This window comes from Calliphora vicina, chromosome 4 (genome assembly GCF_958450345.1).
Source record: "Calliphora vicina chromosome 4, idCalVici1.1, whole genome shotgun sequence".
NCBI classification, from domain to species: Eukaryota; Metazoa; Arthropoda; class Insecta; order Diptera; family Calliphoridae; genus Calliphora; species Calliphora vicina.
The window spans coordinates 83198912-83343090 of record NC_088783.1 but is presented as its reverse complement, the minus strand read 5'-3'; the positions used below and the strand labels follow the sequence as shown (position 1 = coordinate 83343090).

Sequence of the window (144179 nt, the reverse complement as noted above, 5' to 3'; positions counted from 1 at the left end):
TTGTTCCTACATTTCATGTTCTAGTGGCCTGAGACACGTTAATGGCCTGGCGATTTTTTAATAACTTTTTTTTTTTTTAACCAATTTTTGTCTTTTATATCTTATTAGAACGACAATTACGTACACATTTCGATTCTTTTAAATTAAATTGCAAAAGTAATTATTTAATGGCAAAATTTTTACAAAAACTGAAAAAAAAAATGAATTTTTTCCCCTTCTAAATGCACCTCAAAACTAAATCGCTAAGTCGGCACGGGTTGCCCTTCTTAGAACAAGCTAAAAATTTTTTTGGTGGTATTTTATGTCATTACACAAGTTTTCAGGGGGTACCGTCTCAACATTTCCAAAAATTTAATTCTAAGGGACACTCTAGTAAGCATGTTTTTTCAAAAATATAAAAATATGATGGGAAACAAAAAAAAAAAAAAAAATGGCACGTGCATTCCAATTTGCCGATTGTCTAAAATTAATTTTCAGTGGTATTCTCTGAATTATTACAGAGTAATTATAATAAATGAGCTTGAGCTAAATTAAATATTTATTTTCAGATTTTACAATTCAAAAACTTAATGTTCAATTACAATTTTAAATGTAACTGCTTCAAGTCATATATAAATCTAAACATTAGGTTCGAGTTCAACCCACGGCTGGGGCAGCATTTTTTATTCTTAATTAATTTAATTTTAAGTAATTACAATTATATTTAATTGAATTAATTATTTTTAATTAAATTACCATATATTAAAAAAATGCGGGGTTTTTTTTTTAAATTTTTAGCATTTAATTTGCATAACATTTGTACAATATAAATTTATTCAAAGTATTAGCCATTGTTAACTATAAAGTTTTCCCATCTTTCTGGTAACATATGGATTCCGAGCCAAAAGAACTACTCATCTTTTGAGGCCAAGAATAAATCAAGCCAATATCGGTCTAAAAATACTCTGTTCCAAAGTGAAGTGTATCCCAGAGAGATCGTTCTGCATCGATCGAAACAAATAATAGTCGACGGGGCACAATCTGGACTGAGGCAACACTTCCCAACTACTTTATTCGAAATAATTTTTAACATGTGGCCGATCGTTGCACAGTGGAAAATGTTGGTCATTTTCGGATAAAAAATTTTTAACTTTTGAATGGATGAAGATTTTTGTAAGATTTTTTTTGAATAGGTGGAACTTTTATCTTTAATATGTAGATTTAATCATAAAAACCGAATAATTAAAAAAAAGTTATGAACGGTTAGAAATACATATATTTTTTATTTTTTTTGGAGTTTTTGTATAAAAGTAATAGTACTTCTAACTTTTTTAGACCGATTTAAAAATATTAAATTATTATGGAGAGGCATCGAACTAGTCTTTCATGTCTGCATGTATGAAAGTTTTTATAAAAAGTTTCGCATTTTTTTATTTTTTTTCAATTCATTTTTAAAGTCGAAAGTAGTCTGTCTCCATTTTCGAATACTTCTATTGACATAATAACTATAATTTTGTCAAATAATTATTGCTTGACATCTTAACTTTACGATATAACTTGTTTTATGGTTAATTTTAATCATTTGCAAAAATCAATTATGAGATGCATTCACCTTATATAATCCACTGTGCGTTGTCATGATGGAATATTATGGTTTCATGTCTGGCTGCATATTCTAGACGCTTTTCGGTCAATCAAAAGATTTCAGCAGCTCACAATAGATATGTCCCTTTTGCTCCCACCAAATACTGAGCATTACCTTAGCGCCATGGATATTTGGCTTTGGCAACGATTCGGCTGGTTCAGGCCAGGCTTCATAAAAGATCTCTTATACTTCGAGTTCTTGTAATGGATCCATTTTTCCAATGATTTCCTGTTATAGTGAGCAAGCATCATTTCGGACATGCAAAATCGTCTTTCAAGGTCTATATTCTACAATCCGAATGATACCCAGTTTCCTTGTTTTTGAATGAATCCTGCGCGCTATGTTTTGAAATTATTGCTTGAGTAGCTCACAATGATTTTGCAAGCTCTTATTGAGTTTTATAACAATCTTCATGGAAACCAATTCTTGGTCTTCAAACTTTTTTGGCTGGTCTGGGCGATTTTTGTCTTCCGTGTCAAAATTACCACTTCTAAACCGCACAAACCATCTTTCCCATATTGAAACCGATGGAACACATTCACCATAAGCTTTCGTGAGCAATCGGTTAGCTTCAGCGGCAATTTTTTTTTTAATTAAAGAAGTAAAGCAAAACTTTTCGCATAATACGCTATGTTGGTACAAAATTCGACATTTTCGAACAAAAAAAAACTTTGATGCTTACACTACAATATTCAATAACTATATGAGAATAAATGACAGATATGTACAGTGTACATTGTACACTTCAAAATGACATATACATATGTTATTTTAAACAAAAACCGATTTTTAAAGTCATACACCCAATAATTTAAATAAATGTAAGGTGCAGCGAGTAAAGCACTAGATTAACAAGCAAAAATTATTGATATTCGTGGGTTCAAGTCGTGTCTCAGACAACAACAAAAATATTCTACGTACATAAAATAAGTACTTTTTCTAGTAGAATAATAAGTAGTCTTATCGTCAAGTTCTCATTATTTTACAGCTCATTTTGTTGGGTTATAAATACAAATAATGCTAAAAATATATGTGAAGAAAATATAAAAAAATAAATAAAATTCGCAGATAAAAATCGATAATTAACGACAAAATATTTTGAGTAATACCGTGCAAACAATAAATGTATTTTTGACAAACCGGATTTATACACATTACCAGTGTCGCTCAAGATCACAATTCCCTAGCACGCGTAATGGACCAGAAAATTCTGCTGACGTTACTTTGATACACATACACTATAAGCTTACTTGTGAGTTTTCTTATAATGATCATGTGTTTGTTGCTTTGTTTTCATCTCAGAGAACAAAATCAAATCAGTTGTGGTTTAGCACTTGTTGAAGCAAGATCTCTGTTTGGGCACCACTGCTTTATACGAATCCGTAGTTAAATCCCATCCTTAAATAATGCTATAGTTTTTTCGTTCTACTGCATAGACTTAATATAGTAACGTGACCACTGGGCGTATACTTATTATTATGGTATGAAATATTACGTATCCGCCCGTATAACTAAGTGATAACGATAATGTGGGAACGAATTAGAGATGAGCGATATTTCCATATCTGTGATTTAATAACTGTGGTTGAAAAATCACTGGTAACAACAGTTACTGAATATAGCAAGTAACAGGTACATTTAAGTCGTTCTTTCATATTTTGCAACATACTGTTCAACATTCACTGGTATCGTTTTTGAAAAATCACAGGAACAACTGTAGTAACAGGTACTTTTAATATCGTTCTTTCACATTTTTCAAAATACTGTTAAATGTCGTTCTTTTATATTATTCAACATTCACTGGTAACGTTTTAAAAAATCACTGGTAACAAATGGAGAAAGTACTTTTAATGTCGTTCTTTTACGTACATATTTCAACAAACTGTTAAATGTCGTTCTTTTATATTTTTCAACATTCACTGGTAACAAAAGTTACTGCATATTTTTAGGCGCATAATTTTATTTATCTTCAACACAGTGTATAAAATAAAATGTTAGTAATATATCAGTTATTTCTCTTTTGTTGCATTTGCTTAATTCTGTAATCAGCAAATATTAGTTTTTGGTTAACAGATTTAAGAATGAAAATAAACATAATGTATTCTTCTTAACATAATTGTTATTTTGCTTAACATAAACAAAACGTGATAACACTGTTTAAAAGAACAGTGCTTTATAAATCACGTTCACTGAGAACGACAAAAATCACGGGATCGCTCATCTCTAGAACGAATCGATTAAAATACTTATCACAAGGGGCGGATTTTCATGCATTTATTATTGGAAAATATGCGCCTAAAATATGCTTCCAAAAAATCAAAATATGACATACAAATTGAAAAAATATGCACTTATATTTTTGTGCAGAAACATAAAACAAAAAACTATTGATCGCTCAATGCCAAAAAAAAAAAATACACAACAATATAATATCTTGGGATTAATATTTGCTTAACACCATATTTTTTAAAGCCTCCATAATGCTACTTCTCTTTTAAAATCATTAAAATTTTGATCTTAATTTTCCGTTCGTAATAACAATGAAGAGCAGTAACTGTATATGTGAAGATACAAAATATTTCGGTAACGAAATCTCTTATAAATGGAAATTACAATAAAAAAAAATTATGATAGAGAAGACAATTTCTCGATGCCAAAAGAAGATAGTCGACAACATTTTATGATATTTCTAAAACAAATTGGAAATTTGTTGAAAAAATTCACAAAAGAGTACAACAAACAGCACATAACTTTTAAATAAAAAAAAACTTTCCGATTAATCCAGTTTACGTTACGCGAAATATTGGAGGTTAAAAGTCACAAAAATCGATTTATTGGATAAATCTAGTTGAAAGTTGAACGGTTTAAAACGGACATGCGAATTATTAAAAAAAATACTAAATATGTGACCAGAAAATTAAATTTAAATATTTTTTAAAGAAATCAATTTCGAATCGGTCCCTCTAAAGCAATATTTCAAAAACCTAAATGTAAAAATTCTACTAAAGAAATACATTTTTAAGAAATGGAAAATTGAATATTTAGAGTTACCATTGTTTTAAAATCCATCCATTGTATTTCAACAATCAATATTCTACTGTACAATTGCACAAGTGTTGTAGAGACTGGGGCATGTTCAATGTTGGAGATTATTTAGACAGTCTTTATGAAAATAGCTTTGTGTCTAAATAAGCACCTGATCTAACACAACTTTTAAATTTTAATAACCCAATAAACCAAAAAAGTTTGAAGATCATGAATTGGAGGCATTACTCCATGATTGTTGTAAAACTCAACAAGAGCTTGCAAAATCATTGGGAGCTACTCAAGCAATTTCAAAACGTTTAGGGAAATTGGATACCATGCGCAATGAAACCGAGAAAACTTGGACAGTGGAGCAGAATCAAAATTTTTTGGAAATAAATCTGGCATTTCTAAACGGAACAATTTTATCCACATTAAATCTATATTTATTAACAAAACTCAATGAAATTATCAAAGTTTTTTAAATTCATTCTAAATAACAAAAATAACAAAAAAACCGAAACTCCTAAAAATTGGAGTGAAAATCCCAAAAATTATTTTTTTAAAATTTTGCCCATAGGGTCCACATTTCCTTCGGGGCTGGGAAAATACTTTGGGGATAAATAGGAAACACATAAAGGTTTCAAAAGCTGCTTTCCGTTTTCTGATCCCAGCTTTGGGATTTTAGAAGGGTGTAGGGGCGATATATTCGAAAAATAGGACATGTTTTTTTATACCAAAATGTTCTCCCTAAAGATACCTTAAAGAAAAATATAAAATTGTTATATGTTCTTAAAGGTAGTTTATTTTTAATAAAAAAAGAGTTAAGCCCACAAAATAGCAAAAATCTAATATTTTTTGAATTTTAAAATTGAAAATGGTTTATTTTTGGATCCATAATTGATATTGCTCTGAAATATTTTGTATGTTATTCGTAATTTAGTTGTATAACTAACAAAATAATTCGAGTTCATTCGGTCCACAATCACGAACTATAAAAGCAAATAATTTTTATATGTACCTTAGGTGGGAGCTATGACTAATTGTGGAACGATCATCAGAAAATTAGGTCATGCTACTTATGTTTATATGAAAGTGATTCTTATTGAATTGTATGTGTATACCAACACTTTGGAAAGATTTATGGTCGTTTATGTAATTTTACGAAGCGGGCCTTATATGGAAGCTATGACTAATTATGGACCGATCATCATAAAATTAAGTGACATGATTTCCGTATATATAAAACTTATTTGGAGCGAAATTTGTGTAGATATCTATATAAATTTAACATTTATGACCGATAAAGTCCAATTTCGGGAGGGCATTTATATGGGGGCTAGGTGAAATAAAGGATCGATTTCAACCAGTTTCAATAGACTTCGTCTTAGGCCGAACAAATTACATGTACAAAATTTTATTGAAATATCTTCAAAATTGCGACCTGTACTTTGCGCACATGGTTTACATCGTTTAGTCTACGGACATCGTTTAATCTACTCAGAAAGTGATTCTAAGTCGATCGGTATACTTTAAGGTGGGTGTTAGACTAATATTTTTGGGTGTTACAAACATCTGTACAAACGCATAATACCCACCCCACTATGGTGGTGTAGGGTATAAAAATACTTGCAAAATCGTATAAATTATGGAATATCTCTATATAAAGATTGATAAAATTTAGCGTTGCATGCGGCTGGAAGAGCCCTTTTAAATGATAACTCAAATTTTTATAAATAGTAATTATTGTAAAAAGCAGTTTATTGTGACAAATAAAGAATTTTCTTGCTGATTTTCAATATGTACATTAAAAACTAAATTAAAAACGGAATGTTAGACAGACATATACACAACCTTATCGTCATGGTGAAGGACATAAAAGTAAGACCAACAATATTTCAAATCATCTTATGCTTGTGTAACTGGTCAATTTAGCAGAAAAATTCGGCAGCCACCATTTCCATGTACATCTTTTTTCCAATAAAATAAATAAAATTGTATTAGAGGTTGTTGGTTAAAATCACTTGGAAACCCTTCTGACATGTACATACATATAATGTTGAGGAAGCCATTTAGTTAACCATTATGCGAACACATCTGCACAAGGATAAGTAGTTGAATTTTTTTCCCTAGTTACATACATATGTATATTTTTCGTTCATTCCGTTTTTTGGGATTATTTTTTGGGGGGTTCGTTCATATTGGTGACTGTTATCACAAATGAATGATCAATTGTCTGTATAGATAATGACTTTAAATGGAAACATAACATCGGAATATTAAAAAAAAATATTAAAGCCCATTTGTAAAGGGTGTTTTTTTTGAGACCGATAGAATTTGGAATTTTAAAAAGATAAGAATTGTAAATGAATTCGGGCATATGGCCACCGCAGCTGTTCTTGAGGAATCGCTTTCTGGACGTCCAATTTTGGGCCACTTTTTCAATTAATAACGAATAACACGAACAATCTTGGCCTCCAAGGCGTCAATTGTTGCTGGTTTATCAGCATAAACCAGTAAATTGACGTGGCCCCACAGGCCAATTGAAATCAAGTTATCGCCAAATTTTGATTTCAATAAATCGATGGTTGTGGTCGTCACGTAGCGCCATCCTGTTGAAACCGCATTTCACCCGGATCAATGTCATTCATATTTTCAAACAACAAATCATTGTTCATGGCGCGGTAACGTTCTCCATTGACCGTAACGTTCTCCATTGAAGAAATATGATCAACTTTTTTTTGAGTTCCCCCAATATGCGTTGTTTAAGCGTCAATCTATTAATGATGATTTGTCAGAGTATACTGATCATAAATGTCAAAAAGTGAGGGGCAGTTTGACATTCAACCCTTTTATAAGTACTGTTGGGCTTAAAAAAATACCCTTTATTTGTATGTATCCGTGGTTAAGGGAAACAAATGTATAAAGTCATTTAACCATTATGTACTCGCTCGTATTATGAACCTCCACTTTTGGCCTGGTCAAACAATGACTTACGTAAGAGTATATTTCCTAGACACTTGAACCCTTTCAATATACGCGAGCTACAGCTGAATCTTGCCGCAATTTTGTTTTCCAATTGTATTAGAGGTTGTTGGTCTCGTATTTAGAAGAAATTCCTTAATAAAATTAGATGAGCAAATGACTGTGGTTGTCGAAAAAGGATTCATGATTTTTTTTTTCAAACATAAAAATAAAATTTAATTGAAACATGAGAAAATGCATGTATCTTGTTTTTAAATATATGTATTTATTTATTTTTTCTTTCTTTTTATGAACTATAAAATTCTAACTATGGAATTTTAAAGTTCATAAAATTTGCTACAAGTTAATTTTTAACACATGATGTTTCGCTTTCCAAAAACAGATGAATAAAATATTATTTTGGATTATTTAAATAAAAATCTCTAAGAGGAGTATCTTGTTTATAAAAAATATCTAATTTCATGTAAATTTGTATTTGGAAGTTGATGTTTTTGTTCTTCTGGTAGTCGTAATTAAACATCAACATCAACCATAAAAAAAGAGGAAAACATTGAAAAAGTTTTCCAACATCCATTAGGTGAGAATAAACATCACACATTGATGGGGGAATTGTTTTAACACATTTACATGAGGAAATATATATTTAAATCCATGTGTAAGTATGTATATTAGGGTAGCCCCGTTTATTTGAAGGGAAAATAAGGTGTCGATGTTCTCAAATAAAATTAAATTTTATATTGTTACGAAATTGTACTTGAATTCAAATATAACGATTTTAAGGGCTGATTTAAAAGTAGCATAATGCTTTCAAATAACAGTGCTGTAATAGCAAACTGAATTCGAATATTCAGTTAAGAAACATTGTAGAAATAGAGCTTTCTATATGGTAATGCAGTGTTATAAATAGTGGAAGAGGTTGCAGTCATTAGTGAGTTTATCAGAGACGCTTTTCGAATAAACATCAACTGAGTGCCTTAAAGTGTGTTGTGTTTTTCAAGTAAATTCGTGTACATTATAAATTGTGTCTGTATTTCTGAGAATTTATAAACGTGTATAAATAACATTGAGTGGCTATTTAATTCTGTGGTTGTTGTACATTTTGAATAAATAAAGAGTTGTTACAATTTTTAAACTACTAAACGGCTTTTATTTATAAATGGTGTTTGAGGAAACCATTTATAAAAATTTTTTCTTGGGTTGAGTATTTGGATAAAAGGATAAAAGAGGCCTTTTTGAAGGTTTTTTATTATTTTTTTGGAATTTTTTGCAAAGGAAACATATTAAATATTGTTGGAAGTATTTAAGATAATTAGCTTAAATTAATACACCATAAACTTTATATAAATTCACCGAAATGATTTTTTAATGTTTTTCGAAATTCTGTCTAGTTCGAATTTTATTTGAATTTTTTGAAACCCACTTTCTTCTCGATCTGATATTAACCATATGTTTCAGACAATCAATATAATGACAAAAATAACCTTTCCATTGACGCATAACTAGAGTAACAATAATTAAATTTTTTGTTTTTATTGTTTTACGACATTTATTGTTTTACGACAGTCATTCATTTAAAATATTTCTATGTCAAAATTTTAAATGTTTGCTTAAAACTACAAAACATCGAATATGATCGAACATACGCCAAAATTTCCGATGTAGTATTGAAAATGCCTTTCAAGACCTATGGTAACAATATTTAATTTGTATCCTGTATTAGAAATATTGAAAGAGGTTCTTTTTATCCTTTGATCCAGCTCACTGTATAATGACGGCAAGACAAACATTTTGAGAAATGGACTCTCTAAACAAACTAAAAGTTCATTTTAGTTGGGAACATCGACACCTCATTTTTCCTCCATACAATCGGCGCCACCTTAATGTGTTTAAGTACATGTGTAAGTGTATATTTTACATACACGCTCTCGCTAAAAGTATATAAATTTTTTGTAAAAATTTAATAAAATATTTATGAACTTTAAGAATTGAGTTTTAAGTAATAAACAAAACATTAAAGTTTATTGGAAAAAATAATGTTTTAAATTGGTTTTCATCTAAGCTATTTTTGTTATTGTTGTAAAAAAGCTGATAATTTTACAGTGATTTTAAAATGATTCGTTCTTGGCTTCAAAAGATGAGCAGTTTTTTTTTGGCTTGGAATCCATATGTTGCCAGAAAGATGGGAAAAGGCCATAGCTAACAATGGCAAATACTTTAAATAAATTTTTGTTGTAAAAATGTTTCAAAATAAAAGCTAAAAATTTGAAAAAATACCGAATTTTTTTGTCATACATCCAATATTTTATTGTTAAATGTTATTCTGAATATTGATCGTAAACATTTTTCTGCAAAATGTTAATCCTTGAGTTCTAAGGATATCAATAATACCAAATACTTGTACAAAATTGTTATATATATCCCTCTGGAGATTCACAAACAATGTCTTCTCTTGAAATTTATGATTTTTGTAGGCCGAGCTTACCAAATTTGAGGCGGGGCCAAATTAGCTTACATTGCAACTACGAACTCAGATCTGACTTTCTCAAAGAAAAAGTATTAAGTTTAAGTATTGAATTTGAACCTCGTGGGTCCACCAGGGGTCCCCAAAGTAGGACACCTCGGGTATGTTAAATTTTTAAAACGATCATATTTTTCGTTTGTGTTCCGATTTTAAAAAAATAACATATGTATGTACATTAAAGTGCTCCAAGATTGTATGGACGAAAAAAACTTTCTAGGTACAGGCCGTCCCCCCCCTCTAGAATTGTTCTATGTATTGTAGAAACACGTTGTGTAAAATATTAGGATGATAGGATAACGTTAACTGGTGGCGCAACGACGCTGAAGTTTTGAGGTGCATTTACAAGGGGAAAATATGCAATTTTTTCAGTTTTTGTACAAATTTTGCCATTAAATAATGACTTTTACAATTTAATTTAAAAGAATCGAAATGTGTACGTAATTGTCGTTATAATAAGATATAAAAGACTAAAATTGGTGAAAAAATGTTAAAGTTATTAAAAAATCGCCAGGCCATTAACGTGTCTCAGGCCACTAGAACAAGACATTTATGAACAAAATTAACATATTTTGAGAAATATTAAAATAAAAGCTTATTTTTACTTAAAATATATCCATATTTACTTTTATATGAATTTTTGTCCTCGTAGGATACCGTTAACCTATTCGCAGGTATGACCAAAAAAAATAAATTTTTTTAACGGCAGTTTCAAAACTCCAATTTCAAATTTTTAAACATTTTGTTAAACAAATTTCAGAATTTTTTGATCATCAAATGGGGATTTATTGACAACATAATAGGGAATAAAAATGTGAAAAAAGTATGTCAATACCTCCCATAGTTTTTCCGTACCTGCGATATAAATTTTTCGATTTTCGAGAAAAACTAATTTTTTGGCCATATTTTGGGGAATGACCAGAATTTCCTTACTGTAATGATTTTTAAGTAAAAGCTATTCAGAATAATATAGTCCAGGTAATTTTAAATATAGTCTGAAAGTTTTACTAAAATCGGAAAACTTTAACCCTTAAATCGTGAAGGTCAAAGGTAAATTTTTTCAATATTTGGAATTTCTCATGGAAAGATAGCGAAATATTATAGATTTTTGGGCCGATTTTGATGAAACTTAAGAAAAATATAAAATGAAGTCTAGTATTCACAATAACAGTACAAAAATGGAAATTAACCCTTAAGAGTACTTGGGGTCAAAATTAATGTGTTTTTCGTGATTTTAAAAGTTGAGGGTCATTTGGACCCCAAGTGCTATTAAGGGTTAATTTCCATTTTTGTACTGTTATTGTAAATACTAGACTTCATTTTATATTTTTCTTAAGTTTCATCAAAATCGGCCCAAAAATATATAATATTTCGCTATCTTTCCATGAGAAATTCCAAATATTGAAAAAATTGACTTTTGACCTTCACGATTTAAGGGTTAAAGTTTCCGATTTTAGTAAAACTTTCAGACTATATTTAAAATTACCTGGACTATATTATTCTGAATAGCTTTTACTTAAAAATCATTACAGTAAGGAAATTCTGGTCATTCCCCAAAATATGGCCAAAAAATTAGTTTTTCTCGAAAATCGAAAGATTTATATCGCAGGTACGGAAAAACTATGGGAGGTATTGACATACTTTTTTCACATTTTTATTCCCTATTATGTTGTCAATAAATCCCCATGTGATGATCAAAAAATTCTGAAATTTGTTTAACAAAATTTTTAAAAATTTGAAATTGGAGTTTTGAAACTGCCGTTAAAAAAATTTAATTTTTTTGGTCATACCTGCGAATAGGTTAACGGTATCCTACGAGGACAAAAACTCATATACAAGTAAATATGGATATATTGTAAGTAAAAATTAGCTTTTATTTTAATATTTCTCAAAATATGTTAATTTTGTTCATAAATTTCTTGTTCTAGTGGCCTGAGACACGTTAATGGCCTGGCGATTTTTTAATAACTTTAACATTTTTTCACCAATTTTAGTCTTTTATATCTTATTATAACGACAATTACGTACATATTTCGATTCTTTTAAATTAAATTGTAAAAGTCATTATTTAATGGGAAATTTTTTACAAAAACTGAAAAAATTGCATATTTTCCCCTTGTAAATGCACCTCAAAACTTCAGCGTCGTTGCGCCACCAGTTAACGTTATCCTATCATCCTAATATTTTACACAATGTGTTTCTACAATACATAGAACAATTCTAGAGGGGGGGGCGGTCAAAATTCGCAATTTTATTTTTTTGGAGCACTCTAATGTACATAGATTCTCCTAGCCATGTTTAATAATTATTTTTTTAAAAAAATTACAAATCTATAAAATTGAATTTTTTTTGCACCCAAAAATTTACCACTGATTTTACTAAAAATTTTATAATTATCCTTACCTATAAAAATATTGGGCAAAATTTCATACAATAATTGACTATGACCACAAAGAATTTATAAATAGGAGATGTGGAGAATTGGAGTCCGTTATAAAAGAAATCATACCAGTTGAAGATCACATAACATAGCGTTGTTCAGAGCGGAAACGAGTTTATTAACAGCTAAAAATCGTATCTACTACATCGAGCCCTAACCTCAAAAATAACGTAAGCGACATTTTTTTTTTCAAAATTGACTTTTTAATGAAAATCGATGGAAAACTGTCGTTCGCATCAACACCCGAAATAAAGAAAATTAAGTGTTTATATATACAGAGATATCGCAATTTCAAGCGACACTCACCTTTTTGATTTACCGCAAAAATAATGTAAGCGACATAAAAGCAAAAAGGGTCAGTAAATGAAAGTAAGAGCAGCCGAAGAACTATAGAGAAAATCAAAAGAAATTGAAATACAAAAAGATAGATGTACTAAATGTGATCAAGGAAAAAATTTAGACAGCAAACACATCCAAACAGAAGAATTTAAGTTTAAGAATTTTTTTTGAAGGAACAAAAACAAAGGAGGGAAAATTTTTTGTTTTTAGGTGCTAGTTTCGAACTTCAAAAAGTTTTGAATATGCTTCATAGTAAAACAAGTAAGAAAGTATGGTTGGTCAAGCCCGACCATATAATACCCTACTCTAAGACCAATTATGGACAGATCACCATGAAACTAGGTCGTGTGATTTATGTCTACATGAAAGTTATTTATGTTCAATTTTATGTGTATACCAACATTTTTAAGAGATTTATGGGAGCTATAACTAATACCACAATAACATTTGGTGACATGAATTCCGTATATATAATACTTATTTGGAGCGGAATTTGTGGAGATACATATATAAATTAAATATTTATGACCGATAAAGTCCAATTTCGGTAGCACATTTGTATGGGGGCTAGGTGAAATAATGGACCTATTTCAGCCAATATCAATAGGCTCCGTCCTTGGGCCGAAAAAAATATATGTACAAAATTGCGACCTGTACTCTACGCACAAGCTTTACATGGACTGCCAGCCAGACGGACGGACGGACATCGTTTTATAGACTCAGAAAGTGATTCTGAGTCGATCGGTACATCGGTATACTTTAAGGTGGGTGCTAAACTAATATTTTTACAGACATCTGCACAAACGCATAATACCCTCCTCACTATGGTGGTGTAGGGTATAAATATTACACTGTTTTATTCAAGAAAATACTAGTATTACAATTTAAGTGTTTATGGATTGTGTTTTTTATGGGGTGAAAAACACGGCAAACGATATTGTAATATTATTTGTACTGCAATGTACAAATATCTCCTTATTTTAGATGAACGGAAAACTGTGAACGATTTAAGTTTGTATTGCGATAGCTGTGCCTGCAAAATCATAATAAAGCCATGTTAACCATGATAGCTTATTTCATTATATCATCCAAATTCATTAAATCTATTAAAATTACTTACTTACCTTATCTTACCCATGATGCATGTTGATTCTATTCACAGCACAATAGAATCTTTTACTCGAAACCCAACTGTATGGGCTCCTAGTGAGTGGCCTAAAGTTATTCGAAGTGCATGAACAAACCCTTACGGTTATGAGTGTATATCGTTAAAGCACTCTGATTTTCTAAACTGGAAAATGTTTTCTGATCTGCTTCTTCCAAAGAAAGTAAAACTAAGCCCGATGTGATCTGCAATTTTTGATACAACCATGATTACAATTAAAAACAGCTATTTAGACAATAGCGAGGAAAAGACTATTAACATTGTTTTAAATACTTCTACGGTCCGTGGACTTCATCTGCTATACAACACAGAATTACAAATTTCGTCACATAAGTAAATTCAATTATATAAAAGCTCTTTGCAATAAAAATATGTTTTTATAACGAATATATTGCCCTAAATCATTCCCAAAATATTAAAGAAGCCTTAAACGAAATATATGAAGAAGATGTGCCCTAATTTCATAAGCACCTACTATATTATGTTAAATCTTTACTATGATTTATAAAAAAATGTTTACTGTAAGAAAATATATTTTTTTGAAACTTAAGAAAATATTTTTTTTTTGTAAAGCATTTATGTGCCACAATTTAGTTTCAGCTGCCTGTAATAGAGACGGTAAAAATAACGTAAGGTCCAAATTTGTTGCTCACAAAATTAACTTAAAAATGCACTTATCGCATGTATGATACCATTAATAGACTACATTTTAATTTCCAAACAAATCCTTCGCACAACTTAAAATAAAAACGAAAAAAACTCTCTCCTATAAAATTTGATTTTTGGCGCTTACGTTATTTTTGCGGTTAGAGCGAAAATATAAATATATAAATATATTTTAACAATTTGTCGATTTTCATGAAAAAAAAGAATCAAAAGAATTTGAATGCTGTAGATTATTATGTACAACTTTCAGCATCATTAGCAGATTTAACGGCGGGTTGAGATAACTGCAATCATGTCACCAGTTTTCTAGTTGATTCAATATTTTCAAAACTCATTAATATTCAAAGGTGTTGAGAATTAGGTACATGCTGCTGTTCGGAAAACAAACCAGTAATCTATATAAATAATGTGGTTCCTTAAACTGTCCTTTTGTGAATGAGCAACAATATAACGGCTTAATTGTTTAGCAGGTTCGTTTTATTTTAACGTTTACATATGAGTAAAGGATCATAGAATTTTATTTTTTTAATTTCCGTTTGTTTTCCTAAAAACGGAAGTGATTTAATAATTTACTAATCAGAAAATCATATTTAATTTAAAATTTATTTAATTGAAATTTGACCGCTTAAATACAAAACAACAAAAGTACGTATGCAAATATTTAAATATGTATATTAGAGTGCTCCAAAAAAATAAAATTGCGAATTTTGACCGTCCCCCCCTCTAGAATTGTTCTATGTATTGTAGAAACACATTGTGTAAAATATTAGGATGATAGGATAACGTTAACTGCTGGCGCAACGACGTTGAAGTTTTGAGGTGCATTTACAAGGGGAAAATATGCAATTTTTTCAGTTTTTGTAAAAATTTTGCCATTAAATAATGACTTTTACAATTTAATTTAAAATAATCGAAATGTGTACGTAATTGTCGTTATTATAAGATATAAAAGACAAAAATTGGTGAAAAAATGTTAAAGTTATTAAAAAATCGCCAGGCCATTAACGTGTCTCAGGCCACTAGAACAAGAAATTTATTAACAAAATTAACATATTTTGAGAAATATTAAAATAAAAGCTTATTTTTACTTAAAATATATCCATATTTACTTGTGTATGAGTTTTTGTCCTCGTAGGATACCGTTAACCTATTCGCAGGTATGACCAAAAAAATTTAATTTTTTTAACGGCAGTTTCAAAACTCCAATTTCAAATTTTTAAAAATTTTGTTAAACAAATTTCAGAATTTTTTGATCATCACATGGGGATTTATTGACAACATAATAGGGAATAAAAATATGAAAAAAGTATGACAATACCTCCTACAGTTTTTCCGTACCTGCGATTTAAATTTTGCAATTTTCGAGAAAAACAAATTTTTTGGCCATATTTTGGCGAATGAGCCGAATTTCCTTACTGTTATGATTTTTAAGTAAAAGCTATTCAGAATATTATAGTCCAGGTAGTTTTAAATATAGTATGAAAGTTGTACTAAAATCAGAAAACGTTAACTCTTAAATCGTGAAGGTCAAAAGTAATTTTTTTCAATATTTGGAATTTCTCATGGAAAGATAGCGAAATATTATATATTTTTGGGCCGATTTTGATGAAACTTAAGAAAAATATAAAATGAAGTCTAGTATTCACAATAACAGTACAAAAATGGAAATTAACCCTTAATATCACTTGGGGTCCAAATGACCCTCAACTTTTAAAATCACGAAAAACACATTAATTTTGACCCCAAGTACTCTTAAGGGTTAATTTCCATTTTTGTACTGTTATTGTGAATACTAGACTTCATTTTATACTTTTCTTAAGTTTCATCAAAATCGGCCCAAAAATATATAATATATATATATATTTCGCTATCTTTCCATGAGAAATTCCAAATATTGAAAAAATTTACCTTTGACCTTCACGATTTAAGGGTTAAAGTTTTCCGATTTCAGTAAAACTTTCAGACTATATTTAAAATTACCTGGACTATATTATTCTGAATAGCTTTTACTTAAAAATCATTACAGTAAGGAAATTCTGGTCATTTCCCAAAATATGGCCAAAAAATTAGTTTTTCTCGAAAATCGCAAAATTTATATCGCAGGTACGGAAAAACTATAGGAGGTATTGACATACTTTTTTCACATTTTGATTCCCTATTATGTTGTCAATAAATCCCCATGTGATGATCAAAAAATTCTGAAATTTGTTTAACAAAATTTTTAAAAATTTGAAATTGGAGTTTTGAAACTGCCGTTAAAAAAATTAAATTTTTTTGGTCATACCTGCGAATAGGTTAACGGTATCCTACGAGGACAAAAACTCATACACAAGTAAATATGGATATATTTTAAGTAAAAATAAGCTTTTATTTTAATATTTCTCAAAATATGTTAATTTTGTTAATAAATTTCTTGTTCTAGTGGCCTGAGACACGTTAATGGCCTGGCGATTTTTTAATAACTTTAACATTTTTTCACCAATTTTTGTCTTTTATATCTTATAATAACGACAATTACGTACACATTTCGATTCTTTTAAATTAAATTGTAAAAGTCATTATTTAATGGCAAAATTTTTACAAAAACTGAAAAAATTGCATATTTTCCCCTTGTAAATGCACCTCAAAACTTCAGCGTCGTTGCGCCACCAGTTAACGTTATCCTATCATCCTAATATTTTACACAACGTGTTTCTACAATACATAGAACAATTCTAGAGGGGGGGACGGCCTGTACCTAGAAAGTTTTTTTCGTCCATACAATCTTGGAGCACTCTAATGTATATATATAAAATGCATACAATATACGTCGTACATATATAAAAGGTTAAAAATTGTACAACAATTTTGTTCGTATTAACAAAGAAAATTCTTTTAATTTCTCTGTCATAAAGTCATGTAAGTGCAACACGGGTATGTATGTTGGTAGGTTTTGAAAAATATGCTTTGTATATTTATTCATACATGTAAATATGTATTTATATTTTTTAGAAGGGCTGCGATTTTCATGCAAATTAATGTTTTTTTAGTGAGTAACCCAAAATCCATGCTGACCAATTACTTTTCCGAATCAAATGACTTTCAACAAAATGGAATCGATTTGTTGTGGCATTCCCACCGAAATGTCCATCCAGACCGAAAAATAAGAAGTTAATCAATTCAAATCAAATTTCGCTCCAAATAAGTTTTATATATATGGAAGTCATGTCACGTAATTTAATGATGATCGGTACATAATAAGTCATAGCTCCCATATAAGTCCCGCTTCCGAACAAGCGAAATAAGTTTCATATAGACATAAATTACGCGACCCAATTTCATGGTGATCGGTCCATAATTGGTCATAGCTCCCATATAACGCCAACGCCAATTGAAATTAAAACAAATGTCACTCGCTGTAGGTTAGTTGTTTTCTTTTTCTTATTTCTTAACCAAAAAATATATCAAATAAAATTTAAGTAACGTAACGTAATGTAACGCCAAGTCAGATGCAAAGGCTAACAACTAAAAATGGAGAAAAGATTTTTAAATTTTATAAATTGGAAATTAAATTTATATTATTCCAAATCCTACTACAAAAGGTTTTTTACAAAACATCTTGCACAAATCGCAGAGTTATGCAATTTTGTAATGAAACTCAAACCGCAATTCTGTTTTTTGATAACGTCGAGCAGTCGCACATTTTTGCTAATATCTTAAACTCCTTAAGGTCAATTGTTGGAATATTTTGTCTGAATACATACAGTGGTACTTAATTAATTCGCAAATATAATTTTTTTTATATTTAGTTTTAGTGCATAATTAATTCTCCGTTAATTAGGGTTGCCAGTTTTATTTTTGCAAAAAGCGGGACAATTTTAAAAATAGGTGAAAAATTACGGGATTTTCAAAACTTACACGGGACAAAATATAATAAATTATACCTTAATAATTGAGTTAAATTAAAAAAAAATCCTGTATAAAAAATATGAGATTTAGAAATTTTCCATATAAAAAATAATAAAACATTTAAGAAATTATGGTCGGTCAAGCCCGACCATATAATACCCTACACTAAATAAATGAGCAAAAACATTTTTCTTTTAAAATTTCAATAATTTATTTTCGTGAATGATTTTCGGAAGACGGCCTTATATGGCTATGACTAATTATGGACCGATCGCCATGTAATTAGGTCGTGTGATTTATGTCTATATGTTGTTGTAGCAGCAGTGATTTCTGAGTTGACAGCCCTTGGCCGAGGGAGCTCGGATCATTCCGATGCGTAGAACTGGCTGTCGTGAGAATGATGTCTATATGAAAGTTATTTCTGTTGCATTTTATATGTATACCGACATTTTTAAGAGATTTATTTATAAATTACACATTTATGACTGATAAAGTCCAATTTCGGAAGACATTTGTATGCGTGCAATGTGTAATAATGGACCAATTTCCGCCAGTTTCAATAATTTTCGTCTTAGGGCCGAAAAAATCGTATGTATCAAATTCTATCGAAATAACTTCAAAATTTAATCGACTCAGAAAGTGATAAATCGATCGGTATACTTTAAGGTCAAACATCTGCATAAACGCATTATACTCTTCCACTATAGTGGTATAAGGTATAAATATTGGGTGTATAATTATAAAATGCGGAATTTTTTCAAAGATGTAACTTTCATTTTGAAACATTTGTACAATATAAATTTATTCAAAGCATTGGCCATTGTTAGCAATTACCTTTTCACATCTTTCTGGCAACATATGGATTCCGAGTCACAAGAACTACTCAGAGAGAGCGTTCTGAATCGATCTAAACAAATAGTAGTCGGACGGGACAAGGCAGTGATGTTAACCGTACGGTAATTACCGTATTGTACGGTAATTTAGACCTCCGTACGGTAGGCAGGTAATTTCTACATTTGTACGGTAATTTTAAAAAGTTTAAATTTTTAAGAATTATATCCCAAAAGTTATATTTCCATAATGTGCTTTTCGTTTATAATCTACAATTGGATACAAAGAGCTTGGGCGCTTCACCTAACATTCTGGTCCTTCGAATCGGATCTGAACCGACCTATGGATCAACAGTCACGGGTGGAAACACCAGGGGGTGTTAGCGCCACAGTCTAATCGTTATGTATTACTAATTATCGATTATCGTTATTATTGTTTAGTTATTACTTATTGCTTAATTCCCATTCGCAAATATTTGGATTGCATTATTTTATATATCCACGCGGTATTTTAATGAATTCATTTTTAAATCGTATAAAAAGCCATTTTTATTATAAAATACAGTAGATCGTGTTTGAAATATCATAAAGAAGTTCAGCTCTTGGTTTCCATACGAAAAAGTTAGTAATCATTTCAATTATAGTTGCTTAATTTTATAAAAAGGGTTTATTAATTTATGTGAATTTCAGGAATTTAAATGTAAAAGTATAAGAGATAAATAATTGAATTTGTTCCTAAAAATTATTGTGCTTTTCGTTTATAATCTACAATTGGATACAAAGAGCTTAGGCGCTTCACCTAACATATGATATACACATTTCTCATTAAAATAATCATAAAATTTAGAGGATGATGATAACCAACTACCGCTAGACAAAATATATCTAGGCGGTAAAGTAATCTTTCAAGTATGGATATTTCAATATAAAAATTAATATTAAAACGGATTGCAAAAATATTTTTTTTTGCATTTCCCAGAAGCTGTTCAAATGGATGAATTTAATGAAATTGATAAGGAATTTATGCTTATAAGCCAAATAAAAGATGTTGATAAATATGGCATTCTGCTGTTTTACAAACTTGGTCATATATTCAAAACCCTCTATTTTTGATATTCACGAAAATTACTTTTTGATGATAAAATATTCAATAAAACAGCCCTCATCTATGGTGTGAATTTCTTACAAACATATTGTTTTTTGCTGCTTTATTTTCATTTTTGTTATTTCTCTATCTTATACAATTAAGTTTTTCCGAATGCAAAGCCTCTACCTTTTCAAATATTTTTTTGGAATAATTTCCTCTTGCAATTCATGTTTTCTTACTAACTTTTAATGCTGAACATGAATTTTACTATAATAATTGTAGCATACCGAATTTTAATTACTCAAGTAATACGCGAAAAAACAGTTTTTTGGCTTTCCTGAAAAGTAGTGTTTTTTAAGATAGATAGTTTTTAATATAGGCCCTCGACATATTGAATTATAAAAATAAAAAAATATTAGCATTTTTGTACAAGACTTTGGATACGGTAATTTTACCTAAAAAACGGTAATTTTTTTAGGACTGTACGGTAATCGAAATTAAAAAGTTAACATCACTGGGACAAGGTCTGGACCATAGAATAAACGCATAGAACGGAAGGTGAGAGAATGTATCAATGGGGAAAAATTACCCTCTTTTCATACATACGGATGATACAATAACAAAATACATTCTCATGAATTAGGTGTTTGAGAACCGACTTAGGTTTGTGTCTCTCAGTTACCTATCTATTTTAGAGCTGGGTTGTTCATGAACCAACAAGTTGAATTGAACAATTCAGTCAAATGAACAATGTGAAGTTGTTCAATCATCTTGTTCTTTTTATTCAGTTTATTCCTTTTGGACATCTGTCATTACTGTATATGTTTGAAACTTATATTTTGAAAATGCTTTTAAATGGGATTTATGTTGATTGAATTTTATATAATTCCTTCTTCTTTTCTTTATTATGAAAATCAAATTCTTATTCCAAAAGCAGAAGTGACCTGTTCGTTTTGTTCACTGCATAAATATTAAGAGAGCAATTGTTCATTCACTTAGTAGTTCAGTCAAACACCACAGAATAGAAGTGAATAACTGAACAAAAAGAACGAACTTGTTCATTTATTTGCTCTGAACAAAAACGACCAATCAGTAAAAAGAACGATTATGCCCAACTCTAATCTATAGGTCTGGACTATAAGGCGAGTGAGGCAAAAATTCCCAACCACTTCATTCTAAATACATTTTAACAGGTATTGCAACATGTGGCCGAGCGATGTCATGATGGAATGTTACGGTTTCATGTCTGGCCGCATATTCTGAGAGTTTTTCGGCCAAAGCTCGCTTCAGTTTCATTCGGTACAGGTTCCCTGTGATGGTCTGGTCAGATTTCAAAAGGGACCCTTTTGCTCCCACCAAATACAGAGCATTACCTTAGCGTCATGGATATTTGGCTATGGTGTGGATTCGGCTAGTTGGCCGGGCTTCATCGCAATGGTTAAGTATACGAACTCTTTTCTGAATAAATATTTACACACGGGAAATACATACATATCAGTTCCACTTAATTGCTTTGTTGAATTTTTTATAAATTTTCAACATAAATGATTTTTTTTTTCAATTTAATAAATATTTAATTCAAAATCAACTGTTCCCAATAAGCATTATTACTGGAATTCAAGTTGAAAGCAAGTGTAATTCAAGCCTTGAATTATAGTCAAGTAATTGAATTACAGTTGTATTAAACTTTATTTCAATAGCATTCTCCAGTAAAAAGGAAACCTAAATTCAAGCCATATGTTTTTTGTTTAAAAATATTTAATTTTTTCAAATATTTTTCAAGTTTAGAACATAATTACATTTGCATTCAAGTCAAATTCCAACAAAATATTCAAGTGCTTGAATTTTTGGGACTTTGGTGTTTATTGGGATTCTTTAAAACTAGATATGAAGAAAGTAGTTATTGGATGTAGAAATAAAAAAATCGGGAATTACGAATCCCGAGCGGGACGCGGGACAACCCTACTGTTAATGCACATTTTTGTGAAATTTTACATTTTGAGATGCATTTATTTCTGGTTTATTGAATATTTCTGCATATTTTTCGATTTTTTAGTGCATGGAAATCTCAGCTCTGGTTAGATACATATATAAATATGTATGTGTTTTTACATGGTATTGTTACCATCTACATATATACAAATATATTATTTACATACATACAGACACGGGATTTAAAAGTATGATGCCTTTTAAAAGGCCTTATTTAGGAGACACAAGGCATCTTCATTATATTTCGATTTTTTTTTATGAGATATGAAATTAATATCCTAGTGCTTTTTATACCATACACCAGCATAGTGGGGAGGGTATAATGCGTTAGTACTAGCAATGAAAATTGAAAGATGGTAATTAAATCGAAGCCCTAAAATATACTATAAAACAGAGGTTGTTTTTTTATTAATTCAATTAATAAAAAAATCCTAAACGATGCCGACAATTATTCAGTCATTCAGATTGATCATACATATTTACAGAATTTCCTTAAAAAATATTTTAGCTTAATTTTTGAATAATTTTCTGTGTTTTCTGTGATTAATGAATTAATATTATATTTTTGTTTATGTTTTTTAAAGGGTTTTTGTTTTTACTGTTTAAGTAAATGAAATAAATATAGTTTTGTTAATTTTTTCATAAATTCAAATTTGAATTTATGCGGTTTTTCAGAGTTTTGGAACGAATCATTAGTTTTTATACGAAGCTAGAGTATCGTTTTATGCGAATTCAATTTATTCGATTTTTTTGGAACGCATCTATCGCATATTCAACTCTTGAATTCTGAAAAGGGCATTTAATATCTTGTTTTATTTGTACATCAAAAGCTGTAAATCTACAAGGCCTTTTGGAAGGCCTCATAACAGCATCTTTTGCCGCTGTAATATGTATTTAGAATATTTAAACATTTGTTATTTAACAGTTAAACATTCACATTTCCACAACGTCCGTATGTTCGTTTGTCTGTGGTTATGGTAATACGAGGGAGGTGACTGTTCAGTGTTGGTGACCTATGATGTGAAAAAATATGGAGAATTAGCAAAATATAAATGCAAATGTAAATATAGTGACATTTTTGTGGTGCCATGATACGCTAACTGTAATGACAGCCGTGTCATTGTTAAAATTTGCCAGATGTTTTTTACGACCTCAACATATGTCTCATCCGTTGCACTATATTATTTTATTATTTATTAATGGATGTAAATATTAAAAATAAATGTATTTTATCAACCCTCCTATATGAATGTGGCATATTAGTGGAATGATTGTATTTGTATATGATTGTATATTATGGTGGCCCATATTTTGCACTTTTTCGGTCTCAAATTGTCTTCAGTCATCCAAAAACTAAAATGCTAAAAATTTTAGAAAAATCGAAAAAGTGTAGAGTTCTCACTTTTTATTTGAAGTTTTAAGATTTACAAATTTAAATAGGGTTTAGTTACCCATAGATTAGAGCGGAACAATTTTCAAAATAGATGAAAAATGGCAGTATTATTAAAACGGGAAATGAAATAATAAAACTGATTTCATTATTTCAATATTTGCCCAATTCACAATTGATGTCGTAGTGTTGTAGCATTGTATGTCATAAATATTTTTCAAACAAATTTTTCGAAACAAAAACAAAACATTAATAAAAAAAACTACGACATACAATGATCCAACGCTACGACACCAATTGTGAATTGGGCAATTATCTTTTCTCCCAAATTGTATATCTAAGCAATATACAATCTGAATTTTGTAATAAATCCATATCAATTAAATTCATGTAATTTCCTGCCACTTTTTATAATGTACAGAGTTTGTTTTAAATATGAATGGGTGTATGTCTTAACACTTAATTATTGAACGTTGAACAACTAAGTTTTTTGTTGCTTCGAAAATGTCGAATTTTGTGCCAACAAAGCATCATATGCGGCAAGTTTTGCTTTACTTCCTTAATTTTAACTCTTTGCGGTTGGGTGGTCAGTTTACTAACCACATTTTCTATAATTTTAAAATATAGTTTATTGGCATATATTGCCATTTTGCTAAACAATTATATTTTTTGAAGTCATCGTTTATGATTTTTTGCAAAATTTTGCCGTCAGAGTGCTCTGGTTAGATAAATATATTAATTTGAAAATATTGTAAAAATCGTTTTTTTTAAGAGACTTTCACTTATTAAAAAAAACACACAGATTGTTTATTGTTCATCGAATTCAGTGTTACTTTGATATTTCGGTTGTTTGGTTAGAAAATTTAGTCAAAAATATTTTTAATGCCAACCGTCACGGTGGTTAGTAAACTAACCACTTCACTCCACAAAAAAACCTTGGAATGGGATGGTTTTTTCATGTTTTGATTAATTGTTTCTTACTTTTTATAATAAACTAACCTTGATTAAAGTAAAAATGCAATTGTTTTGATTTTAAACTTAAAAAAGTGCCGCTGAATCACACCGATTGCTCACCGAAGCTTAATGTGTATCAATGGTTTCAACGTGCTAGAGATGGTGTTTGCGGTTCCGAAGTGGTGATCTTGAATACGATGTTGTATGTCTGAATTGTTGCTTGAACGCTCTAAAAAAAAAATGGATCCATTACGATAACGTATGTGAAGCCCGGCCAACCAGCCGAATCGACACCTAAGCCAAATATCTATGGCGCTAAGATATTGCTCTGTAAATGGTGGATTCTATATATTATGAGCTGCTAAAATCTGACCAGACCATCACATGAAACTTGTATCGAACGCAACTGATGCGTTTGAATCGAGCATTGAATGAAAAACGGCCAGATATGAAACCGTAATATTCCATCATGACAATACTACGCCACATGTTGCTATACCTATTAAAAACTATTTAGAAAGAAGGGGTAGTCCATACCTTGCCCCGTTCGACTGCTATTTGTTTCGATCAGAGACCGAAAATAACGGGTTCACTTTCATTTCAATGGTAAATTCTCATTCGCAGACATTTAAAAATATTTTTTTTGATATATCACTGAGAGAGTGATTTATTCGAGAACATTTTAGGTTTGGCGTTGAGAGAAACAGAAAAGAAACAAACACAAATAATCTGGATGAGTGATTTATAATTTATTTTTTTTGTAAAGGTCAGCTTGTGACTTTTATTTGCAAACATGAAAAATAAATCGCAAAAATGCATTTGATGCAAATCAACGCTTAAATATATAAAATTTATCAAAAGATTAATAACAATTTAAACAAAAATTCTCATTTCTGTTACTCAGACTTCATTACTTAATGCTTATCATATTATTTCCATAATTTGTTAAAAATTACCAGCAATATGTCAATAAGAGAAAGTAACAGTTATTAAGAACAAGAACAAATGAATTGTTTATCTCACAACAAACCATTAAAAAACAACAAAAACTAATAAAGGTCATACCAAACCATTTAAATAAAAATCATTTTATAACTGTTATTTTCAGTGATTTATTTTTATCACAAAAATATAAATCACAATTTGAGTTTTTTGGTATATGGACGAGTTATTTTCGATCTCTGGTTTCGATCGATGCAGAACGCTGTCTCTGGGATACGCTTCACTTTGGAACATATGTTTTCAAAAAGATGGGAAAAGGCAATAGCTAACAATGATCAACACTTTGAATACATTTATATTGTACAAATTTTTTAAAATAAAAGCTGAAGGTCAAAGGTATGAATCATTAATATTTGGAATTTCTAATGGAAAGATAGCAATGGAAATTAATCCTTAATAGCAATTAGGGTTAAAATGAACCTCAACTTTTAAAATCACGAACAACTTTGTCAATATGAATAAGCTAATTGGAATGTTTTTTTGGAATTACTGAATCATTGAAGTTATTTTTTTAAATTTAATAAATCAAAAGTACACTAAACGGTTAAAATTAATTTTATTCTTCAAAAATCCTCAATCAAAAATTAATTACGTTATTAAGGCAAAAATCAGCTATCAGCATTTGATTGTTAGATGACGGAGAACAATTTTGGACCTTGGGAGTATCGAAAATCCAGAAAGTGCAAAATAAGGGCCTCACTATTGTACGTGTAGTACGAGTATGTATGTCTAAAGGAGGAGTAGTTTTAGATTGTTGATGCCTTCCATATTACAAAGTAAAAGCAATTTTATAATCATTTTGTGGATTAAGTTGTCTAGTTTAATACCAATATAACATCGCACATACACTCACGGACACGTTTCTTTTTTTTGGTGTATGTGTGTTAGGTTTATTTCATGTGTGAGTGTAAATATATTAATATTTTATTTAGCTATTATAAACTATTAAACTTTTATAGTTTGCTCTAATACTTACAATCCTTTGGAGGCTTAAATGTACATAAGTAACAATAGCAGCAACATCATCTTTGTTAAACACGTATAAATGATTGACCTTGTGTTTCTTTGCGAAATACAAAAAAAAACAATCCTTTTTTTGGGTTTTTACTTTAAACAGTTTTGAAATCGAATTTGTAGATGGTAGCAAATGCTATTAATGTATTAGTAGTTGGTTTTAGAAAATCTACGAGCATTACTCGTGCATATAAATATTTATAAATATTTAGTTCAGTTTGTATAACATCCGGCATTAAATATCAAGAATATGTGTTTTTCTTAAAAAATTAAAAAAATACATTACAGAATATTTAAGTTAAAAGTAGCGTTAAATAAATAACATACATTAAGCCATCTAGTGTGAGACCTATTTGTGTTGAATTTTATTTGGCTAATTACGAAACTAATTATATATTTGAAGCGAAATTTGTTTAGATACCTATAGAAATTAAACATTTATTACCGATACAGTCCTATTTCGGGAGGTCATTTGTAAGGGGGCTAGGTGAAATAATGGTCAAATAACAAAACGCATTTACTACATTTTGTCGAAATATCTTCAAAATAGAGACCTGGGTCCGAATTACCGCATTCGATATCGAGTAAAATCGATCGTAATTTTCTTATTTGAAATTACGGCATTCGATATAGAGCATGAAATTTAGTACATTTTGTTATAATTACGATATCGAAATTATTATTCGATACGATAGTTCATTCGATCATGAGTGCGGAAATTCGGCCCCTGTACTTTTCGCACATGAACAAACAAAACCAGACGGACATAATATTTTGGGGTTACAAAGATCAGCACAAAAGCATAATACCCTCGCCAATATAGTGGTGTAGGGTATAAATATCTGTGGTAAATTTCACAGTGCTAAGTTAGAGGATAACAAAATAAATTCTACTTCCCCAAACCGTATGATGAGCATTGTGATCAAAGCAAATAATCCAGCCTATGTTTCTGCTTTGGCAATATTCTGCCAATATTTGCCCGTTTCGCCACAAGATTCCCAAGTAGGAATTCTGAAATAGGTAAATATGTTAGTTCTTTCCTGACAAGGAGTGTCGCTGTTGGCCTCATCGTGTTTGAATTGTAAATTTGCTTACCATGACCGCAATGGAGTCCTTTAATTACCCTTGAGTTGATCCATAGTTCCTGAATAAAACAGATGTCCAGGAGGTCTTTGGTGAACCGACTGCATAGCAAATTAGACTCTGCGTTGGCGTGGTGAAGGTTAAGCTGTAGGCACTTCAATTACCTCTTGGCCTTACTATTATTAGCGGTAGGAAACATTACTTTTTAGTGGACCGCGCCGTCATTTTCCTTTTACGGTTGGTACTATGGAGAGCTACTTCTTCTGCTGAGGAATTTAAGCCCTTTTGTGACCTGATTCCATAGCTTCTCTTCTTATTTCTGGATTTTGGCTTCATCGCTGTAGAGTTCACACCTTTTCTCGAACTGGTGGGCTCATCAGAGGAACTTTTTTGGACAATATTGTCCACTGGGTCTTGAAGATCTGCACTCGTTGAATTGGGTACGTCCTTCTTTTGGGTGTCGTGCTTTGTGATTGTACCAGAATAAGAAGGCTGGTCTAATTGATTTTTAGGACACTTAGGCCCTAATTTTATAAAACGCAACGCCTCCATTTTCTTTGCGTTGCATTAAATTACAGCTTGCAAATCACTGCGTTCAAGCTAGTGACTGCTCGCGTTGTAACATCTGATTCCTACGTTATTGTGATTGCAGTTGTTTGAAATTGTACATTTTATACAACGCAACGCAGTTGGTAGCCTGCTGTCTTCAATGTGTTCCATGCATTACGCGTTCACAACAGCATTGGTGAAGCGTTTAACGCAAGTGATTTACACAATTAGGGCCTTAATGTCCTCCGTGCTAGACGCTGTCTGCCTTGGTCTGTCAATCACTTTTTCCCTCTAGGGTGGGGCAGAATCTAAATTTTTTGGAAATAAATCAGGCATTTCTAAACGGCTTATCCGATCAGGATGAAATTTGACATTCTTCGTAAAGACACCTTACAGAAAAACATAAAATTTGTATACGTCCTTAAAGAAAGTTTTTTTTTAATAAAAAAAGAGTTAAGTCACCTTAACTCTTTTTTTATATAAATGTAATAATAAAACTTATTATAAAAATTATGAATTCAAGTAAGCAATAATGTTGTTTTTAATTATATTTTTGCTTAATGAAAAATCAATTAACATGTAAAATGTATTAAATTCCATACACAATCTCCTTATTGGATCAGCATTGGCAAAGTTCGCTCTAATAAATATCACTGATAATGGAACAAAATGAGGTGATGGTCGTTGAAGCACATTAAATGAGATATTTTGGATTAAAAAACCGGAACTTACACTACCATTGATTATGTTGCAAACAAATGAAATGTTTAACATTGATGTTCGGCTCTTCAGGGTTGGAAGTTTAATTAAAGCCAATCTTGGGTTGAAGTTCAATCCACGAAGACAAAATAGTAGGAACTGATTTTGTACAGATTCAATAGCATCTGAATGTTTTTATATATAGGGTCCCATATTACGGATCCGTATTCCAGGATAGGCCTTACCAGGGATGTGTGTAGGAATTTAGTGGCATAAGGGTCATTGAACACCCTAGCCCAACGTTTAATAAATCCTAGTACACCTCTGGCTTTATTTGCTGTCATTGTTATATGTGAAATAAAATTTAGCTGGAATCCAGTAAAATTCCCAGATCTAAAAATTTATCGACCATTTCAAGCTGATGTAGTTCAAAAACATAGTGTGCCGGTATTGGATTTTTAGTTGTCTAACTAACAAAAAAATTCGGCCTATATTTTTAAAAAAGGGGACCAAGGTATGGCAAGATTTTTAAATTTCAATTTTCAAATGCCTATAACTTGGAAATTTTAAGAGATAAATAGCACACACAAGCATGTTTTTACAAGACCTAGCCGAGCGCTTTCACCGATATACATACACTCACTTAGTTTTTAATTTCGAAACACAAGCCATCTGAATTCAGTTTCACCGATTCTCTAAACTATTTGATTTTGCTCCTATATTGCCAGAATGCTTCTCAGTTATTCAACTTAGATACTGTATTTTAAGTTGAAAACAGTTTTTACTTCTTTTTCATTTTTTCTTCTACTAATTTTCAGTTATTGACTAAACACATTATTATAGATATGATTTATTTTCAAACAACATCCTACATATGTTTACTGACTTCCTTTACATGACTTCATGTTTAGATATGTTTAGTGGTTTTTAATTAAAAACTGACAGAAAAAGCTGATTATAATTATTAATAAAAATGTAAATGATGAAAGAGTTGCCATATTTATAAATTTTATTCAAATTAACTACATATTTACATAATTGTAAAGCATTATATATGAGGAGCCGCAAAACAAAAGATACTTTTTCGAATTTTTTTACAAATTGATTTTTTGGTATTTTTATAAAAATTGGGTTAAAATCTTCTAGAAAAAATCAATTTCCCAGAATTTTGAAATTTTCAAAAAAGTACCTTTTGTTCTGCGGCTCCTCACATGTTCTTAGTTGGTTCAGCATATGACAATGCACATGTATGTACCAGTAGTTTTCGTAAGGCACCTGTCACACGACTGGTTTTATACCCACCACCTGGTTTTATACCCACCAGATAGGGGGTATCGTAGAAACAAAATGTGCAAATATTCAGGCTACATATAAAATTCTTAGACGATCTAGCTATGTCCGTCCGTTAGTTGTTAGCACGATAAGGCCTTGATGGAAGGGCGTATGGGGATGATATTTTCTTCAAATATTCTTTGTTGATCGGAAATGTTTGGTATTGAAAATGGGCACAATCGGTGAAGTATAATCAGAGTTATGTGAAACAACCTCCAAAAAATTCTGATATTTTTCAAAAATGTTTTGCTATTTTCAAATTGATATTTTTGTAATTGTTGATAATTCACACATTATTCCCATGATAAAATCACAAGCTCTGTTGAAAACGGAATATGGTAGTATCCACAATTGAAAAAAAAAATCACTGACCCCGAAATCACTAATCGTTAACCACAATAAAAACTATCCAGAAAACATAGTTTTACTTTAAATCTTGGATGTGGTGGGTGTTTCACGTTTAGCAGATTCTAAGTAATAACAGTCCATCCATTTATTAACTTTTACTATGACATTGAATTCATCATCCAGTCTCAAACTTTGTCTGGGACATATTTTCTTCATAAAATTTACAAATCAATTTACCTTGAGCTAATTTGTTAGACAAGATTTTTAATACCATTTGATTAATGAGATACTTTTTAATAAACAATCTGATAATACCATTAAATCTTCTCAAAAAGTCTGTGCCTTTTTGAATGAGACACAGGTTTTTGTATGAAAAATTATGTATTTTAATTTTCAACATTGTCTCAATTGAGCTCTATGAACTTTGTCCAACGTTTCTCCAATTTTGTTTATCCCTTCCAAAAAATAAGATTTCTCGAGGTCATCAAAATATTTAGTTTTTGTGAGATGATTTTATCTCTTTCCGCCGAGACATTACTTCAGGTTTGGAAACAAGAAATAGTAACCTGGGTCTAAATTCGGAGAATAGGGTGAAAGAGTGAGCATTTCGTAGCCTAATTCATGGATTTATGCCATGGAAACTGCACATCTGTGTATTTTTTGGTCTACCCGATTGTGAGCAAACGCAGCCATCTTGCGTAAAGCTTCCTCATATACAAGATATCATCAAAATTGCCTATGGCTTCTATAACACAGGTCAACAAAATCGAAAAAATGTTGGAGGCTTTTTAAACCACTACACAATTTTTATGTATTGTGGTTCCAGTAGTACAAAAATGGTAAATTTTTTTAATTTTATGGATAGATTTTTTTAAATTTGTTTTTCTAAAATTGTGAATTTTGTTACATGTTTATCCACATAATTTATGATAACTCAAAAAGAGTTAGACCGATATTATTGAAGTAAACTTGGGAAAGTTCAAATTTACATAGTGTTTATTCTGTTAATATTGTTACGAAATTGTACTTGAATTCAAATATAACGATTTAAAAGTAGCATAATGCTTTCAAATAACAGTGCTGTAATAGCAAACTGTAACATATCTGTGGGCATTATCAAATAAAAGCTTTCAGTTGACCATTGATCGTAAGTTGGCAACGCTGTTTGCTGCGACCGTGTCTTCGAGTTCGAATGTTCAGTTGGGGAACATTGTAGAAATAGAGGTTTCTAGATGGTAATGCAGTGTTATAAATGGTGGCAGAGGTAGCAGTCGTCAGTCAGTTTATCAGAGACGCTTTTCGAATAAACATCAACTGAGTGCCTTAAAGTGTGTTGTGTTTTTCAAGTAAATTCGTGTACATTATAAATTGTGTCTGTATTTCTGCGAATTTACAAGCGTGTAAAAAAACATTGAGTGACTATTTAATTCTGTTTTTGTTGTACATTTGAATAAATAAAGAGTTGTTACCATTTTCAAACTACTAAACGGCTTTTATTTGCAATCAAAAGTATCCGGTTTATTTACAGGAAATAAACTAACGTTTTGAAAAGGTTAAAACGTAACAATATATTGAATTTTAATCGGCTCAGTATTTTCGAAGTTATAATACCAAATTGAAGCAAAAAATATATTTTTTACGTGAAAATAGCAAATTTTTGTATTTTAAAAAACTCATACAAAATCGAAAATGACAGAACAAAATGAGATATCGATCATACAAATCGATTGATTATTTTCGAATTTATTCACAATTAAGTGAATTCGCTCATTTTCACAAAATTTAACTTTTTTGTTTGATGTACATAAAATTGAGTAGTTAATGTTCTTCTTTCGATTAATTGAATATTGAAAACATTTTCCTCATGACATGTACAAAATTTCCTCACTTATATAATGCGTTTCAATCGGCTCAGTAGTTTCGGAGTTATAATAACAAATTCAAGAAAAAAAAAATATTTTTTACGTGAAAATATTTTTTTGTTTTAAAAAAATCATAAAAAATCTAAAACGGCATAAATTGTTTAAATTTATTACTTTATTGCAAAGCCACATGTAATAGGAATAAAATTACTTCCGAATTTATTCACAATTAAGTGAATTCGCTTATGTTCAGAAAATTGTATGTGCGTGCAAGCGTGTACTTTGAGTGTACATTTTAGATGGGTTTTGTTTTTGTTAAAATTTTTGTTACAATAACAAAACATCTAACAAAATTCGAAATTTTAGAAAAACAAATCTTTCCATAGAATTAAAAAATTTTACGTTTTTTGTTCTTTGGTAACCATGATGCATCAAATCTATACAGTGGTTAGTGAAGCCTTTTTTTGCTGTTGACCTGTGTAATCTCTTGGACCAACACCATATCTTGATTTTTTCCAACTGTTTCGTGTGTAGAGACCTCTACTAGGCGTCCAGATCGACATCTTCGGTACGGCCACAACGAAATTCAGAAAACCACCTTTTTACCATTTAAATTGATGGTGCAGAGTGCCCATTGTATGTATCAAACTTAGCCTTTTTTGCAATGGTTGTCAATCACAAACTAAATGACGCAGATTTTGACAGGATTCAACTGACAGATGCCTGTTAACAGGAGCCCGGACTTATTGAACCATATCGTGACCCATGTAGTTTCTTTTAATTTTACACTTTACATATATTTTTGTGTGTTTTAAAAGCAGGGCAAAATAGGCAGCTGATACTTTTAAAAATGCAGGGATAACGCAACAAATACAATTTATATATTTGTATGTAACAATGTCAATGAAAATATTTTGATAAACAAACAAAAAGGTCTGTTTTAATTTCCAATTAATCTAATTGAAAGGACAATGTGTCATTGTATGCATTTTTGTGCATATCTGTATGAGTGGGTGTTTGTAATAGTAGTGCAACTATGCAGATGTAAAATAAATGACCCGCTGCAACATGAAGTCATAAAACGCCCATATATGTGTAGAAGTACATAAATACAGTGTCGGTCAATAATAATAGTTTTATAGAGAAAACAAATTTGCTTGGTTTTTGAAACAAAAAAATAATTGAAAGTTATGAAAGTTACCCCCTGTCTATACTTGACAAATATTTATCATGACAATTAATGACATTTGTTATCTAAGCAAAAGCAATAACAATTTTGTCATAACGAAGCAATAATACTAATAAACGGAGACTATACCTGATAATTTTTATCTTGACAACCATTTTGACGTTTATCATGATAAAAATTTATCAGGTAAATTAAAAAGTAAGAAAATTAATAACATGTATAAATTTGTTTTTATGATCGGTCCATATCTTTCCCATAAACTTATTGAATGGGTCTTGAGCGACTAACCTTCTTACTTGTTTTATTTTAGAGTGCATTTTTTGTTTCTAAAATTGTTACTTTCTTTGGAATTGGAAAAGCAGGTATAACGCGAATTTCGTCCAATATGTTTTGACCGATACTGTATATGTATATAAAAGTACACTCGAGAATTTAAAGCAGAAAAGAAAACAACAAATGTTAATACAATTGTAAGTACATTAAGAAAACAGTTTCAAGTGTTCTTGTACTGCTTTTACTCCGGATATGAAATCTTAAAATTTGTCATCTTATGAAATAATTGTTTTGTTTCGCAAAGTACAATATCCACCAAAGTTTTGTAAATTATTTCCTTGAGTGTATAACCGTTTGTATTTGTCAATGTGCACATCTATTCTTAATAATGCATTAAATACATGCATGTACATTAGGGGAGTCCCAACAAAATTGTTGATGTTTCCAACTACAATAAAGTTCAATTCATTCGAAGATACTATATCTCAATATTTTTGTAATTTTAAGGGGTTTTATATTTTTTCATATTTCTTGCAAAAGAAACATATGAAATATGTGAAAGGTTTTTAAATAGCTCTTTAAATGCATTATCCGAAATTATCGTGTAAGACCAAACATATTCGAACTTTTATATTTTTTTGCAAAAATTTGAAGTTTAAAAATTTTTAAAATAATTAGTTAAAATTATTGTAATATGCTATATATTATTGAAATTAAATCTAGTTCGAATTTTATTTGAATTTTATTTTATGCTCTGTTGTCTACATTTGTAGCATTTTCCACAATAACAGGGTCCGAAATTTTCAGTAGCTTCCTAAAAATCCATTCTAAGCAGTTGTGACCACTAACTGCTTAGAAGTTAGTTACAGCTCCCCCCAGGCCATACTTTTAAAAATGACCATAGACACCATATAAAATGCATGGAAATTCACATCATTCTTTTACTCACCTAATTTGTTTTGGAATGCGGCATGTCTAAGTAATAGGAGACAGTTTTTGAACGTCGTCTTGACGCGTTTGTTCAAAAGACAATACTAAATATCTGGCTTTCCAATCTACCTAATCAAACAATTCAAATCGATGCTCAGAATGTATTTCGGGGCTCTGTTAACCCATATCATGCAAAATTCTATCCTCTCAACAGCGAGATTTATATAGGAATGAGCTCAAATGCAAGTCGTGCACGACACTCTCTCCTCCAATGTAGGAGAGAGTGTCATCCAAGGACTGGTCTACCCTTGCACAGTGGGGCAGAATCGAAATTTTTTGGAAATATACTGGCATTCCTAAACGGCTGGTCCGAGCGGGATAAAATTTGAATTGGGCGTAGGCAAGGAGTATTCGAGTTTAAGTTATTAAAATGGGCCCTAAAAAATCCAGGGCGGTGCTATGAGGGCTCAAAGTAGGGTACCTTCGACATGTAAATTTTTTAAACACGTGCCATTTTTTGTTTCCCATCCGATTTCAAAGAATTTTATATTTTTGGAAAGCGCTCGGCCAGGTCTTGAAAAAACTTGCATGCGTGTGCTACTTATCTGTACCGAGTGCTTGCAACATTCATAATGTTTATAAACATTTCCATCAGTAGAAACTTCTACTTATCAACAATGTTGACAACACGCTGTTATTAACATTGTTCATAAATATGGCAACATTAAATGTTAAAGCTGTTAACATTAACATTGAAGCTGCTGAAAGCTCTATTGGCCTGAATTGGATAATATTTATGTTGATAATATCGTTGAATTTTTGAGGCCATCCTAATGTTGTATATGAATACAGTATATGACTACATACAAACATACCAGTATCTATGAGTTGATTTATGTGTATAACTCATTATAAGTATTTAAATTCATTATAAAAACACATGAATATTATTAAATCTTAGTTTTAAATTTTGATAATTAAAAGTATTATTGTTGGGAATACTTCCCATAAAAAGAAATCCATATCATAATCAATAGTAAAATAAAAAGATATATGTTAATAATAACAAAATGCAAAACAAATTAAATTTACTTATATATGAATGTAAGTATGCAAACTAAGTGAGACATTTCTCATAAAAAATATAATTGTAATATAATTAATTAAGAGAGTTCATATTTAAGAACAAGCAAAACAAAATAGTATTTATACATATATATTAAGAGATCATTATTAGTTAATGATATCGATGAGCATTCTGTCTTGTTTTTGCAATATGATTTCTCTTAAAAGTTTAATTAATTATGGTTGTTATTTGCTCTTTAACTTACATTATGTTTTTCCCACGATGTCAACAGGCCTGATGATTCGATGGTATTTAGTTAGGTTTAGATAGGTTTGTGTTTTTTTATTTTCTTTAAATTAGTGGTTAGGGTTTTCGATACGAAGTTTAATTTTGCATTTTGTTAGTAAGTATAAATTTAATAATAGTTTTTAGTTTAAATAATTCATTAATGTTAATATTTAGGGTAATTTAGTATTTTAATTTATTTTTTTTCTTGTTCTTCAATTAGATTAGGTTAAATTTTATTTTTATAGTTTTTGTAAATATTAAGATTTAGTTTTCATAAGATATGTAATAAAATGTAATATAGAAAATAAAAATAAAAGAATGATTTAGAGTAATGTACTCTATGTGTACAAAGTTAAGTTTGTAGAGATTTACATCTTTACATACTTACTTCTAACACATTGAGTTAGAAGTTTAACGTTTATAAGGTTTAATTTATGTAATATTTAATTTAGTTAATGTTTAATTTAATTAATGTATAATTTAATTTATGTTTAATTGAAGAAAAGGGTTAGAAATTAGATAATATTTAATAGTTAGAATATAAGTATAGTTTAAGTAGTTAGAATTTAATTTAGACAATTAGTAATAATTGGTTTAATTTAGATAAATTTGTTTAATTTTTTTATAAGTAATTAAAACATTGGCAATTAGAATGGTTTAAATTTGAATGTTGTAGATGAGGCCAAAAGTGTTTCTGTTGGAGAGATTAATCCGATTTGGAGTTTTAGAAATAGTTGTGAGGGTGTAGTTGGAAGAGCAAATGTTGTTTTGTAGATTGGATTTGTAATCAAAACCGCACAAGAACCTGTTATATTTGTTCTTTGTTTTAAGGAAAAATGATGACAAAATCGTTCGGTCTGATTGGATTTTGGATCTGATAATACAATGTGGCCTAGCTCCACAAACGATATGATCTTCCTAAAGGTATCAAATAAAAGGGGGTTAGTACTACGCATTTCATATATTAAAACCGCGTTTATGACTTACCACTCGAATGGGCATACAATTGCGTAGGATAAATATAGCTATATGATGAGGGAAGAACTATAACCCTGCGGCCATGGGGTTTAATATGATCCTTGTCCAATTAGTTATGTGAGTGCAGCGTGATATGCAATTGTACTTTATTCTAATTGCATACAAGTTGACCAGGAAAACGGCACAAAATGTGTAACACAACTATTGTTTCCCGAACTTTCGAATAATTTAATTTCTTTTACTTTAATGGGGAAATTTATTTCTATACACTTCACTAGGGTCGTTATAATCTTTATGATATAAAATAAGCTTCACTGATTTAACTTTTGGTTCTTACACCGTCACTAACTCAAATAAAAATGTGAGTGTTAGCTTTTAAAAATGTTTAAAAGGTCAGAAAATAAAGAATGTGAGGAATGCTAGGTATGTTTATAAAAAAATGTATCCGTTACATTAGTTTCATTTACACTCAATTGTATTACGCATTTTCTTATCAAGGGTAGTATCAACTGGTAGGGTATTCAATCTCTTATTATCAATTAATAAGAGAGTTATGTATGGTAATTGAAAATTATATACAATTAACTTCATAATTGATAATTGTTCAAATAACGAATAAACAGATTATATTATTTCAATTAAACGAATAATTTTTGTAATAAATTATTTTATTTTTCAATAATTGGACACCCTAACAATACCCACTGTATACTCAATGTAGTTAATGCATATGATTTTTTTATGAATTAAAGCAAAATGCAAAAAATACTCAATGAGAAGATACAAAAAAAACTTTATTACTCCTATCAGAGATGGATATGTCATTAAGTAAATTGTTATACTAACATAACAATTGACTGATATCATGCAAGCATGACAAAATACTACTATTATTTAGTATGAATTATTAAATTTTGGCAATTAGAGATAGAGTGATAAATTTCTAATACCTTTTTGAATAATAAGGATTTCACCCATCACAAAATTTTGGACCTGACCCTCTCCAATCTTGACGAAATTCGGTATAAAAATTGTATTCTACATGGTTAAGACAAATACAAACTTTTGGATTACTGGACCAAATGGTTCCGGAGATACCAGGTCATGAAAAGTGAAAAAATCTTCAAAATCTTAACCGCCGCGTGGACGGTGGGCGTGGCCGATTTTATTGAAACTCGGCATGCGATCTTTGTTTGGTTCACAAATGTGTACAAATGTGTATATACCAAATTTCTAGAATTTTGCTTGGATAGGAAACATTTTATGCGAAATGCGGGTGGCATGGCCGATTTTAATAAAACTTAGCATGCGTTCTTTTTTTGTTTCAGAAAATGTATGTACCAAATTTCTAGACTTTTTCTTGGATAGGAAATATTTTATGCGAAAAAATCAATATGGATTGTATGGACAGTGGGCGTTGGGCGTTTGGCTTGAACAATTTTGATAAAATTTAAGTTTTTTTTTTTAATTTGGTCCATATAATTCTCGGTGGAAAATTTCAATGCTCTACGACCACTCTTTATAATTTCTACACAAAAATGTATGAAACCATATTAAAAAAAATTGTACGTTTATATCCTGCCATTTTAATTAAAAAACGAAAAAATCAAAACTTAGAAAAAACTTGCAGCCTATATTTGAACTTGAATCCGGTCGAATCCACCCTACTTTTATTCCACACAAAATTGGATTTCATATCTAAAAAACCTTTTTTAATAAATTGCATTATAATTGTATTATATAATGAATAAGAGCAAGAATATTTGCATAATAGCCTTATATTGGCTAATATTTTAAGATAAAAAGGAGAATATCTGAAACTTAAAAATTATCATTAAACATAATAAAACATTCATAAATATAAAAGCATTTCGTCCTCTTAAATCAATTTAATCATTTTCGCGCTTTTTATATCATTTTGTAGCTGCAAATCATAAAAAAACTAAAAATTTTCCATGAAAAATTTCAAACATTTTTGAACAACATAAAAATAAAAATGAAATTGAAATTATATTTTTCAAGCATAAAATATTAAAAAAATCATACTATTTAAGAAATTATTTATAAATGTTATGAATTGAAATCAATGAATTCGAATCATAATATTTATGTTGAAACTTTTTTCTGTGTAGTTATTGCACTTGCTGAAACATATGTTAAGTTTGAACACATACAGCTGTGCGAATATTAGGAACAAAACAAAAAAGAAAACAGAAAAAAATCCGTTGAGTTTCAGTTTTCAAAAAAAAAAGTTTTCCGAATTCTGAATTTTAAAATTTCGCTAAAGCGCCACTGTGTCACGGTAAGAAAATTTTATTTTTTATATGAATAATAATTTAACACAAATTTGTTTCAAGTATGCTGGGTTTTGAGACTGTCGATCCATAATTATACATAGATCCTATATAAGGCCCACATCCGGTAAATACATTATCCTCTAGTAATGTGAAATTTGTCATAGATATTTTCTAGTAATAAAAAATATAAAATTCGGGTGAACTAAATGTTTTTATACAAAATGTACAAATATTGGTGGTGGGTATAATTGATGTCATAATTTTGTTTTTATAAATTTTTAAGCAAACTAATTGTTCGTTGTAACAACATTTTGTATTACAATAAAATTAATTTAAATAGCTTTAATTTTTCTCTGTTTATTTAAACTTACCCTTGTTATTACAATTTGTTTGTAAGTCCATATAGTAGTAAGAGTTGTTTTTATACGTTTCTTGTCGTTAGTAATTAATTGAATGTAATTATTTAAATGATTATAAATAATTTGCAAGACCAGAACGAAGAAATTATATAATTAGAGTAGGTCATTTTGGTTTAAGAACATTTGTTAGGTGAATAGGAAAACAACATTAGGTCATATTTATCAATAAGAATTGTTTGAATTGTTCAGTTACATGTATATAACATTTAATGGAGCAAGAAAATATTAATTATTTGTACTCCTCCTGAGTGTCTTCTCCAACCGTACATGATGATGTACGTGTGTAGGAAATTATGTCCTCTTTTCAAAAATGTACAAAATGTTTAAGAATTAAAAAAATTATAGAAGACCTTTTTCAAAAATATGGGAATAAAAAATGGTAGCTGACTTTTTTTGAAAATTTTAATTTTCAAAATGCAATAAAAGTTTGTTTTTGAATCGTTTTTTTTACACTTATATAGAAACTTTTGATCCAAATCCAAGGGTGAAAAAGATATTTGTAAATTATTAATGACAATCCCACAATTCCCAAAAAACTTTTCAAAAATCCCATAATTGGAATTTTTTGATTTTTGGATCTATTGAAGGCACCATGTTCGGGGCTATAAAATCCCTTTGCACAATATTGAAGAACATATTGGGGCATACAAAATAGGTCTTAATTTGAAATTTACATAAAAAATAGTTCTAATTCGGAAGGCTCTGGACCACGCACTAATACAAATTTTGATATTATTTTGCTTTTATAATATTTCCCGAGATGTTATCTTTCATAAAAAAATAAATACATTATGACTCACTAAAAATTGTTAAAAATTTTTTCTCACGATTATTAGCAAATTTGTTGTTAATTAAAAAAAAGATACCTTAAGAATATCGGGAAAGAATTGTATCATTTATTAGCAAAAAAGCAGACCAAGGTAGGTAAACAACATAAAATTTTACTTTTCAAATGCGAATAACTCGTAAACTATAGTATATAATATAAGTCTAAAGCAATTTTTTTTGTAGATCTCGTCTAAAATATTCTACATATTTAAAAATCTTTTAAATTGGATCGCAAACAAAAATTTGGCATCATTTTTAATTTTTGATATACCCGAGGTATCCCACTTTGGGGCATTGTGGCTCTCCGGCCCCTAGGTATTATAAGCCCAAATACAAAACTTAAACTTATCAACACCTCCTCTATAGTCATGGAAATTTTTATTAAATTCGTTTAGAAGTTACAGATTTATTTCCACTTTTTTTATCAGATCCCCCACTGTGCGCTGATTACACAGTATAACAGTGCAAAAAACACACGATCATGACAGTATAACTTCGACTCTACTACCAAAGGGTAGTAAAATCCTATACTAAGTTTGTCCATTTTGGTGACCAATTTTTTTTATGGGCTCCCAAAGATTCTTAAAACCAGTGGCCCTCAATAAATGGTTCCCAAAAAATTAACTTTTTTGAAAAAAAAAATATAGGAAGAAAAATATATTTTTTTTTTATTTTTTTTAGAATAACTTCCAGGGAATCCTAATTTTTCACTAAGTTGTAGCTACGATAAAGCATTCTGAAAGTGTCTAGTCACTCTTAATAGCACATAAAGTTCACTTTGTACCTTAACAATTTTCAATTTTACTATTATGGTGCCTACGGAAGATCGAATTTTTTTTTTAAAGAAAATTAAAATATCCTGATGAAAATTATATCGTCCCTATAAAAAGTTACACGCATCCAAAGTAGAATCATCTTTTTAAATATTTCAACTTTGTATGCGTTTGTTTTTTAAGTTTTTTTTTTATCTTTTATAGAAAAAAATTTCTTCGGGATATATAGAATTTTTGTATGATCTGGAAGGAGAGCTTAATGCAAAAACGTAAAATTTGACTCACTTAAGTGTCCCCCCAGCTGTATCAAAACTTGGCCAATTTTTAAACAACATTTTAGGTTTGAGTAAAAATTTCTAAAAACGCAAAGCACCGATTCTCAAAAACTCTTCATAATTGCATAGCCCTATATGTATTTTAAATATGTACATTAGAGTGACAGCCGATTTTTTTTTTTTAGATTTCAATGAGTGCCGGGTGGAATATTGTGACACTAGGCCTAAATGTTAAGTGCTGAAAACGATTTCTGGACGCGCATCGAGGTCAAAGTTCAGATATATGCAAAATTATACTATTTATATGGAATAAATAGGTGAAACTCGTTAACTTTCTGCATTGTTTTCTAGAAATATGTAGTTTTATTTATATTAATGAATATTACATTAAAAAAAAAATTTTGGAAATTAACCATGTATCTCCTTTGGGTCAAAATAATCCAAAAACTGTATTATCGCTAAAATAAGAGAAAAATGCTAATTTTTCAGTTTTTGAAAAAATTTTGCTACTAAATAAATACTTTTGCAATTGAATGCAAAAGAATCGAAATATGTACGTAATTATCGTTGTAATGAAATATAAATGACAAAATTTGGTTAAAAAATTTTAAAGTAATTACAAATTCGCCAGACCATTAACGTGTTTCAGGCCACTTGAACAAAAAATTTAGGAAAAAAATTAACATATTTCGAGAAAAATTAAAATAAAGCTAATTTTTATTTAAAATATATTCGTATTTACTTGTATATGAGTTTTTGTCTTCGTAGGATACCGTTAACCTATTCGCAGGTATGGCCAAAAAAAAATATTTTTTTAACGGCTGTTTCAAATCTCCATTTTCAAATTATTAAAAATTTTGTTAAACAAATTTCATAATTTTTTGATCATCACATTGGGATTTATTGAGATCAAAATAGGGAATAAAAATATGAAAAAATTATGTCAATATCTCTTACAGTTTTTCCGTACCTGCGATTTAAATTTTGAGATTTTCAAGAAAAACTAATTGTTTGTCCATATTTAGGCGAATGAGCCCAATTTCCTTAATGTTATAAATTTTAAGTAAAACCTATTCATAATATTATAGTCCTTGTAATTTTAAATATGGTCTGAAAGTTTTACTAAAATCGGAAAACGATAACCTTAAATCGTGAAGGTCAAAGGTCAAATTTTTCAATATTTGGAATTTCTAAAGAAAAGATTGCGAAATGTTATATATTTTTGGGCCGATTTAATGAAATAGCGATAATACAGTTTTTGGGTCATTTTGACCCAAAGGAGATACAGGGTTAATTTCCAAAAAAAAATTTTAATGTAATATTCATTAATATAAATAAATCTACATATTTCTAGAATACAATGCAGAAAGTTAACGAGTTTCACCTATTTATTCCATATAAATAGTAAAATTTTACATATATCTGAACTTTGACCTCGATGCGCGTCCAGAAATCGTTGTCCGATTTGGCTCAAATTTTCAAAATTTAACTTTTAGGCCTAGTGTCACAATATTCCACCCGGCACTCTTCAAATTTTTAACAAAAATTTTTTTCCATACAACTGATTGTCACTCTAATGTACATACAAAACGTTTTTACTATCACACTGTAAATAGCTCTTTTTCTAAAAAAACTCAGTTTTTGGAACACATTTTCCCCGTTTTAGAAATTTCGGTGTTTGAAAACAAAGAATAGCAATAATAGTGATACCAATTACTTAAGAACATTTAAGTCTATTTTAGTTCCAAATTTTATTGTGATGTCTGTAACCGTTAAAATTGTACATTAATTCAAAGTTTATATTTTTCTTGATGGAAAATTACCATAAAGGTAAAGGTCCAAAAAAAAAACACAAAATTATTGCATTTCTGAAAACTGTCAATCTTCAAGTCCTATGGTTTCCTCCAATATCAAAAACATATATAAAAAGCTTATATTTACTCTTCAGATTCTCCACAAACATTGCCCACTTTCAAAAATGTTTACGTTTTTTCATATCTTACATCAAGCCGGTCTTGCGTGATCGAGATTGGGTAACGTGATGTGCCTGGATCATACCGATAATGATTTACTCATACATAGAACATACTTTTTTAACAAAAAATCTTTGTTTAAGGTACAATGTGATTTTTGTGAGCTATTTAGAGTGCCTAGATATGTTCAGATTGCATTATTATGTTCACAAGAGTTACTCAGCCTTACCGTAGCTACAACTTTAATAAATATTGTTAGTGAAAAATTAGTAGTCCCTGGAAGTTATTATAAAAAAAGTGAAAAAATTTTTTTCTTCCAATATTTTTTTAAAAAAAGTGGACGAAAAAGCTATTTTTTTGGGAAAAAATTTTAACAAAAATTGTTTAGCTGCCCATTAGCTATATTATTGCCATATAAAGTTAAGCAGTATCACCAAGTCTGAATTAGCTGTTGGAAAAAAAACTGATGACACCATTTTTCGAGGGCCCACTGATTTTCAGAATCTTTGGGGCCCACAAAAAAAATTGGTCACCAAAATGAGCAAACTGAGTATAGGGTTTTACTACGCTTTTGTAGTAGAGTCGAACGTATACTGTCATGATCGTGTGTTTTTCAAAAAGTCTTCATTTGTTGCATTGTGTTATCATAAACGTATGATTAATATTACCTACATTACATTTATATTTATCATACGTTCTATAAACAAAATTTATACACAATACATACATCATGTAAAGCGCCAAAATCACCTCAGGGTATTCCAGGGTGTGTGCCACTAGCATGGGTGGGTCGGCCCTCCAAACTTAATGGGGGTCGGTCACACATTTAGACTCGATTGGGGCACTTTAAATGGGTCAATGTGGAATTTGTTTAAAATTTGACCTTTGAGTCAAAATAAGGAACATCAGAATTAATTTTAGAGGTATGGTGCCTTGGGCAAAGTTTCTTATTTGGATCCCTAGAGTACGACTTTCCTTGTCACATGGGCGATTTTTAAATCCACCCGCCATAATATATATTAGAGTTAATTTCAAAAATTTGATTTGCAGGTATCATAATAATAAAACTGTCCAACAAATTGAGACTTTTTGAATGGAACAGAAGAGCGACCCTATAATTCTGAAAGAGCATGTTGAGTAAATCAGCTGGTCTGAACTTTTTTACAGTGGGTCTTTAATTTTTTGATCGAAGGGAGCATTATACTAACTGAAAAAAATGTTGTAAGTTATTATCTGAGGGATTTCTTATGGTCAGAGTTATATTATAGAATTTTATTGGGATCATTTTTGTGGAAGATCTTAATCCTCTAGCCTCCTCTCTTTAGGGTTCAATTTGACCCTTTTTTTGAGAAAATCAAAAAAAAATCTTTTAAAAAGGACATATACATTTTTTTAGATCTTCTGTAGGACTATTTATATTTTAAATATCAGCTCATTAAAAAATTAAAAACTTTGACACACTGTTAAAAAAAATTCAGACCACAGAATTATAGAGTCGCTATTCTGTTCCAAAAATGCTGTTGGATAAATATAATTTTTTTATTAGTTTGCCTTAACAAAACATTTTTAAAGCCACATTATTGAAATATTGGTATCGTTTTGATAAGATTAAAATGCATTTTCATCGTATATGTTTAAAAAATCTAAAATCCTTTTTTAATTTTTTATGAGATATGCGACCCCTGTTGTGGGTTTTTGGAACTATTTTTAAGGATTCAAAAAACATTAAGTGCATTAATTTTGCAGAATCGACGGTGAAATCAGATTTGCAATACATTCAACCGTTTTTGCTCTACAGAAAAATGTGCTCAAAATGCGCGTCTTTAGGTGCGTTGAACCACCACAAGGAGTGAAAATTTTCCAAAAAAAGGACGCCATTATTTTTATTTACGCAAAAACCTTCAGAAAAATTATGATACCCCCCAAAAAAAAAATGAAGTGACCTGGTCATAAATGAACTCTAATATGTATACATATGTAAATATGCATCTGTGTGCTATGCATATATATTTAATCAATAGAAATGCAAATATTCGAGGTCATATTTACAATTAGCTGAATTGTGTTGTATCGTAAGTTAAAACATTTTCAAAAAAAACCATATAAAAACAAAGGCTCAATATTAGACACGATCCGGATGATATACGTCTGAAACAATAAATTAAATGGAGAAAGACTGCGTTTTTTTCAGTTTTTCATTTCGTGATCCTGTTTTTTTTTTAAAAGGACTTCAAATTTTCAGAGGAGAACATTTTTAAAAAAATGTTTTAAAATACTTCTGATCATCCTACTATGTAAAATTTGGAGTCAAATGATCAAGAAGAGTTGTAAAATATGTCGTATTATTATTTGTATTTTATCCTGTAAGGATAAACAGATGTCAAAAATGTCCTTTCAAATTTTTATACTTGAATATCTCTTTAGATTTCCAATAATTTTTTTTTTAAAAAATAGTTAGTTAAAGATCCAAATATTGAATACCACATGCCAAAATTTCATTCGAAAAAAATATAACAAAATCCGTTGTGAAAAGCAACGAAGAAGACTTTTTAATAAACAAGTAAAATGGTATAGTGGGGCAAACCCGACCTTATGATACCCTACACCGGGTATATGATTATAAAGAGTTTTCTTTTGATATGAAACTTATTTGTGTTGAATCTTATTTGAATACACACATTTACGGTAGTGGGGCTAATATGGGAGCTATGACTAATTATGGACCAATCGTCACAAAATTTGGTGGGATGAATTGCGAATATATGAAACATATTTATGTTGAATTTTGTTTGGATACTGACATATTTCAGAGATTTATGTATATTAATGACATTTTCGAAAATGTTGCTTATATGGGAGCTATGGAATATTGTTGACCTATCGTCACGAAATTTGGAAATTTGGTTTGAATATGTTTATAATTTAGATATTTATGAGAGCTTAACTATTTTCAAATAGGCCAATTGTATGAGGGCTAGGATAAATAATAGGTAAATGATTCTAACCGAATTCAATAGCCTTTGTCCTTGGGGCAATATAAAGGTTTGTGCCAAATTTTGTCGACTTATCTTTAAACCTGCGACCTGTAGTTTGATTACAAGGTTTACATGGATGGACGGACAGACGGACGGACATCGCTTAGTCGACTCAGAAAGTGATCCTGATCAGATTGGTATACGTTAAGGTGGGTGTTGGGACAATATTTTTGCCTATTGCAAACATACCCATTATACCTCCTCCACTATGGTGGTATAGTTTATAAACATGCACTTTTCTTAATAAAAATTTTTTGTATACTAATACACTTTTTTTTTTATTATTTTAATTTGACCTTTATATATATAAAGAATGAAATTTTGACATTTAGTATAGAATATTTGGGTCTTTAACGCACTATTTTTCTATTTTATTGGCAATCTTAAAGGATATTAAAGGATAAACATTTTAAAGGACATTTTTGACATATTTTGATCCTTACAGGATAAAATAAAATGTACTTCTTTGAAAATTTGAAGTCCTTAAAAATTAAAAACTGAAAACACAGTTTTTCTCCAATATGTTTATAGTTTCAGACGTACATATATCATCCGGTTCGTGTCTAACGAATTTTTTCTCTATTTGTCGGACGGTGTTTTTAGAAACTTCAATAATATGTTTTTGAAATTTTTAAGTATATTCCACCGTATTGCTACCAACTAACTAATAAACAAAATAAAAAACAAAATATCTCGAAAACTAATCGTATTATTTCGAATTAAAGTTTATTATGTTAGCATTATGTGAAAAAGATGTCTTTACGAAATTTAAAAAAAAAGTTATTATCAATTGACCCATGTAGTATTTATCGAATTTGAGAAAGAACATAAATAATGCAAACATGTTGATTGTTTGTTTGAGAAAATATAGAATTTTTTATAAAATATTTTATTATGAAAATGTGTTTGTATGCCTGTGGGTGAATTGATAAACATACCAGTTGACCAAATCATCATAGACGACAAGCTTTTTGAAGATTTATATAAGACATTTTTGAATTTATGTTTAATTAGATTTTTTTAATAATAAAATAAATGATGAAGTCTTGAACTCTCTGTTATTAAATACATATTGACTATATAAAAAAAAACTGGCTCAGTTACACAGTGGTTTACAAACAAACAATATTGTAAATGAATCAGTGGTCCACCAACTTTGTGGGACCACCAACTAGTCCTCAAAACAAATCAAATGCTCTGACTGTGTAACTGTGTTTGAATAAAAAGTTAGGTGGGACATGCATTTTTTATCTGGGTATAGACATGACATATTTTCCGGGTTATAACATTAACATATTTATGGTACACATTGTCGTATTGTTTAAACTTAAAACAAAAAGAAAATTATTGTATACTTCTACAAAATTTAAACTTTTCAAGTCTGTTACTTGAACACTATAGGTATTTATGTGTTGTATGCGGTCGTTGTTTTTGCCATTGCTTTAATTGTTGTTGCTGTTGCATGTGTTTAGTTTGTTGTTGTGTACATAAAGTTTTGTGGTACAACACGTTTGTTGACAGCTTGTGGCACAAACTGTATTTCTGTACCCTGCACCACAGGATGGTGATGGTTTTAGTTTTCTAATTGTGTTTGATACAAATAATTGCAAATGTCTGTTAACTAAAATTTGCTGAGTATATTGTCGGCATATATTAGTATTGTACTAAGAGATTTTTTTAAAGCCTTATTGATCGTGAATAAAATAAACAGTTTTCTTGCTCTCTTGCTCTCAAAAATTAGTTAAATCGATCAAATAAGAGAATAATCTGTCATACTTCAAAAAGAAACTGTCTCTTGGCTCAGCTGGTCAATGACAAATTCCAAACGCACATTTAATAATAAGTGTGTTCGCGTACTTTCCAGTAAAAATTGTCCAGTAACTTTAATTTAGAGCGTAAAAATACATTTACTCTCAATCTAAAAAAATATCCAAAAAAGTACGCGAACAACAATTTGTAAAAATAAATTGTATTTTATTATAAATCAATTTAAAACGTTTGTTTAATGTTATTTTACTTCTTTTCTTTGCAAGACTTGTAAATTGTGTTAATTTTTAACTTTTTTGTTTTGTTTACATTTGCAACAATATGTTTTAAACATATTTTTTATGTTGATATTTTTTACTGGACAAAAAATGTCCAGTAAAAAATACTCTATCTACGAACTGTCACTTTTAACACTCTCTTGCTCTCTCGTTACAAGTTTTTAAAAGTAAACGAACGGAATCCCGTAACTTCCAGTGATAATTTGTACAAATTATTACAAATTATCAAGTACGCGAACACAACTAATAATAGTAGTATAAGAATGTGTTTGAGTTAAGAATATCAACAATTTCTTGTCGATAAAATACATCGTAAGCCTATGTCTTAATATGAGTATTAATACAATATTCTCAATTACACAGGTCAACAGCAAAAAAAAAAGGCTTCACTAACCACTATATAGATTTGATTTTTCAATTCTATGGATACATTTTTATATCCTGCACCACCATAGTGGGGAGGGTATTATGCGTTTGTGCAGATGTTTGTAACGCCCAAAAATATTAGTCTAAAACCCACCTTAAAGTATACCGATCTACTTAGAATCACTTTATGAGTCGATTAAACGATGTCCGTCCGTCCGTCTGGTCGGCTGGCTGGCTGGCTGGCTGTCCATGTAAACCTTGTGCGCAGAGTACAGGTCGCAATTTTGAAGATATTTCGATACAATTTGGTACATATTATTTTTTCGGCCCAAGGACCAAGCCTATTGAAACTGGCTGAAATCGGTCCATTATTTCACCTAGCCCCCATACAAATGTCCTTCCGAAATTGGACTTTATCGGTCATAAATGTTTAATTTATAAATGTATCTCTACAAATTACGCTCCAAATAAGTTTTATATATACAAAATTCATGTAATCAAATTTTGTTATGATCGGTCCATAATTAGTCGTAGCTCCCATATAGACCCGCCTCCGAAAATCACTTTAACGTGCATAAATCGCTTAAAAATGTTGGTATACTCACAAAATTCAGCATAGTAAACTTTCATATAGACATAAATCACACGACCTAATTTCATGGTGATCGGTCCATAATTGGTCATAGCCCCCATATAAGGCCCACTTCCGAAAATCACTTTATTGAAATTTTAAAAGAAAAATGTTTTTACTCTTTTACTTAGTGTAGGGTATTATATGGTCGGGCTTGACCGACCATACTTTCTTACTTGTTTTTTCTAAAATTGTGAATTTTTTTAGATGTTTCTCCACATAATTTATGATAACTCGAAAAGGGTTAGTCTGATATTATTGAGTAGTTTCGGAGTTATAATAACAAATTGAAGCAAAAACAAGTAAGAAAGTATGGTCGGTCAAGCCCGACCATATAATACCCTACACCAAGTAAATGAGTAAAAATATTTTTCTTTTAAAATATCAATAATTTATATTTTTGAGTGATTTTCGGAAGCGGGTCTATATGGGAGCTATGACTAATTATGGACCGATCGTAACAAAATTTGGTGAGATGAATTTTGTATATATAAAACTTATTTGGAGCGAAATTTGTGTAGATACATAGATAAATTAAACATTTATGACCGATAAAGTCCAATTTCGAGGGGACATTTGTATGGGGGCTAGGTGAAATAATGGACCGATTTCAGCCAGTTTCAATAGGCTTGGTTCTTGGGCCGAAAAGTAATATGTACCAAATTTGATCGAAATATCTTCAAAATTGCGACCTGTACTCTGCGCACAAGGTTTACATGGACAGCCAGCCAGCCAGCCAGCCAGCCAGCCAACCAGACGGACGGACGGACATCGTTTAATCGACTCAGAAAGTGATTCTAAGTCGATCAGTATACTTTAAGGTGGGTGTTAGACTAATATTTTTGGGCGTTACAAACATCTGCACAAACGCATAATACCCTCCCCACTATGGTGGTGTAGGGTATAACAAGTAAGAAAGTATGGTCGACGTTTTTCTTTTAAAATTTCAATAATTTATATTTTTGAGCGATTTTCGGAAGTGGGCAGCCAGCCAGCCAGACGGACGGACATCGTTTAATCGACTCAGAAAGTGATTCTAAGTCGATCGGTATACTTAGACCAATATTTTTGGGCGTTACACACATCTGCACAAACGCATTATACCCTCCCCACTATTGTGGTGTAGGTGGCATGTCACAGTGTCCATTGACATTATGTCCATTGACATAATGTCCATGGACATAATGACACTCCAAATGTGACATTAAGTCCATGGACACTAAGTCACTTTGCGTATGGATATTATGACACTTTAAACTCTGGGGAGAATCGAACACCGGCTTTGGTGAAATCACTTTTTCTGTATTTATTATAATTTGCAAGAAAAGCTTCATTTAGCGAAGCCGCCTGCCGCGTTCTATGGAGGAGAAAGAACGGCCGTAGGCCTCCACACATGAAAACTTTATTTGTGAAGACAATTTTTTTGCACTCAGTAGCATGCCGAAACTATTCGGTTTCACAGAAAAGAATTGTTCTTATTGGCGACCTGCGGCAGCTCTTAAGGGCTTTCTCCTCCATGGAACGCGGCAGGCGGCTTCGCTAAATGAAGCTTTTCTTGCAAGTAGTTATATTTATAAATATATATATATGTAATTATAACAAGCTATATCACACTAATATGGCTTTATTTTCATATGGCCTTATTGCATAAGGCGCCCATATAAAACCTTTCTTGTTAAACAATTTTTAAAAAAAAACTTTTTTTTTTTAAGTGGAATTTTTTTTATTTTTTTCAATAAAACTTTTTTAAACTTTAAATTTATGACTTCTGAACTTCATAAAATTTGGATAATAACTAAAAATCGTAGCTATTGCCTTATTACTACTTTAAATTTACAACGTTAAATTCGATAGAAGTTAAATTAAAATATAAATACATACTTAAATTACTTTTTAAATATCACTCCAAAAGTGTCATTATGTCCATGGACGTTACGACACATTATACATGGACATTATGACACTACGCGAAATGACATAATGTCCATGGACACTATGACACTTTTGGAGTGTCATTATGTCCATGGACATTATGTCAATGGACGCTATGACATGCCACCGGTGGTGTAGGGTATAAAAAAAAGTTTGGATAAGATATTGCTGTCATTAATAAGACATCACACATCTGATACAAATTTTAGCCAAGTTGTCATTACACAATGACAAGTTGTCATTACTCAAATACAACTATGATCTGGTATAATGAGTATAATATTGATGTTATACCAAAACACATCAATTAAACAATTTGCCCAAATCTTAGTCCAATCGAGATATATTGGGCAATTGTTAAACTTAAAGTGAAAAAGAGTGAAGGTACAGTAAACAACCACATTTTGATGATAACAAAGTGGAATAAATATGCTGGAATAACGGTAGAAGTGGGAAGAAAAGTTGTGCAGCTGTTAATGGGAGGCATACAATTTATTTGCAATAAATACTCATAGACCGTTATATTTTTTTAAAGCTTAATAAATTACCTTTAATTTCATGTATAAAATGTTAACATACGTTATTTAATTTAAAAGTTATGTTTGCTTTAATCCGTACCGATTTTAAGTGGCAACTTCTTTATTTAAAAAATAATATAAAGTTTGCACTTGACTGGTTTCTGAAACAAACAATCATCACTATTGTAAATTCCTTACGAAGCATTCTAATTTTATTAGGAACTTTATAAGTAAAATGACAACTGAACATTTTAAAAAGTTTAACATCATCACCTTTATCATGGTTGGCGTAAACGACTTTCGCCTACTACAGTTTAGTAATAGATTAAAGAAACAGTTTGCATTTTATCTTTAATCTAGTACGAAACTGTCGTAAGCGTAAGATGTTTACGCAAAACACGATAAGAGTGCATATTCATATTGTTACGAAATTGTACTTAAAAGTAGCATAATGCTTTCAAATAACAGTGCTGTAATAGCAAACTGTAACATATCTGTGGGCATTATTAAATAAAAGCTTTCAGTTGATTTGATCGTAAGTTGGCAACGCTGTATTCGAATTCGAATATTCAGTTAAAGAACATTGTATAAATAGAGCTTTATAGATGGTAATGCAGTATTATAAATAGTGGCAGAGATTGCAGTAGTGAGTGAGTTTATCAGACGCGCTTTTCGAATAATCATCAACTGAGTGCCTTAAAGTGTGTTGTGTTTTTCAAGTAAATTCGTGTACATTATAAATTGAGTCTGTATTTCTGCTTTGTTACCTGCTGTTGGTAGCTCCAACTTACTCAATTCTTTCTTGAGTTGTTCAACTTTTAGTTCCTCAAACTTAATGCTTATTAATTTGCAATCAAAAGTATCCGGTTTATTTAAAGGAAATAAACCAAATGTTTTGAAAAGGTTAAAACGTAACAATATATACATATTTGTTCTGAAATAACTATTCGTCAGTATACAGTCGTTCTACAGTGCACTCTGCATCCGTTGTAGGTATTGAAAAATATTCCCATAAAACTCTTCATATCCGACCAAGTAGGGGTTTAGAGCTTGTAAATCTTTAATTTTTTTCACATTTATTGAGACCTACAACATTTATGAAACAAATAGATTTTGGCCAAGTATTAGTATAAAACCATGCAGGTGCTGTCGCTTGACTTCTTTCTGCTCTAAACACGGATTTTTCGGTTTTGCTTCATTATAATTTTGGATTTTTTGTTGCTTGACTTTTATTTTGATATACGAGTATATCCAACTTGCATCCCACTAAGCGACCAGAAACCTCTTCAAGGAAAAGACCTAAGCTTTATTTTGAAAAAGGGCCAGTCTCACATTTTGGTTCATAATTCTGGTTCTACTTAATCGATTTTGCCCGTTTTCAGTACCAAATATTTCTGATCAATAACGATTCCCTTAAGTCCTTCCAGCTAAGAGTCCGCCAGACAAATTTTGTTAAAATTTGTTCCCCAAAAATAGCTTTTTCGTGCACTTTTTTTGAAAAAATATAGGAAAAAAAATATTTTTTTTTACTTTTTTTTTGAATAACTCCCAGGGACTCTTAATTTTTCACTAACAATATTTAGCAAAGTTGTAGCTACGGTAAAGCTGAACAACTCTTATTAATGCATTCTGAACGTGTTTAGTCACTTTAAATAGCACATAAAAATCAATTCGTACCTTAACAATTTTAGTTTTTACTATTTTTTGACGCTAAAACAAAGATTTTTTGTTAAAATAGTATGATCAAGTCCACACTTCTATGTTGTCTGTATTATTTACTCGGCTGAGGTGTTCGGAATGGTGATCAGTGGGTGATCTTTGTGAGCTATTTAGTGTATCTAGATGTATTCAGATTGCATTGATATGTTCACAAGAGTTATTCAGCTTTACCGTAGTTACAACTTTGCATAATATTGTTAGTGAAAAATTAGGAGTCAATGGAAATTATTCTAAAAAAAGTGAAAAACAAATTTTTTCTTCCTATATTTTTTCAAAAAAAGTGCACGAAAAACCTATTTTTGGAGAAAAAATTTTAACAAAATTTGTCTTGCAGACTCCTAGCTATATTATTGCAATATAAAGTTAAGCAGTATCACTAAGTCTAAATTAGCTGTTGGTCAAAAACTGATGACACCATGGTCACCCAAATGGACAAACTAAGTATGGGGTTACTACCTTTTGGTAGTAGAATCGAAGCTATTTTCCAAAAGTCTTCATTTGTTGCATAGTGTAACAATCTCATAATGAGAGCAAAGCAAAGGTAAATATAGCCATTGAACATTGCTTTATTTGCTTTAATAGGTAATTTTTGACCATTGGTTTATATTTGGTACTATCATATTGAGTGATCTTAAGCATTCTGTAACTGTATAGAAATACTGTAGATTGTAGACTTTGTAATAATGATCGAATACATATTTAGAATCGGTGGTGTACATACTTATATGGCGTATATTATGTACGGATTTTAGTGCCAATACTATTTTACATGTTTGCTTTTTACAATTTAAATATTCATTCATACATAGATATTATAATATTTAAACCGATATTAGGTACTTTTGTAGCAGCAGTACAAATATGTGCGATTATGTGTTGCACACAAATTCATACAGAGTTTGTATCTGGATAAAATATCTATGGAGATAAAACCCATATGAAAGCAAACAAATACACATACAAATAATGTACATAGATAGATATTTTTTTCGATTATAAATAATTGTATGTCAACCAGCCAGGCAACGTCTCGTGTCTACTTTTTAGTGTTGGCTGGTTGACTGGCTGACTGGATGGTTGCTTGTTCGTTGTGTGTTGTTGATATTGGTGTTTGTTAATTATTCATTGCAATTTTGTTTACTAAATGAGTATGTGATGATGTTGCTGTTGTTACTTGTGTTTGTTGCAGGCAGTTTTAGCAAACATAAAAATCAGTCTGTAAAAATCATGTCCCATGCAACCAAACAAATGTCTATGGTAGGGTTTCTATATTCCAGGACATTTTCACTTCCCAGGGAATCAAAAAAATTCCGTTCATTATTGTGATTTTCCCGAAATGAATGAAGCAAAGTCTGCAATCCCCATTTTTTTCGTGTTATTATCTTATAATGCCATCTAGTTACATTGGATGAATGCTTGTGCTTTGTCGAGGTCATGAAAATAGGTATTTTTTTTAGATGATTTCATCGTTGGAGTCAAATATCTTTCCGCTCAGACATTTGTTCAGGTTTGGAAACAAGAAATAGTCACTCCGGCGAATAGGGCGGACGAAGGAGCATTTAGTAGCCTAATTAATGGATTTTTGCCATGGAAACTGCACACGAGTGTACCCTTTTGTGCACCCGATTGTGAGCAAACTGGGCGTCCAGAACGTTCGGCAACTTCCGTGCTTGTACGGCCACAACGAAATTCAGTAAGCCACTTTTTTACAATTGAAATTGATAGTGCACAATTCCCATAATATTTATCAAGCTAAGTCTTGGTTTGAGCGAGTTTGGAGTTTGAATTTTTTTCCGCAAAAAATGAGCACACGATATTCACTTTTTAAATCTCCTCCTCAAGTATTATGCTATCCACGGTATTATGCTATCAATGGCTGTCAAACACAAACTAAATGACGCAGATTGTTAAAATTTTGACAGGAGTCAACTGACAGATTCCTGTTAACATGAGCAGTATTGATTTTTTAGTTAAGAGGCATTATTTCGCTGATCGGCTGATCTTCATAAAATTCGGTTTTGGGAATTTCATATGTATTTTGGACAGACGAGTACCTCATCCGATGCATGAAATAATATAAACATCGAAGATTCTATCCAGTGTTCTGAGTAGGAAGGGAGATGGATTGACAGAAAATTATTGTCGAATATATTTAATACTGTAAAAATAAATTTTTCCCTTGAATTTCTAAAAAAATAGTTCTGGAATTCCAGTGATATTTTTCCAGGTTTCCAGGAACCCTAGTCTATAGAATTGCATATGTTTGCTTGTAAGCATATACCTACTTATACATATTCACATACATACATATGTATCTTTTAGCATTTGTATATATGAGTGTATTATATTCTATATAGATTTACATTAGGATGGCCATTATTTTACAATTTTCCAACTTCCGCCGTCATCTGTCTACAGATAACAAGTGTTTCGGGTGCGAAAAATTTGAGCTTTAGTTTTGTCTGCATATTAACATCAATATCGAGATGAAATATGAAACAGAAGTTTTCTAAGGGCCAACAACCCAGACCGGGTTCAGCTAGTCCAATATAAAAACTCTTTTTAATTGGAATTTTTGTTCAAAATTTAATTTTTTAAATATTTTTTTTAAAAATATTGCTACTTTGTCCCAAAAGTCGAAACTTCAAATAAAATGTGCAACCTCTAAATGTTATCTGATTTTGCTCAAAATTTCAAGCATTTAAGGATTGAAAATCGGAAAAGTGCAAAATAAGGGCCACCCTTATATATATGTGTATGTTGGGAGTGTGTGAGTGTTTATTTTCCAGTGCTTTGTTTTATTTTAATAGTGTGTTATTAAGTTGTCATATTTAAAGTGTCATGTTAATATAAAAATTAAAAACAGCAACAATGACAACAAAATTTAGCTAAAAGCTATTTATTTATTTAACCATATACTACGACAAACTTGTGCAGTGTTCCTTAGCAGGACTGGATATCTACATCCAGTTTGAAACCAGTTTAGTAGTTTAAAAATTGTAAAAACTCTTTATTTTAACAACAATAGTTTAAATGGTCACTATGTGTTCTAATACACACACACTTAAATTACACACTTTATAATGTACAAGAATTCACTGGTAATACAGTACACCATAAGGCATACAGTTGATGTTTATTCTCACAGCGTCTATCATGAACTCACTAACGACTGCAACCTCTGCCACTATTTATACACACGCCATCTTTCGTGAATCTTCTACAATGATCTTAACGGACGAACTAGTATATTCGATTTCTAGAGCTTTCGATGTTAATGTTAGCAGCTTAAACATTAAGTGTTTCCATACTTCAAACTATGCTCAACTCAAAGCTTTTATTCAATCTTGTGTTCCACAACTATGTTAATAATACCCACAGATATGTTAACTGCTGTTAACATAAACAGAAAGCTTGAGAAGCAGCATTCAACTTTGAATTCAAGTACAATTACGTATCGCTGCCTCCGTTTAAGCCTGTAAATTGGTTCAATTGCATTCTTTACTAAATCTGATCAGATGATAGACTGCGACGCTCCCGTGTCCATAGTAAGGATGCAAGGATACCGTTGATGTACCCACTAGCAGTAACATTGTTATTTTCCTGCTGCATTACTGATATGGAGATGGTAGGGCCGTCAGGTGTGGGTGTCAGACCCTGTCTCTCAGTGTTAAATCGCTTTAAAGGTGGCTTCTGTAATGCTTGATAATTTGCCTGCTGGTTGTTTCTTGCTGGTGAAACATATCTGGTTCGCCTCCTTGGTGCTTTGCAGTTTCTCTGAATGTGACCGATTTTACCAGAATTACAGCTTTTAGTTTTGGCTTTACTTTGTTTCTTACTTAAAGGGGGGTCAGACGGCATGTATTGCTTGTGTTTTGTGCCATGTAATTGGACATTTTTCCATATGTAAACATGTACATACCGTGTGATCCATATGAAACTTTGTGTATGTAAAATACATGTGTATTACTCGTGACATTTTTTGCAATTAGAGCATGTTCTATTTTCGTGTGTATAACAGTGTTGTATTTTGAAATACAACACTGTGTGAGTGCAAAATAAAAAAACAAAACCAAAAATAGTAAAGAAAAATCATAACAAAATAAATTTCATTGCATTAAATATATGTATTGTGATTTAAAAATGTTTTAAATAAATATATTGTTAAAAACAACAAACATATAAACTAATAGAGGTTATGTCACATGCAATTACATATGTACGTTTGAACGTGGAAATTATGAATCGTATGTATAACGTGAATTTTGTCATACACATGGAATTCCATATGTATCGAATACATGTCCCAATACACAAGCAATACATGCCGTCTGATCCCCCTATTAAAGCCTTTAAAACTGCCTCTTTTATTTCTTTTAATTCGTTGACCATATTTCTCTCATTTTCAGCGACAACCTCGATTTTCCGCACACAACATATTTGGGGCTTTGAAATTATCGTTGCTGTTTCTTGTACCAGTGCGAATGAGACGGTTTCAGTGAATGATGACTTTGGTGTGGCACATACCGTATGTTTTATTTCAGGATCGCGAATACCATTCACAAATGCCTCAATCCTCAAATGCTCCAAAATAGGATGGTTTTCCCCTGGATAAATAAGCTGTAGCAAACGCTCGATTTCCATCGCAAAATCTTGTAGCGTCTTATTGGCATTCTGCACTCTACCATGCAATTCCATTCGGTATAATTCCTTTTTATGTTCGCCACCGTACTTACGTTGTAGCGCCTCCATTATGTCATCATAATAATTTCTGTTGCTTGCTGGCACGCTTTCAAGACCTACTGCAGCATTTCCTTTCAAGGTTAATATCAACTCTATAGCCTTTTCTTCATTGTTCCACATGTTTCTAATGGCAACTGTATAAAACTGGAACTTGAAAACATTAAATGGCGTACTGTCATCAAAACTAAGGGCCTTAATTCTACTAGATTAAGATTATTAACCATTATTTCTAGATCATGCAGTTTTTGATCGACACCATTCTCACATAATTTTTATAAAAACTAAAAATATTGAATTCTATAGAAGCATATAAAAGTTGAGAAGCACAATTTCGTAACAATATGTTTTTGAACCTTTGTACATAACTGCGGACTGGCCTTTCAAAGTGAGAAGACACGACATACATAGATACTAAATATAACACGAAGTCGATACTAAATACAAATTCCAAACATCATTAGTATGCTTTTCTAAAACTGATTTTAAAATTTATTATTTTAAAAAGATAAAGATTTCATGTTAAAAATGGCTGAGTTATGGAGTCATGATACTCTCCACCCTGTTCAGCCAGATGAGAGGATTTCATGATTAATTTGGTGACAGAATTCGTTGGGAGGGATTTGATGATTTTAAATGCTGAAATGGAATAGATTAAAAAATTCAATTTTTTAAAAACTTTACCAGTGCACGGTGGTAAATTCGGGCCAAAAATGTTTTTTTTTTGTTTTTTTAATTTTTATAGAATGTTGATGGTAAATTTCTCTTAACACTTCAGAATATACAGTGTCATTATCAGTTTAGCTATAAAGTTACTATATGGTTATTTATAATGCTGTAAAGTCAAAGTAGTAGCCGAAGTAGCCTGTTCTTTTTTCTTTAAAGTTTTTTTTTGCAAATTAGTACACGTTTTTATAAAACAGTTAGCAGTTAACCATTCCACGTAGTTATTACGAAGATTTTGCGTGTTCTTTTTATATAAAAGTGAAGTGATTAGGAACTAATTTTAAATCTATAGAAACTAAATTAAAAAAAGTTTGAAATGCCAGAACAAATTAAAAGGGGCTATTAGAGGTTAAGTGTGAATTACATCTAATACTGTAAAGTATCAAGAGTAAGTACTATAAATTTCAGCTGCAATTGTCTGCCATTTCAGTGCCTTCATATTTTACACATTTTTTTTTTGTAATTTTTTGGCCAATTTCAAAAATTATGTAAGTTTGAGAATTTGTATTTGTATGTTGAAATTTTTTCAATGGATCATTTATGTTATTTTTAATTATAAACCTAATTGAGGACATTTACACAAATTACATGTTTATTTGGTCAACCCCTGTATGCAATTTCTAATATTTTTTGTGATGGATCAAGTGTGTTGTTCTTAAATGTATACCAAATTTCAGGCATTTACATGAATAACCTAATTTTTCGATTATTTCAAAACGTCCATGATTGTTTGGCCAAACCGTATATATGTACATTAGAGTTAATTTAAAAAGATTGATTTGCGGGTATCATAATTTTTCTAAAGGTTTTTGCGGAAATAAAAATAATGGCGTCCTTTTTTTTGGAAAATTTTCACTCCTTGTGGTGGTTCAACGCACCTAAAGACGCGCATTTTGAGCACATTTTTCTGTAGAGCAAAAACGGTTGAATATATTGCAAATCTGATTTCACCAGTCGATTCTGAATCAAAAATTAATACAAATAATGTTTTTTGAATCCTTAAAATAGTTCAAAAAACCCACAACAGGGGGCGCAAATCTCATAAAAAAAAATAAAAAAAGGCCTTTTAGTTTTTTTAAACATGCTCGATGAAAAGCCATTTTAAGCTTAGCAAAACGGCACCAATATTTCCTTTCTATCACTAACCATTAAAAAGTTATGTGGCTTCAAAGTTATTTATTTAACAAGAAAATAATAATTTGTAAAAAAAGTTTAGACATTTTTTTATTAGCTTGCCTTAACAAAACAGTTTTAAAGCTACATAACTTTTTAACGGATTGTGATAGAAAGGAAATATTGGTACCATTTTGATAAGCTTAAAATTGCCTTTCATCGTGTATATTTAAAAAATCTAAAATACTTTTTTTATTTTGTTTATGAAATTTGCGCCCCCTGTTGTGGGTTTTTGGAAATATTTTTAAGGATTCAAAAGACATCAATTGTATTAGTTTTTGATGCACAATCGACTGGTGAAATAGAATTTGCAATATATTCAACCGTTTTTGCTCTACAGAAAAATGTGCTCAAAATGCGCGTCTTTAGGTGCGTTGAACCACCACAAGGAGTGACAATTTTCCAAAAAAAAGGACGCCATTATTTTTATTTGAGCAAAAACCTTCATAAAAATGATGATACCCGAAAATCAAATGAAGTGACCTGCTCAGAAACGAAATCTAATGTACATATTCCGAAATTTCTACCACCATTTTTTTCAATCACTTATGCTATTCTGCATTTTTGGACTAAATTTCAGGCATTTACTTGAATAACCTAATTTGTTCGATACTTTTAATACGTCCATGATTGTTTGGCCAAACCCTGTATATGTAATCCGAAATTTGAATGACCAATTTTTTTTCGATCACATATTTTATTCTTTACTATTGGACTAAATTTCAGCCACATACATGCAATTTTTTGATACTTTTACAACGTCCATTCTTTTTTGGCCAAACACTGTATTTGAACATCGAAATATTCATCGATCGATCGGTTATGTTATTGTTAATACAAATGCCAAATTTCAAACATTTTTATGAAGAAATAAAGAAGTTATGGATTTTTGGCCGGAATTGACCACTGTGCAGTGTTGTAAATGTAATTTTGGATTTTTTTTGTCCCGAGGACACTTTTTATGTAAAAATTTCAAATGTAGGTACACAGAAATTTTAAAAATACAAAACGCCAACAATAAACAGTTCTGATATTGTCTTACAATATATAAATATGTACAATTGCAATATCGTGTCACGTTTTATTAGTGTCCAAATAATATATGATTCAGAAAGATATCTGAATTTGAATCGGCTCATAGAGCTACATTTGCTTAACCCTCCGTTAGTCGCAATCGTTTTTTAAATGAGACTAGTCGTAATGTATCAAATTGATATCAATAAAAGAAAGGCGGGTTTGAAAATAATCTCTTCACTTTTTATTTCGAAAATAGCTCAACACTTAGGGTCTTTATAAATATTTACAATAAAAATGTTTGCCTGTATCAACTAGATCAGTTGCGACTAACGGATGGTTAAATAGTGTTCAAAGTTTGTTTAATTTCTAATGTAAAACAAATCTTAAAATCCGATAAACTACCATAATCGTACATTTTGTTTTGAATCTTTTTATTTTTATGTTTAATTTCTAATGTAAAACAAATCTTAAAATCCGATATACTACCACAATCGTACATTTTATTCCGAATCATTGAGTATGGTTTTACTAATGTGCTATTTTTCTATAGCGAACGATGGCTTTGAGTGGACGTTTTACATATATTGTGTGTTTGTTACAATAATAAAACACATGTTAAATTTCCACTCAAAGTACTCGTTCGTTATAGAAAAACAGCACATAAGTATTAGAAGATAATTTTGGGAAAAGTACTTAATTACTTTTAAACTCAATTCGTACCCTTTTACCATATGGTATCCATCCCTGTTTAATAGTCTGTTGTTTTCACTTTATATCTATGTATGTGTTTTTCGTATCATATAATGCTAGTCACTGTAATTAGAGGATGTTAAAACAAAATTTAACTTTACACCACCAAAATTATTTTAAATATTTAATAAATTAGTTTCACTCAAAATGTATTTTTATGTACATATGTACTTATTTTTTTAAATTGCTGTATATAGAATGGTAATTACTTTAAACAATCATATAAACTAACAAGTAAGAGTGTTATGTTGGTCAGTGCCTAATTTTGTATATCCACATCAAAATGAGACAATATAATATTTTTCTGATATAGGGGTATTGTCAATTATGGACCATTCCTCACAAAAGGTGGTAGAAAGATTTTTAAAACAACTATGAATGGTCAAGTCATTTTCTGAGGGGAACCTTGTATGAGGACTAGGGACAAATGTTTCCCGATTTTCGCCATACTTTACAGTAGAATTTCAGAATACTTAGAAATAATTTGAGTACAATTTTATCAGGATTGCCGCATGATAAACATTTGAACCAAACCTTGGCAACAGAGAGTCGAGTATTTGGGACCAGTTAGCTCCTTACGTTTGCGCCTTATCATGTGTTCAACAGGCATATATGCGGACATACATAGCTAGATAGTATTTAAATCTTATGAGGACCCACACTATATAGTTTTTGATTCTATGACCAATATTTTTATACATTACATACAAACGGAATGACAAAATCAATATACCATCTTTTTTGATGGTGAATATAAAAATTGTAACAATATTATAGTCACAGTAATTATTTATATGATTGTGGTAACCATAATATGGTAAAGTTAAACTCATCTGGTTGTCGTAATCATATATATGATTGTAGTAAATAAATATATGTTTATGGCAAGTAGAGTTTTTCATTTCCCAAATCGGGATTAATTTTAAAATTTCTCGGGATTCCGGGAATTCTAGCTTAGATCAAATTATTAAATTTTAAGAATGCAGACTTCATTAAAAAGCTAAAAAATGTCTTTGGTTTTAAAATGTAATACATATAAAAAAACCAATAAAAATTTAATTTAAAGAGATAAACTGAATCGATTTCTAATTTTGGTTATATACAAACCTGTCACCATTTGTCATTTGTATCGGAATGGCTTCAATTTCCATTAGGTTTTGTTCTACCTTCGTTGATTCCAATTAATTCTGTTAATTCACAAAAAATAAATATTAAGTTTTGAATTGGCAATGTTTTGCTTATTAAATCAATAATTAAATTCATGAGTTTTTGGAATAATTTGAATAATGAGCTAGTTATTGGTCTATTTGGGTTCAATCTTTTTTGTTGTATGAATCTTTGTGTTTTTGGTTTGGATATTTAATTTGAAATCAGTAGAGTCATTCTGGACATTTAAACAGAAAATTTGTATGTTAGCGTAATATTTGCGCTTTAACAGACATTATATGAATCGTATTTCGATTCAGGACTAATTGAGATGAAACCAAAATGTTGGAAATATCTTACTTAGTCCGACTAAACGATGAAAATATGTAGTTAATTTACAATTTGCTACTGCTCAATGCAATACACATGTAATTTTATTTATTCAGCTGTATAAAATTTGACAGATATTATTTGCTCGGGTTGATTTATCGGTCTAATATCCTTATATTTGAATTAGCAATAATTGCCAAAGCACCCACGTAAATTTCCAAGTTTGAAGGTCTTCTTACAAATACAATTTTATTGTTTGTGCATGTTGTGACACACTGAAGGAGTGGGAGAGTCACTACAATTTAGTTTCAGTGTGAAAATATTCAATAATCATTTTAACAAGGTTTTACGCGAAAAAAAAGAACGACAAAAGTGTATAAAATGGCATTTTGACTGACTCATTAGTGACATTTGAAATTGATTATGAAATTGTGTGTGAACGTTAATTAACACACGCTAATACATACATTTACACACACATTTCTAATATCCATGCCATCACCTTGTTGTTGATGTAGTTGTAGTCAAACACGAAATACTAAAATAAAAATAGTTTGAAAGTTTTCCAATACAATTTATTTCAAAATTTCATCAACCAGTAAGAAATGAGGAATTATGAAATAAATTTGTTAACTAAATAAACCGGAATAAATCAGTCATTTATTATGTTAAATAATATGAAATTGTTGTGGATTTCAGCCATAAATATGTTGTATGTGTTTGTGACATTATAAAAAAGGTGTTAACATGCATTTGTACATAGAAGCTGAATTCTTAAATAAAAATGATTTATACAAACACCACAATATAAAAAAAAATATTTATTAATATTTTAAAAAAATATTATGCTTATGGAGCTACCCCGGATAGCAATAAAAATAATTCTTTTTATTTTTAATGCTATATTACGACTTGAATATTATCCTCCAGAATGGAAGGTTTCAATGGTTACCATGATACCCAAGCCGGGAAAAGATCACACAAAGGTGGAATCATACAGACCCATCAGCCTATTGTCTAATATATCAAAGCTATTAGAAAAGATACTTATGAACAAGTTGTACCCGATGTTAACTGAAAACAATTGTATTCCGAATCATCAATTTGGATTTAGAAGAAAACACAGTACTATCGAACAAACCCATAGACTTGTAAATATGGTGAGAAAAGCGTTTGAAGAAAAGAAATACTGTTCCGCACTCTTCATAGACATCTCTCAAGCGTTTGATAAGGTATGGCATGCTGGATTAATATACAAATTGAGTCAAAATTTACCGGCAAACACACATAAGCTGTTGGAAAGCTATTTAACTGGTCGAACATTTAAGGTTAAAGAGGGAAACTTTTTAAGTACTGCACAACCCATTGAAGCTGGAGTCCCCCAAGGCAGTATCCTGGGACCTTTTTTATATTTGATGTATTCGTCTGATATGCCAACTAACAATCGCACTCATACATCAACATTTGCTGATGATACTGCTATTCTAAGCATTCATGAAAACCCTCAAGAAGCGTCTCGTTACTTACAAAATCACATATTTGAATTAGAAAAATGGTTAAAACAATGGAAAATTAAAGTCAACGAGCAAAAAAGGACCCACACATAACATTTACATTGCGTAGAGAATCATGCCCCCCTATTCATATCAATAACCAAACAATAATTCAACAATCGGAAGTGAAATACCTCGGAATACATCTCGATCGTCGCCTTACATGGAGAAGGCATATAGATGCAAAGTTGACTCAAATGAAATTGAAATCAATTCAAATTAATTGGCTTATTGGCAGAAACTCTACGCTTAGTTTAGATTGTAAACTTCTACTTTATAACATGATCATAAAACCGATATGGTGTTATGGCATACAGTTATGGGGCACGGCCTCAGCGTCAAATGTAGAAAAGATCCAAAGACGACAAAACAAGTTTCTAAGAATGATCACAGTTGCCTCCTGGTATATAAAAAATTAGTTAACCGTGGCCACACTCGATTAAGAAGGAGGGACACAGCAGACCTAATCTAGAAGGAAGAATGCCAATTTAACCAAAACAACCATGAATACAAAATTTTTCGTCCGGCACTGGCTGGACTTATTAGATATAAGATTTGTACAACTTATTGTTCTTATTGTTGTTATTCATTAAATAATGAAGATAAAATAAATAAATGAAAATGAAAAAAAAAATTATATTTTAAATTATTGTTCAGTTATAACTAGTAAGAGTATTATATTCGGATGGACGTTTTGTTCTAAAATTTAAAAATTTTCATTACCAAACATTTCTGACTAAGAAAGATTATTTGCGGAAAATTTTATCCCGCTTTCCTAATATGGGGCCTATTATCAAATTTGGACTGATGTTCAATTATCTGTATACAATTTTTTAGGGTAATGTGTTTTTCTTATATGGGATCAATTATAGTCCCATCTTAGTGCGGCGCGCCGCACAGAGGTATAGAAAAAAAAGAGGGTGGGGTAATAAATCTGTAACTTCTAAACGGTTAGTCAGATTTGAATATAATTGAATCACATACGCAAAGAGGAGGTGCTGTCGAGTAAAAGTTTTGATTTTGGACTATATGGGTCTACCAGGGGCGTGGACAGAGGTCCCCAAAGTAGGACACCTTGGGTATTTTAAATTCCTAAAACGATCCTATTTCTTCGTTTGTGTTCTGATTTTAAGCAAATTTCCTCGTCGAGATCTATCGAGTAGGTATCAATTATCTCATTAAATATTCAATCATTTTTACCCACCCTACTCCAGGTATTTGATAACAGCATGTTCAAATGTTTCTCGATTTTAAATATATATTTTTTTCCATTTTGGACTAATAGCAAATCTTTGTGTCAATAAAACATTGTTTAAAAATAACTACTGAGTCCAAAGCTATATGAATTTGAATTTAAAAATAAAAAAGGCGATTTTTAGCTAGCTTTTTAAAATAGTACTTTTTTCTTTTTAAGTTATCTGAAAAATTTCTAAGAAGATGTAACTATAAGGAATTTATACTTTTTGAAATGCTAACTTCACAGGAAAAGGAAATTTCGACACGCAAACTTGAATTTGCTTTTTGGTCTCTTAGTTGTATGCGAGTGGAAAATCTATCAAAATAAATATTTTATAACTCAAGACATACAATTTTCTTGAAATATTGAAGAAATAGCTATCTAAACTATTTGGGACACATTTTGCTAAAAACAATAAGTAATAAGTTACGTGGATGAGAAAAAACACATGTTTGGGCAAAATGTCAAATTTTGACCCCTTTTAACGCATTTTTTTCTGTTTAGGCGCTAAGCTAAAAAACAAGTTGAAAATATATTAAACTTTAAAATGGGAAAACAAATTTCAGTTGAGAAAAGAAAATACGCTATTCGTCATTTTAAGCAGTGCAAAATCCAACGATACATTTTTGAAATTGTTGCAATTAGTTCCTCAACTGTCCAGCACATTATAGAAAGGTTTCGCCACGAAAATAGAATAGACGATAAGGGTAGATCTGCGCCAAATAAACTATTTAATAATGCAGATAAGAGATGGATTGTCCGTAAAGTTGAAGAAAACCCCAATTTAAGTGCTCCAAAGTTGAAAAATTAAGTTGAAAAATATTTAAGTTTGACGGGTTCTGCGCGAGGCAAAATTTGATGGAAGGACTGCCCGAAATAAGCCGTTTATAAATACTGTTAATAGAAGACGAAGAATCGAGTTTTGTTGACAACATTAGAACAAAGACATTTCATTCAGGAAAACTAGTTTTTCGGTTAACCGACTTCGAAAAAACCTGTTAACTTACATTGAACGTAATAATTTTCCAAGTTTAAACAATACTTTTTTGTATGTAGAAAACATAAAATATCCAATGATCAATTAAAATTCAAATGGAATATATAAATATATAATACTAGTTTTACTCATTATTTTTCATCCAAAAATGTAAATCACAAATTTTTTAATTAAATATTTGATCATTGGGAAGTTTCGACTTTCAGATATGAAACAGAAAATGTTCCAAGTCCCAAAACAGGACCTATAAGATGCAAACACACTTCTTCTTAACTGCGATTTTTAGTCAATATAAATAGTATTTATTATCTTTTATATAGTTATATTTTTATTATTAGAAAATATTCAGACCAAATTTCGTATTTTTAGTTCCACTTGTTACGGCCATATCATGTTATTAACAGCGGATATTCGCTGAGGCTGGTTAACGTATTTCCACATATCTTTGTCATATATATGTTTTACCGATTTTTTCCAAACATTTTTGAGCTACTAAAAATATTGGTACTAAATTTCATACCCCCAGTCCTTTTGTTTTGCACTATCGCACTTAAAATTCAGTCGATAAAAAAAATACAAATATTTGTCCCTAAATAGCTGGCCGGCACTGTATATCAATATTCAACCAATATTCGATGTCTGGTTGTGGATAAAAAACTCAAAAGTACAACGAGTATTTTATTTAAAGAAACAAAATGTTTTTTTTCTAAAAACTTGTAAAATATGCAAAATCTTATTTTTCAAACCTTTTTCTAGCTAAAGTTTGCTTGCTTATATACTTTCATGCAATTTCACCAATACTAAATAGTCAAACAGTGCTGATGAGTATAAAGTAAAAATATGGATGAATGGAATAACTCCTGCCAATAATATAGAAGTATCAACTTAATTTTGGGAGGATTTTGTGAGGTAATATTATGATGACCTTCATAGATTGTTATAAATGTTAAATATTATATTTTTTTTGTATTTTCCTTACGTTGATTTACATATTATGATTAATGGTACTTTTTGTCACTTACAAATACTGAATACTTGTTTAGTACTTTCTAATGATTAAACAATGTTTTGTGTTTTTTTTAATTTCTTTTTGTTACATAACAGGCGGGGAAAATATCAGGCTGGTGCTAATCGTTTTCAAACTTTACTTAATATATTTTTGTTTATTAGACACATTTTAGAGGAGTTTTTTTCATTACTTTAATGACAATAAAATTTAAAATACTATTTTTGTGAAAAATGCTCTAAATTAGTTGTAATTTAAATTATTAGGTGTTACGTAGTTTGTTTTCATTGCTCCTACTTATGAAGTAATATTGTTTAGCCATTTGTGATTACTACATTTATTGTCTGAAATTCACTGCGATTCTCTAGAATAGATAATATTTTTATGATGATTCAGGTAAAATATCCCCAATGTTTAATCAAGATTTCATTCAGGAAAATTTCCGATATGAAATTCATCGTATTCATAAGCTGTTGTGATAAAACGAAGAAATAAATTCGAAATAAGTAATATAAATTCATAGTGAATATAAACAATAAAGTTAAATATTAACTAAATTGCTTTACAACCAATATCTCTAAATTTCCCATAAAAACTTTTTATTTGTATAGTTTATGTTTGTAGTAATTTCTTTCTTTGTTTATCTACATGAACACATACTTAGCAGCGACGTATAAAATACTTACAGTTGTGATTATGATAATAGCAGTACCACTAAATTTTTAATTTGTTTCACAGTGTACTGTGTTTGACAAACAAAAGAGGGTGGCCTACAGTCTTCAAAATAAAGCTAGTTTAGACCCGTCAGTTCACAAAATATGAAGCCAGTCGACATCTGGTGAACTCCTGACGAGTACCACTATGTATTTTTGTAAGTGGTTATATTTTCTTTTGAATTCGGGCTGCTAAGTTTTGATCTAGAAGTCTTCTCGTCATATCGGTCACTTCTAAATTAAATTCTGTTTTTGGGTAATTTTTTTCGATCTTCGATTTTATTTTAAATCAAAGTATACATTCTACTCTTATCATATATGGTTCATATTTTATAGGCCTCTAAAGTTGGCCATCTCGGACCTTTTAGTGAAAAATTTGCAATTTTCAGGATTTAATATCTTTGTAACGAGTCATTCGATTTTAACAAACTTGGTGTCCTTTCAAAGGATTCAGTTTAATTATTTTATATAAAATACATATCTTCATAGCAAAAGGATCTTCAACAATTTGAAAATGCCATTTATCATAAAAACTAGTTAAGTTCGCTTAGTCTCATTGAGAGACTTCGGTCGTCTGTTCAATACGGGGGCTTCGGTCGACTGTCCAAGATAGACTCTTCGTCCGACTATTCAAGACAGAGGCTTCGGCCAACTGTTCAATACAGGGGCATTGGCCAAATGTTCAATACAGATACTTCGGTCAACTGTTCGTCTTTTCAGTGCAGAGGCTTCGGTCAACTGTTCACGACAGACGATTTTGCCAACTGTTCAAGACAGAGGCTTTGGTCGTCTGTTCAGTACAGGGGCATCGGCCAACTGTTCTTTTCAGTAGAGAGGCTACGGTCGACTGTTCAATACAGAGACTTCGGTCGTCAGTTCAGTCCAGTGGCTTCGGCCAACTGTTCAATACAGAGTCTTCGGTCGACTGTTCACAACAGACGCTTTTGCCTACTGTTCAAGACGGAGGCTTTGGTCATCTGTTCAGTACAGGGGCATCGGCCAACTGTTCAGTACATAGACTTCGGTCAACTATTCAGTACAGAGGCTTCTGCCGACTGTTCAAGACAAAGGCTTCGGTCAACTGTTCAATACAAAAACTTCGGTCGTCTGTTCGACACAGAGGATTCGGTGAACTATTCAGTACAGGGGCTTCTGCCGACTGTTCAAGACAAAGTCTTCGGCCAACTGTTCAATACAGAGACTACAGTCGTCTGTTCAGTAGAGTGGCTTCGGCAAAATCTCGTCTGTTCAGTACTGGGACTTCCGTCGACTCTTCAATACAGAAACTTCGGTCGTATTTTTAGTACAGGGACTTCGGTCAACTGTTCAAGACAGCGGCTTCGGTCCTCTTTTCAGTACAGTGGCTTCGGTCGACTGTTCAAGACAGAGGCTTTGGCCCACTCTTCAATACAGAGACTTCGGTCGTCTGTTCAGTACAGAGGCTTCGACCGACTGTTCAAAATAGAGCTTCGGCTAACTGTGCCCCTAGTTAAGTGCATTTATTTGTATTATAGACTAAGTATCGAAACTAGTATAGTTTTAGTTAAGTTTTAGTTTACACCCGACTCTGTACCAACGAAACGCATCACCAGAAACCCACAGCTACTGCTTGTGACAAACTGCCAAGTTAGTGAGTAGTACTAATACATTGTACCGCCGACGATTATTGAAATCCCGAAGAATCCGAAATACACATCAGCAGGTCCGACTATATCCGAACGTATTATCGTAGCTGTTCGTAATACGTTATATATAAACACTTATCTATATATATACAAATTAAATAGTCCATGTATGTAATGGCATCACTTGAGAACGGCTGGAGCGATTTGGCTGATTTTTTTTTATTCGAAATTTTCAGGGGATGGTTTGCAAAGAAAAAAAATTAAAAAATTGCTGGTAAAACTCGGAAATTTTTTTTTGAGTTCAGTCAACTTTAATAAAAAAGCTCCCTAAAGTATGCAGTACAAATTTAGATATTTTATTTGCAAATAAATAAGAACAGGCAGGTTATGTTGGTTGGAGAAACTTGTAGAACTAACATTAGTAAATGCTACCGGGCGAAGCCGTGGCGATCAAATAGTTATATATAAACTGTATTAAACATTAAACCAATAAAGAATGATATTATCAACCCCAGGAAGTTTAAATCCATTGTATTATCACTTAAAGTTTGTGAATGTGTAGGTCTACCCTGGACTCAACTGAACTACCTCAGCCTACGACAAAACCGCGTTACAAGATACTAGTTTTTATATAAATGACAGATATGTACCCTTCAAAACATAAATATAAGTTATTAAAACCAAAAACCACGATCAAAAGATACGCCATCTATTGTAAATCCCACATTTTTAAGTCATACATCCAATACATACAATAAATTCATAATATTTAACTAAATTTCACTTTACTCTTAAAAAATATTTAACTTTTTAATAAAATTAGAAAATATTTACTCACAAACAATGAACAGACATGTCAGATAATTTAAATAAACCAAATTCTCATTTTACATTTTATTTTTTAAAAAGTGTAATAGTGGTACTGCTATTTTCGTGTTCGCAACTGTATGTACACTGAGTAACAAAAGTACTTGGCTTCTCCGCAAAATATTACGATGAAGATTCTTGTTATATGAATTTAAGTTTTTCTAGCAAGGTATTTTAAATAGAAATACACAAAAGTCGTATATTTAATTTTGTTGCACAGTGTATAATTACATGCCTACAGTTTATTTAATATTATATGTGTTGGCACACATCCATACAAACTTACATATTTACACCCAAATATTCATACACGCATAAACTGAACATCAGGTAATATTTCTATCAATTTGGCACTTTTTACGATTGCGTGCTCTAATCAAATATTCCTTTGAATGCCACCAACAAGATTCGCTTACAACGTCTCTACGTCTAATTGTTATGGTTGTTTTATTTCGTGGCTGCTACTGTTGCTTCCACAATGACTGTTTTATAACTGTGGCACCACTATTCATTCATTCATTCCTTCATTCATACATAAAAATGTTGAAATTCCTTTAATTATTATTTTTTCTTCTGCTATATTTTCGTCGTTTGTGTTTCTTTTTTGTAGCTATTCTGCCATTTTTTGGTGGTAAAATTTCGATGGGTGCTGAGTTATTAATAAACAAATAAAAAATATAATAATGATAGCAATAATAGTAATAAACCAAAAGAAACGAGAAAAACAAGGTCAACATTAAAATTTGTGTAGATGGGTTTTGTTAAGTTTTTTCTCAGTCAATTGTTTTGAACGATGAAGTAATATTTGTTACATAGGAATTTAAACAGAACGGAATTGTTAACGACAAGTCCTGCTGCAAACCCTTATGTGGAGCTTGAAAAACTTCGGGATTAGCTTATTTAAATTGTGATCAAAAAGATGATGGCGGATGAGTTGGTCATATGACAAAGTTGTACAGTGCCATGCTATGCCCTTAAAAAAACGAGACACGAATGTATTTAAGGCAAATGGGATATTATATTTATGAATCCATCTTAAGGCTTTGTTAATGGTTATAGCAAAGGCAACACATAACGGGAACTGAAGCCGCTTGAATTCAAATGGTAAGTTGTTGGAAATCATCGGTATGCTTGGAATCAGTACGTCTTCGCCTTCGAATCTACCACAGATGGTTGTTGCCTCAATTAAATTTGGTGAACATTTTTTGATGGTCAATCTTGTTCCGTTGCATAATATTGGCGAGTTTAAATTCCGGAGAATCTTTATCGGTGATCCAACATTCAATGTGGCATTCGGGCTGGATGCAATGAATTCAAAAATTCAGTAAGATAATTGGCGGCTTGTTCTTTGTTCATTACAGGCAATTTTAATTGAATTATGATGTCAACAAGCTCAATGAGAAAGAGCTTGTTGACATCATAATTTTTTGGTGCCAAAATTGCACTTTGCAACGGCCAATTCGAATTTTTGTGGTTGGTTGTAAGTCTTGGGAATAACTTGTCGACAACGGCTTGAAATTTCATTTGCATTGGGCAGAGAACGAAATCTCATTTTTGGGGTGTTCAATTGGAATTTTTCCATTTCCGATGTCCAACAATTCTTTTGAGAATGTTTCGGCTGAAGGGTCTTGCAGCAAAGGCACACGCATGTTCGTCCATGGCGTTCCGCTTCTATATCATCATTTTCAGTGAAATACATTTTAAGGAACTTCATATCATCATTGGGAAGTGGGGGCAATGATTCAATTTTGTGGTACATGTGACCTTGAACTATAAAGGTGGGCATGTCATTTGAAAAAATGAGTTTGAAGGAAGTGCTTGGATATCGTAGTGGGACCGGAAATGTAACATAGACGCGTCTCAGGTGGCTCAATAATTGGTGGCAGAACAAACATACCGTTCAAATAGCCGGGAAGGGAACTTCAAAATGCTGCAATGTATGCAACGTTTGTTCACTGCGCCAATCAGTGCGTCCTTGTGATTCCTGTAGGTATCATCTTTATTGTAATTCTTGACCGAGCCATCCGGGAGAGATTGGCTTCTAGTCTTTCGATATTTTGTTGGGGTGTCTCTGCAGCTCTCGATGAAAATGCACTTTGAAAATTTGATATCATTAGCGGTATAGTGTAAAAATTTGATTTTGCCACGCCCATCCTCCCAAAATCTGACTTTACAGTGTTACCCGCTAGGCTATTCTGAAGATTTCCTGAAAATTTCATCAAAAAGGGTCCATTTTTTTATTTTTCTATTGGGAGGATCCATGTGAAAGCGGACAGCAGTCTGATTTACCATCTCCGATTTTAATGAAATTTTCCACATACATAATATATTCAATATGTTCCTCATATCAATGACTTTTTCAATGCAAACTCAAATCGATGTAAAAGTATCGCGATTTGAAAATTGAAAAAATTTTTAAAATTGTCTAAAATGATATATGATAATTGATCATAGCTTTCAAAATACTCAAAGCCCAGCATAATTTTTGACTCCATTTTAAAGCCAAAGATATTGTCTTTAAAATGGTGTGAATAAAATTGTTTACTTGCAAAAGTTTAAAGGTTAATATTCGGAGTATATATTTCAATGTAAAAAATATCAAAGATCGCGGTGTTAAAAATTAATTAAATCGCGATATTTTTGAAATGTTTTCCGATGAAAAAGTCATTGGTTTGAGGAACCCGTAATATGTGTTGTAAATTTCATTAAAATCGAAGATATCAAATCTGAAAATATCAGTTTTCTGTCCGTTTTGATATTTAAATGCCGTGTAGACATCAGATAGACATTAGTTTGAAGGTTGATATAAATCCGGATATTCTTCCTGAATATCTTGTAGTATCTCAACCAGAGTATCACACTCTTTATTGCCGAAATATCAGCCTGCTTTTATCCTGCAGCATGGAAAATACCCCCTTCCATTGATGGTAGATGTAAAAATCCCCATCCAACCAAGGAACGTGTCACCGTTTAGAAACAATCCGCCTGTGGTGGAAGTGGATGGGTCAATATTCGTAGGGATGTTGGATACGCATTCCAAGTATGGTCAGTATTTCCAAACCTTTACGTCCCAGTAGTGAGCCTGGTAGATGAGATTAGGGCGTTTTGATTTTCCATGAAATCAGCCGGCAGCCAGTGCATCATGACATATTAAGCTCCTTATGAATCATCAGTACAGAAGTACGCGGTATTCTTCCGATGATCCGGAAATACACCATACATTCATGTGGGCCTAATCACCATGTATGCCACGGTATTTGTATTCCCTATGGCTCTTCTGCATGTTTATATGGCATCAAATTTCATCAAAATGGTATCTCGAATTCCATCTGATATTTGGAATCTCGAATGATTCCCACATACTTTGCAATATCCGAGAGCCAGCAGGTATTTTGTAGTTTCTCGAAAATAACAAAAGTTCCGTTTTCCCTGAATTCACATCACGGCCACTGTGTATCATTCTGTTTGTAAATATTAGAGTCGATATCTTCCCCTTAATAAAACAATAGTGTATATTTTTTTTGCCATTTAGAAATAATTGAGTTTAAAATTTTTGTATTAGTAGACATCTAGAACAAAAGTAATATTTCAATTGATTTTTTGACCCACTTTGTGGAAGTAGAATTTCACAAAATTTTGACAACATATAGAATTAGTTATCTAGATTCTTATTATGCAATAAAACGATTTAGTCATGTCCGTCTGTATGTTTAAATTAACTTTCTGAAGTCCCCAAATAACTTATATACATGATTGATACATCAATATAAATGTGTAGCCCAAATTAGACCCCACATTGGGGTCTATCGCAAAATAAATTAAGATTTCCGTATTATATATCAACGTGTAGGAAATTGTGTCTTATTTTTAGCAATGCATAACATTTTTAAATTTTTTCATACCTCAAAAATATTACAAAATTCTGGGTTTTGTTACTATCAATAGATAATTATACATAGGTCATACATTATCCACTAGCAATGTGAAATTTTCTAATATCCACAATATCAACCAATTTGTTTTAAAATTATTCCCAAGTGTAAAGTACTCGTATATCACAATCGTGTAATTATAAATTTGATAAACTTTTGTTAAAGTAAAAGAAAACAAATTAAAATTTACAAACTAACTGAAGAAAAGCCTTGAGCTTAAGAATAAAAGTGTCGTTATCATTATAACTTAAACAAGTGAATAAATAACTGGTCCAGTTAGATGCAAAACAATAAGAGTGATTGCGATAACTGACGTCAATCAAAAGTAAGAACAAAAACTATACTCGGCTTTATGAAAATGAACCCGGTAACGAATTTTGTTTAAAGTTGTCGCCTTCTAATGGTTTAATCGTTACATTTTGTTTTCGTTTTTGTTTAGAAATGTTTGTTTCTTTGTTTGGCGATAATGACCGTGTGATAAGGGTGAGTTTTGCTCTCGTTCTTCTTTGTGTTTTTTTTGTTGCTGTTGATAATTTTTCCCTTTGAGGTTGTAGATTTTGTTGTCGTAGTCTTTTGTACGTTTGAAAAGTTCAAAAACAGCAAAGCGACTCTAATTCAAAAAGTGTTTAAAAATACACCATCATAATTTTGTGCCACAAGGAAAAGGCATGGAATGACATGACATGACATGGAAACAATGCCACTGATGGCAATAGCTATGGTGATGGCGGTGGTAGTGGCAGTGGCAGTGATGTTGATGATGATGACGACGACAACAATGTCATTTGTATAATAAACGTACCTTTCACAACAAACAACGAAAACAACAACATGGTGAGTGAAAACAAAAGGCGACAAGATAAAGTGTTGCCGCCATTTCCAACCCATTTCAAAAACAACAGCACAACTCCTGTTTTATTTCTATTTCTAGTTTTGTTGTTGTTGCTGTTGTTGTCGTTGTTGTTGTCGCAGTGGCTGTTCTTTCAATTTTTCATCCTTGTTAAAGTATAAAAATACTCGTACTAACGAAAATAAATCTAAAATATTAGATTTTTTCTCTCTATTTCCATGTATTTTTATACAAAATTGTACTATCGTTTTCCACAGGAAGTTGGATATTATATGTTTTGCCGTACGTTTGCATAGTCGGGCAACACTCCTGAGGAACTATTGCAACATAGTGTACATATTAGTTTGAAATTTAATTAAGTAAGGTTACATACATTTATGTATTTAGAGACATTTTTGGTGATTTTGCAGGCCAATTAAGGGAGGTAGTCAAAAAACACTTATTGTGGGGTTCTCGGTTAATCAATCTCAAAATTAGTACTCTGTATATATTAGCAGTAATATGCACACGGATACTTAATTACAGTGCTCATCCTGTATAAGCCTGTTATAAAACCAATTAGCACATACGGAAGGAAGTCAATGCGTTCAAGGCGGCTATCGATATTTATGCCTGCAGAAGGGCCATTGGGAAGACCTAGGGAATGAGCCCTAGGAATGCGAATTAGTGATAAAGCCCATACTAATGTATGGAGCACTATTATGGTGGAAGGCTCTAAGTAAATCCACCTACTGAGGGATGATTGAGAGAATGCTGCGAATTTCTGAACTAATGATTACACAGAGGGATTTTGGTGTCAAAACCCCTATTTTTCGACCACTCAATTTCAAAAATCAAATGATGCAGTTTTGTGGAGAAATGTTTAAAGATGAAATGTGCATTTATAGTTTTATGAAAAATTGTATTTTATTTTTTAAAAAATTGAAGTAAATTCCATGCAGGGTGTTAAGCTAAAATTTACTTAAGTCAGTGGTTTTTATATGTATAATTTTACTGATAATTATTGATTTTCTATTGAAAAAAAATAATGCAGCCCCACTTTCCCCCAAGCTTTTGTTTTAATAAAATGAAAGGTGGAAGTGTCTTTTTTCGATTAAAAAAAATCAGTTCTCGGAATTTTTCGGAACAGGATGAAAACTTAACATTTGTTGTCGAATAATAAACGAAATATAAAAAAAAATTCTTATCTATGTATGGGTTTCGTGGGCGGTGTGCGTATTTCAAGAAATGTATATGCCAAATTTCTAGACTTTTGCTTGGATAAAAAAATGTTATGCGACAAAATTGATTTTGATTGTATAGACAGTGGGCGTTGCGAGTGGACAATTTTGATAAAATTAAACTTTTTTCTTAATTTGGTCCATATAATTCTAGGTGCCAAATTTCAATGCTCTACGACCACTCCTTATAATTTTTGCACAAAAATGTATGAAGCCATCCTGTCTCGTGCTTTATTCGTTAAGCTGCACTGGCTACCGGCTGATCTCACGACCAAACAATTGGTCATAAATTCGGCGGTTAGGCTAAATACTGTACGATCATGGAGGTCTGGTTGTACCGGCCATGAGTCTATTGACTACAACACTCTCTTACCCTTTATTGACAGACGCTTCTCTGTATCGATGACAGGCGAGTAACATTCTTCTAGGGACACGTTTGTCACCTACACAGATGGCTCCAAGTCTGCGGTTGGTGGTATCTTCTATATCTCCCGTTTTCAGAAGGGGCTACAGGATAAATATAGTGTAATTCAAGCTGAGATTTCAGCCATAAAAGTAGCAGTAAGCCTGCTTTCAAATCCCTCTCTGGTGTCTACTCGACATCCAGATTGGTCCATGAATGCCGGGTATCTCTTAACGATATGGCGAGACATTCTAACCTGGATTTATTCTGGGTGCCGGTTCACTCTGGTGTACTTGGCAATGGTATGGCTGATAAACTGGCCAAAAAAGGCTCACGTCTGCAAGCTAATGAGATCGATCTTTTGGTCGGTTTACCGCTATCTGCTGTAGATCACTCATTCAGTGTAAATTGTTTGAATCTGCTCAGTTCAGTTGGTCTAGTCTGACAAATTGATCGATATCGAGGCTCACATGGCACGTTTTTGACAATCATAGGTGAATGTTTCTCACGGGGCTATCACGGGCTAGGCTGCTAGTTTTGATATTCGTGCTTACTGGGAACTGCTTGATTGTCACGCATGCTAGGGGACTGAATACTCCACACAATGACTTATGTAGAAGTTGTCATGATGAAGACGAGGAGGAACATATCCTCTAGCTTTACCCTGCTGTATCGGGGACTCGGACTTCGACAATAGATTGTTCTTTTTTGCGAGGCCTAGCGGATCTATCTACTGTGAATGTCAGGAAGACGGATTCGTTCATTCTTGCGTTAGGCATTGAACCTCTTTCCGACATGTGAAGGAGCTCTTGAGTACCTAAGCATGATCCTTAGGGTATCACAAAGGGACCAATTCATAGATCCAAGTGAGCTTTTTAATACTGCCTACCTTTATAACCTAAGCTAACTCTTAATTAATGGTTTTTAGTAATAGCTATAAGATTTAATTACTTATTGTTGGGTCTAGTCTAGTTATGACAAGTTCACAATTATGATCCAAGGGATTTTAGCACAGGCTTTAGCTTCCAAATCAGGTCATCCGTATTTTTAAAAGCAGATGTAGTGCTTTTGAATATTCCTTGATATTTAAAGAGCCAAATATTAAATACTCATCAAAAGAGGGAGGGGGTAAGAGGGAGAAATTACCAAAAGTATAACCTTAATTTTCTTGACCTTTCTTTTGCATCTGTATGTTAATTTAGCGATAACAGATCTGATAACTATGTGTAAGCTGCCCTTAATATATTTTCTTTAGATTTCTCTCCGGAAAATAAGTCTAAGTCATAAATTGGAGGTATTTAGATAAGATTGGATTTTTAAACTAGCTAAACCCTAACTTTCATTGCAGTGTAATTTCTCACAATTATTATTTGACACAAATAATTAGTACCTCTTATTTTGAAGAGTGATTGGTAGGGTACCACTTAGTTCACTTGCAACTCAAAAAATTAATTTTCAACATTATTTTTTTTTGTTTTCTTTCTGCATATTTTACATAAATTTTGTATTATTGAGAGAAAAAGTTGTAGTATAAATATCAAAGTGAAGACCGACCGTTTTTATTGGCATTTTATGCAAAACACATCTTTATTGTTTCGAAATATTTTGACCTAATAAGCAACCATTCATGTCGTAGTCACCATCCTGTTGTACTCGTTACATTCCCAAAAAAAAAACACAATGTGTGCTTCTACAGTTCTTTTTTTTCTAACTTTGGGGGTTGATTGGTTGGTTTGTTTGTTGGATTTTTTGGTCCACTTTGGATGCTGCAAATCTATACAATAACCGGGTCTATATACACGCAGAGAAAAAATATAGTTGGGCATGGTTACTGTAACCATTTCAATATTGTTACAAGTTTTTAAACTATATTATAGTCACAGTAACCATTTACATGATTGTGGTAACCATAATATGGTTAACTTACGATTCACATGATTGTCTCAACCATATATATGGTTACAGTAAACATATATATGTTTGTGGCAACCATTTATATGATGAAGGACTTATCATATTATGGTGCTCTCGGCTTAAGGCTTATCATAATCTGAGAACAACATATTATGATAAAATTATTCATCATAAATATGGTTGCCACAAACATATATATGTTTACTGTAACCATATATATGGTTGAGACAATCATGTGAATCGTAAGTTAACCATATTATGGTTACCACAATCATGTAAATGGTTACTGTGACTATAATATAGTTAAAAAACTTGTAACACTATATAAATGGTTACAGTAACCATGCCCAATTATATTTTTTCTCTGCGTGTATTGACTTCATTCAGTATTGTTGTCGTTGTTGTTATTATTGTTCAATACTCAAATATTGGTAATAGAAGTGTTTGTTGTTGTTGTTGTTGCTGGCGTTGCCGCTGTACAAGTATAGTGTGTAAAGAGCACGTTTATTTACGAGTAGTAGTGGTAGTAGATTGACCCAAATCAAATTTTCATTTTGTTCTTGTTTAACTTAAATTTAAATTGGGTTTATTTAGGTATAAAAATAAATGTTAATTTTAATTCGATTAATAAGAGCACGAATTCCAAGAAGAAAAAAAACACAGAAAAATACAGAATGTGGGGGAGACTACGGCAAAAAGGAGTAGATAGATATCTTTAATGACTGGAATACCATTGTTTCAGAATGACTGGAATGATGGTGTAAATGAATGGTTTGAAATAAAAAAGGTCCAACAAAAGCAGCAAATGACAGTGTGGACAAGTTCCGTCGGTCACCTTAATAAAATAATTTATTATTAAATTTTTATCGCATCTGCAGATTCTTGTTTTTTTTTTTTAATATTTTGCTTTAGTTTATTTTTTTCTTGTTTTTTAATAGGTATTTGGGAGTTTTGTATTTTATATTGTTTTTTTTTCTTCGGTTTTAATTTGTTTGCAGAACGTTTGTCTGGCCTAAAGAAGGCAATTATTTTTGAAGGATTTTCTCAATTGCGTTGAAGTATTTGATTATTATCTCATTAACACGAACCAACTCACTCTCACATTTTATTCACACTTTCGCTTTTATGCATCGTATTTACTCAGCACAAATCTAGATACTAATTATTTTCAAATTATGAAAATTAAAATTTCTTTTTATAAATTATATTTATTTTGTCTGCGGGGGGTGGCTAAAGCAAATTTGTGATAAATCTGATGAAATAAAAGTTGCGCATTATTAGTAGCGAATTAAAGAAACAAATAATATTTGTTAACATTAATAATGGCGATTGACAATTGGGGTTTTGTGCCCAAAGATAGGGATTTTGGAGACAGAAAATGTTGTTTGATAATATTGGCGATATTTTAAAGTATTTCGTGAATTTTATAGGAATGAAGTAATTAGGAAAAGGCTTTTATTGGCCAATTAATTAATTATGTAGTTTCGATTTTGTGAATAATTATATTTTTTCAATAAAATATTTTTTATTTTGGTTTGGGGCAGCAATGAAATGAACCAGGCAGCGCTGCCTGGACTCGATGTAGCTGTGTTATTTAGATTGACATATATACATCCGAAAGCAGAAAAAACTCTCATACAATATCTAACCGTCTGCGGCCGCCCAATATCTATTATTTTCACTGGGCGAAGGAGAGAAGAAGTTGTATTAAGTAGTGTGTATAAATCTCTTTATCTATTGCATAGTGAATAATATTTGGAAGACTTAGAGACTTTTTTTTGGAAATAATTCGGTATCTTGGGAAGTATTGGAGAATTGTTACGAAATTTCACATGGTTTGAGCTGAGGTGTTTTTGAGTTGATTTGCATTTGTTCAGCTTTCTAGCGCTAATGGGGGCCAGTACGTAGCCACTCAAAGTTAGTCACCTCGGGTCTCAATTTTTGTAAAAAAATCCATTTATGATCCGAATGAGCTGAAATTTTGAATATAAATAGTCCTTGAGAAGATTTATAAAAAAATACCATTACAAGTTCAGGTTATCTCTACAAGTATTCAGGTTTATTAATTTAATTTTTTTAATTTTTCTCGATCTTTTTATGGTTTTTGTTTTGGTTTTTTAAACCACTGTGCGTGGTAGTTCTAAAAGCTAGAACTACACAATATTTTATTTGGGGTTGCAGTACGGTTCCAGGAATTGTGTTTTACCCAAAAGATGAGGACTACATGGTCTATGTAAGAGCTGTTACTCCATTCTATTACTCCATTCTGATGTCAGTTACTGGATTCTGATGTCAGTTGTGTTTGGCAGCATAATCTTTTGTTCATGTCACTTTCAAGTTGATCGAAAAAAGGATAATAAATCTGTATCTTCTAAACTACTGGTCAGATTTGCAAAATGATATATGAATGAATTGTAGAGGAGGATATAGGCTCAAAGATAATTGAATTTGTGACTACCCTGTTAGAATATAAGGTGAGATAAAGCATGTCAAAGTCAACCACCTCTGGTTAAGAAAGCTTAGTACAGCTTGTACCTTGTAGAAATATGGCCAGCTTTCAATGAATGCAGGTGATACAAGGTACAATACACGGTTTCAGAGTCGACCACCTCTATTTAGGAAAACTTTGTACAGCTTGTAGCTTGCAGAAATATGAAATTAATTTGTCCGTATAAAGCAAGTGCTCGCTTAAAGTCAGAATGCTCCCTAACTAAAGCAAAATACTGTCAGCTATGTTTTAAGTTAAAGTTGTGTCGATGTATGGTTACTCCTCAGATCACAATCTGAATGGAAGCATCAGAACAATTGTCTTCTCATGAATATGGTGTTAGGAAGCATTTTATGACTGTTCTTAAGTATGCGTTTTGGCAAGTGACAACACAGGGTTATTGTAATTAATAACAGAACGACTAGAGATGCCAAACGGGACTGGGTTTTACAAATCCCGGATTATAGAAATGTAAATCCCGGGATTTTTCGGGATTTCGGGATTTTAGTTACACATCAAAAACATTAAATTTAACAATAATGACTATTTATTTCGTTAATATATTTAATTAAAAATATAACAAAGCAACAACTAATGCATTGAATTAAAATAAATTTGACACAAAAGACATTTCATATTTATACCCGTATTCTGAACTTTATAATAGTGAGAAATCCATAACAAAACTGCAAATTTTATAACTTTTCTATTGAATTCATATGCTATATTCATAGAAAAAGGATTTTTAGGAAAGCGTACAATACCATTACTATGAGACCAATCGTGTAGAAATTGGTAAGGCAGTTAAAAAGTTATTTACAATAATAAATATTTTTAAGTAGAAATTTATAACCGGTTATGGCCAATAGCCTAGGTTGTTGAAAATAATTAAATAAAAAAAATTATCCACAATTACTGTTTGAGCAGTCACAAATATGTTGATTATACGGCAATCCTTATATAATTTTGCTCAAAATAAGTTCTAAATATTCTGAAATTATACTGTAAAGTAAAGAAAATAAATTAAGAAAATAACTTGAACATTCTTTATATATTTTTATAATAATTAATATCGTGATAAAATTGAATCAGGCTCCGTTTGTATTTGAAGCAAGATTAATATTATAAGTATGCTGAAATTTAGCTTTATTGGTATTTTCGGAGCTTCAAAAATCTTCCTAAAATATCAAACATCTCCGATCCCGAAAAATCCGGGGATTTTCGGGATCGGGATCGAGATTGGCATCCCTAAGAACGACCAATCGCATACGCTTAGAGGAACTTGTTCTTAATTCCCAATTAGAAGTGATCAACAAAAATTTCGTGTAGTTCACAGTTATAATTTGATTGAGTATTCCATCCATCGTAAAGGTGGTCTGGTTGGAGTTCATTACCAAAAGGAGGGACTTGTTGGGTTTAAATTGAATTTAGTCGCTTGCTATTTTAATAATTAGCTTGTTTTAGAAAGCTACAGACTGAAAGTGTTTAGTTTGAAATGGCCCAAAGGTTTTAAATTTTCAGATGTTATGTTCCAACATTAAGGTCCGTAATTTCAACAAATAGATATCTATACATATTATTTAAAATATTTAGTATTTTTACCTGTAGATATTGATTTCAAATTAATGTGATGTATTTTACACCGTACATATCTATTTGGTGAAATTACTGGCATAAGTCAGTGTATATGGGTTAGGTAATACAAAAAAAATTAAATTTTAGAGACATCCAAAAATAGACAACATTTATCACCCATATATTTGACATGCCATCAAATCTACATAAAGTATTCATCAAATTTTCTCTGACAGCAAAGCGACGATATTTTTTTTTATTCAACGGCCTGTGTTACTGACGAATTGTAAAAAATAAAACTGAAGTGGCAAGCAACAATGTAAAATGACAAATATTTATTTAGTTTCTAAAATGCGAGAGTTTTATGCCTTTTCGAAACATCTCTGAATATAAAGTAAATATTTGTGTACATGTTTATTAAGGGGGTTCTTATTTTGCACTTTTGGGTTTTTTGATGCTCTCAAGGTCAAGTATGGTTTAATAGAATAAGTAAATTTTCTTAACAAAATGTATTTGTGGGAAAAATATTATGGGAATTAAATTTTATGATTTTTTTTTGCATCAAGTTTGACCCACAACAAACTTTATTCGATTTTGCTTAAGTTTTCAGCATTTGGTTTTTACATGACGGAGAATAACTTAGACCTTGGGAGCATCAAAAGTCAAAAAAGTGCAAAATAAGTGCCACCCTAAAGTGCATACATACATATATACATATTTAATGGATGTGTTTTACAAAGTATTCGTAGGCTTACAGTTGAACGCATAGTAAAAATTGTTCATAAAAGTACTTGAAATTTTAATATAAAGTACTTGTAAACATTTTATAGAATGAAATATAAAAAATTGTTTCTATAAAATTTATGAAAATTCATAAATCAATGATAAAATATGTGTGAGTACATGTAGTATAAGTAATCATTTATTTTTATTTTGTAAAATCCCAGCAGTTCTAGCTGACTGTCCCGAGCTAGTGATTTTACCTATTATTTAGGGTGACAACTGGTTACATAACTGGCTACGTTATACGTTAGTTATTTTAACATTTGCATGACCAAGGGTTAGGCCGTATTGTATTGCAATGAGACTGTCTGATAGCTGGTCAGAGGTAGTTAACGTATTGGATTCACATACCGGTTACATAGAGTTATTTACCTTACTAGCTACCTAACTGGTTACTTGATCAGCTCATTGACGTCAAATAGTCAATTAAAAAGACATCTCATAGACAGTCCAATAACCGATAGCTTTTAAATAAACCTTCCTCCGATAACACTTAAATAGATTACTTCTGGTGGGTAAAATAACTACATCCCAAAATGCAGTAAAAAACAAGTAAGAGTACTATATTCGGCCGTGCCGAATCTTAAATACCCTCCACCTAAATATGATGGTATAAAAGCTGAAATAATATAACAATTGTTAAAAAGACTAGTTTACGCAGAAGATATTTTATTTCAAATGTACACAAATTTGTATCTAATTCAGCAATTTACAATTGAAATTCCTATTAGAACGTATGAAATTTAACAATTTATATACTTAACCTCAAGTGAAGAAACAGAAACAGAAAAATATTGCGTTGTGGGATTTATATGGGGACTATGACCTATTATGATTCGATTGTCATAAAATAGTTTAACGTGATTTGTATGTATTTATATGGGAGCTGTTGCCAATTATGGACCGATATTCACAAAATTCAGTAATATGATTTGACCTATTATTTGAGGGCTATTTTTTTTGGATATTTGTGCATGTGTTTTCCTGAAGTGGTTCTTATATGGAGGCTATGACCAATTATGGGCCTATCATCATAAAATTTGGTGCATCCATTTTTGTATATACTGAATAAATCTTTTTCGAATTTCAACCTGATAACTTTATTTGTAAGAAATTTATGAGGATTTTAGTGATTTTCGGGAGTGGACCTTATATGGGAGCTTTGGTTAATGTGTTTTTCGGAAGTGGTCCTTATATGGGAGCTATAACCAATTATTGGCCGATCTTCATAGAATTAGGTACAGTGATTTTGGTATATATGGGGACTATTTATGACGAATTTCAACTTAATAGCGATATTTATAAGACATTTATGCTTATTTAAGTGATTTTCGAAAATGAACTTTATATGGGGGCTATGGTCAAATATGGGCCGCTCCACAAAAAATTTGGTGTTGTAATTTTTTTAGACACAAAACTTATTTTTCCTGAATTTTGTGTGGATACTGCAATTTTGTAGGCATTTACAGACCATATAACCATATTTCGGGAAGAAATTTGTATGGGGGCTAGGAGAAATCATGGACCGATTCTTATAATTTTCGCCAGAGTTAGACTCTTTAACATAAAAATAACGTGTGTACAATTTTATGGTATTATCTGCAATATATTTGCACAAATAACGAAAACTATGTTAAAATTATCAAGTTTTTTTTTAGGTTGTCTCACATTTTTGTTCATAACTCTGGTTCCACTGCACCGATTTTGCTGATTTTCAATACCAAACTGCTTAGGAGAACAATAAACATTTTTTTTGCAAGTCTATCAATTTTGTTTGCCTATTTTGGACGTGAGCGTGTTTTACACAGACAGACAGACAGACAGACAGACGGACAGACGGACAGGCGGACAGACAGACGGACATGGCTCAATCGACTTAGAATTTCATAAGGATCAATAATATATATACTTTGTTGGGTCTCATGTCATTCCATGTTACACACGGAATGACAAACTTATATATACCCTCATTCACCACTTATGGTGGTGGAGGGTATAATAAACGTGAAAAGTGACTAAACTGTAGGTTACTTAGATACACTAAAGTGACAATATACTTCACGGTAAGTTACAATAGATATCAGTATACTTAAGCAAAAAGAAAACAAACTGTATGAGAACACAATTTGTATAAAATCAGTTTGTACGAATTACTCACAAAAAAGTGGAGTACAAAATAAACGTTTAAAGTGACTACACTGTTAGATATGTATGTTAGAGTGTCCCTTATAAGCCAAACATTTTTTTGTTGGGAATTTTGGGCATTTCATGTCAAGTGAAACAACTTTTGAAATCAATGTCTTCCGATCGGGATGCCAAAAAAAAATCAAAAATTGTATATCTTCAGTTACAAAACATTTTTTGTGATATTTATTCCACACGCATCCCATTAAGCGACCAAATAGGACTTAAAGGAAATCAACTAGGCTTTCTTTTTAGCAAAAAATAAAAAGGGCCCATTTTGAAAAAAAGTTTGAATTTGCAAAAAAAAGTCAATAATTGTATGTCTTGAGTTACCAAATATTTATTTTGATAGCTATCCCACTCACATCCCACTAAGGGACAAAATATTTCTTAAAGGAAAAGACTTAAGCTTTCCTTTGTACAGAGAAAGAAAAGGACCCATATTGGAAAAAATAGATTTTTTATTTTGATAGATATCTCACTCGCATCCCACTAAGCGACCAAAAATATCTTAAAGAATGGAAAGGAAGCTTTCTTTTGAGCAAAAATTTTTTTCAAAAATGTGCCCATATTGGAAAAAATTTCAATTTTGCATAAAAATTTCAAAAATTGTATTTCTTGAGTTACAAAATATTTATTTTGATAGATATCCCACTCGCATCACACTAAGCGACCAAATAGGTCTTAAAGGAATAGACCCAATCTTACTTTTGAGCTAAATAAAAAATTAAAAAATTGCCCATTTTGAAAGAAAAGTCAACAAAGTTTTTGATTTTGCAAAAAAAATCAAAAATTTTATGTTTTGAGCTACAAAATATTTATTTTGATAGATATCCCACTCGCATCTTACTAAGCGACCAAATAGGTCTTCAAGGAAAATATCTAAGCTTTATTTTAAGAAAAAATAAGAAAAGCCCATTTTAAAAAAAAGTCAAAAAAGTTTTTGATTTCGGAAAAAAAATATTAAAATTTTTTTTATTTTTTTTTAAATATTTTTTTCGAAATATTGAAGAAAGAGCTATCTACACAGAAAAAAATTATATTTCAATTCAAACATTTATCACATATTGAACTGGTTTCAATTATTTCATAATTGAATCAAGTATTCATGTGCTCAAAAACAAAATTTTCTGATATTTTCTATTGAATTTTGAGTTTTGAATTATTATTGGTTGAACTTTAAATACAAAAATTATTCAATAGATAATTTTCGTAATTGAAAACACAAAAAATAATAAAAATATATATGTTTGCTGTAACTATATATATGGTTGATACAATTATGTGAATCGTAAATTAACCATATTATGGTTACCACAATCATGTAAATGGTTACTGTGACTATAATATAGTTAAAAAACTTGTAACAATATTGAAATGGTTACAGTAACCATGCCAAACTATATTTTTTCTCTGCGAGCAGTTCATAATTATTAGCCCAAAACATTAGATCAGGGAATTTTAGAAGGCATCATCCGAAGAATGTACGTATCCATGCTACATTTTGAATCTCCGTTGAAATGATCCAATGTCGCCTCTTAATTTTGATTTAATCTTGAAAGTATGAATTAAATCGTTAACATTTCATGCATTTTATTTCAATGTACTGTTTCTGAAAATTTTCCTGATTTTTACCATAGTTACAATAGTTTAGGCGTATACGTGGTCGCTAGAGTTTCTTTGCAGGTTCTTATACTAAGCGTTTGTCCTGCATATACATTCCTTTGTTTGGCATTGACAGGGTGTTCAAAAATTTTATTTTTTTAAATCCTCCTCTACGATTCATTCACACATAATTTTGCCATCCGTCCAGTAGTTTAGATGATGTAGATTTATTGCCACATTTTGTTTTGATTGACACCACATTGGAACTGTACTAATACTTATTCCATGCATCTGATTCAATGAAATGACCTAAGTAACTCACTCATTCTTAATGACTTGTTTCCATTTGACTAAAACATTTAAATGCTTACATCATAAAGATGACCTTGAATATGTTTAAAATATTCTGTCTATTACTAGTCAAAAATTTAAAACGTTTAGAATAAATTCTCAGCAATAATTAATTTGAATAATTAATTTTATAAATTGTTTTCACTGTCCTGTAAAATAGTACATTATAAGCAACTTGTACTCGTACATAAAAAATATTTATGTTTTTTACGGAAGCATTTAAATAAGCTAAACAATGCCAACAAAAATAATAGCAACACTAACTGTAAATATATCTGTATATCTGCTTATTATAAATTGCATTTTCATACAGTTACATACAAACAAAGATACAAATTTACATAGATATTTAAAATATTTCACGTTTTACTTGTAGAATGTTCATTGTTGGGAAGATTTTCTTTTCAAAAATGTTCTATTACACAAGTTTACAAAAATAAATACTTTTTATGTTCATTGAATGAAACATATTGTTATGAAATTGCATTATCAATTTTAATACAACGATCTGTAACGGCTGCTTCCAACATTCATAATGTTTATAAATATTTCCATCTGTTGAAACTTCTACTTATTAACAATGTTGATAACATGCTGTTATTAACATTGTTCATAAGTACGACAGCATTAACTGTGAAGCAGTTTTAAAAGCTGTAGGTGATAATTGTGGAAATTGAACATTCAAGATTTTTCCGTTAGATTATTCATGAGACTTCTAGAAGATGGCACTGTGTATATAAATAGTAATAGCGAATTGTGAGTAAGTCAGTGTATCGTGGACTTAACATCAACCGTATTGCTAATGTATTTTTAAATTGTGTGTATTAAAAGAGAGTGACTTTTTCAAAAATAAATAAAGAGTATTTGATACCAATTTTAAGTAAAATAGTTCTTTATATTTCATATACCCTCATCCATAAATATTTCTGTTGCATTTGAAAGCTCATTCAAAAATTTACGTAATAATTTTTGAAATTTAAAAAGATTCGTTATGTTTGTAAAGAATTATAGAGAAAATAATTTTGAAGAAATAAATTTTAATAAAATTTGTATGCAGTTCAATAAAATCTACTAAAAATTTGGCAATTTTTACAACAGTGGAGTAGCAAAATTTTGAATTTGAATATTTTTCACGACTATTGGTTTCAGGTTTCGGAAAAAAGTTTTTCCATGTTATTTTGGATTTTAGTAGATAAAAAATATTTTTTTTAGAAAGAAATTGTTCACAACTATTACGAAAGTTATTTGAGTAAAATAAAATAAAGTCAAGGTATAAATCGAAAATTTCAAAATTTATACTTAAATATCTTTCAATGTATAAGAGATCACGACCAGCTACGAAACGTTCAACTTTTATTTACGAAAAGGCTCGTTGGGCTGAGCTCAACGAGTTCTTTCGGCATTTTAATTGGAAACTTTGTTTCTTAGACAATAGCGTCAATGCCACGGCGAAAATGGTGGAGAACATAATTATGATGGGGATGAAAAGCTTCATTCCATCTGAGAAAATTTCGATTAAATCTATGGAAAAATCCTGGTTTAATCAGAAGTGCAAAATTGCAAACAGATCTAGAGAGGAAGCATTCAGAATCTGGCGTAACAACAAAAATGCCGAAACTGATTCGCTACGCAAAAGGGCGAGATCTTCGTGTGCCAAAGTGCTGAGGCGTGAAAAATCTCTACACGAGCAGCGCCTTCGAGCCAAAGTTCTTACTGCTCCCCGGGGCAGTAAGAGCTTTTGGTCATTCGTTAAAAGAATTAAGGATAATGCTAGTTCATCAATTCCTACACTTTTAAGGGATGACCAACCATTCACTGACCCGGTTGATAAAGCTAACCTTTTGGCTGAATTATTTTCAAATAATTCGAACTTACCGGAAAGCAATCAACCACTACCCGAGCTCGAAAGAGTATCAGTTACTATGCCGGATATATTCTTTCGCGCTCGCGCAGTTAAAAGGGTTTTAGCGGATCTCAACATAAATAAGTCTCCTGGGCCTGATGGTATACCAGCACTGGTCTTGAAGCAGTGTTCTTCGACGCTAGCTCGTCCATTAGCTAACCTTTTCAGCACTTTATACCGTGCCGGCAAATTTCCAGTATGTTGGAAGGTTGCTAATGTAACACCAATTCCTAAAAAGGGAGAGGCTAACAACCCTGAAAATTATCGCCCAATAGCAATTTGTTCTGCACTTTCCAAAGTTATGGAGAGTATGGTTAACTACCATCTTGTGAAATATTTAGAGTCCAACAATTTACTCAGCGACCGGCAGTATGGCTTTCGTAGAGGACGCTCTACGGGAGACTTGCTAGCCTTCCTATCGGAAAAATGGTGTCGTTCCATACATCGTTTTGGCGAAAGTAAAGTGGTGGCTCTAGATATTTCTAAAGCGTTTGATATAGTATGGCATGGTGCGCTTTTAGCTAAACTTATTGCTTTTGGTGTTGGTAATAACTTCTGTCGATTTATATCGAGCTTTCTCAGAGATCGCACTATACGAGTTGTTATAGATGGAATTTCATCAAACGAGTTCAAGATCAATTCAGGGGTACCGCAAGGCTCCGTCCTTTCTCCTACTCTATTTCTTATCTTTATAAACGACCTTCTACGTCAAACTTCCAACCCTATCTACTCTTTTGCAGATGACAGCAACATTTGCCATTCATATGCATTCAATTATAGACCAAGCCTGTCGGAGATTGGGGCAATGAGGCAAAATATGAATGATACGCTCAACCAAGATCTTGTGACAATCTCTGAATGGGGTTGTGCGAATAGAGTCGATTTTAATGCGCGCAAGACTCAATGTTGTGTGTTAACCCACAAACGCACAACATATCATGTTGCTCCATCTGTTTTTATGGGTGGTGTAAATATTAAGGAATCAGAAGCTCTTGATGTTCTAGGCATGAGTATTCAGTGCGATGTCCGCTGTACAAAACACATTTTTCGAGTGTCGAAAGAAGCATTCAAGTGCCTTGGTTTTCTAAAACGGTGTAAGAAATACTTCACTCCATCTGATCTCCTTACTATTTACACCACTTATATCCGACCTAAAATGGAATACAACTCTTATGTGTGGGCCGGTGCTTCGAAGTCTATTTTGGAGTTACTCGACCGCGTACAGGAGAGGGCGAAGATGCTTATCGGTGACTGTAGGGTATCCAGCTCTATTGACTCACTGGAACATCGTCGCAATGTGGGTTGTGTTTCACTGTTCTACAGATACTACAATGGTATGTGCTCTGCTGAAATTATGGAACTTGTTCCCGAAACCCGTAGATCTTTACGCAACACTCGCTCTTCGGCAAGGGCACATCAATTCGTTGTCGACTGGACAGTAGATCGCACAACACATTACAGGGAAAATTCGTTCTTTAGCCGTACTGTCCGTATGTGGAATAAGCTTCCTCCTGAAGTATTTCCTGTCACTTTCCTAGTTCCAACACAATGCTTTGCATGAGTAGGGGTCATCCCCTGAGTGCTGGTCCAAGAAAAAAAAAAAAAATAAAGTCAAGGTATAAATCGAAAATTTCAAAATTTATACTTAAATATCTTTCAATGTATAAGAGATAACTTAGTGAAATAAACAGGATTTGTTATTATCCTATTTGCATTGAAACATAAATTCAATTCAATTTAATATCTGTCCATATTTGTACAAGATACCAGCTCTACAAAAAACTGCGAACTAAAGTTGATAAACTTTGATGCAAATTTAGTTTTCTGAAAGCTTTTACAGATCTATTACGACTTTTCTTTCGGTCGAATCCACTTTGCCTGATTTGAACAGAACTATCAAGTTTTTTGAAACCAGTTAGTTGGTGAAGACAAATGAAAATATTTATAAAGACATAATTAACACTTAACTGTTAATATTTTTGTTTAAATTTTAATGTTATTTGTAGAATATTATTTCTTAATAAACATCTCAAAAGTTTGATATTCTGGTTTTTTTTAAAACATTTTCTCGAAGTTAGATGGCGTAAAAAACCTTGTAAACCAGTGTTATTTTCAGCTGTTTGTTATTTCTGTAAATATTTCAAGCTGTAAATAGCGCCAAACGAGTGTAATTTATCTTTGGCAGGAATAAATAACCAACAGCACAATAAACAAGAGCAATAACAACATTAACAATTGAAATTACAAAATTAACCTTGAGATTATGTAAATAATAAATAATAATTAAATTAATCACATGTCGCTTAATTTTACATTGTTTGTTAATTAGCATCTATATTTAATGTTATACAAATGATGGTTATTTGTACCTTGACTCACTAATATTTAGGTATTAGGAAAATTTAAAAAAATAACAAATAACAGAGTTATATTCGGCTGTGCATAATTTTAAAATATCATTGGTAGGTAATATGGAAAATATATTTAGGTATATAGTGGTAAATCCGAATAAAATTTTTCGCATATTTTGATGGAAAACTTTTTAGCGGTTGAACCTATTTTGTTAATATGAAATATTTCCGATCTATAGCGAATATTTGGGATACATTTCATCCCCCTAGTCCATTTCCTATAGGCCCTATCGTGCCATCAACTTCAGATGGACGGGTGGATATAACTAGATAGTCTTAGAATCTTAAAATCAACTATACTGTTTATACCGTATCGGTGAAAATATTGGACAATTATGAATAAATATTCTCCTGGAGTTTTTCCCTTTTCTTCCAAAAGGGAAAAACTCCCGGGGAATTTTTATTCAAATTGTTTAAAATAAATTTCAAGAAATTCTCGATTCTAACAAATGCTAAATGGGAATTAGAAACCACGAAAAATACACAAGGTAGACATTTTATATGTCAATGGATAGGGGATTTTGTTATATATATAACCTTTGACAATTAAAATATTAATGGAATACTTTTTTGAAAAATATGAAAAAAAAAAATGTTTTTTTATTGAGTTTTTGTAAAGATAAAAATTTTTCAATTTGAAATTCTATTGAAAATGGAATAATAAAAACAGATTTTTAAATTTGTTATCACAAATCCTGCAATTCCCAAAAAAGTTTTGAAAAATCCCAAAAATTATTTTTTTTAGTTTTTAGGCTATAATATCCATACCAGTGCACTATAGGAAATTTTCCGCATTTCTTGGCCAAAATGTAAAATTTAAATTTTTGAAAAATACATTTTTTATGCTTTAGTATAAATAACAAAGTAAACATATATTTTTAAATTTTGCAAAAAAGTTGATTATTTGTCACTTTATCAGTTGTTTTATGTTCGATTTCTAAATAAGTTTTCATATAACGATTGAGTGCAGCAAATTTTGATACAATTTCTAATAAAAGTTTTCACAATAAATATATAGAGCTTTTAAAAATTAAAAAATGGAAAATAATGTTGAAAGTGAGTACTTTATTAATATATAATGAAATCTTGGTGAACTAGGCTATTAGACCGATTAAATTGGAAAAAATAAAGTGACCTTACGATGAAATAATAAAAATATGAAACTGAATTTTATTTGGACTTACAAAAAAATGTTAGCAGATGTTAGTTATAACATCATAACAGTTCTTTAGGACAGTCAATTACCTACAGAATTTTTTATATTTCAGCTGCATATATTTGCATACTTTTTCAAAAAACGCCTTTTTTTCAGGTAAATACAGTGTGAAAAACTCAGAATTATTTAATGTATGGCATGAGAAATATGATGAAAATGAAAAAAGAGCCGCTATATATGCATATTTCTTGTCACATATTGATGAAAGTTATTGTTCAGAAAATCTAAATCAATGTTTAGAGGAGTAGTCACGAATGTTTTGTGCATTCAAGGCAAATTATTGAATCACGCCTCTGAATCACGTCATAAAATATATAAATCTGATAGATTGTTGCATGCACGAAAAAGCAGCCGTGTGAATAATTTGACCGACGTTTTTAATAGAGCATTGGATGCATCTGATCCTTTCATTTCCAGTATTTCTCTGAACAAACGGATTAAAAAACAGAAGAAATTAAAGCTTCCTACAGAAGTAATCAATATGCTGAAATCTTATCCTATTTCTTTAGAAAATTACCAAATAGATGAAGAGCAATCGGAAAGTGAAGATGAAGAAATAGAATCGAGCGTTCTTTTGAACCCTTGTTTTTTAAATATGGTTGATAACTTAGAATTAGAAAATCAAATTGATGAATAAATTAAAATTTTAAACATAACTAAGTTTGTTTTATTATCAAAAGTTAGTTTACACTCAAAAAACAAAATAGAAGAAAAGAGTTTAGGCAAATACCTAAGAGTTGCAGGTATGGACTGGATCCAGGAACATATATTTTTTATATATTTTTTTTTCTCCCTTTTAAGAGTCTTCAAAAATTCGAATCCAAAAAAATTATTTAAATCGGTCCAGCCGTTTGGCTGTAATTAATTATGGCCAAAAAATGGGGAAAATTTCCTATAGTGCAGTGGCGGGGTTATCGGAACCCATTATAAAATAATTACGAACATATGCCCTAAATTTGAAATTTAAATAAAAAAGCCTTTTTGTGGATGGATTTCATTGAAGTTTTTGTCATTTAAAGTCAGGTTTTCAAAAACTATAAATTCATTATTCATCTACTTAGACATTTTTTAGATAACTTAAAAAGAAAAAAGTATTTTTTCCCAAAAAAACTAGCGCCTTTGGAATGAGTCATGATTTTTTGAAAACTTTTTTTTATTTGACATATAATTGACCATATTTCAAATAAAAAAAATTAATGACTACCACGACTGAAAACCCAAAAACCCTTCAAACTTTTTTCAAGATGATTTAAATAGGAGAAAACACTAAAATATTACTATATTTTATATTTTATTTGCTTATTACAAAGTTTAAACTGACTTTATTTAATTTTTTTAATTTAATTGACATGTTTTAGGATAAAATTGCGGTTAAAACTAGGCTCCCAGTTAGCATGTAGTATGAAATGAATTTGACTCTGATTGTTTATTTGCTATTGTCAAATTTTTTATTGAAACCGAATGTATATTTTCTATTAATTGTTTTAGTTTTTGTATACATATGTATATTTACAGAATATATGTATATTGTTTTATTATAAGAGAAAAATCTGTCACATACGGTATGTCACGTACGATATTAAATTTTATGTATCATAAAATCATCCAAAGATTGTTTTTATTTAAATATGACGGATTGTAAAGGATAAATATGTGGTTTAGTGTAAGAAATTAAAAGAAAACATAACATAACGCCTCTAACGATTCGAAAATGTTTGCATATTTCTACATGTACCTCAAAATGACTTCCGTTTTATGTCACGTTCGATATACCCTTATTTCGCTCGATATTTTGGACAACAATGTTTCGAAAGAACTTTTTATTATTTTAAAATATAGTACATAAAGACCAAATTATTTTTCAGATACTCTTATTTTTGCAAAATCTATTCCACTCTATAGGCGTACAAATGTCACGTACGATGATATGAAATTGCCCATATACATTTGTTGTGAGTCCAAAAATTAAGAAAATCTAGAAATATTTGGACCCGGTGTTATAAAAAAACTGGAGTAGGGTGGGTAAAAATTTGAAAATTCAAATATTTCGTAAGCTATAAGAGATAATTGATGATTGTAGTGCTCGACGAGGAGATTCTACGGAATACAAACGAAGAAAAACGATCGTTTTAAAAATTTAACATACCAGAGGTGTCCTACTTTGGGAACCCCTGGTGGCCCATGAGGTCTAAGTTCAGAACTTAAAATCGACAACACTTTCTCTTTGCGCATGTCAAAGGTCATTTAAAGCGGACTAACCGTTTAGAAGTTACAGATTTATTTCCTTCTTTTTTTTCTATACTACTTTGCGTTGTTCAAGGCTGCACTAAAAATGTTAAACAGATACAATTTTTTTAAGATTAATTTTTGAAGTCTGTTGGATCATATTAAAAACAATATATTTTCTTATTCGTACTTCATTAAACCACGATAACTTAATGTAAAAAATACAGTTAAATTTTTAGTTGCAGGTCAAGTTTTCTGAAAAGTTCGCGGGAATTTTTAATATTTATTCTGACATTGAGGATGAGACTCTATTTCCAGTTGTATTTCTTCTACAAAAATAAAATATCATATAAATACATACGAAAATAAAGATAAACCGAACAGAAATATGTAACAGGAAGAAAGAAATATATCTATTTTAAGAAAATCATTCATAGTAATGAATAAAAATAGTACATTTAAATATATTAAGTTATTTATTTACATTTTTCTATTATTTAATTGAATTTTCTTATTATATATGGATGTACATTTAACAATATTATAAAAATATCTGTTATTTTTTTATTCCATTCCAGTCATGAAGCAAACAATTCTATTAAATTTTAGTTGTAAATAAATATATTTTGGGCGTATTGTACTCTTTCTACAGCATTCGCCTACACATTATCACAGCTACATGCATTGCTGGCATTTATTTTATTATTCAGCATAGATGTAGCAACTTGAATTTCCTTTAATAAAAAAACACAAAAAAATAATCAAATGAAATCAAAATTTTATTGAAATTAAATCGGAAAGAATAATAAATATGTAGTATCAGTTGATTTACTTTGAATTAAGAACAATTTTTGTTTTTATTGAGTGTAATTGAAAAAAAAACAAACAAATCTATCAATTAAATATTAAATAAGATAATATTATGAAGTTTTCAAATGATTCTTATCTCATACAAATGTAACACAGATATATTTAAACTCCTTTCTATCTCCTCCTCTCCCCCATCTAAACTTTTGACAAAAAGGCATACAAGGAATAGATATAAAAAAGCAAATGAAAATAAGAAAATAATCAGTAAAGACGACAGATTCCATACACTGTGTCTGTCAAAACATTTTGAACAAACTATTTTTCTTCAATTTTTCTAAAGGGAAAACAAATTTGATTGTTTTTAAAACAAAGTATATACGATACGAAACACTGATTTAGCTAAAAAACACAAAATTATAAATATTTTTGTAATTAAAAGTAAGAAAATTAATAAAACAATATAGATCATGCAGGTTAGGTTTTAAGGATGACACGGATTTCAATAAGAAACCAGAGCACATAGAGGCCAATAAGGCCCATTATGATTTGTATTATTTTCTTCTTCTCCTTTGCGTTCTTTCCCATTCTGAAAGCAATCATCGAAAAATTCTCATTTACTCTCATTTTCTAAGTACAGGCCGTCCCCCCTCTACAATTGTTCTATATATAGTAGGGTATTCAATTAATCGGATTTCTGGTTTAATCGGTTAATCGAGCAAATAATTAATCGAGGTTTAGATTTATTCGGTTAATAATCGGTTAATTTAAAATTATTCGATTAACCGAATAATTTATTTTTTTCATTTTAAATTGAAAATACAACAACGAATTTTGTGTACAAAAACATAAAAAACAGCAAATAAGGTATTTGAGATCATTTTTGTAAACATATCTCATATTTGCTGCAACAACGTCTTAACTCAAAATCCGTGTTTTATGAACTGAGTAATACAAAATATGCGCTGTTCTATAATCTTTCATATAGTTTCATCAGTTTTCCAAAAAGTCAATTATTTTTTGTGTGAGAGTGTTTTTTTTTTGTTGTAAACATCAAAATTAAAATTCATGTTTTCACGTATATTTGATAAATAAAAATTTGGGTTAAATACAGATCTGAAAGATATTAACATCTACTATTTATATTTCTGAAATCGCATGATTTGTTGAAAATTTATTTAAGAAATAGTAAAATGTCATAAAATTCAAAGACGTTTTTCTCGAAACTACTTTTTTTGAATTATGACGTTGTTGCAGCAAATGAGTGATGTGTGAGTTTTTTAGGGCTTTAGTGAGATCTTCTGAAATAATCTTTTATAAAAAATATATAGTTTAAACAATTTTTTTCTTTAGATTTAATAAAACTTTTCTTGGAATAAAACTCTCTCGCTGATTGGGTATGTTGGAGAATATTCCTTTTTGGATTGTTTTAGATTTTGATTACTTTAGTAGTTTCGTTTAGCTATGATAAAAGACTCATTTCAAAAAAAAGTTTCGTGTATACATGTAAATACAAAGTTTCAAATACATGTAAATATGTCAGTTGTTATACATACTCACTAATCATGTTTATTGGATGTTCAAAAAGTATCTAATTTTAATTTGAAATTTGTATTTGAATTGAAACGGAAAAATAAATACAAAAAAATAGTTTAAAGTGCAAAAAAAAGGAATTTCGGTTAATCGGTTAATCGACACAAATTAATCGGTTTATTTGTTATTTGAAAATCGGAAATTTCAAATTATTCGAACAGTTAACCGTCCAAAATTAATCGATTGAATACCCTAATATATAGTAGAAACACGTTGTGTAAAATATTATTATGATAGGATAACGTTAACTGGTGCCGTAACGACGTTGAAGTTTTGAGGTGTATTTACAAGGGGATAAAATTAATTTTTTTCCATTTTTGTAAAAATTTTGCCATTAAATAATTACTTTTGCAATTTAATTTAAAAGAATAGAAATGTGTACGTAATTGTCGGTCTAATAAGATATAAAAGACAAAAATTGGTTAAAAAATGTTAAAGTTAATAAAAAATCGTCAGGCCATTAACATGTCTCAGGCCACTAGAAAAAATAAATTTTTGAACAAAATTAATATATTTTGAGAAATATTAAAATAAAAGCTTACTTTTACTTAAAATATATCCATATTTACTTGTATATGAGTTTTTGCCTTCGTAGGATACCGTTAACCTATTCGTAGGTATGGCCAAACAAATTAAATTTTTTTAACGGCAGTTTCAAAACTCCAATTTTCGGGTAAATTCTATTTATACCTGGTGAATTGAAAGGCCCAATGGTATTAAATAGAGTTTCCAAAAAACCGAAGGATTTCTGAATGAGTTAAAATTCACAAAATGTGACTTTAGTCATACCTTTCTTTAGCACTATCTATAACAGGGAAAGGCAACCTATACTATTGCATTTTACGACTGTATTAGTTATACACTCTCTCCGCTCTCACCTCGAATCGGTGTTGCCAGTAAACTTTCGTCTCTTTTCCCCAATTAAAAATGTAAAATCTCATATTGTTCATCATACATCTTCAAAAGTTGGGACATTTTTTTTTCACTGGCAACGCTGATTCTTAAATTGTGCGATAAAAAAACGATACACAACCTGCTTGTTTGAGTTCTCAAGCTAGACTGATTAAAAGTTGTTTATTTAGAAGAGTAAATGAAAAACGCGGCGCCCATGTTTTGCCTTTCCCTGATCTATAATAATGGACCCAGAATCATAATGCTGAATGGGAATACAAAATGTGGGTATTTATGGTACTTTTTTATTCTAATAATAGGTTTCAAATGAGATTGAATCCACTTTACAATGAATCAATTACCATGAAACTAGAGACATGTTATCCTGAATTAGTATTAATTAACAAAGGGAGACTTAATAGTACTATTTCTTTCTTCCAATTGGGGTGGCGAAGCATACCGGGCCAGCTAGTCCTCCATACTTTTATAAGATATTTGAAAATAATTTAAAAAAATTAAAGAAATCTTAAGACATTTTAACTGAGTTGTTTTTAGAGAAATTAGATGAACCGTTTCTAAATTTGGATTTTTCTACAGAAAATAAATTAAAAGTGAAAACCGAAGAATAATTGTCGGTTTCGGTTTTAGCCTTGAAAAACCGCGGTTTCGGTTAAAACCGAACACGAAACTCTAGTATTAACTGCCCATTACATTAGAATTTGAATTAATATTAGCGATAGTGTGTTTAAAAAAGTATCCTAAGCCATTCCTATTAAGTATTTGTGATACAAAATCGAACTTTCCGAATCGGAATGGGATGAAAGCAAATAAAAGCTTACGTTTTCCATAACAAAACCCTTAAGGTTTTTTTTTAGTTCAGCGACAGATTTTTAAATTTAGTGATTTTGGGTTTGGGGAATCCATTTTTGATATTTTTACCTAACACACACGCTAGAGGGCTCTGCGCAGTGGTGTAGAAAAAAAAAGCGGCAAATAAATCTGTAACTTCTACAGGGTTGGTCCGATTTTAATGAAATTTGACATGCGAAAAGAGGAAGTGTTGTCGAGTTAAAATTTTGAATTAGGACCTCATGGGCCCACCATTTCAGAGGTTAACTGCCCTAAAATGTATCTAAATTATAAATAAAGTTGTTATTACCATAACATGGTTTCCCTTTGATCTCTTCGCGTATTATAGGAACATTGATATCCCTATGGATGCTATAATTTCTAAGGCACTAATGAGCAGCTGTTATTACACTTAAGAATCTTGACTGTCTGCTTTGTATCTTGTCGATGTTAGAAGAAGGGGCTGTTTCCCATAGCTGGATACGACCATATTGTTTTTATTACCGCCTTAAACAAGTGAACTTTGATGTCCAAGCCTAGGGCTGACTGAGGATCAAGAAGATAGTGCAGTTGAATAGGCTTAAGTTTTGTATGTGTCACTTGTGATTCAATGTGGTGGGTCCATGTTAGAAGGACGTCGAGATGGATATCAAGGTACCTTACATGGTTTTGTTCGGGTATCCTGAAATGGTTAATGTGTATTGAATCTCTTCTTAAAGTGAACAAAACGTAAACACATTTTGTTGCAATAACTTCTATTGATTTGAAAAAAAAAACATTATAACGCGAATTTTTTCCAATATGTTTTGACCGATACTGTACATAAATATGTATGTATGTGCAGACAAATATACATACATACTTACATACCTATAATTTGAAAAAGTATTACTACATATATACATATATATAAGAGTTTTAGAAAACCATAAGCCAACTTCATAAAGATATAGATACATACCACATACATACTACATAGATAGACACATAGATACATTAATACAACATCTTCGACATATTTACAAACACAAACTAAATTTCTAATACTCTTATATAAATACATTCCTACATACAAACATAGTTAGATATAATTTCAATAAGAGTGTTTGGGGGGGAGGGATGGAGTTCAAGGAGTTGTAGACCGACTGCTCTATATTTATAAATTGGAAAAACATATTTATTTATAAGACTGTCTTGTAACTTAAGGCAGCAGCAGTATTTGAAAATACATATTTAAGAGATATGGGGTGGGTGGGGGAAGTGTATTAGTAGGAGGTGGGTGAGCCAAGAAATTCCTTTTACTCCATGTTTTATTTTTAAGTATCGAATGAATTTGTAAAGTGTGTTTTATTGTGACCATAAAAGAGTCGTTCGTTTGTTCGTTTGTGTCTTCAAACAAAATCAATAAATGTAGGATTTTTTATGGTAGTTATGACTACCAAGCATACATACATATGAACATAACTCCATCCTCCATTCAGCCATTCATCTATATTGACTTGTACCTCTATTTAAATGTTTTTCCTAATGTGCCTGTGACAGTGTCTGATTATTTGTCTATCTTTTGTAGACAGCTTCGATGACTTTTAGGATTTTGTTATCGAGTTTAATTCTGGCCAAGACATTAAGTAGGAATATTTTAGTCAATAAAATTGTCGTTTTATACCATCTATGACAAACAAAAAAAATAAATATAAAATAACAAACACGTGAAAGGGTGTAAATCGTAAAATATTTATGTTCGAATATCAGTGAGTATTTTTATATTTTGTTTTTCAAATATAATAAAAATAAAAAGCCATAAATAAAATTTACCAAAATAACCATATTAAATTGCATTAAATGTTAATTTCTTAAATCTTGAAACAAAAATACATGCAATTGGTTATTGGATTTAAACAATTTAAATCGTGATGGTACTACGAGTATTATTGTTACAAAAGGCAGCACAATTTAAAAAATTTTAAAGACTTTTTAAACCCCTAACAATGTTGATATTTTGTGGTTCCAGTAGTACAAATATGATCCAAATTTTACATTCTATGGAGAGGTTTTTTTTAAAAAAAATTATTAATACCGTAGACAGACGATAGAGTTAATTTGCATTAACAGCACACTAATGTGAATTAAAATCTAACCCTGACAGACGATAGTTTTTGCATTTAGTAAACAGTTGTTTGTTTGTAAACTGTTTAATGTTGAAAAAATTTGTTGCAAATCGGTAAATCCTCTACTAGATTTTAAGCTTTCCCCAATTAATTGCCACGTAAAAAAAAAGGTAGGTATTATATATCGATGGATAGGGGATTTTGTTTTTTTTTTCCAAAATATACATAAAATTTCACAATTAAAAACTTCATGGAATACTTTTTGAAAAATATGACAAACATGATTTTTAATGAGTTTTTGCAAAAATACAAATTTTGCAAATTGAAATTAATTTTTTATTTATGAATATTTGTAATGAAATTTTACAGTTATATAGATTTTTCTATTGAAAAATCAAAATTAAAAACAATTTGTTATCGGGAATCCCGCAATTCCCAAAAAAGTGTTGAAAATGAAATTTTTTATTTTTTTGGCTATAATATACATACAGGGCGGGGTATTCGGAACATTTTACAAAATAATTAAGAACATATTTGGTCATCTAAAATGGGTTACTATATTTTGATATCGACTACGCAATTTGAAAATTTTTGCCCTAAACATAATAAATAGGCGTTTTTGAATGGACCTGGTCCCCTCGGTATCAACAATTTTAAATTTTTTTTCAATTTAAATATTTGATGAAAAGTTAGCTTTTCAAAAAGTATAAACTCCTTATACTTCGTCTTAGAAATTGTTTTCGATAACAAAAAAAGAAAAAAATTACCTTTTTCTCAAAAAATTAGCGAAATTCGTCTTTTTAAAATTTTATAAATTTAAATGCATATTACTTTGGACATAGTCACTATTTTAATAAATAATTGGATCCGCTGTTATAAAAAATCTTTAGTAAGGTGGGTAAAAATGTGGAAAATTTAATTTTTAAATGCGAATATCTCCTAAGCTGTAGGAGATAATTGATAGCTACGTGTTTTTTTAGTGCTCGATGAGGAGATTCTATATATATAATTTGCTTGAAATTGGAACACAAAGGAAGAAATAGGATCGTTTTAAAAATTTAACTTACATGAGGTGTCCTACTTTGGGGAGCAGTGGTCGCGCCCCTGGTGAGCCAAGGTGGTCCGAGTTAAAAACTTAAACTCTACGACACTTTCTTCTTGGGAATATGAAATTTCATTCAAACCGGGCTAACCGTTTAGAAGTTACAGCTTTATTTCCCTCTTTTTTTTTCTATTCTACTGTTACGATTTATTTTACAATAATAAACAATTTTCCAACGGCTGATTGAATGTCGACGGTATTGTCATATTGAAATAGCTAAATTCAGTATAAATTCAGTTTGATTTTGTGTATTTATGTCAAGGCTAATGCGCATTAGGAAGGGGATAATTCACAAGTTAATTTGAATTAAGACTGCTAATGCAAATTAAGGCTGTCGCCTGTCTACGCTATAAGTAAAATTATAAATTTTTTAGACGTTTCTCCACATAATTAATGATTTCTCAAAAAGGGTTAGCCCGATGCTATTAAGATAAACTTAGAAAAGTTGAAATTTGCACCTTAAATTCATTTATATATTAAGGGTACTCATTTAAACGCCTAAGTTTCCCATTTGTGCAAATGTGCAAAATTTGCGCGACGTGTTTCATGAACTCACCTTTTCAATTTTGTGCAAGTTTATACAGAAAATTTATATTTGATAAAAATGTCAAATAAAAATAAATTCAACAAAAGCTTTTAAAAAAATTTGTTCAAATTGCATACATTTTAATTTGAAAAATGTTGAATGAAAGTTAAATCTTTGGAACAAATGGTGGTATACATAGTTTGGAAGATTTTGTTTATATTCTATCTGTTGGTTAATGTTTTCAGACACAATGCCATTTAATCCAATCATTCTGTTCCAAAGTTACACAATTTTCACATGCACAAAATTTTTATATTTTTTGATTTTTATTTCTTATAAATAAAAATAAACAAAAGCAGCTGATTCATCAAATGCACAATAAATTCAAGTTTGCGAGTCTAAATTGACGCGCAAACTTATCGGAGTTGTGCAAACGAATTTGCATACATTTTTTGACAGTTCATTTGAGAGAGTGTAAAAATGCACAGATTGCACAGTTTGCGAGACATATAAGCGTTTACATGAGGACCCTTATTGTGTTTGAAATTGGTAAAAATAGCTAAAAGGAAAAAAAACGTATTGTTGAATGATAACTTTTATTCATATATGTACGTTGTACATACAGTGAGCCTCAAAAATGAGTAAACACCAAAAATTATTTGATTTTTTTTAAGATAATGAAAATAATAAAATCTATCCATCGATTAAAATTTAAATGTTTCAGTTTGTTGGAGATTGAATTGAATAATAGATTCGGTTCTGAAAAAAAAGATTTAAGTCGGACTATAATGATTTTCATGATCTTAAAAAAATCAAAAAATTCGATGGTGTTTATTCACTTTTGAGGCTGTGTGTATATTACGTTGTACATATTTTGAGTTTTTATATAAGTAATCGAATTTTGGTCTGAAATATGTATATATTTTGAATTTTTATATAAAAAAAAACTATTTTTGTTCAGAAATATGAGAGATTACAGATCGAGCTCCTTTTCTTGATTAAACGCTTATTGGCCAAGTTATTAGCTAATTTAGAATGTAGACAACACTGAAATACATACTTTTAATTAGATTTTTAAAGTTTATATAAAAATGTGTTTGTATCCTCTAAATTAATGTTTTTGTATGTCAACGAATGAGTAATTTTATTTGTTATGTAATTTTATTTCAGTGGATATTTTCTCTTGATCTCGTGAATTTTAATTAATATTTTTACTTTTATATTTTAATAAAGCAGTTAATAATAAACGAATTTCTCATTCATGCATGTAAAACATAGGTTTATATTGTAAAATTTTATATTTTTCTCATGAAATTCGACAATCGGTAACTAATCGGTAAAAACCTTGGTTTTAATTAGTTCACGTTAGCGAATGCACTGTATTTTGTTGTTGTATCAGCCATAAAAGATGGGATAGAGTAATTATTGTTACTCTCTGTTACGCCTCTAGTTCTATCCTGTGCTTATGGTTTTCTATTTACATTTTGATGGAAAGATCGATGTACAGTTAATTCTTTAAAATAAAGAAATACTTTTCGATTGGTTTGCTGTAATATCATAATTTCGTTCATCGCAATGCTCTGGCATTATGATAATGAACGAAATTATTATAATAAGCGTAAACATATAATGCTGATGGTGTTCTGGATTTTCAAGGTTAATGCCGCAAATATGCGGCATGCCGGCAAGCCGTAACGGAAACTGTCGGTCGGAGCTATTGAGATCCATGGTATCATAAGTATTGTTGCTTCGATGAGTTTATTCATCAGGTTTTTCGCAGCCAATATAGCACGTTTGCTCAACCAATCTTGATTATTGTAATTTTGTGCAATGTTTGTAAACACCTTTCGGATGAGTTCGGAGTTTGATTCGGTGAACTTTGCAAACGCAGATAGAAACACTCATCGTTTCTTGGATGGACCTAATGCGTGGTTAAAAAATAAATGGGGAAAACCTGTAGTGCGATTCACTAATTTTTATAACGATAATCGTATCGTTAAAATTAATATAACGAAAATTTAACGAATTTGCTATTCAGTAACATTTTTAACAGCATTCGCTCTCGGTTGAATTCAGCTGTTACTTTAAGCAGTTTTTCTTTCGTTATGTTAGCGACAATAATTTAAGTTGTGTTTATTTAATCGATAAAGTGTATTTGCAAATTTTCTTTTGTAGCTGGAACTATCGTAAAATTAATGAAAACACAATTTAAAATTTACAAAAAATATAAAAAAATAAGCCGCAAAATATTATTATTCTACTGGAAGAAGTACTTATTTTTGTTCGGGATGTCCCATTTCGGCCGGAAAAGTAAGTTGCAGCCAAGTATCGAACCAACAACCTTCTGATTGCTAGTCAAGGTTGTACGCACTACACCACTGGCTAATTATTTCATTGTGTGTCAAATAATGGTTTTCTGCTTTTCGCTTATTTTGACATTTTGTAAATTATTTGAATACAAAAATACAGCTGTAAACAATCGTTAAAAATAAATTACTGAATCACACTATCGTTACTGCAAGCGATTATTTATGTCGACAAACATTACGATTGTCGGTTCGTTAAAAGTTAGTGAATAGTATTACTGGAACTGGATTTCCTTGTTTCCTTGTTTGCAGATGGGGGGACGATCAACTCATTGTAATACATTCTCCTCAGTAAAGTACACTCTTTGACCATTTTCCAGATGTTCTGATAAATGAACAACAGTTGGATATCTTTCATGAATGGCAAATGAAAAAATGCGCCAAATTGCTTTATTACTACAAACATAGCGGCCAATTTGAAATTGAGTGACTTCATCGTTAGAATTTTCCACACTAACTCCAAGTCATGTCACTGCCTTTGGTCACATATTTGCAGATGTATTTAATAAGTGGGCGTATTAGTGGAAGTGGACAATTTTTATTTCCGTAAAAACTTTTGCGGACTATTGCGAACATTAAAGAAAAATTAGTTAAGTCGGTCCAGGCGTCCTGCGATATTAGATATATCGAAAAAAAAAATTAGCGTGGTCAATGTTTCTTTCAGTAAAAACTTAAATTGGATTACAATGAACATTTAAAAAAAAATTTGCCAAATCGATGCAGCCGTTTTCCGATTTTAGATAAATCAAAAAAAGTGGGCATAAAAGTGGGCGTGGTAAATTTTTCATTCTGTTAGCTATGTACAAATTTCCACACATACATATATTGCGTTTCAATCGGTTTAGTCGTTTCAGAGTTATAATAACAAATTGAAACAAGAAATATATTTTTTACGTAAAAATAGCAAATTTTTTTGTTTTAAAAAAATTATGAAAAATCGGAAACGACACAAATTGTTCAGTTTTATTACTTTATCGCAAAGCCACAGATAATACGAACAACATGAGATATCGATCATAAAAATCGATGGATTATTTTCAAATTAATTCACAATTAAGTGAATTCGCTCATTTTCACAAAATTTTTGTTTTTTGTTTGATATGCATACGTAAAATTGATTTAGATTCTGTGGGACCCAAGTCGGACATGACATAGCCTACTTGGGTTCTATATAGTATAATTGCATCTCTGTATAGCAGTATTTTCTAATGTTTTTTTAAAATCTCTATTTAAAGTTATGCATAAAAAATGTATTTTGGTCTCAAAACAAATTTGAACCACTGTTTAAAATTCATAATATTTTAGTTTGTTTAAAACTTAAATTAAAAAGTTATGTAAACTAAAGTTAAATTTCTGGGGAATACCTTAAAATGTTGTTTACAATCTCAAATACAGTAGTTGTTATATAAAAGTGTTTATGTAAATATTATACAAAAATAGTTTTGCTCTTTCCGTTTCAGTTATTTGTTTCGTATTATTATTATGATTATTAACATTATTGTAATGTATTTGTTATAAACTCTTTAAGTCTCTGAAGTCAAATCCATTCGTACCTTTTTCTCTACGTTCTAATGTGGGCTTTGTCTTGAAATTCGCATTGCAAAAAGGTAAAGAAATATTAAAAGCCATTACTTATAAAGATTTAAGAAAAATATTTTCATAATTCTACGTGTAGCCCAAAAAAGCCTATAGTATAAGAAGGCCTCTAAGGACATTATTTAACTGTAGTGAAGAACAGTAAAAAGGCAGAACGGAACTAAAAAAAATAACAATGCGGAGAAAAACACATGCCGGTAACGAAAAAAAGATATATGTATAAAAAACGACTACAACAGAAATATTAAATGTTAAAAAAGTAGCAAACAACTCCTTGAAACATGACCATTCCCTTGTAAACTTTTTTTTAGCTTTTTCTTCGATTTTTGTTTTGTTGGCTTTACGAAAATACTCACACATCCTAACAAACCACATCTTCATCCTCACAAAAAAAAAAAGAAAAAAAAAACAATACTGCTTTTCTGGTTCTCTTTTTTGTGTTCTCTACTATAGGAAATGGATAAATATGGCAGTACATTTGTAACACATCGAAATGTTTATTGGAATCCGAACAAGATGGGTTCGTCAATTAAAAATAAATCTCATACAACAGCAATTTTTTTTTTTAAATTTGAAGTATGAGTTTGATCAAATTGGAAAACAAATATATGAAGTGTAAAGGATTGATGGGTGGGATAACGTTGTTGGTGTTATGATACTCGTTAAGGGGCCATTGCAGTTATGGAACAAAATTTAAAGTAAATGTAAATATATGTAGACGTGTTTTTAGAATTTTTATTTTTGATCGATTTGGAAATATTAAATAAACTGTTTATAATTAGAATGTGAACTATAGAAACTGCGGCCACCCTTTAAACTAAAGCTTTTGAAAAATCTGACCAGATTTTTGAAAAAATCAACTAGATTTGACAATGACACATCTTTAATACCGTCCAGGTGCTGATGAAAGCTTATATCCAAGAAACTAAGTCTATTTTCCTGTAAAATAGGGCAGCCAGGAAAAATGTGTTGGATCAGTTTCTCATGCTCATAGTCCGAATAAATTCTGCTATATTCCTTATGTCTCCACATGTATTCGATCATATGAAGTGTTCAGTAAGGTGTCCAGTAAGTCTAATCTAATGCCTTGGCCCTTTCTCAAGAATATTAATGACAGAGGAGTTTAAATATCCTGGATGTAGTAATTGATGACCAACTGATTTTCTTCCCCTTAGTGGCCATTTATCAGCTCTATGCGATAACACAACTAGCAGTCTTTGGCTGTTCATTCGTGCCACAGTTTCTTCCAAAGATGAACGGTTTCTGGATGATTCGTCAATCAGTTTATTTCCTCGACCCTATTCTAAACTGACGTGGTTGGATGTTGGGCTAGAGGATAATTGCTAACGTGAGCCATGAGTACCTCAAGATTGTGTGCGTAGATACAAATGATTAAAAGCTCCAGATCAAATTTTCGGATTTGATTCGATTTTTTACCAATGGCTTTAAATTCCTTCAGTATTTGGTGCCCTAAGATATACAAATGGGGCAAGGTTATCAGAACCGTTTTGGAAACATCCATGAAGACTGAAAAACTTTAAGAGGACATAAATTTCTAGTCATATTTGAAATTCTGACCATATATTTTTTATAAAATTAAGGGTCAGTGGATATTAGGGTATTCATTCGACTAATGATCGTTCGATTAATCGAATAATTTTTTATGAATAATTATTCGAACAATTTAAAAATGGCCATTTTCGAATAACGAATAATTCGAACAATTTTATGTAGAATAATCGAATAAGACGAATAAATGTTCATATATATTTCAATTTATTAAATTGCTTAAAATTTGTCATAATTTCAAATTTAAATAAGTAATAACGACTCACAAAAATTGTATTGTTTCGGAAATTCGACAAATAACTAAAGACAAAGGGACTTTCGATCACTGTAGATGAGTGTTCCGATAGCTCTTTCTATAAATATATAAATATTACTGCAAGAAGTTACAATTCTAAAAACAAATCTTTCAAAATGTTTAACTTAGGACTTGAACCAATGAAAATAAAAGGTACGGAATAAAATATTTGTTATTTAGCTGGCGAAATATTAGAAGAATCGCAATTAATAATCAAAATTTTAACTTAGGTTAATGAATGTGTGGAGAATGTGATTTTGAAACGGTCGTTGAAAGTGATATTGAGGATGACATTTATAATGATTACATTGAAATAGATGATCTTAAAATATATATAAGTGATGTTATTAAGCGAGTACGAATGATAAACACAAGTAAACACGTTTTATTGCAAAAGCATGGACTTCGCATTATACATGATTTTGAACATCGTGGAACATCTTTGCTTAACATGTAATAAACTTTTTGCGTATTTGTAAATGCGTCAATCATGCACTGCCTGACTTCAAATTAGCCATGTTCACTGACAATACAAACTTTGGACAGATTCCCTTTATTGTGTAATTCCCAAAGCAACTTTATTAAGCAAAGATTCTGCAACGTTGATAGAGCTTGATACAATTTGTTATAAATAATTTAGAAATAGTGAATAATTAATTTACTAAAGAATTAGTTACTCAATTTAAACTCCGAATTAATGAACGACATAAAAAAGTTCTTAATACATTTATATTGTATTTGAATTCAGGATCATGTCCAACCAGCTCAAATTGTTTAAAGCATAGCTCCAGAACCGTAACTAAAGTATTTGCTAGTCAATTGTTTTGTAGATTGTTCTGGAGTTAATCTGATCAGAATATTTCTGATGAAAATTTAATGATTATTTATCAATACTTGAATTGTTAACTTTAACGTTATTTTTTGTTTTTCTTTAACAATAAAATATTAAAAAACCGACATCAAAACTTCAGTCTTTATTTTTTCAAAAAAAATTTTAATTATTCGAGTAATTCTATTAACTTTAAAAGTGTGATCGAATTATTCGAACAAGTTTAAATCTCTCTCGAACAAGAGCAAAATCGAATAATTCGAATACCCTAGTGGATATATAATCGGTCCTCTTCCCTAATATATCCATTGTAGGATGTTGACTTGTTGAGCCTCTCTTAGCGGATATCCAATGGATTAAGACATTTAACATCACGATGCATCGTCTTCAAACTGTTTAGATTAGTAGTCTTGATGACGGCTATGTATCTCACGACCGCGATTTATTTAATGAATTTTGTAGGGATTTCTTCACAATTAATTCTCCAGAAGTAAATTTTCCTGACTTGGTTATGACTTGCAATTAGTTTTTCTTTCCCCGCACTTTTTCATTTTCCAGGAAATCGGAATTAATTTTGAAATTTTGCGGGATTTCGGGAATTCCCGCTTAGATTTAATTATTAAATTTTAAGAAAATGCAAATACAGATACAAATAGAAAAAATACAATAAAACTTTAATTTAAAGAGATAAACTGAATCGATTTCTTTTACCACTAGTTATTTGTATCTGAATGGCTTCAGTTTCCATTAGATTTTATTCTACCTTCATTAGATTCCAATTTTGTTAATTCGCAAAAAGTAAATATTTGATATTTTTAATTTTGAATTGGCAATGTTTTGCTTATTAAATCAAAAAGTAAGTGATTTAAAACTTGAAGAAAACCCAGTAATATTAAACAAAATTCAATTCCACGGAAGGTGGTTTTATTCCAAAAATTTTCATTTTACTTTGAATCGGAATAGAATTCTGTGACATCCCTGAACATTCACGTGTTTTTGGAATAATTTGATGAATTAACTTGTTATTGGTCTATTTAGGTTAAATCTTTTTTGTTGTATGAATCTTCATTTTTGGGGCATATTTTAGAGAAAAATATCGCATAAAACTAAGGAAAATAATTCCTGGGGATTAGACGTCCCCGGAAATTACATACCATCTGCATTACTCATAAGTAGTTTAGTAATGGCTGACACTTTTGAAATTAAAATTGACATTTTTGCCAAATAGTTGTTTTTTTCTCAAAAAAAGACATCCAAAATTTTTTATTTTGTATTACAAAATATTTATTTTGGTAGATATCCCACTCGCATCCCACTAAGCGACCAAAATGGTCTTCAAGGAAAAGACCTACATAAGTTTTCTTTTGAGAAAAAAGGGTCCATTTAAAAAAAAAAAGTTTTTTTTTTTAATTTTTTTTTTCGAAAGATTGAAGAAATAGCTATCTAAAATCCCAATTAGTTTTAAGAACCTAAAAATTCATGCACTGGAAAATACTGTTGGAATTTTAATTGAATTCAAATATAATTATGTTTTAAACTTGACAAATATTGGAGGATTTGATAAATTTTTACTGGAAAATGCTATTAATATAAAGTGTTATAAAACTATAATTCAATTGCTTGACACTGCAATCCAGGCTGGAATTACATTTGTTTTTAACTTGAATTTTGAGTTTTGAAAAACTATTATGGATCTTATAAATGAAGAATAATTGTTTAAAGCCAATTAGTAATGGATTTAATAGTACTTAATAACTTATTTAAATCCATATTTGTAAGCGAACGTGGTAATTATTTATTTTACTCCCTATTTGTTAACATTTGTGGTAAGTTCTTGCCTCTAGTGATTTCATTCAGTTAAAATAATGAGTTAAGATGCCAATGTATAAGTAGTGTTGTGTAATAATATTTGGATTTTAACTCATTACTTTGTTAAAACCTTAGAATCTGATTGTCATTTAAAATGGAATATAAAATATCACCTCCTAAAGCTCTTAAACTTAAAAAGGAATTTAAGCGTTCCCAAATAACTACCCAAAAATTTAAAATATAGCAGCAATCTGAGGCTGCAGTAAACTCTATGAACACTATTTTATTTAAAGAAAAAGCTGAACAATTTTCTACGAAATTTAAGCTACTATTTAATACAATAAGTATAATACTACAAGAATGTATGTAGAGATAAAAGTAGACAAGACAAAAAGAAAACTTTAGATACATTCACTCCAACATACTACAAGCAAACAAACACGCACGCACACAAATACTAAGAAAATAATGTGGCAAAGAAAGGAAAAATCAACATTTATACTAAAAATATAAAAGAATTTATTATCTTTTATACTAAATCCTAAAAAAGAAAAAAAAAATACAGAAAAAAAGAACAAAGTAAACTAAACACAAATGGGATGAATGGACGACAACTCGGAGAAGGTAGCAAAGGTGGTAAGTTTTAGTTTTAGTAGCAGTATTGCTGATACTGCTATTTTTGTAGTTGTTGTTGTTGTTGCTTTTGCTGAAAAGTTGTAGTTGTTGGACAAGAATGACATATTGACAATAATAAAGCCCCATAGTAAATACGTCAAGTATTTGACAGAATTAAGTTTGTTTTTTAAGGTTTTTTTCTCATTCATTCTTACATTCGGTTCTTTTTATGAAAAACCTTCACACTTACCACTATTCTGTTGGTTTGCTGATAGAGTAGACAGTGTACAGTGGATGGTTATTGCACTCGGTGTAGTTTTATTTTTTGTTTTTATAAATAACTGGCTTATGTACCCGGCGTTGCACGGGTATTCATTAAAATATAAATATATTAAGAATCAGTTTGCATCACATAATAAACATTTTCTATTTTCGTTTAGCAATATGGATTTACTAAAAATTAGAGTAAATTTGTAATGTTTGAAAAAAGGATTTCCCAAATTTATGAAAATGTTAAAACGGGAAAAAATGGTTGTTGTCCACTCCTCACAAATTGAATAATAGAAGAACAAAATAATTTTCAAAGAGTTCAGAACTAATTGATAAATTTGTGAAAAGTGGAGTTAGGACTTTTAGCTTCTGGCACATCCATATGTACATTAAAGAAATGGCTTGTTTGTGAATCTATTGTAGAATACCTCTCACACGATGCATCAGGTCTCAAAAATTTCGTAATTTTGAAATTTGTAGAGGAAAAGTATTCATAAAATTTCACGCTATGAAATGACTTACAGTTCATTGTGTAAGAGAAAAAACTGGATGACTAATAAATTGAAAATATAATGAAAACAACTTCGAATAAAAAAAATTGTTTTCACATTATATTGATATCGAGATTTTCAATCCCTGATGACCTATTCTGTATTGATTATTATACAAGGTGGCGCAAAAGTAGTCAGTCCTATCAGAAAATGCTATAAATTTTGCGATTGGCCCCTAATGTCAGTTCTGTTTTAACATTTGTGTAGTAAACACATGCGAAATACACGTTAATAACATTATTACGTTACACTGCTCCAGAACGCGGAGTATTGCTGACTATTTATTTGACCAATAATCGGTCGGTGACTTTGGCACAACGAGAATATTGTCGCAGATTTCCTGGGCGTCTAACGCCTACAGGTGAAACACTGCGACGTCTAGCCGCTCGCCTCGAAGAGACTGGAACAATACGAGATGCTGCCAGGCATGGCAGACCCCGGAGTAGCCGTTCTGCAGAGAATATTGCTGCTGTAGCCGAGGATGTCATGGAAGCGCCGTCGACATAGACCAGACGATGTGCCACGCAAATGGGTATCAGTCGAAGGTCTTTACAGCGAATTCTAGTACAAGATTTGAAGATGTTTCTGTACAAGGTCCAGACGGTGCATCAGCTATTAGCTGCTGACCGCCAATCGCGTCTAACATACGCTCAAGCCATCCTTAATCACCACCAAGAGGAAGATGATTTTTCATCAAAAATAATCATGAGTGATGAGGCCCATTTCCATCTTAGCGGGTACGTAAATAAGCAAAATTTACTCTTCTGGAAATTTTGCTTAATCCGCGTGTAGCCCACGAAGAGCCATTACACCTGCTCAAAGTCACTGTATGGTGTGCTGTTTTCGCTGGAGGAGTCATCGGACCTTTCTTCTTCGAAGACGTGAGCGCTACAGAGCAATGATCAACGAGTTATTTTTGCCGCAACTTGATGAATTGTGATTGGAAAACATGTGGTTCCAACATGACGGTGCAACGGCACACACTGCACGTGCCATAACCGATATGCTGAAGGATGCATTTCCCGGGCGCCTAATCTCCCGTTTTGGCGATTTGCACTGGCCAGCAAGATCGCCTGATTTGACCGCTCCAGACTCTTTGTGTGGGGCTTTTTGAAGTCGTGGCCTTATGTCAATAAGCCTCAGACTCTTGCAGCTCTTAAAGACAATATCCGTCAAGAATGTGAGGACCTATCGCCGGAAGTTTTGGCCAAAGTGATGGAAAATGCCATAAAAAGGGCTCAAATGACAATCAACTGTGGCGGCGGCCATTTACATGACATCATATTCTCGACCTGATGTAAAAAAAATTAAAAGACCAAATAAAAATAATCCACAAGAAGTATCGGAAGTTTACTTTTGCGCCACCTTGTACCTAAAAAAGTGTGTTGTACTAAACACTGTAATGTATATGGGGGATTTCATGTCAAGTGTACCAATTTTTAAAATCGTTGTCTTCCGATCGGGATTTTTCAACAAGATCCGTCAATAACTCATTGAGTTAGAGGGGGTCAAAATTTTATATTTTTGCCAACCATGTGTTTTTTCTCAGCCATGTAACTTTTACCTATTGTTCTTAGCAAAATGTGTCCCAAATAGTTTAGATAGCCATTTCTTCAATCTTTCAAAAAAAAATATTTCAAAAAAATAAAAAAGTTTTTATATTTTTTTTCCGAAATCAAAAAAATTTTTTACTTTTTTTTTTAAAAATCTGCCCTTTTTCCTAAAAAAGCTTAGATATTTTCCTTAAAAACCTATTTGGTGGCTTAGTGGGATGCGATATCTATCAAAATAAATGTTTTCTAACTCAAATATAAAATTGTTGACTTTTTTTGCAAAATTGACCTTTTTTAAATTTTCTGTTGCTCAAAAGAAAGCTTAGGTCTTTTCCTTGAAGACCTTTTCAGTCGCTTAGTAGGATGCAAGTGGGATATTTATCAAAATAAATATTTTGTAACTAAAGACATGCAATTTTTAAATTTTTTATGCAAAATCTAACTTTTGTTTCCCAAATGGGCGCTTTTTTATTTTATTTTATTTTATTTTATTTTTTTGCTAAAAAGAAAGCTTAGGTCCATTCCCTTAAGAGGTTTTTGGTCGCTTAGTGGGATATATATCAAAATAAATGTTGTGTAACTCAAGACATAGAATCCCGATCGAAAGACATCGATTTTAAAAGTTGGGTCACCTGACATGAAATCCTCCATATATTTATATGGATTGCTCATAAATCAGTTAACAGTACGTATGAGTAGTATTAATTACTATAAAATGTAGAACTCATATAAATTATACGTTAAATCATGACTGGAAAACAGAGATGGAAAATAAAATTTTTATTCGGTATCAAATTAATATTCAAATTGTATATTTTTTATTATTTTCATATGTAAATTCAGTTATACAAAAACCAAAAAAACGTGAAATTTTAGATGGAAAAAGGAATTCATTCAACATTTGAATGATTAAAGTTTTGTACATTCATTTCATGTAACCCGGTTTGCCACTGATTTTAAACCAGAGACCTGGAGCCGAATTACCGCATTCGATATTGAGTAAAATTTATCTTAATTTTCTTATTTGAAATGATGGCAATCGATATCGAACAAACAATTTCGTGTATTTTATTACATTTTGATATCGTATTTATTTTTCGATAGTACACTCGATTTTTAATGTGGTAATTCGGTCCCTGTTCTTTTCTAATCTGAGATCTGTGTTACCAAACCATTGTATGCTCTAAGTTAACATTGTTATTGAGTTTGTTTTGTTTATTTCTTACCGACACATGCCTTGTTCACTTGTACAGCAACAAAAGAATATAGCGATTTAATATCATATTATATACTCCTCTAAACTACAACTACAGTAGTTTTGTAGTTATTAATCTTCTCAGTTGTTTGAACCAATAACGGTTGTATGGATGTCTGTTATTAGGTGTGTTGTATTGGATATTCTCTATGGCAAATTGTATACCGAATATTTGTTGAATTCTCCTGCACCTGGCTGTATGGCTCGTTCAAATTGAAATTAAATAAATAACCTTTTGGCACGATCCTTATTATTTAAAAAAACCGCGTTCAAAAGATACACCATCTATTGTAAATCCCGCATGCTTAAATTTCAAGTTACTACTCTGACAAATGTTTTAGGGTACAGTTGCCAATTACAATATACAGGACCACTGTGCATTCATATATATTTAGATATAATAATATTGTACAACTAAAAAGAGAAGCATATAAAATTCCAGAACACGTGCAAAATTTCAAATTGATGTGTGTTTTATACGTAATTTTGTTTGAGTGAATGAAATCGATGTGTGTTGTATGTCTGCAGGGAAGTGAATGTCAAAATGTGCATGTGTCTGTATCAAAAGGATGTAAATGCATGACTTTATAGGGTAATTCCATTTTATTTCGACCCAAGTTGAATTTTTACCATCTTTGATTTCATTTAAATTCATGGCCCATATCATATATGTATATGTAGTTCATATTTTATATCCTTCTAAAGTTGGACATCTCGGAAATTTTTGTGAACAATTTGCAATGTTCGTGATTAATTTTGGAACACGTCATTCTAATTTAACAATCGCGGTTTTTTTTTAAAGGTTTTTGATATTATCTTCTTAGCAAAAGGACCTCCAAAATTGGAAAATTTATTTTACCCTTAGCTATCCCAAAAAAGGATATTTTTATTTTCTTACGTTTTTGACATAAAATTGACAACTGAATTATAATTGCTCTGAGAAAATTACAAAATTGGATTCATATAGGTGCAATAGTTATGGTAATTTGTCTATAACAATTTTCACGTTTTTTATACCCTACACCACCATAGTAACGCCCAAATATATTAGTCTAACACCCACCGTAAAGTATACAGTTCGAGTTACAAACACTTTCTGACTCGATTAAACGATGTCATTCCGTCTGGATGACTGTACATGTAAACATTGACCTGTACTTTGGTCGTAATTTTGAAGATGTTTCGATTAAATTTGGTATATATAATAATAATAGATAATATATATCTGGGCCCAATTCGTCGTTGAATCTAGCTGAAATCGGTCTAATATTTCACCTAGCCCCCATACAAATGTCCACTCGAAATTAAACTTTGTCGGTCATAAATGTTTAATATATATGTATGTATATATGTATTTCCACAAATTTCGCTCCAAATCATAGCTCTCATATAGACCCGCTTCCGAAAATCATTTTAACGAGCATAAATCTGTTAAAAATGTTGGTATACATACAAAATTCAACATAAATAACTTTCATATAGACATAAGTCACACGACCTAATTTCATTGTAATCGGTCTATAATTTGTCATAACTCCCATATAAGGTCTACTTCCAAAATCACTCACGAATAAAAATTATTGAAATTTCAAAAGAAAAAAGTTTTTGCTCATTTACTTAGTGTAGGGTAGTTCGGTCAAGCCCGACCATACTTTCTTACTTATTTTTTATGAAAAGTAGTGCATTTTAGGTATTTTAGTTTTTTTTTAAAGTATTTATTCCACATTAATTAAAGGTTTAATGTGGAATACATTTTATCTTCAGAACATATGCATTTTTTTTGTAAAGATAAATCTAAATCCTTTCAAAAGACTTGTTAAAATCGGATAATGCGTCCCAAAGTAATTCAATCCTGAACATTTCCAATTTTTCACAAAAATATCCGTGATGTCCAACTGGTTAGGTTAGGTTAGGTTTTCCAGGCAGCCACGAAATAAGGAAGATAGAAAGAGCAGCTCACATGGGTCCATCAATGGTCCTTTTGTGTTACCTGAAAGTAGAAGAAAGAAGAAGAAAGAGGGACAGATATAAGTGAAAAGGGAGAAGAAGAAGATTGAAGAAGTTAAGGAGGAGATGTAAGAAGAAAAAGAGAGGGAGGAGGGAGGAGATCTTGGAGAATTTACGTGCCAATGAGTCGGCGATCATTGGGTCACTCTAAAGTGATCCCCGTGTCTGGTCTTTTCAACCAATTACTTCTACCTATAAAGGCACTAATGCCCTCAAGCCTCATATTCGAGAGCTCAGAGAGACTATCAAGGGAACGATGCCCCAGAAACCTTAGGCGTAGATCTCCTAATGCCGGACAATGACAAAGAAGATGAAAAATAGTTTCATCCTCCTCCTCATTTGACAACTTCTGCAGAAGTCGTGGTACGGCAAACCAAGTCTCCTAGCGTGATTACCAAAGGTGCAGTGTCCAGTTATGACCGCCACTACACCACTCAATTGTGAGCGTGTAAAGCCAAGAAGATGAATTGTCCGTCCCCGATTTAGTCGGGGCCATATCGTCCTGGTCATAGTGCATGTGGGTTCACAGTCCCATCTTGCCTGAGCGAGCTCATAGTAGAAGTTACTAATTTGTAGCTTGCATTTGGATAACGGAATCCCACATAGGAAATCTATGTCTCCGTCAGGTAACATGGCGCCTTTTCTCGCCAGATCATCGGCAACACAGTTGCCCGTAATAGTAATATCCCCGTGTCCCCGTACCCACTTGAGTACGACTATTGAATGTCTCGCCATCCTGTTTAAGGATGCCCGGCATTCCTGGACTAAGTTAGATGTTGTGTATACACCTGTCAGGGATTTTATAGCTGCCTGACTGTCAGTATATATACAAATATCCCTGTCAGATATCTTGTTATAACTAAGCCAGTTAGCCGCCCTTTTGATGGCCGATAATTCAGCCTGAATAATGCTACATTCATTCGGAAGTCTGAAAGATAACCTAATATCGAGTTCCCGAATATAGACACCTACGCCAACTCGATCTCCCTTCACAGAACCGTCCGTATAGACTGAGAGACCCGTTGTGTCATGTAAGGGCCCGTTCATTGCTTCCGTACCACACGGAATTGAGAAATCGAAATTCCTCGCTAAGAAGGGCCTAGAAATGCAGTAATCGATATTCTCCGGAAGAGTCTGAATACTACCTATTATGCTGGCGTGACCATATGGAGCGTGTTTCCACGCACCAATCGCGTTTAGCCTAAAGGCAGAAGTAAATGCCATTTTTCTTGCCATAAGATCCACAGGGATCCAGTTCAATATAGTAAAGAGCGACTTTGTTGCGGTCGTTCTTAAAGCTCCTGTTATCAGGATTGCCATTCTCCTTAACACTCTCTCGAATAGCATACACGTCGAGCCACTGTCTAGTGCCTTCCACCAGACAGAAACTCCATAAAATAGTGTCGGCTTAATGACCGCATCATATAGCCAGTTGACAAACTGGGGTCTAATACCCCATTGCGTACCTATCGCCCTCTTACAGACATACATAGCCGTCAAGGCTTTTGACGTCCTTGAAAGGGTATTGGGTTTCCAGGATAGTTTACTATCCAGAATAACTCCTAAGTATTTCGCACTGTCCGATAGTGTTAGTTCAACACCATTTAATCGGGGAAGCGAGAAATGAGGAATCTTGTACCTCCTTGTGAACAGTACAAGTTCAGTTTTGCCTGGGTTTACACTCAATCCACTGTCCGTACTCCACCGACTCAGTATACTGAGTGCATGTTCCAGGCGTTGTGATATCGTGTCCAAGTGGATCCCAGAGACTGCCACCGCGACGTCATCCGCGTAGGCGACAGTTTTATAACCTAAGAGATCCAATTTCCTGAGCAGACAATTTATGGCCAAATTCCACAGAAGTGGCGATAAGACACCTCCCTGAGGTGTACCCCTAGTGGCCATTCTCGTGATCACTGCCGTTCCCTTTTCGGAGCGAATGATCCTGTATCGTAGAAGGTTTGTGATGAACCTTACAGTTGATTGGTCTAAACCAAGATCCTGTAGAGCTGAAACGATAGTTGCAGATTCTACGTTATTGAAGGCTCCTTCTATATCCAGAAAGGCCACTAACGAGAAATTACCAAATTCAAGGGATTTCTCAATATATCCCACTAAGGAGTGAAGTGCTGTCTCAACGGATTTGCCTTTCATGTAGGCGTGTTGAGAGGGAGATACTGATCCTTGTTTCAAAGACACTCGTATGTGGATGTCGATGATTCTTTCAAGGGTTTTCAGCAAGAATGATGATAGACTTATCGGTCTGAAATCTTTTGCTTTGGTGTGTGACGCTTTCCCCCCTTTCGGGATGAATGTCACAGTGCATTCGGTCCACCGTTTTGGTATGTAGGACCATGCAAGACAGGCATGATAGATAGTTATCAGCCAAGGAGTGACTAGATCTATATTATTCTGTAGATCAGCGGGTATTATACCATCTGGGCCCGGAGACTTGTAAGAGTCAAAACTCCGTATGGCCCATTTTATCAAATGTTCGTCAAGTATAATTGACGAAGTTGTCCGATTGTTCGGTTGGGATGCACTAGCAATATCCGGAGGCAAGTTCCCCGGAAAATGAGTGTCCATGAGTACTTCTAGTGTCTCACGTCCATCAGTAGTCCACCTACCATCCTGTTTCTGAATATAACCTTGAACAGTTGGTGTTTTCGATAAGATCTTGCGCAGACGATTTGTCTCAGAGGAACTTTCGACGCCGCTGCAGAAATTCCTCCAGGACTTACGTTTCGCGCTCCTGACCATATTCTTAAATTTGTTCAACATAGACTTATACATTGACCAGTTGCCTGATCTTTTCGCCTCGTTGAATAGTTTACGACAATTACGCCTAGTGTTCGCTATGTCTAAAGACCACCATGGAGGTCTTACCTTTCCTCTGTGAGCAGAGGGAGTGCATGTACGTCTTGTGGCCTCACTGAGAGAAAGTGTGAGCTTTTCCACAGCGCTTTCAATGTCCCTAGTGTCACCTATGAGAGGGGGTGAGGGAAGTAAACCATCAAGGATCCGCCTGTGATCATCCCAATTGGTTTTCCTCCTATTTAGAAAAGGCTTTTCCTTCTCAACTTCCAATTCTATTAAGAATGTCAGATACCTGTGATCAGACAGAGAGCAATCATCTGAAACCTTCCAATTCCTTATGAGTTGCGAGTGGCTTGCACTGACAAGCGTAATGTCCAGAACTTCTTGCCTATTTGCTACCACAAAAGTAGGTTCTGAACCTCGATTGACAACTACCAGATTAAAGTCTAATATGAAGTCTAGAATGTACTCACCTCGTTCGTTTCTATCTGAGCTACCCCAGATTGTGTGGTGAGCATTTGCATCAGCTCCGATAATTACAGGAGTTCTGGCCCTATTTGCGGCACGCATCATATTAGATACCAGGTTATTCGGTGGTGGTTCAACCTGGTCGTGCGCCATATAGCTCGAGAGCAGCCACACCTTACCTGCACCTGTCTCCCAAGCAGCAGCTACTGTATCTTCATCGCTGTAATCAGGAAGAATGAAGATATTAAGATGGTTCTTAACCAAAATGCAAGATCTTATTTTACCTGTGCGTCTTATGTACAAAAGTTTGTACTTTTTGGCGTTGAGTCCACGAATTTCGCCATTGTGTATCCACGGCTCCTGGACCAACGCAATGTCCTCCCCATATTTAGCAATGTGGAGGAGCAGGGCAGCCGAAGCTGCCTTAGAGTGGTGAAGGTTCACTTGGATCGCCTTCACCATGGTCTGGATCATATATGACCGTAACGTCGATGTCTTCTGGGTCTGATTCCAGAAGAACATCTTCATCCTCCACATCACCCAGAGCGCAGAATAGGTCCCCAACCATACTGGAGTGTGATTGGGTCTCCATTTTGTCCTCAGAGCTTGCGGGGTCGTCCAGTTTAATTTTGCAGTCCATATCCTGCGGAGCTTCCAGTTTAACACCAGAAGTTTCGGGGTCGAGCTTGTCGTCACCACGGTAGATGCGCAGCTTGATACTATCGAATCCATAGTAAATCTTGCTTTGCCTCTCACGTAGTGGCGCCAAGGATTCCTTGTTAAGGACTACGACCACCTTTCTATGCGCACCTTCAGGAGCGGAAACCTTAACCACCTTCCAGTTATGGGTTGGTAGATCTGGATTACCGCTCTGAATGTATGCCAGAATCTCCTCAGGTTCATGTGGCTCCGCCGGAATAACTGTGACTGATCTCGGTCTACGAGGTATCTCGTTTACCGGGATCACGTCCAGTTTCGCGCCAGGCCACAATTCCCCTAGGGACGCAATTGCTAATTTTAGCAGTAGAGCTGAGCGGTCATTGGTACACGCTAGCAGTTTTACATGGCCTTGATACCAGCCAGCATCGTCGTTTTGCGGGGATGGACCGGGATTCTCCTTGAGAATCTTCCAGTATACCCCCAGCATACCCTGACGGATTTTCAGCCATTTCTCCTGGGAGATAGCTCCGTCATCAACACTCCTGTCGATAATAGCCCTTACAAGTGGATTGCGAGCAACTTCACTGTAAGGCCTTCTTATCACACGAGCCTCCTGCTTCGGACGTTTAGTCTTCGGCTGTGTGTTTTGCTGCTGGAGCAGCTCCTCCTCTGAGCGTTGCCGTTTGGGCCCAGCAGATGCGCCTTGGTTCGCTGCATCTGCGCTTGGAGGAGTGTTTGAGCTGTCCAGCTCAGCCAGTTGAGCCTTAGCCCAACTTAATTTCGACAATTCGTCGATGTTAAGCGCATCGGCCGACTTGGATCCAAGCCGGTCGATAATGCGCATGGCGGCACGCCTTTGCACGAAAGCCCTCCTGGATGGTTCTTTGCGAATGGGGGCGTTCGGTTCTGCCGTAGTGGCGGGTGGGGCTACGGTGGTTGGACCCGACTTCTGGTTCGACGATCCAACCTGTAGCATTTTCGCAGGGACAACTGTCTTCTCGACAGTGTCCAATGCAGGGGCTGTTGCTGGTATATTACCAGCGAGGGCTAATGCAGCTTTTGAGGTGCTTGGCTTAAAGTCCAAGGCTACCTCGCTGCTTTTAGTCAAACTGTCACCAGAAGGTTGGACAGTCGACTGTTTGCAATCAGCCAGCATAGGTTTCCCCTGCTGGCCTTTTGCTGTTTGTTTTTTGTTATTATTATTGTTTTGTATTGTGTTATTCATTTTTGTTCCCACGAGTGAGCGCGTAAGGGGATGGACACTCCATGCAGGGACGGCGTACATGGATTAGGCGAAAACTGTATTACAACCGACCCGTGCCCTGGCGTCGGAGGGGAGCTGTTAGCGACTAGTTATCTTTAACCACTTACTAGCCATTCAGGTCTTCGGCACTGCTACCATCACCTTGACCTTACAAGTGGGGGGGAAAGAAAGAGTAGAGAGAGAAAGAACAGTTTTGGTCCGCGGGTAGTAACACTAGAAGAGAGAGAGAATGTGTTAGCACTAGGTAACCATTTGTCAAAAATGTATCACCAGTAATAACAGTATCCTAACACCAATTACATCCTACTGTGACCATTTGTTATAAAATGCATCACAGTATTATGATAGTCGGCTGACACATTTCCGTTTACCGACCTAGCTATGTCAAGAAGTTCAGACCATTTGTTAAAAATGCATCTTAAGATATTGACATCGCTTGAGCATTTGTCAAGGCTAGTGACCTGTTGTCAAAACAGTATCACTAGACTAGGCAGTTGCTCCCCCTATCCGCCACCTGGGACGCGTCCGATGGGAGACTGAGAACTCCAACTGTGGAAGGCTATAAAATATGAGCCATATATGGAGCATTTAACAGTAGAATATATGATTTGAATGTTAACAAAATCAAGCCAGAGAAAAATTTAAAACTCTATTTTTGGGTCGAAATATTTTGGAATTACCGTATATAAATACATAACAGTGCATGCATGTATGGATGTCTAGATGGAAAATTCATTTTTAAAGTTTATAAGCAGATTTATAAAACACATTGGTGCTTTTGTGTTTAACAAAAAGACGGGAAATAAACTCAATAGCAGCATTTTAGTTGTGATTGTCTACATCAGTATGTAGTTACTAGGGTATTCACTCGATTAATGATCGTTCGATTAATCGAATAATTTCTTACGAATAATTATTCGAACAATTTAAAAATGGCCATTTTCGAATAACGAATAATTCGAACAATTTTATGTAGAATAATCGAATAAAACTAATAAATGTTCATATATATTTAAATTTATTAAATTGCTTAAAATTTCCATAATTCCAAATTTAAATAAGTAATAATGACTTACACAAATTGTATTGCTTCTGAAATTCGACAAATAACTAAAGATAAAGGGAGTCTTTCGACCACTGTAGATGAAAAAAGAAGTTGCAATTCTAAAAGCAAGTCTTTCAAAATGTTTAATTTAGGACTTGAACCAATGAAAATAAAAGGTACGGAATAAAATATTTGTTATCTAGTAAAAAAAAGGGCTAAATAATTTTAGAATTGATTTCGAAACAGAAATGTTAGGGTCTAAACATGACGGGCGGCCGTGGTGTGAACATATGCTGAATATTAACTTAGATTAAAGTTGTGTGGAAAGTGAATGTGGTTTTGAAACGGTCGTCGAAAATGATATTCAGGATGACATTTCTAATGACTACGTTGAAATAGATGAAGGCCATGATCTTAAAATATATATAAGTGATTTTATTAACCGCGTACGTAAGTGTTGAAAAATATTTAATAAATCGAATGATAAACACAAATATTGCACACTAACGTTTTGTTTTAAGAAAAACATAGAGGTCTTCTTATACATGATGTTAAACATCGATGAACATCTTTGTCTAACATGGTAATAAAATTTTAGAGCATTTATAAATGCGTCAATCATGCACTGTTTGACTTCAAATTAGCCACGTTCACTGACAATGATATCAAACTTTGGACAGATTAGTGTAATTCCCTAAGACCACTTCATGTAAAAATTTTGTTATAACAAATTTTGAAAAAGTGAATAATTCATTTACTAAAGAATTAGTTACGAATAAAAAAGTTCTTAATACGTTTATAATGTATTTGAATTCAGAATCATGTCCAACTAGCTAAAATTGTTTAAAGCATAGCTCCAAAACGAAAACTAAAGAGTTTACTATTCAATTGTTTGGGAGGGCATCTGATCATAATATTTCTGATGAAAATTTAATGATGGACTTTGTTTTCGAACATTTTTTAACATTATAAATACTTGAATTGTTAACTTTAACCTTATTTTTTTGTTTTTTTTTAACAATAAAACATTAAGAAACCTACATAAAAACTTCATTCTGTACTTTTTTAAAAAAATTTAAATTATTCGAATAATTCGATTAATTTTAAACGTCTGATCGAATTATTCGAACAAGTTAAAATCTCTTATTCGAGTTATTCGTTTTATTCGAACAAGAGAAAAATCGAATAATTCGAATACCCTAGTAGTTACATATGTATGAAAATCTAAGTGTCCCAGCAAAAGAAGAGAATAGAATTCTAAGAAGAGAATCAATGGTAAAATCATTGCTGAAATACAACCTGAAGTAGTTCCATTTTTCGTGAAACATTACGTCTCCAGCCTTTTGCTTTCTGATTTCTCATGTGAGTATTTATAAGTTGGTCAAGAAACTACAAATAATTGCACCCAACATGGGGACCGAGTAGGTCCATAGCCTGGAAATTATAATGTTTTTATATCTTTCACCATGAGTGGCAATGGTATATATATGTTTATCATTCCGTTTGTAATTTCTATATATATTCTGGATTGTTATAGATAGCAAAGTCGATATAGCCATGTCCGTCTGTATGTTGAAATCAACTTTCCGTAGCCCCCAAATAACTTACATACATGACTTATACATCATGGCTCGGTTGCGGTTTAAAATCGACAAAATCGGCCCACAAATGGCTGAGATATAAGGAAAAAACCGTGACAACCTCGATTTTTGGCCAATTTTTGATCTATGTATATCTGGATTACTAAGTCATTAATATAGAAAATATGGATATTTCAACAACCAGAGTAATATGACCATGCTGAATTATGGAATCAGCTTATGCTTTTCGAGCAGCTTGAGGCTCTCATAAGTACTGTTAATAACAAGCTAAATCTAGATTTGTTCATGTTGTGCGGAAAGGATAGCTTAACCAGCCTAAGGGTTGAAAGAAACAATAGTTTGTTTAGAAACTTAGGTTTTCTGCCTCAATAATATAGTCAGGGTAGTCCTGAAGTGCAGGGTATTAGACCCATGCTTTAACTGTACTATAAAACTAGAGCGGAGGAATTGCAGGTATTCTGATTTTACTATTTGGAAGTTGTGAAATATACCTGTACCGCAATTCTGTAACTTTTTAACGACAAAATTTTGTAGTTAAGTAATCAAAATTCATTAGTTGACAATATTTATCGTTAAGAGATATTCCGAATTAAATTTTACCGATTATTTTCGTTAAAAATAGTCGGTAGATAACGAAATTTGTCGGTAGGTTAACGACAAATAAAATGTTCTAGTTAAGCCATAACGATAATTGTTTAGGAGTTAGTTTTGTAACACAAATATGCGAAATAAGTTGTTCTTTGAAAGTACGGTTGGTCAACTATTTTGTTTTTGTTAGATACGGACTGATTTGAGTTTTAAATATAAAAATTAACATGTTTTAATTACCTTTTTAAGATAAATTTGGACATATATTTGGTCAATTCACAAGGTCTCTTATCTGTCATATTGTCCTAATATATCTTGTCTCGGCGGCTCGGCTTAACCGACTCTTAGGCATTCGGCGCAGGTCTCTGCTGGCTGGTTACGATAATACAATAAACATAGCATACATAGTAGTATTATTTTAGGACATTTTTTTTGATTGAAAAGCAATAAAAACCACTGTGAACTATTAGGACAATATGACATGATAAGAGACCTTGTGAATTGACCAATTATATTAATTTTAGAAAATAGTATTCGAATTTTATGAGCAACTTTTATTTGGGGCATAATATCCATAAGTAACACATTTCTGGAGTGTATAATGTTTATCCCTATATTAAAATTTCCTAGTGTGCATTTTAAACCATATTTAGCGATGTGATACGTGTACAAACTTATACAAGACCGTATTCTAAGAAGGAAATTCGTTGGAATTTGTCGACTGTCCTTATAACAACACATATCTAAATTCTGAATCAATGATCACTTGTGGTGGCATAGACATATGTATTATACTGGGTTACTTTTATTTTTAGAAAAAAAACTCTTGTTCTTTTGTTTTCAGTATGTTTCGCGAAAATATTTGGGTGAGCTGATATATATATATTCCCGTCGTTCCTACAAGGAGCATAGGGCCTTAACAAAGTCTTTCCATCTGGATCTGTTCATAGCGATGTTTTTAATTTCATTCCAGCTAGTATGCATGTTTGCAGCATCGATCTCAATTTGTCTGCGCCACGTATGAGCTGGACGTCCTCTTCTGCGGCTGCCTTGCGGGTTCCACTCAATAGCAGTTCTAGCAATATCTGAGCTTGACTTACGTAAGGTGTGACCTACCCAGTTCCATTTTCGCCTTTGTATTTCAACCGTTATAGGTAATTGGTTCGTTAGATGCCATAATCTGTTTTTTGACATAGTCTGTGGCCAAAAAACTCGAAGAATTCTTCTAAGGCATTTGTTTGTAAAAACTTGCAGGGCATTCATATCACGAGGGGCAGCATTCCACGTTTCGCAGCCATAAAGTAATGTAGATCGAACATTTGAATTAAATAGATTAATTTTGACCCGGCGAGAGAGAATTGGAGAATTCCATATCTTATTGAGTTGGCCATAGGTTTGCGTCGCCTTTCTTATCCGATTGGCAATATCTGCACCTGAACCACCGGATGTTGTGAGAATAGCGCCAAGGTAACAGAAGGAGTCAACCTCCTCCAGGGTCTCATTATCAATTGTAAAGTTATTTGCGACATCTGTGTTAATTCGCATCACTTTAGTTTTGCCAATGTTTATCCTGAGACCAGCGTTCTTAGCAAACTCTGTGAGACGTTGTAATTTGATGGTCATATCAGAGTACCGATGAGAGAGAAGGCAGATATCATCAGCATATTCCAGATCATCTAATCGGTCTCGAAGTCCCCATACGATCCCTCTATTATCCGACATAGCCTGGGTCATAACAATATCTAACACAATATTAAATAACAGTGGTGACATCACACGACCCTGCCGTACTCCTGTACCAACGGTAATTTTCCTGCTAAGCTTTCCTTCGTGTCGAATGCGGCAGCTTGCATTGATGTACATACTCTTAACGAGCTGAATAATTTTCTGTGGGACTCCTTTACATTCAAGGGCTTTCCAAATCACATTGTGATTGAGAGTATCGAATGCTTTCTCGAAGTCAATGAATATCAGATATAGAGGCGATCGCCATTCGACCGACTGTTCCACTATGATTCTAAGTGTGTTTACGTGGTCAATACATGATTTATTCGGACGAAAGCCAGCTTGCTGCATTCTGAGTTGTGGTGTTATAGCGTCAGACAGCCTTGTCGTTATTATGTGGGTTATTATCTTGTTCACCATGCTGAGTAACGTGATACCTCGCCAGTTGTTACGTCTAGTTAAATCTCCTTTTTTAGGTAGCTTTACTATTATGCCTTCTTTAAGCTCTTCGGGAACGTTTTCGTTAATCCATATATCTTCTACTAAGGGCAAAAGGATTTGTGCACTTGTATAAGGATCTATTTTGAGAAGTTCTGGAGATATGTTGTCATTTCCAGGGCTTTTGTTGTTTTTGAGCGTCTTGATTGCGCATACAATATCAGATAACGAAGGAGTGGTGGTGGATATATTTAATACGTTATCGTGGGTAGTACAATTATTTATTGGGTCGTAGTTTGGCCCCGGGGAGAGCATTGAAGAATAATAATCAGCCCATAGATCACGCTGTTCATCTTTGGATGTTATGAGTATACCATCGTCATTTCTTATTGGCCTTCCAGATATGCTAGGTTTGTTTATTATCCTTTTAACGAGCTTGTAGAGATCCCCGCTGCGATTTGTATCGGCTGCCAGTTGAGCCTCTGTTAATATGTTGCTTACCCAAGTGCGTTTATCATTGCGTGCGCTACGTTTTACCAGACGATCTGCAGCAGTATACTGCGAACGAAGATTAGCTTTCACGTTTCGCGTTTTGGCAGAGTTGAGGGCGGCTTTTAGGTCTTTTCTTTTCGTTATAAGTGACCATGTGTCGTCAGATATCCACTGTTTACGTATATGTTCCTTATACCCAATATGAGCTTTGGCAGCATCAGTTATAATGCGTTTAGTATTTTGCCAGTTTTTACGCTGGTTAAATGATGTTGATGATAGGGATTGTTGTAATGCATTATTATAATTTGAGGCTACTGTCGGATTTCTAAGCTTGATCACGTCGAATTTTTTCTGGATTGTTGGGACATTATTATCTACTGCAGCTAATTTGATGCGCATACTTGCCACCACTAGATGGTGGTCACTTGCAATGTCAGCACCTCGTTTGCATCTTACGTCCAGGAGAGAACCGCGCCATTTACGGCTAATTGTTATATGATCAATCTGATTCTCAGTTACGTGATCTGGAGATACCCATGTTACCTTATGGACCGGTTTGTGCGGAAATAAGGATCCGCCAATAACGAGGTTGTTCGCCGCACACATATTGACAAAAAGCTCACCATTTTCTGTCCGTCTACCCAGTGCATGAGTACCCATTATATTCTCCAGACTACTGTTGTCAGGACCAATTTGGGCATTGAAATCACCCATTACCACTAAGATATCGCCGATGTTCGAGGACGATATTGCGCGATCGAGGAGACTGTAGAATTCCTCTTTGACAGAATATTCCGAAACATCTGTAGGTGCGTAACATTGTATACATGTCATGTTACGTGCACGGGTGCGCAGCCTTACTGAGATTATCCTATCTGAATATGGTTTCCAACTTATAACGGCATTATGGGCTTCTCTTGACAGCAGCAGACCAACACCAGATGATCTTGTGTCACTTGCTGGTTTACCGGAGTATAGAAGATGGAGCCCCTCCGTGGTTGTTGTTTCACCAAAATCTGGCCAGCGAAGTTCACTTAGCCCCAAGATTAGTAGGTTGTAGTTCTTAAATTCCTTGCAAACTTGAGCTAGTCGCGATGATTCTAATAGCGTTCTTACGTTCCAGGTTCCAAATCGAGTCCGTTTTTTCATGCTAAATGTCGTCATCATTTGATCAGATCGTTGTTTATTTTCATTTGTTTCGGTTTCTATAATCGATTAAATTTAGGATGTAGTAGCTGATTAGACTTCTCCACCCGATCCTGGTGCTGGGGCTGCCAGCGTGCCGCCAGGCCGACGTTCGACAGAGCCTCGTTAGCGTTAACAGGGGTCACCAAGTCCGAGCTGGGCAGTGGGTGAGGTTGTCATTTGGAAAGGATTGGCTATGTGTACAAATATAGTGTATATTTGTATTCGCTTCTCTTTCCCTTAACCCCCCTTGAGCTGATGCTTGAGTTTTATATATAAATGCGATTATTTATTCACACGACTACGAATTTATCTGCAAACACGAAAAAATAGTAAATATTTTTATGATTTTTTTAATTTTAAAAATATTGACATTTATATTTTTAACTATATTCGTCGTTAAAATGTATTACCGAGAGATATCGTTAACTTCAAATAGTGAATATTAAATTCGTTAAAGCAACCGATATTTTTCGTTACTTAACGACATCGGTAGGAAAGTATAAAAAGTTATAGAATTGCGGTACTGCTATAGAATATTTGAATCATATCGTATTTGAATGACTAAAGTAAAGCTAATTCGTATGCTGTAGTTCTATTTTAGAAATACAATTTTTTTGTTTTGCTTGGATATTACTTGTATGTGTAAGTGTAGTTTGCTGTTGTTTTTTTTGAAATGCACCGAATGCCAATCAACAAATGTGTTGGCTGGCTTTGCATGCATTGCGAACCTTCAAACAATTTGTGTGTCATGCGAAAATATTGCACGACTTGTCTTCTATATTCTATGTATTTCTTGTTCTTCACATATTTCTAAAGATGGATTACAATAATCAGCTTAAAATATGTATTCATGTATGTGTAGTCGTTTGAATAGTCGAGTTTATAAGTATAAACACCCAGCAGTTCTAGAAGACTAAGTAAAAAGATAATAAACTGTATGAGAATTATATCAACACAATTTGTATAAAAACAGTTTGTATTATCACTCACACAAAGTGAAGTAACTATACTTTAGATTATTTAGAGACAATTAAGTGACATCTGTCTTCAAGTTAGATTACATGGGATGTATAAAGTAACCAATTGACTTCTATCTGTACTACAAAAAGCACATACGTGTCTAATGACTTAAAATATATCAATTTGAGTCAGCTAAGTGTTCAGACAGTGGTGACAATTACTGTATACAAGGGATACATTGACTACTTGATTAACTGCTGGGCACTTACACATATTATTTTATGTTCCCACATACACTTATGATCATATATAAGATATATGTATGTATAAAGTAAGTACAAAACGATATGTGACGTTACATCATTCTGAAACAAGTTTTCATCAAGTGGAGTTATGTTATGACGATGAAAACTTTGACTGTATTTCTGCCAGCTTTGATCCCAGATATAAAAGAGTTAACAATTCTATAGACATTTGAAATTAGGTACCCAAAGAAACAATTGAAATTTAAATATGTATTAGGAAATAGGCTACAAAATATTGTTTTATGAAATAATTTTAAAAAATGTGTGACCAAAACAAAATTTTATCGAAATCCGAAAATCACGCTTACCAATTATAGGTACAATAGTTAAAATATTTAATCCTAATTTAATTTTTATTAGAATCGAAAACAATTTGTTCAAGTTCACAGAAAAAATTATGAATGAAATATTTTCAAACAAACGCTTGTTTGAAGAAAAATTTATATTTTAGTATTATTTTTATTTGGTTTTATTAATATATTTATTGATTTTAAATTTTGTTTTTAACAATGCTTACAACTTTTTAAACAATCAAAAACGCATATTTATTCTTAAATTTTCTTTATTTATTGTACTGCAAATCAAGAACGTTTTTATATTACGAAACATTTTTATAATTTGTTAAACCATAGGCAACACTTCTACACAAACAACTTTTCTTCTTTACAAATATTTTATAAATATTAAAAAAATATAACATTTTTATGTAAATGGGTTTAAATGTTTGTCCATTTTGTGGTCTGCATTGTCCAGACCGGGTATTGTTGAACTGAATGACGTCGATAATATTGGAGTTCAAGCTTAACGTTCGGTAAATATGATATTACAATAGTTGGCAATACTGTTAAGCGTTCCGGTGCAATTTCAGATTTCCAGATGATTGGGTGCCTATTCCGGCTATTCTTTTTGCGATAATATTTAATAAATGGTAAGTACGCTTGATTATCAGTCAATAATACAAATATGCTAATAAATACAGTTCATAATGAATTTTTCTCTATCTTCTCTTAGGTGAAGAATATTCAGTGTTATTGGATTCCCGTTATATGGAAAGTGCGCAAGTTTGGCTGACATTTCACGCATTCATTCCTGTATATTTTCTATTAAAAATGTCTATAAAATTATTTTATTTTAAAAACATTGTATTATTCAAAATATTGTGTATTTTCTATAGAAAATATTATTTTCAGCAGTATTTCCTATAGAAAACATTATTTATAACAGTATTTTCTATAGAAAATGTTGTTTATAGCAGTATTTTCGATAGAAAATTTTGTGTATAGCAGTATTTTCGATAGAAAATGTTATTTATAGCAGTATTTTCTACAGAAAATGTTGTTTATAACAGTATTTTCTATAAAAGGTTTACTAATTTTTAATTGTATTTTTTATGAATATTTTTATTGTTTTAAATATAAAATTGTTTGAATTTCTACTCAAAACCAACTATTTGTTTTTATTGTTTTAAATATAAAATTGTTTGAATTTCCACTCAAAACCAACTATTTGTTTTTATTGTTTTATTAAAAAAAATTGTTTGATATTTGGAGGATATTCAAATATTATATTTTATTAATAGTAACAATATTTTAATAAGAAAAAAAAATATTTTTTTTCAATAAAAATATTACGAAATGTAGTGTTTGATTTTGTGAATTTTGTGATAGGTCCTATTTCAGTAAAATATTTGTTTGATTTTATAAATTTTGTGTTTGAATACGAAATTTAGTTTTTTCTGTGTTATTTTAATAAAATTTCTTTGCTAATTTGAACCAAAATATGAAATTTTAATTGCTCAAAATTTCAGCATTTGGTTTTTAGATGACGGAGAAAAATTGGACATTGGGACATTCAAAAATCGAAAAAGTGAAAAATAATTGCAAACCTAGTGTACATTTCTTATGTGTATATGTTTTATTTTATTTAAGTACCAACAAATTATGCATTTTTTACCCTTAAAATTATTAATTTTCAAAAAGTACAAAATTTTGTACAAATGTGTTTTATATCATGAATTCCATAAGTCATCACAAACAATTTGACTTTGGGTCTACGATTTTTATAAATTCACGATTTTAATATGTGTAAAAAATAGGTATTAAGTATCTTCACACATTCGTAACTTTTGAAGTTGGTGTCGGATTTAACTATTTCAGCCCTATTTCAGCCCTTTTTCAGTAAGAAAAAATTAATCAAAACATTGTAAAACCACGTTTTGAAGTGGTTAGTTAAGGTTAATGGTTAACCACCGTGGCGGTTGTTATTAAAAATAATATGATAAAAATTTTCGTTTCGCATAATTTATTTTGAAGTCCAATATTTTTGACTAAATTTTCTGACCAAACAACCGAAACATCAAAGTAACACTGAATTCTATGAACAATAAACACTCTGTGCTTTTTTTTTTATTGAATGTGTGAAAGTCTCTTAAGAAAACTGATTTTTACAATATTTTTAAATTAATATATTTATCTAACAACAGGACCCTTGCGGCAATGTTTTGCAAAAAATCATAAACGATGACTTCAAAAAATACAATGCTTTAGCAAAATGGCAATACATGACTATAAACTATGTTTTAAAGACAATAGAAAATGTGGTTAGTAAACTAACCACCCAAATATTTAGTTTTATTTTGTAGTTTTTCGTGCAAATAGAGCACAACTTGAAATATACACAAATCATCAACGGGAAGTCAGGTTTTATTAATTTATAAAACCTTATAAGTATAAAACTATACACTTTAAACTAAGTAATTAAGAAATGCCCTTTTAATTATGTATTCCAAAAGGACATAAGTATCTTTCAAATGCACTATTAAACTATTAAAATTTATAGTTACAACACGTGTAAATTTTTGTGATTTTTACAAAAATTTTAAACGTAAATGTATAAAAATAAAAATAGAAACGTTAAAAGGACTTCAAAGGGTATATATTTAACGAATATGTTCAAAATCGGAAGACTCATAGTCAAAGACATGTTTTTTCTGACATTTGGTGGAATTTATGATATATAACATTATCACTCGTGACGAACAAAGTTTTATTCCTGAGCATATGTACTATCATTTATGTAATAAACACTCAGTACTCCTTGTAACCAAATAAATCTTTATATGCAATCCGCAAAAATTTAGTCTAACACCCATCTTATAGCATATTTGACATCTTCGATATTAATAAAATTATCACACTTATTACGGTTCCAAAGGACCCATTCCATTTCAGAAATATCGCGACATGAAAATTGAAATCTTTTTTAAAATTGTCTAAAATTATATACACATAATTGCCTATAACATTGAAACTACTCAAAGTCCAACATAATTTTTGATTCCATTTTTAAGGCTTAGATATTGTCCTTGAAATGGTGTGAAAATATCGCGATTTGAAAATTGAAAAATTGTCTAAAATTATACATATATAATTGCCCATAACTTTGAAGCTACTCATGTCCAACATATTTTTTGATTCCATTTTAAAGGCAAAGATATTCTCTTTAAAATGGTTTGAATAAAATTGTTTACTTCCAAGAGCTTAAAGGTCAGTTTTCGGAATATATATTTCAATGTAAAAAATATCAAAGATCGCGGTGTTAAAAATTAATAAAGAACACTACTATATTCGTGCAAAAAAATTTTAAAGGAAACTTGATTAATTCGGGATTTATAAAGAAATGTGTTATTAAAAGTACGTTTTTTCATATAAATTACAAAATATACAAATTTAAGAAAACCAGTCACAGTTGAATCGATTAAAATGTATATGGTAAAACACAAGAACTTAAATTTTTATATGAATTTATATGAAAAACGTACTTTTAAAACATATTTCTTTATAAATCCTGAACTAATCGAGTTTTCATCGAAATTTTAGAGAGTTTTGATGTCTTCATACCGTGTTCTTTATTAATTTTTAACACCGCGATCTTTGATATTTTTTACATTGAAATATATACTCCGAATATTGACCTTCAACCTTTTGGAAGTAAACAGTTTTATTCACACCATTTTAAGGACAATATCTTTGGCTTTAAAATGGAGTCAAATTTAAGCTGGTCTTTGAGTAGTTTCAAAATTATGGACAATTATGTGCAAATAATTTGAGACAATTTTTCAATTTTCAAATCGCGATATTTTTACATCGGAATGAGTTTCCATTGAAAAAGTCACTCAAGATTTTCGAGGTGTTTTGCAAATTTCAAAGACAGATTATTGTTATACTCGACAGCACGATTCAGAAAAATTGTATTACTTTCCAGGTATTATTTTTTGTCGCATAGTGTTATGTATAAGGTAAATTTAATTAAAATCGGAGATGGTAAATCCGACTGCTATCCGCTTTAACATGGATCATCCTTTTAAATAATTTTACGTATTTTTGAGATTTTTTTTATTGAACGGTTTAAGTTCTATTTAACTTAATACAAGTATAAGTTTTTTTGGCTCACTCTTTAATACATCCCTTTTAAATTTTATCCGAGGGCGTTCAAGCTGTATTAAAATTAGATATTTAAAATATTAAAAACTGCTGCTTTAAAATAAACAAAACTTTAATTTTAATTGGCAACATTGAAAACGTTTCTGGCTACCTTCAAAAGGAACCACCCTAATGCACATAAAAATGCATACATTACCCTACATGTTCAATGGCTGCTTACTTATGTACATCCGTGCTTACATCTGTGCATCTGTATTTACTTGTGAGTGTGTTTGCCTAATAACTTGTTGCACTCACACAGATACATACAGAGATACGAGTATGTACTTGGTAAGAGTACATCAACTGAAACACGTAAACAAACTCACACTTATGCAGCAGCAAATACACTCTCACTCACTACTTGTAATTTAATTTTTAATGTCGACCGGTAAAAATGAAACCGAAAACGATGAAAAGTAAAACCCCCTCAAAAAAACACGAAAAAAGAAACCAAAAAATAATGAAGATGAAGTAAAAGCGAAAACGAAAGTAAATTAAATCAGCATCCTTGAAATGAAGAAAATATTTTTGCAACATTTTCAATCTGATGATACCTTAAATTGACACAATAATGCTGGTATGTATTGGTTTGTTTGGTTCGTTGGTCCCTTCGGTCGTAGGTCAGTGGTTGGTGGTGGCACTGTTGGTTGCAAGTAAGTAAAAGTAAGTAGTGTCGTTGGTGGGAACGAATAATTCCTACCTTTTTTTTAATATTATTATTATTGTTTATGTTTACACACCTACGTATGTACGCATGCCATGATTGCAAATAAACAGTTTCGTTTGTATTTTATGTTCCGTTCCGTTCCATTCAGTTCAGTTTGTTTATCTGTACTTTCGGGTTTTTTTGTTATGGTTGTTGGTTAGTGTATCTCTTGAAATTTCTTAAAACAATAAAGTTTTATTTGATTTTTTCTTTAACTCTTCACTAATACTGGTACATTTTACGAGAGCTAAGAAGTTAAGCCCATTTAACAGTGATAAAATTTAAGTTATTGTTGCTTGTTATTTCTACTTTCTTCCTTTTTATCCTTTATAACAAGAGTTTTTAATGTTTCGGTCATTAAATTCGACTCTTATAAACAAGTTTTTTGTTTTGGGAGCAGAAACCAACGCATGCGTTTTGCTATAATTTGAGTAAAATAAGCTCTTAAGTTCGAATTATTTGCTGCTATAAGAGTATTATCACAAAGTCGAAGTTTGAATTGTTTAAGTATAAAGTTAATTAAAGAATTGTATTTGTTTTTCTTAGAGTAAGAATTATTCAAGTATCTACAGATAATTAAAAATTCTACAATTGTTTAATACCCTCTAGAAATTTATATTATAAATTAGGGAAAAAGTTTCAATGTTAATTTTTTCAATTATTATAAACGGTCAAATTCAATGTTTTTATATTTACTTTTATTTTGTAGATTGTTATATTTTAATTCTGTTCGGAATGTTAATTTAAAATTCATACATATTTATGAGAATCTAAAAACAACAGCTCATTGGGATCATACTTGGATTTATTTTTAAAAAATGTGTGCGTAAAGAGTTTTATTTACAACTTTGGTATCTTTGATGACCTCCACGGAAACTTTCCGGCAAAAATGTTCGTAAAATATTTTAATCCTTAAATGTTCTTTTGAAAGGAATTTGTATGATTTTCTTGACACCTAAAGATGGGGTTAAGATCTTAAACAAATATGATCCCTATAAAATTCCACAATATAAATCTGACAATAAGAATTCTCTCAGACATTCACTTACAAAATTTTTTTTAGTTTTTTCAGATCAAAAAACTAAAATTTTGACCCACTGTAAAAAAAATTCCGACCACGTGGACTATAAGTTTATTCTACAAAAATGATCTAGTCAACATGCTCTTTCAGAATTATGTGGTCGTAATTCTTTTCTAATCAAAAAGTCTCAATTTGTTGGACAGTGTTATTAACATCGAACAATATTTTTTAACAACCTGTTTTTCATATTTAACAATCAATCATTTTCTATTTAACAATGAGTTTAATGTTGTGTTATTTACGATAACATTTTTTCGGGTCAATTTGGAATAAAAACCTCACCCACAAAAACGATTTTTTAAAGTCAAAATTTTCTCAAATTTTTATTACTTTTTTTATAGTAAAACAGCGGATTTTTTCCTGATACCGGAAATTTTAAATATATGTATATTGTATCCAGATTGATATATTTATAAAAAAGACTATTTGCGTTTTTTGGATAAAAAAAAATTCTTCAAACTTTACCACGTTTTGTGTGTGAACTTTTTTGACAACTGCGAAAAAGTAATACCATTTTTTTAAATAACTTTCGATGGTCCATTGCACATAGGTCTGGTAAACCATTTTTTTGGCCAAAACTAAAATAATCACTTACAGTGCCGTTCAAAATAATAGCACCACAGAACCTTAAAGCAATCAACATGGAAAATATTTTTATTTTCATAGTAATTTTAATTAAATATACTATAAGATCGTTAATTAATCTCTATTTCTTCTATGAGTAAAGTTTTCTATAAGAAAAATTAACCTTTCAATCAATTATATGGTATTTTTGAAAAATACCCAGATTTTGTGCAGTCAAAATAATAGCACCATCGTAAGAAATTGTCGAAAAAATATAGAATATTTATGTTTTCGATTTAAAAAATCGCCATAATATTATACATTGAATTAATGAATAAAATTTAAAACAAAAAAATTTATTTTACTTTTCAAATTTTGTTAGTAACAAAAAAGGTAGAGTAAGTGAGCTCTAGTTTAAAAAATTATGATTTCTGAACATACAAATTAGCTTAATTCAGAAAAAACTACTTATAGATATTTACAAATGGTTTTAAAAAACATTGCGTTGAAATAAAAATATAAATTTTAGGTTGCGAAACCGCTTATCGCTTTTAATCATAACACTCATGGCCCACAGTTTCGAAAATCAGGCATTTATGTTCTGCACGGTGGTCAAAAGTGGCGACTAGTGTTGCAGTTATTCGCTGACCATTACAAGATCAAAATTTAAATTATTTAAATCCTAGAAAAGTTTTATCAATAGCAATATAACATTCTCTATTAAAGGTAAAATTTCCAAAGTCACATTACCATTTTTCAACATTCGAGTACCCAAAAACTTCTTGGTCAAATAACTAAACAAATTATATTGTTTGATATTAGACTTCTATAAAATGTTTTCCAAATCCAATTTCAACTAAAATTTAAGATAATATATTCATATTTTCTTACAAACACACAGATTTTAAAATTATAATTTGATCGTGGTTTTTCTACTATAACATTCGAAGAATATATTGAATATGTGGAATAAATAATTCAATATTATATGATCAAATGCTTGATAAAATCATACTCAGATATAAATCAATGAAATTATTACCCTAGGAATGATCTATTGAATGATAAATTGATATAAATTTGGGTTTCAAGCTAAAAAGTCAATGTCGTGGCACAGGATGCGATATCCCCAAACATAATTTTATTAAAACTAGATGGCCAAGAGTCACAAAAAGGGTAAAAGGAAACCAAAAATATTTAAGAATTTATTTTGGGGAATGAAAAAATATATTTGGCATATAAGTTGGATACAAAATTTTAAAAATTTTAGAATCTTTATGGGTAGGATGTCTCTTTTTTGCCAAAAAATACGAAAACAAAAGGTAGCATTACTTTACTTTTAATAATAACGTGTTAAGAACGTTACAAACCATAATAATTGTTACTAAACTAAATTTTGTCCTGGTTAATTTTTGTTTATTTTAAACGATTTCTATCTTGGTGCTTTTTTTTTGACTGATGAATTTCGTAGGTATTTACATATTATTTAGTTTTTCTTTAAAATTTGCTTCTAATTTTCAAAATTATTATTAATGTTTGAAAGTTTATTGAATTAAGCATAAATTAATACAAAAACAACAAAAATTAATTTAACAGTTTTTACGTAATATTTTAATATAACAATATGAATGTCGTGGTGCTATAATTTTGACCGCAGCTGTATATACATGAATTCAAATAAAAGATACAATTAATAACAAAATAACATACATTTTATTAATCTTTTTAATAATTAAATTGTTGAAATTTTGTAAGTTATATACTATATTTTTTTTATAAAAACTAAAATCATTGATTTTTATATTATGAAAGTTTTATTTTTGTGACTCAAATAAAACAAAAAACTACACCACATGTTTCAGTTTACCACTGCACTTAAAACATTGAACTTTATCACTTCATAGAATAACGGTTAATTGAATGAAGTTTGCAAAAACAAATTATTGGCCAAACTTATCATTTATGTAACATCGTAATCTTAACATAATCACGGGTTTTCTATTTCCTTGTTAGCTCCACCAGTAATAAATTTATTGATGAAAACCATTATGAAAATGTGTTAAAAAAAGTTCGTCAAAATAATTGTTGTCCAAGATTTGGTGATAAATACAAAATTCCATGTAAATTGGTCCTCAAATGATTATTTTCTATCTTATAAACTATTTCCTTTTTTAATTAAAAATGCTCATTTTTCCTTAATATCAAATAATTCATTTGACAATCAAAATTAATGAGATTCACACAAATATGTTTATCACTGTTTATATAAAATGTAAGATAACGTCGAAAAAAACAAATGATTAGAGCTCAGGTTTGATTTACAGTTGTTCAGATTCTTAGAGATCGTCCGCGTTGTTCAAGTGTTCCAAAGCAAGCTCAGTTAATTTGGACTCGATAGCACCCCATTCTGTTACAACATGATTGATGATACCTACTTTTTTTTATACTCTACACCACCATAGTAGGGAGGGTATTATGAGTTTATGCCGATGTGTGTAACGCCCAAAAATATTAGTCTAACACCCACTTTAAAGTATACCGATCGCATCAGAATCACTTTCTGAGTCGATTAGACCTTGAGTGCAGTGATATTTCGATAAAATTTGGTATATACAAGATTTTCGGCCCAAGGAAACTGAAACTGGCAGAAATCGGTCCATTATTTCACTTAGCCCCCATTCAAATGTCCTCCCAAAATTGGACTTTGTCGGTCATAAATGTTTAATTTATATAGGTATCTTCACAAATTGTTTTCGAAATAAGTTTTATATATACGGAATTCATGTCACCACATTTTATTATGATCGGTTCATAATTAATCATAGCTCCATTATATGTCCCGCTTCCAAAAATCACTTTAACGTGCATAAATCGCTTAAAAATGTTGGTATACTCACAAAATTCAACATAGTAAACTTTAAACATATAGACACAAATCACGCGACTTAATTTCATTGTGATCGGTCCATAATTGGTCATAGCTCCCATATAAGGCCTATTCCGAAAATCTCTCACGAATATAAATTATTGAAATTTAAGAAAAAAATGTTTTTGCTCATTAACTTAGTGTAGGGTAATATGGTCGGGCATTATCGACCATACTTTCTTACTTGTTTGGCTTTGTCTGAGAGCGATTTCGATTGGACTTTTTTACGTCTTCGTCTGCAGCCTTAGATTTTTCATTTCAATCTTGCTAAGAATGAATATCGCCTTGGCATATCTGGACCTGAGGATGTCTTTCCGACTCATCTGCCTTGTTCTTTTTTTCTTCAATTGGTCGCCAACGTTGGCCTTCGATTGAAGGGGTTCATTTGTCGGATTTTTAGAGGGCAGTAGAGTACTGTGTTGGTCTTACACACTAACTGACAGATCGACAAAGGCTCTTGACTGGAGGCTAATAGTTCGTCTTCTGAAGATAACCGTGATTAACGGTTTTCTTTAAAACGTTGTGACTAATCCTCTTTTACCACTAATTAGCCATTCAGGTTCTCAGCACTGCTACCAACCGTCTTAACCTTACAAGTGGTGGAAGGGGTGAGAAGGGATTTAAGGGGTAGGGCTAGGAGAGGGAGGATAACCTTTGGCCGTGAAGGCTTTTGAGTTCATTATCTTGAAAGTTGAACCTACATCAGCGGAATTCACAACTAATATAAAAACCACAGCTAGCACTAAAGCCACCAAATCTCAACAAGATTGTTATCCAGGAGTCTCTGAAGTACTTTTAAGTTTTTTTCATCGTTTATCGCACAACTTCTACCTTTCAACTTCGTAGGTAAATTGTCTGTAGTGTTTTCAATGAAATTATCATTTGATACAGGGCTGGTATTCCCGTTTGGTATCTATGCAGATATAAATGTAACATGTTGTTTCGTTTTTACCTTTTAAAAACGGTGGTTCATTTACTCAAAATAAACCGTATTCCATTAATTGCAAAT

At 31.5% G+C, this 144179-nt stretch overlaps 1 protein-coding gene across 1 annotated transcript; it reads right to left on the bottom strand.

The window, feature by feature from the left end:
- Positions 1-123152: 123152 nt before the first annotated feature.
- Positions 123153-125028, bottom strand: LOC135958527 (uncharacterized). Its single transcript, XM_065509429.1, has 2 exons — positions 123428-125028; positions 123153-123363 (listed from the first exon to the last, which is right to left on the bottom strand). Exon 1 carries the CDS (start codon positions 125026-125028, stop codon positions 123568-123570), a length of 1461 nt encoding a protein of 486 aa, XP_065365501.1. The 3' UTR covers positions 123153-123363; positions 123428-123567.
- Between the last annotated feature and the right edge of the window lie 19151 nt (positions 125029-144179).

Bases quoted from the DNA above. Each gene is read 5' to 3' on its own strand.
- LOC135958527 (XM_065509429.1), bottom strand. From the start codon at position 125,028: ATGAATAACACAATACAAAACAATAATAATAACAAAAAACAAACAGCA.